The following is a 144,179-nucleotide window of genomic DNA, read 5'->3' as shown; positions in this document are numbered from 1 at the left end:
GTTGAGTAATATCGCTTGTGTTGCAAGCATATGTGCGAGTAGTGGTAGACGAAATATGTTGTTAATATTGTGGGAACTATTGAGGCCTTAGATTTGGGTAAGACATTGATTTATTTTAAAGTGTATTAAGAATTTATGATTGGTGAAATTTTTGAAAGCTATAGTTGTAGCAATTGAATCCAAAGATGAGGTATGTTGAGAATTGGAGTTTTGGTATTCTTAAGGAGAGATTGAAGTGTTGATGATTTTTAGAGTTTGATGGTTGCATGAAAATTTTATTTTCTAAGCCTTTTGTACTGAATAGGTGAGTTATTTGGTTTAGATTTGTAGTGGGAAACTTTGATATGAATTTCAGGTGGAAAGGAGTAAGTTTGGAAGGATTGAGGTATTTTTGTGGTTTTAGATGTTGATACACTATTGTTGTCTGGTGTAGGAGATGTTTTGTTGTGACAGTACAAGTGCTATACTGACAAAATTAGAATTTTTGTTAGTCTTCAGGAAAGTGGTAGCCTTGGATGTTATCTTTCTAATGGAATTGGAATCAGGTAAAACGGAGGTCTAGAACTCCAGTATAGCTGCTTTGGTAATCAGAGGTATAGTTGTAAGCACTGAATATATTTGTTGTGATTTTTGAAGTTTTCTTTAGCTAAGAAGATGATTTTTTTTAAAATCTCATGTCTCACTAAGAGTTGTAGCCTATTCACTTAGTGATAGGTTGATATCACGTGGATGAGTAGAACTCTTTATGTGTTGTTTTCTTTGATAGTTGTTAAAAAATAGAAGTTAGTCTGTATAATAATGTTTTCGGGTTAGTAGGCAATGCAAGAATAAGAATTGACATGTTTTGAGGTGTTTTCGTGTAGATTGAGAGGTTGTTTAAGGTTATATGATGCTATGTGGTAAAGGTTGTTCATGTACATGCTTATGGATGATATATATGAAGGTTTAAAGTAGGCATTCTAATATGACTTGATGTGCATGTATGTCGATATGTGAATAGAAGACCTTAGGGATCAAATGGTGAATGTTGTATGGTTAGTGATATTGATCTTAGGATGTGATATGATCATATTGTAGTTGAAGGTGAAGATATATCCAAGACGGTTGTATGTTAAGTTTTCTAGTCCTTGTAAATTTCAGTTAAGGTGAACATGAATCTGTCTTAGGAAGAAGTTATGTTTAAGCAGAAAGATATCTAAGCAAGTTAGCGAGAATAAAAGTTTTATGAGGCTTACTATTGGAGATTTATTGAAAGAATTTCTAGGATAGCATTGCCCTTGACTACATTCACTATGAGGGGTATTGTCTTTATGTGAGATAGTAAGTATAAGAGTAGTTCTAACTCTTATGGCAAGATTGACTAGTGATAATATTACCTGACTCTAGTAAGTCTTATGTGGGATATAGTGATGACTTTGAAGACAGGTTTGGGTGGATTATTGATGCAAAGGTAGTAACTTATGTTTTTAAGCATCTAGGAAATGGAAAATTCATGAGAGAAATTACCTTGAATTAGAAGTTGTAATAGTTACGCTTGAGATTTTAGAAACATTATTGAGATATTTAGTGATTATAAGGATCTTAAATATCTGTTTGATCCGAAGGAATTGAATATGAGATAGAAGAGATAGTTGGAAATTGTAAGGATTAAGATTTTAATCTTAGTTGTTATCTGGGTAAACCTATAGCAGTCGATGCTTTGAATAGGAAATATCTATATTTATCTTTCTTTATGATCAAAGAGATATATCTTTTGGCTCAAGTTAGGAATTTAAGTTTGATTTGTGAAATTACTCCTAGTAGTAAGGGACTATGTATGACTCGATTAACGAATGGATTATTCAAAGGATATTGAATAAGCATATTAGTCGATTCATTTTGGTGGCCAGGTATGAGATTATAGGACAAGGTAGTGAATAAGAGTTTTCTTGGAGTATAAATAAAGTGGTAAGACTTGAAGACCGAGTATGAGTACATAGTGAACTTACAATTAGGTGCCTAATCATTGGAGAAGATTATACAAGTTAAACTAATATGGTGACAAATGTCCTGAGTAGGATGAGCATTTATCTATCATTTTGATGATATAAGGGTCGAGTTTGATTGAGTAGATTAGAAACTTAAGCATGATGTGTGAGCTCACCCTTAGGAACATTGAATTGAATATGTTGAAAGGATTAATAATGAGATTAGAAGACTCAGGAGTTAGATTCTTTCTTAGTGACCCAAGTGAAAAAGATTGGTAGGAATATAAATAGCCTTTTTACAAGTGGAAGTTGATGGTGTTTCGGGATACAAGGATATAATCTATATGCCTAGTAAACCCAAAATTAAGGAAGATGATCTTAGAGAAAGGACATAAGAATATTTTTAGCATTTATTTAAGAGTTACTGAAATGTATCAGAGTGGCGCAGCGGAAACATGATGCTCTAAAGAGAAGTAGAGAAGTTGAATCAAGGTGTAGAAAGTAAGTTTAAATTTGGAGTGGATGGAGTGTTGAGATTTAAGGATGGGTTGTATATTCCAAATGTGCCAGAACTTAAGAGATCAATCTTGGAAGAAGGTCATAAGAGCAGTCTTAGTATTCATCTAGGAGTTACTAAGATGTATCAATATCTTAAGAAGATGTTTTGGTGGCCTAAGATGACGGAGGAAGTGGAGGAATTTGTGTATGCTTGCTTAATATGTTAGAAAGCTAAGGTCGAACACCAAAAACTTTCAGATTTAATACAACCTTTAGACGGCCTAATTTGAAAATAAGATTCTGTATCTATGGATTTAGTTGTAGTTATGTATGATATTCTTAAGAAATTTGATCTTATTTGGATTAATGGATAGGCTTACCAGGTCTGCTCACCTTGAACTTATTAACATTAGACATTTCTTGGAGGATTGATAGAGTTGTACATCAATAAGGAAATTTTGAAGAAAGTGCTACATGGGAGTTAGAAAGCAAGACGCGAGAAACTTATCTATTTTTGTTTTCAGGTAAATTTCGGGGACGAAATTTCTAAAAGGAGGGGAGAATTGTAACACCCCAATTTCCTTAAAAGGATATTTTTTATTAATAATGGCATTTTCGTAATTATTGATGGCATTTTCGTAATTTTAATAAAGGGACAAGGGTATTTCTGGGTTTCGGAACGGGCCGTTCCAAATGCAGAACGGGCCGTTCCAAAAGAAGGAATATGCTTGTTTTTAAAGACCCAGAACGGGGCCTGGAACGGGCCGTTCTGGTATGGAGAACGGGTCGTTCTGGAAGCAGTACGGGGCGTTCTGCTGAGATTGAGAACGGGCCGTTCTGGTTTCAGAACGGGCCGTTCTGCTTTTTGGGAACGGGCGTTCCGGTTTTGGAACGGGCCGTTCCAGTTGAGAAATTTGCCCACGTTTGAAGGATCCGGAACGGGCCGTTCCGAAATCAGTACGGGCCATTCCGGTTGCGCCAGGAGGCCTATAAATAGGGCCAAGGGGGGTGAAAAATTTATATTGAGCAAGAAGTGGTAATCTTAGAGAGAGAATGAGGAGAGAGAGAGAGAGAGAGAAAGAAAGAAAAAGAGAGAGAGGGAAAGAAAAAGAGGGGATCCAGAGGAGGAGATCCTGCCCAAGTTTCAACTCCGCCTATCCAGGTAAGGGGGGGAGTGAGAACCTCGCTCAGGGGTGTGGGGATAATTGTTGGATAGTTGTTTGTCGGATTGGCCCCCAATCCCTTGCCGTTGTTCTGTCTGATTTTCTATTTACTCTATTTTGTTCTTTGTTGAAGATGTCGTTGTTCTGTTTGATTTTCTATTTACTTTACTTTGTTCTTTGTTGAAGGTGCCGTTGTTCTGTTTGATTTTCTTTGTTCTTTGTTAAAGGTGCCGTTGTTCTGTTGATTTTCTATTTACTCTACTTTGTTTTTGTTAAAGGTGCCGTTGTTCTGTCCGATTTTCTATTTATTCTACCTTTTTCTTTGTTGAAAGTAATAAATGAATATGAAATTAATGTTAATAATAAATGAGGTTTAATATGAACAAGAATGCTCTCTGGATCTCTGTGAATTCCTGTGCGGACCTTATAAGGAGTATTTATGACATGACCTAGTGAAATATGGACAAATGACAGGAGACTTAAGAATGGACTATTGAGACAAACTATGATTATGAGACTATGAAAAATGAGGACGATGTATTAAATGAAATTATGTAATAAGTTAAATGTTGAGTCCATGAGATTATGAATGTATGACATGCATCATATGCATATATTACTCCAGGTGTGCCGCTGAGGCCGCATACCCACGACTAACAAGGTGTACCTTATGGTCACCCACGACTAACAAGGTGTACCTTAGGGTCACCCACGACTAACAAGGTGTACCTTAGGGTCACCCACGATGTAACATGCTAACAAGGTGTACCTTAGGGTCACCAGTGATGTAACCAGGTGTACCTTAGGGTCACCAACGATGAATTGTGAATCTTCCGTATGGCGCCACATGCATGCATTTATGAGTTGAGTCCATGACATCATAAGCATGATAAATGAGTATATATATGTGATATTGACTATTTATGTATTGTTTACATGTGACTTATATATGTTGTGTGTGTGTGTGCTATCTAGCAGTTATTTCTGCACCTGAAACTGAGTGAGATGTTTCTCACTCCCTTGTTGTTTTGTATACGTTTTAAATTGTGTTACAGATGATCAGCATCATGAGAATGTTGGTGATGAGGCTTAAAGGCTTCAATTGGGCATGCTCTGATAGGATGTGACATCGGGGCATAGTTATTTTAGTTTAATATGTTATTGTTTTTATAACTTTAGTTTCTCTTCTTTGTAATTTCTAACGAAGAGATAACGTAGATAAAGTTTATAATTCAAGGAAAATATATGTTAAGAATTGTAATTTGAACGTTCTTGATAAAAGACCAGAATGAATATCTTTGTTATATTTTATTACATGATTTGGAAAATATAAATTGATTCCTAACCAGGAGGCACTGCCACCTTTACTGGAGTTAATTTATATTTCCTTTATTATTATTTGTATATATATGATTTCTTGTTTTTCACTAAATTGTATTGAAAATCTTAACTTCTTTTCTTTTATAATTCTTTTACACTGTAGTTATGATTTATGAGTTACGAATGTGAATCTTCTACCTTGTAATATTTGAAATATTTGTCAACTATGAAAGATTTTATTTACCCAAAAAGAAGAAAAGAAATATTTTATTATTACATTTGTTGTATATTAATAATGGGGTAGAGGGTGTCACATTTAGTGGTATCAGAGCAGGTCGATCTAATCGGCCGTGACTTATCGAGATTCTGTTGTGTACTCTGACATTGTTTTGTTTGTTGTATACTTTGGTGATGCTTTGCTTTGATGATGTTTTGCATTGATAATGATGATGATGATGTTCTCCTTGTGTTGATATTGTAAAGTTTGATATTGTTAAGTTTTTTTTTTTTTTTTTAATTAGAGGAATGATAGTCATGATAGTGTCAGCTAATACCATTATGACCTTTCTTCTTCATTCTTATGATTGCTTAAGTGTTTGATACTTACGTAAGAAGTGGTGGTTGAGTAATATCGCTTGTGTTGCAAGCATATGTGCGAGTAGTGGTAGACGAAATATGTTGTTAATATTGTGGGAACTATTGAGGCCTTAGATTTGGGTAAGACATTGATTTATTTTAAAGTGTATTAAGAATTTATGATTGGTGAAATTTTTGAAAGCTATAGTTGTAGCAATTGAATCCAAAGATGAGGTATGTTGAGAATTGGAGTTTTGGTATTCTTAAGGAGAGATTGAAGTGTTGATGATTTTTAGAGTTTGATGGTTGCATGAAAATTTTATTTTCTAAGCCTTTTGTACTGAATAGGTGAGTTATTTGGTTTAGATTTGTAGTGGGAAACTTTGATATGAATTTCAGGTGGAAAGGAGTAAGTTTGGAAGGATTGAGGTATTTTTGTGGTTTTAGATGTTGATACACTATTGTTGTCTGGTGTAGGAGATGTTTTGTTGTGACAGTACAAGTGCTATACTGACAAAATTAGAATTTTTGTTAGTCTTCAGGAAAGTGGTAGCCTTGGATGTTATCTTTCTAATGGAATTGGAATCAGGTAAAACGGAGGTCTAGAACTCCAGTATAGCTGCTTTGGTAATCAGAGGTATAGTTGTAAGCACTGAATATATTTGTTGTGATTTTTGAAGTTTTCTTTAGCTAAGAAGATGATTTTTTTTAAAATCTCATGTCTCACTAAGAGTTGTAGCCTATTCACTTAGTGATAGGTTGATATCACGTGGATGAGTAGAACTCTTTATGTGTTGTTTTCTTTGATAGTTGTTAAAAAATAGAAGTTAGTCTGTATAATAATGTTTTCGGGTTAGTAGGCAATGCAAGAATAAGAATTGACATGTTTTGAGGTGTTTTCGTGTAGATTGAGAGGTTGTTTAAGGTTATATGATGCTATGTGGTAAAGGTTGTTCATGTACATGCTTATGGATGATATATATGAAGGTTTAAAGTAGGCATTCTAATATGACTTGATGTGCATGTATGTCGATATGTGAATAGAAGACCTTAGGGATCAAATGGTGAATGTTGTATGGTTAGTGATATTGATCTTAGGATGTGATATGATTGTCGCCACCGGCCCGAAACGGGCTTTCGGCATTCGCGAAGGATGGTTGGACTCATTTATTTGTTTGAAAAATGTGGATTGCTAGAATGACTTATTCTCAAACTGAGACCTCGTCAAACGAGCAATTTTATTAAAAGGCTCACTAATCCATATTAATCCCAAGCGGGACCCTCCATGGATTAGTGGTTTTCGTAAAAGGAGGGTTCGTGGAGTCGCCACCAATGTTTTACTCAAAACATTGGAAAAAGGGATAAGGCAATTGATTTAAAAATCAACTTTGGCCATTACAACCAGAGTTGGGTAAGGGAGTCGGTTACGCGTGGGGAAGGTGTTAGCACCCCACGGCGCCCCTTTCGGGTTCCCTATGACAGATTATTTTTAAAAGAACAGTATAAAATTACTAAATTACCCCTATTTATTCTAAACAATTATGAATTGACTATCTACATGATGACAGTTTAAATATGCACACAGAAAGCAGTAAAAGGAAGGATTGAAGGGAAACCTCTTGAAGCGTGCTTTTTATAAAAAATGAACTGGGAAGCGTTTTGGCGTTCCCACGCTCTACAAGCCCGCTCCTCGCTCTCCTAGAACAAAATTTTAACTAAGGGAATCAAAAAGATTTCCCCTCGACTAGGTTCGATCCTCAAGCAAAATGGCTCGGGGCTCAAGAACTTCGTCGGATCAACTCTCCGAGTGATTTCCAGGGCAGAACACTGCTCAAAAACCCCAGAATACTCAAGGAGAGGGTTCAAACTATCTTGAAAAGTGTGGAATGACGTCCAATTGACGTCATATTTATAGGGAATAGGCGCAGTACGGCCTACAGGGCCAATACGGCCGTATTGAAATTTTTGAACTTCAATACGGTCGTATTGGAGTTCAATACGGTCGTATTGAAAGTCAGAAATTTCAATACGCCCGTATTGAGTTCGCAGCGGTCGTATTGAAGTGTCAATACGGTCGTACTGACTTCAGTATGGCCGTATTGAAGCTTCAATACGGCCGTATTGAGTTCAGTACGGCCGTATTGGGCTTTTTCCCTCCACTTCTTTATTTTGAGCTATTCTAAGACCTCTAGACCTACAGAGAACCCTCCTAGGGCCTTCAAGGAGTCCTTCTGGCTGATTATCCTTCAGTCTTCGAGAGTCTTCAAGCTTTATTTCCGACCCGGACAATTTTAGGGGTCTACAGCTGCCCCCCCTTTACTTAGTCGGACGGCCTTTTGGTGTATCGGCTGACAAGTAAAGGAGTTGACCCAATTGTCCGGGTATTGTGCCGACCTTCTGACTTGTAGCGTCTTCCGGTGGAAAAATGTTGAGTAGCCTCTCCAGGTGGGTGCATACCTCGGCGCTTTTGACATCCTCGGTAGCTGAGTTTACCTTCTCCAAGGCCAACTTCACTCGACGCCCGAGCCGGAAGTTGGACATCAACGCGCCTCTGATGACGCTGATGGTTGAGTACCGCCTTTCCAGGCTTAGCTTCACTCTTTGTTCGAGCCGGAAACCAAGCACCTTTACGACGACGGTGAGCAGTGTGAGTTTTGCCTCTCCAGGCCTCGCTTTGCTTGTTGCCCAAGCTGGAAGCTGTGAGTACCGTCTCTCCAGGCTTAACTTCACTCTTTGTTCGAGCCGGAAGCTAAACACCTTTGTGACGACGGTGAGCAGTATGAGTTTTGCCTCTCCAGGCCTTGCTTTGCTTGTTGCCCAAGCTGGAAGCTGTGAGTACTGTCTCTCCAGGCTTAACTTCACTCTTTGTTCGAGCCGGAAGCTAAGTACCCTTGTGACGACGGTGAGCAGTATGAGTTTTGCCTCTCCAGGCCTTGCTTTGCTTGTTGCCCAAGCTGGAAGCTGTGAGTACCGTCTCTCCAGGCTTAACTTCACTCTTTGTTCGAGCCGGAAGCTAAGTACCTTTGTGATAACGGCGAGCAGTGAGTACCCCTTTTCCAGAGATAGCTTCGCTCATTGCCCGAGCCGGAAGCTGCATACCTCCGTGTTTGTGACGACGGGGTAGCGTGAATATCTCCTTTCCAGGGATTCGTGATGATTTTGTCTCCACAGTCCACGATGCTGCTTCGACGGTTGTTTTTTGATTTTGTGCCACTAAGGGCTGGATAACGCAGGGATCCGTCTAGGGGATGTGCAGTTACTCATAGGTTCTTGTGTCCCAACTTTCCATTGCGTAGTTGGTTCCCACTGGGGAATTTCTGATTCCTTTGGGTGCAGACACAAAGATGCTCTTTCTGATGTGAGCGGTGCCTTATGATTGGCTGACGTCCTTTCGACGTTGGTGGAGTATCCCGGTTATCCTTGTTCGGGTGTCTCTTTTGGTTTTTTTGATTTTGCTGCCTCTGTGTAGGCTGTTATCCACTGGGGGATTTTGTCGTTGATTTTGATTAGCCTCTTCTGTTAGGCATATCAGCTTGACGTTCAATGATTGGCTGAGCCAGATTCCACTTGGGGAATGATTATTGATTTTTATTTTCTTCTCCTTCTGTAGGGATGCCTCTTGAGTAGGCGACTGGGGATTTGGGGATCTTATGTATCCCAGAGTATTATTTAGGAAGCCTCTACAGGCTTAGCTTCACTCGACACTTGAGTTGGAGAGCTATCTTCACTGAGGAAGTTTAAGTCCTTTGACTTGGATATTCTGCTTGGGTGATCGCCGCACTTCCATTGGGGATTGCGTCGATCTTGCTTTAATAGCTTTCGCTGGGGATTTTCCCGTAAGCTTGAGCTGAGGTTCCCTCTGGGGAGTATTATTTCTGCGAGCCTCTCCAGGCTCAGTTATTCTGAGATGTGGAGGATGAGGAGTATTTTGGTAAGCCTCTCCAGGCTCAGTTATTCTGTACAAACTGATGAGTATTGTTTCGGCAAGCCTCTCCAGGCTCGGTTATTCTGCGGGATCTTTTTGTTGGATTTTCTATATCCTTGCCTTTTTCATTTTCGGCTTTTTCTGTATTTTGCCTTTTCTTCTGATTTGGCTTTTTCTGTATTTTGCCTTTTTATGTTTTTGGCTTCTGCTGTACAGAAATTAAAAGTGCCAAAGAAATTAAATTCTGTTATTATGAGAGAGTATTATTTCAGCAAGCCTCTCCAGGCTCAGTTATTTTGTAGGAGTATTGTTTCGGCAAGCCTCTCCAGGCTCAATTATTCTGTGGGAGTATTGTTTCGGCAAGCCTCTCCAGGCTCAATTATTCTGAGAGTATTTTTTCGGCAAGCCTCTCCAGGCTCAGTTATTCTGTGGGAGTATTGTTTCGGCAAGCCTCTCCAGGCTCAATTATTCTGAGAGTATTTTTTCGGCAAGCCTCTCCAGGCTCAGTTATTTTGAGAGTATTCTTTCGGCAAGCCTCTCCAGGCTCAGTTATTCTGAGAGTATTTTTTCGGCAAGCCTCTCCAGGCTCAGTTATTTTGAGAGTATTCTTTCGGCAAGCCTCTCCAGGCTCAGTTATTCTGTATGATGCTGTTGATTTTCTGAATCTTTGTATTTTGCTTGCTGCTGTCATACACAAGCAATTTTCTATTTTTCTATTTTATGCGGTTGCCTCATGATAAGGTCTTTGAATGTGCAACTAATGTGTGTGTGATGCACAAATGCAATACAATTTTTTATTTTTGTTCATTTATTTAGAAAAGTGAGTGGCTCTCCCTATCCTCTTCTTCTTGGAGGACTTTCTCTTGACGCGAGGGAGTATTTTTGTGAGCCTTTATGCAGGAGATTATGGATTTTACAGGAACCCCTCCAATTTTCTTTTATTGACCGATTATTAAGAGTTTCGTACAATTTTTAGAAACATCAATTTAAAGGCATAATCACAAGGTCAAGAAAGAAAAGAAACAAATGGATATTTTATTGATATTCACAAATGTTTATACAGAAAGATTTACAAAGGGAATTTCTGAAGAATGGCTGGCCGAGGTGGGCTATACATTTTTGGCTTAAACAATTATATCTGTAATTGCTGCTCTTCCCGTTTCCCTAGTTGTTTCGGGTGAGATGCCTGAGCCAGGAGTGTAGATACTGCAAGACGCTTGCTTCTAGAAGATTATCACTTGAACCGCCTTTCGGTTTTCGGTTCAAGTGATCGTTGCTGGCTTTGTTTTTATATCTTATTCTTTTGCCCCTAACTTTTGCTTAGGACGTATCCTAACGGGGTAAATTTGCCTTTGTTTTGCCTAGTACCCTTGTACTGGCGGGCTTTTTGTTTTGCCCTAACTTTTGCCTAGGATGCCCTTTTTGGGTTTTCATCCTAACGGGCTGATGCAAGCAACGTCTTCAAGCATAATACTTCTTTACCACGTCAGCGTTGACTGGGTATCGAAGTTCTTCTCCGTCCATGTCTGTGAGAATCAATGCTCCTCCGGAGAAGGCTCGCTTCACCACGTATGGTCCTTCGTAATTTGGGGCCCACTTTCCGATTTTGTCCTTTTGAGTTGGTAGCAATTTCTTCATCACCAGCTCTCCCTCATGGTAGATTCGAGGATGGACTTTTTTGTCGAAAGCCTTTTTGATCTTCCTTTGGTAGGCTTGACCATGGCATATGGCGTTCAGTCGTTTTTCTTCGATAAGGTTCAATTGGTTGTATCGACTTTGAACCCATTCCGCCTCGGAAAGTTTTGCTTCCATGATTACTCTCAGAGAAGGTATTTCGACTTCAACTGGCAGAACTGCCTCCATTCCATAAACAAGGGAGAATGGAGTAGCTCCTGTGGATGTACGTACTGAAGTCCTATAACCATGGAGAGCGAAGGGTAACATCTCGTGTCAGTCTTTAAATGAGACAACCGTCTTTTGCACTATTTTTTTTTGATGTTCTTATTGGTTGCCTCGACTGCCCCATTCATCTTTGGCCGATATGGGGAAGAGTTGTGGTGTTGGATCTTGAATTCTTGGCACAGTTCTTCCACCATTTTATTATTCAGATTAGATCCATTATCAGTGATGATTTATTTCTCCATGCTTCCACTAGATTATCCTAAAATCCTTTTGGGACAAGAGAGAAAAGAAAAGAAAGATATTTTTATTCTGAAGTTTGTGTTTTAGAGGGGATTTATTTTTTCAAAAATGGTTTTTGTAAGAATGGGTGGCCAAGGTAGGCTTAAGTGTTTAGGCTTGTTTGATTAAACACTTATGAAGTTAAAAAATCGTGTTGTGATTCGACAACTTGGATAGCTTCCCTTGAACCTTTCTTTTTGAATTTGGTTCATGGTACCATCATGGATTTCTTTTGTTTTTTGATTGTCCTTATTTTTGCCTAAAACACCCTTTTGTGGCGTTTTAGCGGACCTTTGTTTTTGTTTATTTTTGTAACCCTATCTTTTGCCTAGGTCACCCTTTCGTGGGATTCCTAGCGGGTCTTTTGCTCTTATTTTTGCGCAGTCCCCTTTTTGGGTTTCCTGCCGAGCTTATTATCTTTAGGATTTCTTTTATCCATGATGGCACTTATTGATGCCAAGAAAAGGTGCTCCAAGTTGTCACACACACATCCACATAAAAATGATGTGGGTTTATTATCATTAAGATGATTTTAACCTCATTCATGTTTATTCAAACAGGGTTAAAAATAATGTGGTTTAGAATTTTATTATAAGCAAGAAAAGAAGCAATGAAGAATGATTTTATTATAATCATAGCGGAAACATGTGTCCTTATTTCATCACTGATATGGGTCCCCATGTTGACCTCTTATATCTTTCGGCCATGCCCCAAATTCACAATTTCCAATTTCTCTTGACGAGCTTCCTAATCTAGCAATCTTTGCAGATCCGGAGAAATGGTCTCCTCATCACTGTCCAACTCAACCCTTTCACCTTCGGATCCCGGTCAGAGCGAACAATTACAGACATAATTATTTTATTGGTTCTATTTAGGTTTAGAATTATTAATGTTAATGAGGAAAGAGAGAAAAGAACAAAAAGAGAGTAATGTGAAAATGCCTCTTTATTGATGTATGTATATAAAACTGTACAAAACCCTTATTTACATGAAAAGGTCCTCATGATCTCGGGTACTGATCATGAGTCCCTAAAAGAAAAATATGAAGGGGCCCTATCGTGGCTTGTTCTTCTCTCTATTCCTGCTTTGGCCGAAGATTCTTACTCACGTCGGGCGCTGTTGAATCAAAAGTGATCCACCCGGCATCAATAAGGCTTTGGACCTTGTGTTTGAGAGCTAGACAGTTCTCTGTTGAATGCCCTGATGCCCCCGAGTGGTATAGGCATTTATCTTGTGGTTTGTACCACTCGGGATAAGGTGGATCCATCTTCCTTGGTGGAACGTAAGCTAGAAGACGTGCTTCCACTAGCTTCGGCAGGAGATCGTTATATGTGGTCGGAAGTTTATCAAACTTCCTCACAGGGTTGAATTGCGATTTTCCTGACTTCGAAGTGGAAGAAGATGAGGAAATGGTTATAGCATTGACTCCTCCTTCCTTCTTCTTCCCAAAGGTCTTCTTAGCTTTAAATGATTGGGAAGGTTTAACTAGCTTCCCACTTTTCAGCTCTTGTTCCACTTTTCCTTCAACATGATGGGACTCATGGTCACTGTGCTCAGCCCCGTGTATGTTGTGGTGACGCATGAGTTCCATCACTTGCGCCATTTGCTCCTTGAGCTGTGAGAGCTCGGCTGTAAGCTTCTTAATTTGCTCCTCCATCGCGTCCATCTTCTTGATTTTCTGCGCGCGCGTGAGGACAAAGAGATGACCAGCCACTTTCTAAAATGAATATTTAGTTAGTTTATTTTACGGAATGAATACACTCTTTAACATGAGCTTGATAAACCTCCATCTTTAAGGCGCTGCCTTTTTAAGACGGAAGTTTACCACCCTTCTTTGTCTATGATTTCTCCCCAACGGAGAATCTCTATAGTCATGGGTCTCTTTCACTCATGTCAAGAGGTATTGGTGATCCTAAAATGTATGTTTTTATGAGGATGCATGATGTCTTATTGGTAATGATGTACATGCTTCTCACTTTTATTATATTTTCACACATGGTCTTTCCTCTCATGTCATGGTTTTTTATGCATGGGGATTATTTTTAGACCTTATCACGAGGTTATTTATTAATGCACAAACAATTGCACATAAGCATTTACACAAACAATTCACTCATCCACGAACAGTCACGAGCGAATCACGAGGTAGGGGTCTCCTGCAGAAAAGTGCATATTCAAGGAGGATCTAACTGTTCTCACTTGGTCAAAGGCCCCCAAGGTGCCCCCATTATAGGGACCCAATTCCTCTCGTCGTAGGTCGATGGAAAGTTCCAACGCACCGTCGGACTCAAGTTCATGGTTATCACCTTGAGTGATGTTTTCCGACAACGGTCTACGGGCACCTATAGACCCATTCGACAACCGGCCGTACTAACATCCACTCCCTATGGTTAATCACTCATGCCCCCGGGTATAGAGGGAACTGTTGTGTGCAAAGGTTTGTGTGCAGTTTTTATTTCAAACAATTGCGGAATTTAAACATACAACAGTTATTTAAAGCCATATAATAAAACATATTATAATACAAGCAAGGGGTAATGAGGTAATTTTAACTATTATTTGTTAAAAATAATCTGTCACTAAATGGGACTGACTCTCGAGGCTTCCCCAGTGGAGTCGCCATCTGTCGCCACCGGCCCGAAACGGGCTTTCGGCATTCGCGAAGGATGGTTGGACTCATTTATTTGTTTGAAAAATGTGGATTGCTAGAATGACTTATTCTCAAACTGAGACCTCGTCAAACGAGCAATTTTATTAAAAGGCTCACTAATCCATATTAATCCCAAGCGGGACCCTCCATGGATTAGTGGTTTTCGTAAAAGGAGGGTTCGTGGAGTCGCCACCAATGTTTTACTCAAAACATTGGAAAAAGGGATAAGGCAATTGATTTAAAAATCAACTTTGGCCATTACAACCAGAGTTGGGTAAGGGAGTCGGTTACGCGTGGGGAAGGTGTTAGCACCCCACGGCGCCCCTTTCGGGTTCCCTATGACAGATTATTTTTAAAAGAACAGTATAAAATTACTAAATTACCCCTATTTATTCTAAACAATTATGAATTGACTATCTACATGATGACAGTTTAAATATGCACACAGAAAGCAGTAAAAGGAAGGATTGAAGGGAAACCTCTTGAAGCGTGCTTTTTATAAAAAATGAACTGGGAAGCGTTTTGGCGTTCCCACGCTCTACAAGCCCGCTCCTCGCTCTCCTAGAACAAAATTTTAACTAAGGGAATCAAAAAGATTTCCCCTCGACTAGGTTCGATCCTCAAGCAAAATGGCTCGGGGCTCAAGAACTTCGTCGGATCAACTCTCCGAGTGATTTCCAGGGCAGAACACTGCTCAAAAACCCCAGAATACTCAAGGAGAGGGTTCAAACTATCTTGAAAAGTGTGGAATGACGTCCAATTGACGTCATATTTATAGGGAATAGGCGCAGTACGGCCTACAGGGCCAATACGGCCGTATTGAAATTTTTGAACTTCAATACGGTCGTATTGGAGTTCAATACGGTCGTATTGAAAGTCAGAAATTTCAATACGCCCGTATTGAGTTCGCAGCGGTCGTATTGAAGTGTCAATACGGTCGTACTGACTTCAGTATGGCCGTATTGAAGCTTCAATACGGCCGTATTGAGTTCAGTACGGCCGTATTGGGCTTTTTCCCTCCACTTCTTTATTTTGAGCTATTCTAAGACCTCTAGACCTACAGAGAACCCTCCTAGGGCCTTCAAGGAGTCCTTCTGGCTGATTATCCTTCAGTCTTCGAGAGTCTTCAAGCTTTATTTCCGACCCGGACAATTTTAGGGGTCTACAATGATCATATTGTAGTTGAAGGTGAAGATATATCCAAGACGGTTGTATGTTAAGTTTTCTAGTCCTTGTAAATTTCAGTTAAGGTGAACATGAATCTGTCTTAGGAAGAAGTTATGTTTAAGCAGAAAGATATCTAAGCAAGTTAGCGAGAATAAAAGTTTTATGAGGCTTACTATTGGAGATTTATTGAAAGAATTTCTAGGATAGCATTGCCCTTGACTACATTCACTATGAGGGGTATTGTCTTTATGTGAGATAGTAAGTATAAGAGTAGTTCTAACTCTTATGGCAAGATTGACTAGTGATAATATTACCTGACTCTAGTAAGTCTTATGTGGGATATAGTGATGACTTTGAAGACAGGTTTGGGTGGATTATTGATGCAAAGGTAGTAACTTATGTTTTTAAGCATCTAGGAAATGGAAAATTCATGAGAGAAATTACCTTGAATTAGAAGTTGTAATAGTTACGCTTGAGATTTTAGAAACATTATTGAGATATTTAGTGATTATAAGGATCTTAAATATCTGTTTGATCCGAAGGAATTGAATATGAGATAGAAGAGATAGTTGGAAATTGTAAGGATTAAGATTTTAATCTTAGTTGTTATCTGGGTAAACCTATAGCAGTCGATGCTTTGAATAGGAAATATCTATATTTATCTTTCTTTATGATCAAAGAGATATATCTTTTGGCTCAAGTTAGGAATTTAAGTTTGATTTGTGAAATTACTCCTAGTAGTAAGGGACTATGTATGACTCGATTAACGAATGGATTATTCAAAGGATATTGAATAAGCATATTAGTCGATTCATTTTGGTGGCCAGGTATGAGATTATAGGACAAGGTAGTGAATAAGAGTTTTCTTGGAGTATAAATAAAGTGGTAAGACTTGAAGACCGAGTATGAGTACATAGTGAACTTACAATTAGGTGCCTAATCATTGGAGAAGATTATACAAGTTAAACTAATATGGTGACAAATGTCCTGAGTAGGATGAGCATTTATCTATCATTTTGATGATATAAGGGTCGAGTTTGATTGAGTAGATTAGAAACTTAAGCATGATGTGTGAGCTCACCCTTAGGAACATTGAATTGAATATGTTGAAAGGATTAATAATGAGATTAGAAGACTCAGGAGTTAGATTCTTTCTTAGTGACCCAAGTGAAAAAGATTGGTAGGAATATAAATAGCCTTTTTACAAGTGGAAGTTGATGGTGTTTCGGGATACAAGGATATAATCTATATGCCTAGTAAACCCAAAATTAAGGAAGATGATCTTAGAGAAAGGACATAAGAATATTTTTAGCATTTATTTAAGAGTTACTGAAATGTATCAGAGTGGCGCAGCGGAAACATGATGCTCTAAAGAGAAGTAGAGAAGTTGAATCAAGGTGTAGAAAGTAAGTTTAAATTTGGAGTGGATGGAGTGTTGAGATTTAAGGATGGGTTGTATATTCCAAATGTGCCAGAACTTAAGAGATCAATCTTGGAAGAAGGTCATAAGAGCAGTCTTAGTATTCATCTAGGAGTTACTAAGATGTATCAATATCTTAAGAAGATGTTTTGGTGGCCTAAGATGACGGAGGAAGTGGAGGAATTTGTGTATGCTTGCTTAATATGTTAGAAAGCTAAGGTCGAACACCAAAAACTTTCAGATTTAATACAACCTTTAGACGGCCTAATTTGAAAATAAGATTCTGTATCTATGGATTTAGTTGTAGTTATGTATGATATTCTTAAGAAATTTGATCTTATTTGGATTAATGGATAGGCTTACCAGGTCTGCTCACCTTGAACTTATTAACATTAGACATTTCTTGGAGGATTGATAGAGTTGTACATCAATAAGGAAATTTTGAAGAAAGTGCTACATGGGAGTTAGAAAGCAAGACGCGAGAAACTTATCTATTTTTGTTTTCAGGTAAATTTCGGGGACGAAATTTCTAAAAGGAGGGGAGAATTGTAACACCCCAATTTCCTTAAAAGGATATTTTTTATTAATAATGGCATTTTCGTAATTATTGATGGCATTTTCGTAATTTTAATAAAGGGACAAGGGTATTTCTGGGTTTCGGAACGGGCCGTTCCAAATGCAGAACGGGCCGTTCCAAAAGAAGGAATATGCTTGTTTTTAAAGACCCAGAACGGGGCCTGGAACGGGCCGTTCTGGTATGGAGAACGGGTCGTTCTGGAAGCAGTACGGGGCGTTCTGCTGAGATTGAGAACGGGCCGTTCTGGTTTCAGAACGGGCCGTTCTGCTTTTTGGGAACGGGCGTTCCGGTTTTGGAACGGGCCGTTCCAGTTGAGAAATTTGCCCACGTTTGAAGGATCCGGAACGGGCCGTTCCGAAATCAGTACGGGCCGTTCCGGTTGCGCCAGGAGGCCTATAAATAGGGCCAAGGGGGGGTGAAAAATTTATATTGAGCAAGAAGTGGTAATCTTAGAGAGAGAATGAGGAGAGAGAGAGAGAGAGAAAGAAAGAAAAAGAGAGAGGGGGAAAGAAAAAGAGGGGATCCAGAGGAGGAGATCCTGCCCAAGTTTCAACTCCGCCTATCCAGGTAAGGGGGGGAGTGAGAACCTCGCTCAGGGGTGTGGGGATAATTGTTGGATAGTTGTTTGTCGGATTGGCCCCCAATCCCTTGCCGTTGTTCTGTCTGATTTTCTATTTACTCTATTTTGTTCTTTGTTGAAGATGTCGTTGTTCTGTTTGATTTTCTATTTACTTTACTTTGTTCTTTGTTGAAGGTGCCGTTGTTCTGTTTGATTTTCTTTGTTCTTTGTTAAAGGTGCCGTTGTTCTGTTGATTTTCTATTTACTCTACTTTGTTTTTGTTAAAGGTGCCGTTGTTCTGTCCGATTTTCTATTTATTCTACCTTTTTCTTTGTTGAAAGTAATAAATGAATATGAAATTAATGTTAATAATAAATGAGGTTTAATATGAACAAGAATGCTCTCTGGATCTCTGTGAATTCCTGTGCGGACCTTATAAGGAGTATTTATGACATGACCTAGTGAAATATGGACAAATGACAGGAGACTTAAGAATGGACTATTGAGACAAACTATGATTATGAGACTATGAAAAATGAGGACGATGTATTAAATGAAATTATGTAATAAGTTAAATGTTGAGTCCATGAGATTATGAATGTATGACATGCATCATATGCATATATTACTCCAGGTGTGCCGCTGAGGCCGCATACCCACGACTAACAAGGTGTACCTTATGGTCACCCACGACTAACAAGGTGTACCTTAGGGTCACCCACGACTAACAAGGTGTACCTTAGGGTCACCCACGATGTAACATGCTAACAAGGTGTACCTTAGGGTCACCAGTGATGTAACCAGGTGTACCTTAGGGTCACCAACGATGAATTGTGAATCTTCCGTATGGCGCCACATGCATGCATTTATGAGTTGAGTCCATGACATCATAAGCATGATAAATGAGTATATATATGTGATATTGACTATTTATGTATTGTTTACATGTGACTTATATATGTTGTGTGTGTGTGTGCTATCTAGCAGTTATTTCTGCACCTGAAACTGAGTGAGATGTTTCTCACTCCCTTGTTGTTTTGTATACGTTTTAAATTGTGTTGCAGATGATCAACATCATGAGAATGTTGGTGATGAGGCTTAAAGGCTTCAATTGGGCATGCTCTGATAGGATGTGACATCGGGGCATAGTTATTTTAGTTTAATATGTTATTGTTTTTATAACTTTAGTTTCTCTTCTTTGTAATTTCTAACGAAGAGATAACGTAGATAAAGTTTATAATTCAAGGAAAATATATGTTAAGAATTGTAATTTGAACGTTCTTGATAAAAGACCAGAATGAATATCTTTGTTATATTTTATTACATGATTTGGAAAATATAAATTGATTCCTAACCAGGAGGCACTGCCACCTTTACTGGAGTTAATTTATATTTCCTTTATTATTATTTGTATATATATGATTTCTTGTTTTTCACTAAATTGTATTGAAAATCTTAACTTCTTTTCTTTTATAATTCTTTTACACTGTAGTTATGATTTATGAGTTACGAATGTGAATCTTCTACCTTGTAATATTTGAAATATTTGTCAACTATGAAAGATTTTATTTACCCAAAAAGAAGAAAAGAAATATTTTATTGTTACATTTGTTGTATATTAATAATGGGGTAGAGGGTGTCACAAGGTACACCTTGTTAGCATGTTACAACTGTGGGTGACCCTAAGGTACACCTTGTTAGCATCACCGGTATGTGGCCTCAGCGGCACACCTGGAGTAATATATGCATATGATGCATGTCATACATTCATTATTTCATGGACTCAACATTTGACTTATTACAGAATTTTATTTAGTACATCATGTCATTATTTTTCATAGTCTCATAATCATAGCTTGTCTCAATAGTCCATTCTTATGTCTCATGTCATTTGTGCATATTTCACATGGTCACATCATAATTACTCCTCATAAGGTCCGCACAGGAATTCACAAAGATCATTCTTATTCATATTAAAACTTATTTATTTATAACATTAATTACATATTCATTTATTATTTCCAACAAGGAACAAAGTAGAGCAAATAGAAAGTAAAACAAAACAACAGGCAAGGGATTGGGGGCCAATCCGACAATCAAACTATCCAACAATTATCCCCACACCCCCGAGCGAGGTTTCTCACTCCCCCCTTAACTGGATAAGCAGGAGCTAGAACTTGGGTAGGACCTCATTCTCTGGATTCCCTCTTTCTTTCCCTCTCTTTCTTTCTCTTTCTCTCTCTCTCTCTTTCTTTCTTTCTTTCTTTCTTTCTTTCTTTCTTCTCTCTCTAAAATTTTTCACCCTTCTCAGTTGTAATTTTTCACCCCCCCATGCCCCCTATTTATAGACATCCAGTGGTACCCAGAACGGCCCGTACTGAATTCGGAACGGCCCGTTCCGGAGCCTTTGAACATATGCAAAATTTTCAATTGGAACGGCCCGTTCTAAAATGAGAACGGCCCATTTTCAAAAAGCAGAACGGCTCGTTCTAAAATTAGGACGGCCCTTTCTGGAGTCCATGTGAACAGACATTGACTATTATTGGAACGCCCAATTTCTACCTAAACTTTTTAGGCAATTTTTGAATCTTGGAACGGTCCTTTTCACTCTAGGAACGGCCTGTTCCAGAAAAACCCAAATAGGCCTTTTTATTATTTTGGAACGGCCCGTTCCACTTTTGGAACGGCCCATTCTGCTACTTCAAAAACAGTATATTATCTTCATTTGGAACGACTCGTTCCGCCTTTGGAACAGCCCGTTCCGGCGTAAAAGACAGAATTTTATAAAATTTTTCATAAATAATTTAAATTATTAAAAACCTTTACAATATTTTATAAACATCTCTTTTAATTAACTAAATAAATAAATGAAAATAAATAATAATCAACATTTGTATTAGTAGAAAAATTCGGGATGTTACAAAACATCTCATATTGTAATTAGATAGATTGTGAACAAGTAGTGAATGAATTATTAACCATCTATAAAACTAAATGGATGGATTGAATTCAATTTATTATTTATTTTTATTGTAATGTATGAATTGGATGGATCTATTTGTGAATGAACCAGATGAATGATAAATAAATACATTCATTTTCACCCCCTTTTTCAATATTAATTAATTGTTTTATTCATTTCATTTAAGTCAAATGGTCTTTGAGCCAGGGCCTGCACTGATCGTTTATTAAAATGTTTGGTTTAAACTTTTTAGAAAGTTTTTTTAACTAAAGGCGCCAGACTTTGAGATTTTGAAAAAGAATGATTGGTTGACTTATTTAAAATATTAAATAATATTTATTATTAATTAACCAAAAAGGCACCCCTTATTTTTTGGGAAAAGAAAGGTAAATATATTATTAAAAAAGTGAACAATTATTTTTTATTTATTTATTTTATATAACTATTAATAATAATTTATTTGATAACACTTTTAATAACAAGTTGTCTATCTTTTTTTAAAATAATAATAAACATCAATAAAAAAGTGGTGATATAATAAGAAAGTGGTAATATAGTATATGAGTCTTTTATATTATTTTTAATAATAAGTAGTGTCTAATTTTTAAAAAGGTTTAATTACATTTTTGTTCCCTTAAATATTGAGATTATTCAATTTTAATGACCAAAGTTTTAATTGAGTAATTTTAGTTCTTCAAGTATTGTAGTTGTATGATTTGGGTTCCCTAAATTTTAATCAAAAATTTTAATGCATCAAATATTGCAATTGTAAGATTTAAGTTTCCAACTCTCATTAAAACTCTAATATTTTAAAATTTATTATATATATATATATATATATATATAATGTTTTGAAATTATTCAATTGTTGACATATTTATATTACATATATTATAATTTTCATGTCAAATGATATATAATTTTCATTACTAAATAAATTATAAAATTTATACATATTATTATTGTTATAGGCATATGTTATCCATAAATTAATATCAATATTATTATTAATATATTTATAGATAAATTAAATATTTTATAAATATAATATAACTAGTTATATATTAATATATTTTTACAAATATTAATATAATAAATAAGATAAATATATTAGAAAAAAGTTAATTAGAAATATTTATGCAGAGATTGTACAAGCACTACTAGAAAAATTAATATTTGTGACGAATTTTGTGACGGAAAAAATAGCATCGCTAATAGTGACGCATTTTGTGAGGGAATTTTAAGTTTTGTGACGGACTAGAATTTATTGAATTTTGTGACGGATTTTGTGACGGAATATATTCCTTCTCTAAAAATCCGTCACAAAGTTCGTCACTGAATAAAAAAAAAAACATTTGTGACGGATTTTGTGACGGAAAAATTTCCGTCTCTAAAAATCCGTCACAAATTTCATCGCTAAATAAAAAAAAAATGTTTGTGACGGATTTTGTGACGGAATGAACTTCGTCTCTAAAAAATCCGTCACAAATTTCGTCACTAAATATAAACAAATTTAGTGACGGATTTTTCCCTCTCAAAATTCCGTCACAAATAGGTTAAAATATTTTGTGAAAAAATTTGTGATGAATTGTTCCCTCTCAAAATATTAAATTTTATTTATGAAACTTTTATATTTAAGAATTATGCATAATTAAAGAAAATATTATAAATATTTTTTTAAAAAAATAATAAAATTAAAAATATTTTATTTTATTAAAGGACTGAAAAAATTATGAAATTTATTTGATTAAAAAAATTGTCAATTTTGAGCATAAGAAATTAAGACATTCAATAAAAATATTTTAAAAAAAACTTGTGAAATTAAAAAAAAAAGAGTATTAATTTAATTTTGGCTTAATTACATTTTTGATCCCTCAAGTATTGTAATTTTGAAATTTTGATCCTAAAGATTTTAATTGGATAATTTTAGTTCCTAAAGAATTGTAATTGTGCAATTTTAGTTCTTTAATTTTTAATTGAAAAATTTTAGTCCTCAAATATCATAATTGTGCAATTTGAATATCTCCCATTAAAAATTTAATAATTTTAAAATTTTAATATATATATATATATAATAATTTAAAATTATATAATTATTTACTTATTTAAGTTAACATATACTATAATTTTTATTAATGTAACAAATGATATATATTTATTATTACTAAATAAATAAAATGTATATATTATTAATAATTTAATATTGCTAATAAATTAATATCAATAATATTTTTAGTATATTTATAGATAAACTCATAATTTGATAAATATAACTTAGTATATGTTAATATAATTTTACAAAAATATAAATATACTAGATAAGATATGTATATTTATAATTAATATACTTATAATTTTGTAAAAGTATATTAATATATAATAAGTTATATTTATCAAATTATGAGTTTATCTATAAATATACTAATAATATTATTGATATTAATTTATCAATAATATTATAAAAATAATAATATATAATTTTTATTTATTTAGTAATAATAAACTATTATACTAATAGAAAATTCGGGATGTTACAATTTGTTATATTAATGAAAATTATAATATACATTGATTTGAATAGACAAATAATATAATTTTAAAATATTGTATATATATATATATATATATATATATATATGTATATGTATATATAGTAAAATTATTAAATTTTTAATGAGAGAGACTAAAATCACACAGTTATGATATTTAATAGACTAAAATTATTCAATTAAAAATTGAAGGACTAAAATTGCACAATTGCAATCTAAAATTACTCAATTAAAATCTTAGGAATCACAGGACCAAAAAGTCTTAACCTGGTTCCTCTGCGTATGCAACTTCTTAATCTAATAATCTCCTTCTACGGGCTAGTGTTGTACTTCTATTTGTTATCAAGCATTGGTGCCATTGTGATTTGGTGGGTACACGAAGGAAAAAAGCAAAAGAGATTGTGTAGTTAAAATGTGTAGTTACATTTTTTAAATATGAGAGAAGTGGTTTGAACAAAAGAGAGATTTTAGCGAGAGGGTTAGTTAAAATGTGCAGTTACATTTTTTAAATGTGAGAGAAGTGGTTTCAACAAAAGAGAGATTGTAGCGAGAGGGGTGTAATTTTTGAACGTAACATTATTATTTTCCATTTAAGCCCAAGATAGTCATACAATTAAGTAAAAGCATATGCAGTTAAAAAAAGATATAAATGTCTTAAAAATAATGGAAACAAAACTCATGTATTCCCTTTATTTATTGTTATAGATAATGATATAACTAAAATAAAGTATATATAAATAATAAAAATTCGTACATTACAAATCACTTTTATATATATATATATATATATATATATATATATATGTGATTAAATTAAACTTAGATTCATATAGCTAAGAGAAAACTAAAGATTGTGTAAGGCTTAAAAAAGTGTTTAAAAGGATCGACTAATATTTTAAATATAAAATTAATAAAATTTATTTGAAATCATCAACGTTACAAGAAAATTAATAAAATATATTTATTGAATTATATTTTAAATCATCAACGTTGATAGTAGCTACGTTTAACAATTTTATCTATATATGGATAAAAAAATGTTGAAACACATATTGATGTTAGTAATATTATTTTTAATCGCTTTGCTTCTAGAACGCTATAAAGAAAATTCACTTTGTGATAATTTCTATATATTTTTTTTTTATAAGGAATAATAAGTGACATATTTAAGAGCAAATTAAAATATTTTATTGATGATAGATGATAATATAAAATTATTTTGAATGAAAAATATAATTATATTTTTTTATATTTGTTAAAATGCTATCTTGAATTAAAATTAAGACTTAATCACTTACTTCATCTCTTAATTTATTTATTTGTTTGGATTTGGTATTTTTTTATTATTAATAATCGTTGATTTTTAAAACTAATATAATATAATCTTTTCTATCCAATTAAGTTAGCGTTGTTAACTCTATAATTTCTAGTGATTTTAATTTACACTTGATGTCCATTTTTAACCTCCACTATTAATTTTTTTTGGATTTTAAACCATGTAAGTTTTAATTAGAGATTCAACGAATCATATTAATATTAAAGATTTTAACAAATTATATTATTATTAAACATCCGATAAATAAGGATATATTTTAAGAAATAACTTATTTAAGATATTATATAATAAGTTATTGTATATGTTAGAAACTAAAATAAAATAAAAACATTTATTTAGGCTAGTAAAAAAAAGGAAACACTTGATACCTCTTAATTTTTAAAAAATAAATAAAAAATAAATTAAAATAATAGTTGTGAGTAATTACTTTAAAAAAATATATCAATGATTATTATTATTTTAACGGACCCATTTTGGTGAGTGGAGAGAGCGCCAAAACAAAAATTTTACCCCTCTTTTCTCTCTTCCTAGGTTTCTCTCTTCCTAATTTTAACTCTCTCTTTTTGAAAATTCTAATTCCTCCATTCTCACTCCATCAGGGCAAAGACAGAGACGAATTCGAAGCGGGAGGCGGAGGAGCCAGGTGTGGCCGTACTCCTGCAGCTGGTTCTTGTGGAAGGTTTTGGGGCTTTTCAACTTCTTCACACTGTCCTCCAACATGGCCAGCGCGCCCAAATCCTCCTTACCACCGAAGAGCATCAAACGCGGTTGCTGGGAGCCGGAGCGGCTCGGAACGGGGTAGGCCGAACCGGAACCCGAACCGAAAGGGGAAGTGGTCGTTCTCTTGCGGTGGTTGTACTGCAAAGCTGCCGCTGTGGTTGTAACCCTAGTTACTCTGAGCCACCTCTTGGCTGTACAACACTTACCATTTTTCTATCTAATTCTTTAAACCCTTTTCTTCATCACTCATTCGCCTCATCTCTAACCTCTTCATAGTAAGTCTTACTTCAGAATTCATCAAATTTCTAACTTTTTACATGGGTCTTCTTTGTTTTTCTTCATTTTTTGTTCTTTTTCAGGACACCCAATTGGATAAAGATTTGATTTTTTGTTATTGGTTTCTTCAATTATCGACCCATCTTATTTAGGGTTTCAGAAGTCAGATTTTTAGGAGTTGCCACCATGTCGGACGATGAAAGGGAGGAGAAGGAGTTGGATCTCTCTTCTCATGAAGTTGTCACCAAATACAAGACTGCGGCTGAGATCGCTAACAATGTGTTTCTCACCCTCTTAATGTCTTTATTTTCTCAAGAATTTTTATTTTTAATTTCGTATCTTGGATGAATTTTTTTTCTGGAATCTTGATGAAGTACACCTTTTTTTTTATTTTCATTTTTGGTTTTATTGATGATTTCATTTTTTTCACCTTTTATTGTTTGTCTGTTTATGATTTTGCAGAGGCCTTGAAGTTAGTTATTTCAGAATGTAAACCTAAGGCCAAAGCTGTGGACATTTGTGAGAAAGGGGATTCATATATTAGAGAGTAAGGCTTTATTATTTATATATGAAGGAGCATTTTTTTGTGAATTGTGTCTTGCTCGATGCTAATGGTGGGTGGGTGGTGGTGTTTCACTTCTGCTGTCGATTTGGTTTACTGTCGCTTTCTCTCAATGGAATGTGTTTAGTTTATCTGATAATTTTTAGCTTTTTATGGAATTCGACTTTGAAAGAATTGGTGTTGAGAAAGTTGAGTTGTGGTTGGGAATGGTGTTTTAGTCAATTATACTTGCAGTCTGGTTAGATAAATTTCTCCATAAGTATTTCTAGGAGAAGAAAATAAGAACATTACATGAAATGAACTTCTCTGAAAACTAAATTTTTTTTAAGTTTAAGCTAATTTGTGGAAATTCTCGTGTTAGCTTCTTCCAAATATGATACAAATTTAATTTGTGAAAGATTTATGATACAAATTAAATTTAGTCTTTCTTGATTGCATGAAGCTCTAGTAGTCTTGGCAGGTCTGCGATAGTTCACCTAGACAAAGCACATATTTTAATGGCTCTGTCATGTTTATAAATACATAATCATAGGTAAAATATGGCTTATGCAGCCAAATTGCAGTTGCAGGGTATCTTAAACCACAACATTGTGGTGAAAATTGCAGTTATGGACTTTAATTTCAAATCACAGTTCTTCTATCAATGAAAAAAAATTGTCAAAAGTTCCTACCTATGTCAAATATCCCAGATTCTCAAGTATGGGATAAAATTCCTCGGCCCAAAGACAACCTGTTTAAAGAACGCGATAGAAATTGCATAAAAAATGGAAGACAAACAGAATTTATTTATTGATTAAGTGTATCTATACAAAGAAATCCCTGGATATTTGAGTGATCCAGGCCTCTCCCTTGTCTCAATTCTGTTTTCACCAAATGTTCCACGTCAATGTTTTGGATGTTTGAACTTCAAAACATCATGTTCAACGCAACAAACAGGACCTCTACAGCCCAATTAACTTTCAATCCTACAGTGTCAAACACAATTATGTGAGTGGTGCTGCCTCCATTCTTCTCTTTTGCTTGATTTTCTGCAGTATTTTTGGCCATGAACAGAGCATCTAAACCTCTATAGTTTCATAGGGTGTTTTAAAATTCTTTTTTATTTTCTAATTCTGTTTTAAAATTATTTTTTATTTTCTAATTCTTTTTTAAAATTGTTATTTTTAATTTTATAACTCTTAATTCTGTTTCTTTTATAAATTCTGTTGTATTTTTAATTATATTTTATATTACTATTTTTATTGTTTCCTTTTAAATTATAATTTTTAATTCTATTCTTTTTTGTTATATTTTAAATTACATTTCTTCATTCTGTTTTTTAGTTTTCTTACTTAATTAATTATGCTTTTTCATTTTGCTATTCTTGTAATTCTGTTAAACATAATTTCTTTCTGCCATTGGCAGGAAAATTTAGGAAAACACCAACTGATGTCACTTGAATGTGCTAACCAGGTAGCAAATGAACGGGTAAGGTTTTCCTTCCGATATGATATCCTAGAGTTGAGCTTGAAAGAACTAATAAAGTTCGGTATTTCACATGCCAAATGTCAATGCCTGAATCTTGTTTATGATTCCAAATTTTTCTCTAATTCTTTTTTTCAGAACTAGAATGGCTGGTGTTCCAGGTCCATCACCAAGTTCAGCACCATCAACACCCTCAACTCATACGCCTGGAGATGTGATATCAATGCCTTCTCTGCCTCATAGTGGTAGTTCTTCAAAGTGTATGTCTGAATTTCCCTCACTCCAATGTGAAAGTTTGTAGTCATCTCTTTGAATAGATTAATAGATAATCTGTTGTTCTTATGGTGATAATCTGCTGTGTGATACAGGGCTTGTGTTCGTTGAATAATTTGGTGCAATATTGATATTTAAAGACCCTTTATATTTTGAGAAGGCTTTGTATTTGATGAATAATTAGTCTAGCTTTTGTTTGGATGATTGATTTGAATGATGATTTTCAAAAAAGACAATTTTTATTAAATAAAAAGAGTTTAATACATTACCTAATTCTATTTAGTTTTTTGTTTCAGTGGAATGAAATCAATTATCTAGTTCATTTACTTTCATTTTTATAAATAATTATATAAACTAAATATGTTGTAAATCTGCTATATAAGTAATCTGCTATAGTAAATATGCTATATAGACTAAGTAATTATCTTTAAACTTTCATGTGTTCATAAATATCCTTTTTGTGTATAATATTCTTATAGTTCTTTCCTGATTTCATTTTAGAATTTTCTTAGTGGAAACATTATTTAATCAGTTTGGTGATGGCTTGGATGAAGCTATTCCAGCTACTCTTAGGTCTCAAACATGTGAAGCTGGTGCTGGCATGTTGGAGCAGCCTTTTGCTGCAGGAGGAACCACAACTCAGCTGAAGCTGGATGCAACATGTGGTATGCTTTCTCAGAATATGTTCGATTGAATGTGTCATTTGATTTTTGGCTTTGCTAGTGGGGTGTGGCACGAGGGAGAGGGGTCACTTTGTTGAAAATGAACGGGTCTTTGATTATTTAACTTTGCTACCTCTATAGAAGTTGAGATTTTGGAACTATGTAGATCTGTGTTGTGTAAAAGGAACTGGATTTGGATAATAGAATTATAGAATACTTGTTTGTTAATATTTTTAATTACATGTCAGATGGAATATGGCTATATACTACTATATTGTCACAGTTATTGTTTGAAATTATCTATGAAACAGTACAGAAGGGTAAATTGGATTATGGATTTATAGACTAGATCTTCATTCAATGGGTGCTGTTATGATTGATTTAAGGATTATTTGTGGAATAGAATCTTCTCTTATTTTAGTTATTGAAATGTGACAGAAACTGTTACTTCCAGCATTTAGTTGTTATTAGTGTTTGTGCTAAAGAAAATGTTTTAGTGAGTACTAGAAGTTATTATTGGTTTTAAAATGTTTTAATTAGGATGGACTACACCTTTAGTGATAATAATTTTCTAGAATGACTTATCAATTAATATCAATGCTTAATTTTTAACTGTTAGTCATTGAATAAGGGTGAATGCATTGGAATTACTCATTTATCATGCCCATTGTCCTGGTAATCGATTACAATAAATGGGTAATCGATTACCAGAGAACCCTTTTAAATAAGTAAATTTCGAACATATGATTTTTCAACTGTCTGGTAATCGATTACATGTATAGGTAATCGATTACCAGAGAACCCTTTAAATAAGTAAATTTCGAACATATGATTTTTCAATTGTCTGGTAATCGATTACATGTATAGGTAATCGATTACCAGACTCTTAAAAGCAATGGTTTCCTCAAATTTAGTCATAAACAGTTAGTGAGGGATTCATCCCAGTTAGTGACGGATAAAATCCGTCGCAAATTGTGACGGAATTTTGGCGTCGCAAATTGTGACGGATTCTACTTAATTAAAGTCATCACAGTTTGTGACGGATTTAATCCCTCACAAATTGCGAAGGATTTAATCCCTCACAAATTGCGACGGATTTTTATTAATTTCTAAACATTTATTATTAGAAATTAGTGACGGAAATTCTACTGTTTGTGATGCCTTAATTCCGTCACTAATTGTGACGGAGAAAATAATCCGTCACTAAATATTTTGTGACGCCAAATTTTGTGACGGAATCATTTCCGTCACAAATTCCGTCACTAATTGATTTGTGACGGATTTTATCAAAATTAGTGAGGGATTTGTTCCCTCTCTAATTTTAATTTTTCTAGTAGTGAAGTATGAGATTTGTATAGTTGATGATGACTTAAAAGAATTAATTTGTACAACTTATATCAACAAGATACATCTATTTTTCGGTAACTTATCTCATAAGAACTCTATAGTTAAGCGCCCTTAATTTGGATTAATTTAGGGATGAGTGACTTTTTGGGAAGTCTCCCAAAAAGTGTGTGAGTGAAACAGGGATTCTATGACAATATTTGCTTATTAAAGTGCTATCTAAATACGTCCTACAAGAACATTTATTTAAAACAAGTGTTTTTTAAAAAGGGTTTATGATAGCACTTTTATAAAATAAGTGTTGTTTAAAAGGGTCGTACAATAGCACTTATTTATTACAAATGTTATATATTTATGTCCTATAATAGCACTTTTAGTTTGTTGTTAAAGGTAGACCCCTTTAATAGTACGGGTATTGATAGCTCACAAAAGTGTTATTAAAGACCTTATTTAAATAATATTAAAGATCTTTTTTGTAGTAGTGATTACTTAAACTTTGCTTGGAAGAACTTATGAATAATTTATTTGAACTTTTTATTCTATAGTTGTTTTTTAGTAACTCATAAGATATTTTAAACTTAATTTTGATAAGTTTTTTTAATATAGCTTATTGAAAAAATATCAAAATTCGAATCATGCCATTGACATAAATAATTTTTTTATTATTATTTCACTAAAAATTGGTTTTATATTTTTTTAATTACATCCTCTAAAAGTTTTCATTTCTCTTTCTAAAAGTTTTTGTTCCTCTTTATTTTTTTCTCTTCTCTCCAAAAAAAATTTCTACTCTTCCTCCCAAAATCCATATTTGCCTATAATAAAAAGAATCTTGTAATTTTTTCTCTAAATAATTGTTGATATTAATGCAATACTTTCTTAATCATAATTTTATAAAATATATAGAATTGATTTTTAATTTTTAAAATTTAAGTTAGGTCAAAATATGATCCTAAATCCCTTAAGATATATAAGTTTTTATGACAATAAACTCATACATTTTTCAAAAGAAAAGTTTTTCATATATCATACTATGGATTTTTAGTTATAAGACAAATCATGATAGACAATTCATTATTTTGACATTAAGTATTTTAGACAAATTACTTTGTCTGTAAGATAAAAACATTTAATATATATCATTTATGATGTTTGATAACTAAATTATCTTTTTCTATGTTATTTCTTAACAAATAAAAATAAATTTTAAAAAAAAAACTACTTCATTGTTTCAAAAAAAAAAGTATTGAATTTTTTATTAGCACGTATTTAACTCCCCCTTTTAATATCTTTCTTTTCTTCATTATTTATGGTTGTTAATTTTTAATCAAGATTATATATATAGTCAATTTCGATATTTTATTATTTTTATTTTTAATAAACTAAGTGTTTAAATAATGATACATCCAAATACTTTACAATTGTATAAGTATTTGTTAACATATATATCTAAATGCAACAACTTATTGAATTCTAAACATTTATTACATAAGTTTTTATATTACATAAGATCTTATTAAATTATATCTTAAATAGGTTGTTTATCCGAACAAACCCTATAACCTATTAGCCTATTGTCCAACATGCCTATTGGCCTACTTCTAGTCCTCATAAAAAACAAAAAGTATCATACAAACGAGCATTCAGGTTAGACAAGATTTTTAAATAGGTGAGATGTAGCCTTAAAAAAAGACTTAAAACATGAAAATAGGTCAGAGTAATATTAGTAATTTTGTTGTAGGTCAAACTCAAGCCTAAAGTTTAGTTTGGCCTAAACTTATTTGTACTTCTAATCTCAGTTGACACTTGCCCAATGTTACTAGTGGTAAAAAAAACTTTTAAAATCGATTATGTTTTACTTGTTAGATCGGTTAAAGAACCAATCTTAAAAATGGATAATTTTAAAAGTAGAGCTTTTAAGATCGATTTATAACTGGTTTTAAAAGTCCAACTTTTAAGATTGTTTATGAAATGACCAATCTTAAAAGTATCAATTTTAAAGATGAATGACGGTGCCTAATGGAAGGTTGTGTTCTAGTGAAACATTGCCAGGGATGAAGAACACACATTCATGTTGCATTTATGGAGCGAGTGAGACCGAGCAAGGGAGGCGTGTACGAGAGATAATGATCAAAGGGGAGCGACCGAAGCACGAAGGGCTACGTTTGCAAAGTAAGAGAGGTCAAGTGAGGGAGGCACGTACGAGGGACAACGATCAAGGGGGAGCGACAGAGGTGCGAGGGGCTACATTCGTAGAGTGAGGGAGACCAAGCGAGAAAGAGCGACTAACAAGGAGAGACGAAGGCACGAGGGTTTGCATTCACAAAACGAGGGAGAATGCTCGGCATGGAGTAACGGAGGCATGAAAGGTCGTGTTCGCAAAGCGAGGGAGGCACATAAGAGGGAGAACGACCAACGAGGAGTGACAGAAGTACAAGAGGTTGCATTCACAGAGCAAGAGAGGCACACGCGAGGAGAACGACCAAGGAGAATGTTTCATACATAATTACGATACTTTTAAAATCGGTTAAATTTTAACTGATCTTAAAAGTACTTTTAGGATTGGCTCTTCTATAACCAATCTTAAAAGTTATGTTTGATACATCTTTTAGAATCACTACAAGGAAAATGATAAATTGCGACGGACAAATTGCGACGGTTATCTAGAAACCGTCTTCGCTTTGATATTGCGACCCTTCATACGACAGTTTTTCAAAACCGTCGCAAAATTGTTCAACATTGCGACGGTTTATCGTAAACCATCACAAAATTTGTTTAACATTGCGACAGTTAATCATAAACTGTCGCAAATTTTTTTTAACATTGCGACAGTTAGTCATAAACTGTCGCAAACTTTTCAGCATTGCGACGATATTACGACCCTTCATATGACAATTTTTCAAAACCGTCGCAAAATTGTTCAACATTGCGACAGTTAATCATAAACCATCAGAAATTTTTTTTAACATTGCAACAGTTAGTCACAAACCGTCGCAAACTTTTCAGCATTGCGAAGGTTTACGATAAACCGTCGCAATCTACATGACAATTTTTTTTTATTAGAATTTAAAAGTTTGTTTTTTTGAAGTATTATGTATATTATCTTAATGAACTTATATTTTATTAACAATTTTATATATACTTCATTTAACATGAGGTACACGATTTTTTTTCTTCTTTATATAATTTCAAAATCGTGACTAAAATATAAATTTATCTTTCAACAAACTTATGAATTTATCTTGTATGTAAGATGTGTTAGAGTATATAAATAAATATAATTATCATTTTATAACTTAATTTTTGGGTTATCAGATCACATATTATTGAATAATTTACAATGTTAAATTTTATAAATTTTATTTTAAATGTCCATCTTTTTAACACTATTAAAAATATAAAAATAAATATGTTAAATTTTATAAAAATCCAGTTTAATTTATTTATGATATAAATATGTTTTTAATATCTAATATATATTTTTAGATGATAATTTATTTTAAAATATATCTTATAATAAAAATTCTAAATGGAACATAAATCTTCGGATTTTTCTTATTTATATTTTTTTAATCAATATATAGAATTTTACTATTTTGATTTTTTCAATCAACATATACAATAAATAAAAAACACAAAAGATAAACATGCATGGTACAAATTTTATTTTATCAAAAAATTATTTATTTTAATATATTACATTATATATGTGAATATTAAGACATATATATATACATATATATATTATAATTAAACTTTTTTAAAAAATTAATTCATTATTAAGAAATTTTTTTTATCACATGAGAATTAATTTCTTTCAAAAATTTGATAGATATCAAATAAATAAATATTTTTTCTGAATCTATATTTTTATTTTATTAGAATATAATTTTTATTTTTTAAAATATATTATTTTTTTAGATAAAAAATTATGTATATGTCAAATAGTAGTGGGGGCAAGTGCCCCACTATTCCAAACGTGCATCTGTCCCTGTATATATATAGATATATATATATATATATATATATATATATATATATATATATATATAATATAGAGAGTTATAATTATACCGGTATAACTTTTACTAAGTATTATGCCGCTCAATAACTTTATATTAAATGTGAATTTTGTAAATCCAACCGTTAAATTGAAAGTTCATATCACTTTATAAGTGTATATCAAATTTTGTTAAAATTGAACAACAACTGGAAGATAATCAAAGTGTTTATATTTTAGTGTATTTTAAAATGAATATATTACATCAATTTTTTTTTATAAAAATGAAGTATCAAATCATCTTGGATTAATATAAAGTTTTGTATATATAATCTATGAGAGATATGAACTTTCAATCTAACAGTTGGATTTACCAAATTCACATTTAATATAAAATTATTGAGCGATGTAATACTTAGTAAAAGTTACATTTAATATATATATATATATATATATATATATATATATATATATGAGGGGGGTTATAATTACATCGGTGTACATTTTACTAAGTGTTACACCGCTCAATAACTTTATATTAAATGTGAATTTTATAAATTCAACCGTTAAATTGAAAATCTTTTACTCTTAAATCATATATACAAAATGTTATATTAATCGAAGATGATTTCTTATAAAACAAAATTAAATCTTTCAGAAAATTTATATTTTTGATGAGAAAATTTTTGTAGAAAAAGTTATATTATTGATGGAATATTTCAGAAAAATTTATATTTGTCGAAAATGTAAGAACTGGTTTTAAATTTGATATGAAAATATTATATAATTAGATAAGATTTTAAGTTCATATTTTATTAATGGTTGATAATTAAAAAATAAAACAAGGATAAATACATTTTTTGAATTTTATATGTTTGATTTAAGATAACTTACAAAATAACTCTTGGTAAAGTTATTCCGCTCAATAACTCATGGTGTGTGTTGTGTAACATCCCGAATTTTTCTACTAATACTACGAATAATTATTATTTATTTTTGTATTTATGAAGATTATTTCCTTATAATTATTGTGATTAATTAAATGGGTTTGATTGAAGTTTTAAAGGTTTTTAATAATAATCATTTATGAAAATTATTTTGTATAATATTATTAATTATGATATTTTGTTATAATTATTATTTGAAGAAAATCATGTTTTAAATTGTATTGATATTTTATTTTGATATATATATACGTTATTTATTTATTTATTAATCAGTAATTTGGATTTTCATAGCTCTGGAACGGGCCGTTCCACATTGGGAACGGGCCATTCCAAATCAAGCATTCGTGGGTAAAATTTTAACCTAGAACGGGCCGTTCCACTTTAGGAACGGGCCGTTCCGGATGTGATTTTAAAAGAACAAAGTTTGACTCAGAACGGGCTGTTCCACATTGAAACGGGCCGTTCCGGAAACCCCAGAATGGGCCGTTGTGGTTTTGGAACGGGCCTTTCTGGGAGAGGCTTTTGTACCTATTCCGTGTGCCCAGAACGGGTCGTTCCAAATTCGGAACGGCCCGTTCTGGCTGCAACCTGATGCCTATAAATAAAGCATTTTGCACTCTAAAACTCATTTTTCATTTTCTAATCTTCTTCCTCCTTTCTCTCTGAAGACGAAGGGGAACCTAGAGGGGGCGACCAACAAGATTCGGCTCCTGCTTATCGAGGTAAGGGGGGAGTGAGAAACCTCGCTCTGGGTGTGGGATTGTATGCTGGGCAGTGGGATTGGCCCCCAATCCTGTGTTTGCTGTATTTTTATGTATGCTCATGTATGAGGGGTTTCTCCCAATTGTATTTGTTTTGCTTATTATTTTTCTTATATGCAATTAATTGTATGACTTGAGATCTCTATGGGTTCCTATGGGAAACCCTATGAGAAAACAGGCAAAATATGAATGTTTTCTATTTTGCCTTCTGATTACTTTGTTGTGTTCCTTGTTGGATGTGATGCATGAGTATGTGGTTAATTTTGAAAATAAATATGTTTTAATATGATCTAGAGTGCTCTGTGGGTTCCTGCGGGAAACCCTATGAGAAATAGGAAAAATATGAAATATTTTCTGTTTTGATTTCTGATTTTTCTGTTATATTCCTTGTTTGATGAGATGTAAAAATATGTATTTAATTTTATAAATAAATGAGTTTTGATATAAATTAAAGTGCTCTGTGAAGGCTTGGTGAATATGATGAGATAATGCGATAATGTGAAATGTGATTGAGACATGAGATATGAAATGTGATAATGAAATATGATGAGATAATGTGATGATGTGATATGACCATGGGAAATGATAATGTGATATGAGAATGCATATAGTCTTGATTGACATGCATCATTTGCATAAGTGTTTTAAGGGTACGATATGGAATAAACCGCCAGAGAAGGCCCCCTAGTGTAAAAGCTTTGGGGATTAGTCCTTGGGGATAGCTCGGTTTGGAAGTCCCAGTCTCGCCCATTGTGTGCATGGGATGTATCTTGCGCGGCTTAGCTATCCCGACGAGACTCTGGTAGTATATCCTTCTAGTGAGAGTGCGCAGAGGGTGTGACCCGGCATGTACTCCTAGACTACTCTTCGTGTATTGCTAGCGGCAATATGCCATGTGATGTTTTACTGGTGCCACATGCATGATAATGTGAAGTTCGTGTCCATGCATGTGCATCCTTATTATTAAATGATGATAAATTACTATTTGTATGACTTGGATGATTGAATAAACTATTGTTGTTGATTGATCTATGAGGTAACTGTATTGTTTGTGTTTGGCTATCCGGTGTGCGTTCCTACACCGTGAGCCAGAGTGAGATGTTTCTCACTCCCTTCTTTTGTGTTGTTTCTCTTGTTTGATATACAGGTGATCATCAGCGTGAGGCTGAGGATGTTGGTGATGAAGCTTAGGCTTCTATGTTGGGTTTTGCTCTGATAGGACATGTGAAATCGGGACATAGATAGAATTAGTTTAAAGATGTTCTTATTAAAGTATTTTGGAAAATTCAATTTTATTTCTTTGTAATTTTACTGGCATGTTATTTGGATTAAGTTTATGAATGTGAACTCTTTACCCTTACGTGGCTGGAAACTTGATTTTTAATGATGAAATTTTTTATATTTTTTATAATTACTGTATATGTATGTTGGGGTAGAGGGTGTCACATGTTGAATTTCATCGATCCAATTAATTGTTAATTTAAAAGTTATTAAATTTTACTAATAATTAATATAAAAAAATTAATTAGTTTTGGAATAAATTATTTGCTAATTAACAATATAATTGAAACATTAATTATTTTAAATTATTTAACTAAAATCTTATTGACAATTTACTATATGATCTTAATATTTTTGTATAACTAATATCTGGTTTTAAATTTGATATGAGAATATTATATATAATTAGATAAGATTTTAAGTTAGTATTTTATTAATAGTTGATAATTAGAAAATAAAACAAGGACAAATACATTTTTTTGAATTTTATATGTTTGATTTAAGGTAAATAAATATATTAAATTAATTAATAATTTATTTAAAATATCAAAATTTAATTTATAAGTATGTAATAAATAAATATTTATAATTTTATAAATTATATTTTCATTATAAATTATAAAATTAAATAATTTAAATTATAATTTTAAATAGAAATAAGTAGATGTTAATTATAAAAGTAAGTACATATAAATAAAGAATAACTAAATATATTATTATTGTTATTATTGTTATTACTATTCGTAATATAAAATTATTATATATTATTATTATAGTACAAATATGAGATTGTATATTTGAGGATGACTTAAATGAATTAATTTGTACAAGTTATACTAACAACATACATATACATTTCGGTAGCTTACTCATTAGAACTTCACAGTTAAGCGTGCTTGACTTGGAGTAGTACAGGGATGGGTGACCTTCTGGGAAGTTTCCCAGAAATTGTACAAGTAAGGATAAAACACGCTAAACAGTGAAATATCATGAAATAGAACTCTTAAGAGACCAAATATGAGGATTGTTACATTAATAAATTTATTAAAATTAAAATATTTTTATAATTTTCGACGGGTAAAAGACGGGTAAAAAAAGGGTCGTAATATTAATTTAGAGACAGTTGGTGCGACAGTTGATGAAAGGGTCGCAATGTTAATATAGAGGTAGTTAGTGCGTCGAGTGCTTCAGGGGTCGCAATTCCAATTTTGCGACAGTTTGTGCAACGGTTCTGATAACCGTCGCAAAATTGCCTTGTGACAGACAATTCTGCGACGGTTCCCAAACCGTCGCAATGTTGTCTTTGCGGAAGTTCTAACTGTCGCAATGTAGGCCATATAACCGTCGCAAAATCATCATTTTCTTGTAGTGAATTAGATATTCAAAGAATTGATTTTGTATACTACTTTTTAAGATTGGTTCTTTTGTAACCAATCTTAAAAGTTGTTAGACATACCTTTTAAGATCAGTTATAGAATAACTGATCTTAAAAGTGTTTACATTATTTACAAAATTATTACCGTATCATTTTTAAGATCAATTATCTTTTAACTGATCTTAAAAACCTAATTTTAAAACTAAATTTTTGCACTGGTGTGTGACTCATACGTTAATTTTTTCACTAGTAATCGTGAACCTAATCATTTACTCAACATCACAACATTGGCACAGTCTGTAAAAAACAATGTCTTCCTCTCCATTCATTTTTTCACTGTGTTTGAAAAAATTGTTAGTGATAGAGACCATGAGAAATTGTAAAATGCCTTTTCAATCTCCAACTCCACTATAAATTGAAATTACTAAAAAAAATATATTAAAAAATAGTGTTCATTAAAAGTATCAAATTATATTAAAAAAAATTAAATACATGTAATATATGTTTATATAATATTATAAATAATATTTGTAACTATTTGTCATAATTATTTTTTAAAATTAAATTAAATTTTCTAGATTTAATTTGATATTAAAAAACAAAATATAAATTGATTAATTATATAAGAATGAAACTTAAATAAACTTGTTGCCTTAGACCTAAAAGGCTAAAATTTGATAGAAATAACCTTGATTCTATGACGAGACAAAGACTTGAACAAGGACAAGAGAGCAATAAAGAGATCGATAGATGAAAAAACGATGAGAAAAAGAGTTAGGATGTTGATATGTCATCGATTAGGGATTCGTTGTGGCCCATGTGTGAGGGTGATGAATAGGGAGGAAGAGGGTAAATTAGAAAAGTGATAGACTATGGCCAAGGCCAAGGAATCCAAGAGGTGATATACTAAAAGAACCAAGAGGAATGCGATGATCTTAAAGACCTTTTTCTTATGTTTGTACATATAGTAGCTCTTTTGTATAGGTTATTTTTGCATTTGTATTTGTGAGGCATTTTACTTGCTTTTTCTAGTGTTTGTATATTGATTTTAAGGTAAGCTACTTGGAGAGTTTAACTCCATTTAACCTCCCTAGTTGATACATTCATTTTGTATTTTTTCAGTAGGGAAAAAGGGGTGGCATTTAGCAAAGCTAGGGAGTGTGTTTAGAAATTGGGCCTGAGTTGGGCCTAGGAAAAATTTTGCATATTGGACTCATTTCACTCCTAATTTTTCATAGATTTGATTTAGCTAGATCTCATCATCATTTGATGAAACCTAACCAAATCAACAATTTTTGAAATAATTCAAAGGAGGAAATGGAGACAAGGCCACCTAGCTCACTTACTCTTCCTTGGCCGAAATTTCTAAGCTACACCTCTTGGTTTTTGAAGCTTCTCCTCCAAGTTTCTAAACCTTGGTAGGTTTGGCTGACCTTACCATGGTTCTTCAGTGAACCATGGTCAAAGTTAGCTTCTCCTACAAGTTTTAGAAACCATGGATGGTTAGCTACACCTTACCATGGTTCCTAGTGAACCATGGTTAATGTTAGCTTCTCCTAGAAGGTACCTCTCCCTATATATTTGTAAAACCTTCTCTTGTATTCACTTTTGGACATTTATGAGAATTAGAAATCAGATTTCTCTCTCATTTTCAAGATTCAAATTCGTGAGGAACCTTATCCTAGGTTCTCTCTCAAAGTTCCTTCTCCTAGAAGCTTAGTTTCTCAAGCTTTTTCACTTCTTCAAGAGGTAACCGAACCTCTCTTAGGTGCTTATCCACCATTGGAGAATCCTCCAAGGTGATTCTGCCACCTTCAAGGAGTTCAACCTCATGGAGCATTTCGGTCGTTGCATGGAAATCTTGGAAGAATATCAGTCCTCTCCAAGTACTTCCATCAGTTTTGGTATCTAGAGCCTAGTGCTCTTGAGGTTTTGTGTTCAAACATTTTTTTTATGAATCCGTGTTGTATCTTCCTTCTCCTATGTCTAAATATGTGTTTGCTGCATGGATCTAAATTTTCTAAATTTTTTTGATAGGTCCTATATGTCACATAAGAAGTAAGTTGATTCATGTTCTTGCTTGTTTCCTAATCCGTGAATCACTTGTGTTGTGCTTTAGGTTCTCTTGTTCTTGTGCGTTTTTGTATTTGCTTGAGTCTTTTCCATTCTATAACATGTGTCGGTGATTGGACAACATTCATTGAGCATAGATTTTATTTTTGAATCGCTTGTTTTGTCATAGAAGTCATGTGTAGTCCTTTTATTTGTTGAAAATTCCTAGACTAGCTTGTTGAGCTAATTTTTTGTGTGTTGTTTGTGTCCGAAATTTTTTGTGTATTTTTCTTTTTGAATCTGAACCTTACCTATATGTGATTTTGTTTTACATATTTGTGTTCATAATTTGCTATTAGTTCTAGCAAATTTCCTAGAGTTAGGTTTCTATTATGTCTTGTTAAAAGTTTTGTCAAAAACAATTACTAAACACTAATTCCTATTAGGTTTCTTTGAGTCTTGTGTTGTGGCTGAAACTTTTAACACTTTTTAGGCACTTAAAACAGAGACAAAACAGAGGTGTTTGTGTTCTAAAAACATTAGAAAAACAAGAGAAAGAGTGCTTAAAAATTTGACAAAAAAATAGTACAAAATTGTGAAGCACTAGTTGAACATTGCATGTGAACACCTCTTGTTTTGTGTGAAAATTTCTGTAGCAGATTTTTATGCTTAAATCCGAGATTAATACTTGATTAAAAGGCATTAAATTCCTGTGTTAACAAAGAAAAAAAAACAAAATAAATCACAAAAGAAAACAAAAGAAAAGAACACAAGAAAAAGCCAAGGAGTGAAAATTTTAGCAAAATAGTGCTCTCGGTTTGGTAACATTTTGTGTGCCTTATCTTCAATTTTTTGTCCAGCCACATATACAATCTTTTGAGTCTTATTTTTGTTTCTAATCTTAGCTTTTATTTTGTAATCCATTCTAATGCCTTTGATAGGATATCTTTTGTGTGCTAGCTTTCTAAAATTGCCTTAATTGTTGTTTGTCATTTTTGTGGAATTCTTTCTAGTCTTGTCTCATTTTCTTCCACCAATTGGTGTAGCTGTTCCTAATTGTTCCTTTTCAGTTTTTGAACTAATATTCCAGCATCTTAAGGTGTGTTGAGTGCCTCTTGGAAGATGTTGAAGGCCAAGCTCAAGGTTAGCCAATATTGAAGGACTTTGGTGGTGACCTAGGAGCTTGTTTCTCATTGGATTAGATTCTTGGAAATTCAAACACCTAAGAGTAACCATCATCAAGGTTGCTTCTAAAGAGGAGTGAAACACATTGAGAGGCTGCAAGCTAGGTGGCTGAATTGGAGAAAGAAGGAGCAAAATTTTTGTGAAAATTAATTTTGTGAAGAATTTAGTAACAAATTTAGTGACGGAAATTTTTCTTCAAAAATTTCAATACCAAATCCGTCACTAAAGTTGTCACTAAATTAGTGGCTGATTTTTGTTTCTAAAATTCTTGGTCCAGCCACTAAATTTTCTTTAAGTGAATTTACATTTCATTTGGTGTAAATTTGCATTTCATTTGAATGTGAATTTGCATTTCATTTGGTGTAAAATTTACATTTCATCTTTGTAATCTTTTAATTTCCAAATTTTTGTACAAGGCCTTTATTAAGGAGTGTCTTGGAGTGCCTTTGGTGTATCTCCATCTCTCCTTAAGTGTTCTCATAGTAATTTCGTTTAGTACTTGTGAGAGGGTCCTTGAAGGTCTTTGGTGCCTTTCAAGCTCTCACCTAGGTTTAATTGTTTTCCACGTCTAGTTTATGTTTTCTTGTCTTTAAGTTTTCATGAAATTTATGTTTTGAGCAATTTATGTTTTCAAGTTTTTATTGCATTGCTTAATTGTACACATTAGGCAGTTGCTTGTTATTTTTATTTTGAAAAGAACTTTGTGAAAACTTTTTGTGCAAGGCAAAGTACAAAGGGGTTTAGAGATTTTTACTTGAAGAGGCTTGGTTATTAAGTGGCTCGATAGTAGCTCACCTCCCTCCAAAGTTCAATTTGTACTCTTAGACCTCCAAGTGCCAAGTCTAGCACTTCCAAAAATATTATTTTCTTAAAATCTATTTTTGTGTGAAGAGAAAAATCTTGTTGTTTAAAATGTCTCAACAATCCAACTATAGTGGAAGTGATAGCTCTCCTAAAAACACTTCTTACTTAACAAAAGAGCTAAAATCACTTAAACTATGGAAGAAGCAAGAGGCCTTTCAAAAAGAGAAGGAGAAAATTGAAAGAGAGGCCAAACTTGCTATCCTAGATGAGAAGTTGAGAATTCTTAAACAAGAAGAAGAAAAATTGAAAGAAGACATGAGAAAACACAAAAGAAGAAGAAAAATAAAAATCAAAAGAAAAGAACTTTGTGCAGGGAAGAGTAAAGAGGAAGAAATATTTGTGACTAAAGGATTTGTGACTAAAGAGAATTGTTTTAGCACTAAAACTCCTATGAAAAAAATTCTCTTTATTCATAAAGATTTTGACTCTTGCCCTCATTCTGCCACTAGTCTTGAAGAGGAGATTCATAAATCCATTATTTTTAAAGAAAAAGAGTCTCAACTTCAAGATTTGGTGAAGGAGAAGTGGACTTCACTTAGTTCCACTTCTCATGCTACTTCCTTGGTGGTGCCCAAGGTAGATAGTCTTCCTACCTTAGTTGTGTCAATAATGCACCCAATTTATGGAATATATTATTTGTTGGATATAACATCTGAACCTTCAAGGTTCCTTGTGACAAATTCTTTTCATAACTATCCAACAAATAATATAATCCAAAATTGTTTAGGAAATTTCTTGGTATTATTTTCATTATTTTCTAGGAAATGCCTAGCTTACAACATAGGGTACTTTAGGCAAGATATTTTAGTTTTTAGGATTAAGTCTTTAATGTGCTATAGTTTTAGCTTTAGCACATTTTTATGATTTAGAAATATATTTAGTCTATGTTTAGGAGAGGATCCTATTCATTATATTAGTAGGTCTAGTGTCATAGATTTCTTTAGGTTCCATTAAAGGATTCCTTCTAAGATATTCCTTTCACATTTATTTGTTGAAAATATCACCTCTGAAGAATTTTATTATATATTTGTAGGTATGGCCAATAATCATGAGGACCCTCGAGATTTGAGGTCAAATCCTTTTCAAGAGGGAGGGGATGATAGACTATGGCCAAGGCCAAGGAATCCAAGAGGTGATATACTAAAAGAACCAAGAGGAATGAGATGATCTTAAAGACCTTTTTCTTATGTTTGTACATATAGTAGCTCTTTTGTATAGGTTATTTTTGTCTTTGTATTTGTGAGGCATTTTACTTGCTTTTTCTAGTGTTTGTATATTGATTTTAAGGTAGGCTACTTGGAGAGTTTAACTCCATTTAACCTCCCTAGTTGATACATTCATTTTGTATTTTTTCAGTAGGGAAAAAGGGGTGGCATTTAGCAAAGCTAGGGAGTGTGTTTAGAAATTAGGCCTGAGTTGGGCCTAGGCAAAATTTTGCATATTGGACTCATTTCACTCCTAATTTTTCATAGATTTGATTTAGCTAGGTCTCATCATCATTTGATGAAACCTAACCAAATCAACAATTTTTGAAATAATTCAAAGGAGGAAATGGAGACAAGGCCGCCTAGCTCACTTACTCTTCCTTGGCCGAAATTTCTAAGCTACACCTCTTGGTTTTTGAAGCTTCTCCTCCAAGTTTCTAAACCTTAGTAGGTTTGGCTGACCTTACCATGGTTCTTAAGTGAACCATGGTCAAAGTTAGCTTCTCCTACAAGTTTTAGAAACCATGGATGGTTAGCTACACCTTACCATGGTTCCTAGTGAACCATGGTTAAGGTTAGCTTCTCCTAGAAGCTACCTCTCCCTATATATTTGTAAAACCTTCTCTTGTATTCACTTTTGGACATTTATGAGAATTAGAAATCAGATTTCTCTCTCATTTTCAAGAGTCAAATTCATGAGGAACCTTCTCCAAGGTTCTCTCTCAAAGTTCCTTCTCCTAGAAGCTTAGTTTCTCAAGCTTTTTCACTTCTTCAAGAGGTAACCGAACCTCTCTTAGGTGCTTCTCCACCATTGGAGAATCCTCCAAGGTGATTCCGCCACCTTCAAGGAGTTCAACCTCATGGAGCATTTCGGTCATTGCATGGAAAGCTTGGAAGAATATCAATCCTCTCCAAGTACTTCCATCAAAAAGCAAAAATAAACATAAAAAAAGAAAGAAAAATAATCTCAACTGTAATTTATTTAAATACTGATTTAATCATCTGAGAGCACAGATTTGTTTCCCACGGCAAGGTTTAACCATATATACATTTACTCATAGAGAAAGAAGGTTTAATGTTGCATGCTTGTGGAAGTCGTACCAAACTGTCAGGTTTAAAGTTCAAATAAGATCCAGCATCTACAAGACAACTGCAAAAGTTTTTGATAGCTTGAGGATTGTTGGCTTTTTGAAACGCTTGCTTTGCTCCAGCACAACAACGAGGGGATGGAGTCGCCAGTTCTGCTACCAAAAAAGTAGCACATTGGAAAAGTAATGGTTGATAGGGATTACATGTTGCTGGAACTTGTGATGTTGTCAATGTTGTCACTGCCAAACCATAAGCCATGACAAACATCACAACACTCAAAACTTTCTTCTCTCCCATCTTATCTTCAGTACTTGTGCAACTTTGTTTTCACTATATCAAGTTTTCATCCTGCAAACCCTTATTTATATACTTCCCTTCAAAGATCAAAAGTGGAAAATTTTCGATCATCAATCACTCAAATATCTAAATCATGTTAGTCAAATGTTAAAAATATATGAATAAAATCAAATATTTAATGCATATTAATTTAGTCAAATATTAAAAATATATTGCTTAAATATGTATTTAGTTCCTATAAAATTAACAAGTTTTGAATTTAGTCCCTGTAAAATTTTCTCTTCGTTTTTCATTCTTATAAAATTAAAATTATTGTTTTTAGTCCATGTTTTTATGTGATCTTTTTAAACTAATTTTTATTTATTAAAAAGTTAAGTACCCATTTTAAGTATTATCTACAATCATCACTGATATCATATCGATATTTAACACCTCTAAAAAAATTTATAAGTCGTTAAAATAAATGCTATTTATCAACCTTAAAATGACCATTAAGGACTAAAAATAATTAGTTTACAATTTAGATGGATGAAAACCAAGGAAAAATATTTTACAAGGATCAAAATCAAAATTTAGTCATTTTATAAGGATAAAAAATAATGTTTATAAATTTTAGAAGGATGAAAAAAAAAAAGAAAAATTTTTAGAAGGACCATAATCAAAATCATCAATTTTATAGGAACTAAAAACATATTTCAACCAAAATATATTCATAAAGTCAAATATTAAATGCATGTTAATTTAGTCAAATATTAATTATTTATTTAGTCATGTAATAATTTCATGTACTACTTTTTCAAATATTAAATTAAAATAATTTTTTACTCTATCATTAAATTAAATATTTATTTGGTTAACTATTAATTCAATTTTTAATTGTTTTAAATATATTACTTTGAAAATATTAATTTAGTCAAATGTGAATAACGGAAATAAGAGGTAACCATAGTTGAAAGTAACACTTCAATAAGATCATGTTAGATGTTTCCTAGTTAAGGATAGATCGAGGGAGATTACCATAGATGGAGCGATCCCATTTCATAACTCCTAGGCTATCTTGAGATGATGAGGAGGAGAAAATTAATATCACGTGTATATACAATTCAGAACACACATTTGCATGAGTTTATATATTATAATTTTGATTGATTAAGCTACATGAATGATTATCGTTGATAATAAATAAATGTAGAATGATTGATGTATTTAAGGCAAGTGTTGTTTTGGATGTTGGATATGAATATAGATGCATGTATGAAGCTTAAGTATGATGTATCTCCTTTTTAATGATATCCTTATGCCTTATATGTGTTATTCATGGATGAGATGTATTCTCACTTTTGTTGTTGTGTGTGTTTAGAATGATTGCCATTTGCAAGAGTAGAGTAAGTATAAGAGGATGAGTATGATGACGGAGGAGCTTAATGATTTAGTTGGTGTTGTATCTTACTATGATATTGTGACTTTGGGGCTATTTGAAAGTTTTCTATATTTTTGCCTTGATTTGCTTCTAAAATAAATTAAAATAAATTATCTTTAATAAAAAAATATATTATAAACTTAATTAATTAATTAAGTTTATAACGTAAATAATGCTTTTATTAATTAAATAAAATAAGTATTTTAATACAAAGAATTATATTTTTAACTTAATTAATTTAATTGATTAGGTTAGTGATATAATTAAAATAATTTTAGAAAGAATAGCCGATGGATTAGAGAAGAGTCTTGGGTTGGAATTTTGTGAAGTTAGTAGAAAAATACACAGAAGGGGGGGTTGAATGTGTGTGTGAAAGAAGGAATTTTAAAACCTTTTTCGCAAAGAAACTTTTTTTCGTCTAATAGAAATGTTATTTTGAATACTTAAAAACTATGCAAGGTTGGCTCAACAAAAGATTTTGTGTTTGAAAGTTTATTGTCTGCACAAGAAAAATATTTCTTAAAATAATAAGTTAAGCAAATATATTTTTCGTCTAAAGATAGTTGCAGTAAAAAATAAGTAGTGGACGAAATTTTCAATATGATATATTAGCTAAACAAAATTGCGTATGAGAAATAGATAAAAAGTGCAAAGAGTTTTATACTGGTTCGCTCGACCTGAGCTACGTCCAGTCTCCTTTAACCGAAGGGTTCCACTAATCACAACGGATTACAAGTATTATCAACCACTTCTGGTTCACCAACTTCACTCATCAGCGCTAGTATTCTTAAACCACTTCTGGTTCTCTAAGTATTATCAACCACTCCTGGTTCGCCAACTTCATTCTTCAGCGCTAGTATTCTTAAACTACTTCTGGTTCCCCAAGTATTATCAACCACTCTTGGTTCGCCAACTTCACTCGTCAGCGCTCGTATTCTTAAAGCACTTATGGTTCCCCAAGTATTATTTCAACTAGTCTCTTCAGACTTTACAAAAGATAGATATTTTGAGTGTGTATATAACTCTCATAGAGAGGATAGGATAGTTTCTACACTCGCTAAGGTTTGCAATCTTAGTTTTATAGAGATGTGTTTTGAGTGTGTGTATTACTCTCATAGAGAGGATAGGATAGTCTCAACACTCGCTAAGATAAGCTATCTTAGATTTACACAAATATACAAGATTGTACAAGAAGAGAAGTAAGTTTGCTTTTACGTTTGCTTTTGCTTATTGCTCGTTGCTTCTCTTTTTCTTCCTTCTCTTGTTAGGTCTTAATATTTATAGCCTCGTGATAAATCTGCCCGTTGTTTAAATTTGAATGTGTTCATTGGAGCGGTGCTTCCCGTTGGTGCAAATAGTAGTTCATTCATGGCCATATAGATCTTTCATTTAATGCATTTGATCTTGCATTAAATGTTTGCTTACTGAATCTGTGTTACGTGAAGTCTTTTGTGTAGTTCGTTCTCTTCTATGTCTAACTTCAATCATAACCTAGGTATTTTTGTTCTCTTTCCGTTAGTGTAGCTGTAGAGGCGTTGTCTTTTTCTGAAAAGTATGTGTACTTTCTCTAACACACGCATGCTTTGACTTGTGGATACGCGCTTGTCTATCTTTCTTCTCACATATTTGATGACTTCGTGTGCTCTTCTGAGTGTAGAAGATATTTGATATCTCTTGTTGTGAATAGTGGACTTTAGACGCTTTTCAGTATTCTTCGTTTGCGTCTGGTAATGCATCTCAAATTTGTCTCTCCGTCTGACAAGTAGACTTTGACTTTTCCTTCCATCTAGTTAGTTGTGAAGATGGACAACTTTAATTTCGTCTGGAACATTTCTTCGTCTTGTGTTATCCATCATCTAATATTTTCTTTAATTATGTCTAGAATGTTTCTTCGTCTTGTGTTATCCATCGTCTGATACTTTGTTGACCTTCGACTGGTAGTACACCTTGTCTTGTATTTATTATATTTTCTCCTGGCCTTTGATTAGGCTTAGTCTTGATGCTTGATCAACCATCGTCTGATACTTTGTACAACTCAACCAAGCTTCTTTTGGTTTGACCATAGTATGTGTAATAAAACGTACTTCGTTTTTCAGTTTTTTTTGTTCTTATATTTATCTGAAACACTAACACACATGTTAGAAATAACAATATATATTATATTTGTCATGTTCAAAACCTTGTAGGGAATTTCTTCGTCTGACTTAACAATCTCCCTCTTTTTGATGATGATAAATATAATCTATCAATTTGTTTCAGATACAATATAACATACATACAAGTTTATGTATATCAAATAGTTTATCAATTTCATGCATTTCATATCATACATTAGAGCAATCATCAAGAATTTAAGGGTTTAGGGTTCTAAAGCTCTCCCCCTTAGTATGTGTTTAGGGTTCTAAGGCTCTCCCTCTTAGTATATGCTCTCCCCCTCACTTGATTATCCCTTAGACAAGTTTGATAGATCCTTTCCTACTTCTCACCCTTTGTAATCATCAAAAAGAAAGAGGTGTAGACAAAACTGTTAGAAAAGAATGGCTCAATCCAAGAGGGGGTGAATTGGATTCTATGACACTTTAAAAATTTTCAGAGTTTTTAGGATCTTTATTTCAATTCAAACTTTTCTAAAATGAATTTTCAAAGAAGTTTCTTAAGTACTTGTTAATGAAGAATGAATCCTATATGTTTTCTTGATTAACCAATAATGAGATTCAAAGTTAAGAACAATATGTAATACTTTGATTTAGTTCAAACCAATGTTGCTCATGCAAACATGTTAATCAAGAACAATCTTTTCAATATACAACCAAGATATTGCACAAACTAAGAGATAAGGGTAAGAGAAGATTGCACAAGTCTTTTATCCTGGTTCAGCCACTCCACATGTGACCTACATCCAGTCCTCAATCATAACCTGATCAAGATTTGTTTCACTATCTTAATGAAGAAGTTTTACAAGCATACCACACATGCATATACTCCTACATTCAAGATAACCACTTTCTTGACCTCAAGAAAGCACCCCTTGTAGAAACCCACTACAAGAATTCCTTACCACTTGAGAAAGCTACTCAAGATTTACAAGTATTCAAAAAGAATTAAGGAACGAATTCACCTGGAATTCAGAAGAAAATCTTAATCTCTTTCCTTTCAAGAATATGATGATGATGATGATCTTTTCTCAAAGTTTTTCAAAAACGTTTTTCTTCTTGGTTTCACAAAGAAAACTCCCCAAGATTGTCACAAAGACTTCACAAACACGTTTTTCTAATTTTGATTCTCAATTCTAACTCTGTTCTGAAGTTTCAAAATGGTCAAACTATTTATAAGTTTTTCAGAACCAGATAATCCATTATTTTAAAGAATAATCGATTATTTTGTTCTTCATGATTTCTGGAAATCAACCAAGAACAATTTAATCGATTATTTTGCTGGATAATCGATTATTCCAGAGAGTTATTTTTGGGATAATCGATTATTTCACAAATAATCGATTATTGCAGCAAGGTATCCTTTTATACCTGTTGCTGGAATAATCGATTATATTTAATGATAATCGATTATTTTGAGTTAGTTTTCAAAACTCTATTTTAAGTCTCAAAATAACTTTTTAACCTTTTAAACTCATCATCATACATTCCCTTAATCAGATTAGATACAGATTAGCCAAAGCACAAAGCACAAAGCACACACACAACAAATAAACTCAACAAAGCAATTTAAAAACTACTCCTATTACATAACATTTTCTTTGACTTTGTTTTTGACTTCAAAGTTGTTGAGTCCTTGGTCAACTTTGTTCCACACATTTTTTATCATCAAAACCTTTAGTCTTTAGAGGTGATCTCAACAATCTCAATCTCCTCCAATCTCAACAAAAATAACAGTTTATTGTTCACTTATCAGTTCCATTCCTATCCTATCTCTCGGCCATATGTATCTATCTTCTGGAAGGGGCTTGGTAAAGATATTTGCTAGTTGTTCTTCTGTTTTAACATATATTAGTTCGAAGGTTCCTTTTTGTACATGATCTCTAATGAAATGGTGTTTTATCTTTATGTGTTTAGTCCTAGAATGCAAAACAGGAATTTTAGAGATGCTAATTGCAACAGTATTATCACAAAGTACAGGAATACTACTCTCATAGATGTTGTAGTCTTCCAACTGATGTTTGATCCAAAGTAATTGCGTGAGGCACTGTCCTGCGACGATATACTCAGCTTCACAAGTTGATAAGGGAATTGTGCTTTGCCTTTTGCTAGTCCATGATACTAAGCATCGTTCGAGAAAATGACATCCTCCACTAGTGCTTTTTCTCTCCTATCTGTCCCCTGCGTAATCTGCATCACAATATCCTAATAGAGAAAAATTATGGCTTCTATAAAAGCTTATTCCTAGGTTAGCTGTTCCTTTAAGATATCTTAAAATACGTTTAACAACTTGTAAATGTACCTCCTTAGGTATTACTTGAAATCTAGCACAAATGTAGACACTAAACATAATGTCAGTGCTAGATGCTGTTAGATACAAGAGTGAACCTACCATTCCTCGGTACATGGTGTTATCTACGTTTGGTGAATCTTCGTCCAGACCAAGATAAGATGATGGATGCATTAAAGTCTTCATTGGTTTTGCATCTTCCATCTTATACTTTTTCAGTAGCTCTTTCATATATTTTGTTTGATGAATTTTGATCCCTTCGTCTGACTGGACGATTTGAAGTCCTAGGAAGAACTTCAGTTCTCCCATCATGCTCGTTTCAAATTCATCCTGCATAAGCTTAGAAAATTCTTGGCAGAGATTTTCGTAGCACCAAATATTATGTCAACCACATAGATTTGATCGATTATGAAATCATCTTTTAGTTCTTTTCTAAATAGGTTGCTGTCAATTTTTCCTCTTATGAAATTGTTACTTATTAGAAAAAAGCTTAGTTTATCGTACCATGCTCGTGGTGCCTGTTTTAGTCCATACAATGCTTTGTTTAATTTGAAAACATGTGATGATAGCAAGTCGTTTTCAAAACCAGGGGGTTGGCTTACATAAACTTCTTCTGAAATTGTTCCATTTAAAAATGCACTTTTAACGTCCATTTGATATAATTCCATGCCAGTACATGCAGAAAAAGCAAACAATATTCTAATTGTCTCTATCCTAACAACTGGTACAAAAGTTTTGGTAAAGTCAACACCTTCTTGTTGTGAGTACCCTTTCGCAACTAACCTGGCTTTGTTCCTTATGACAATTCTTGATTCGTCCAGTTTGTTTCTGTATACCCATTTTGTACCAATGATCATTCTATCCTTTGGTATTGGAACGAGTTTCTAGACGTCATTTTTTTGGAATTGGTTGTGTTTTTCTTACATGGCTTGAACCCAGCTTTTGTCTGACAAAGCTTCGTTTGTGGTTCTTGGTTCAACCTGGGACAATAGTGCAATATGTGCCTGTGTTTTGAATAAGCTCCTAGTCCTTACTGCATCCTTTTCTTCACCAATGATCTGCTCTTGTGGGTGATGAGTTTTCATCTACCAGTTTCAATTGATTGGTTCTCTTTCCTCTCTTTCATTTTTTTGAACTATAGTTTCTTCACACTCAGGCTTCTTCGTTTGGTCTTTATTCACCTGCATATTCTCAAAGAAATTTCCTAGCTCTGATATTTCTTTATCAGGCTTGTTTTCATCAAACTTTACATGAATAGCTTCCTCAACAGTTTTCGTTTTGTTGTTGAAGACTTTATAGGCTCTTGAGCTTTCATAGTATCCAAGTAGAATACCCTCATCGGTTTTTGAGTCAAATTTACCCAAATTATCTTTAGTGTTTAAAATAAAGCATTTGCATCCAAATGAATGAAAGTACAAAATGTTGGGTGCTTGTCCCTTCCACAATTCATAGGGAGTTTTCTTCAAAATGGGCCTAATATATATTCTGTTTTGAATGTAGCAGGAGGTATTAACTGCTTCTATCCAGAAGTGTTTGGAGGTTGAAAAATCATTTAATAAAGTTCTGGCCATTTCTTGCAAAGATCGATTCTTTCTCTCTACAACTCCATTTTGCTGTGGAGTTCTAGGTGTTGAAAAATTATGTTTAATTCCATTTTCTTCACAAAATTCTTGAAACTATTCATTTTCAAACTCTGCCCCATGATCACTTCTTATAGATGCAATTGTTATTCCTTTTTCGTTTTGAACCCTTTTACAAAATACATAAAATACCTTGAAGGACTCATCCTTGTGGGCTGTGAACAATACCCATGTCCATCTGGTGTAGTCATCAACAATGACTAGTCCATACAATTTACCACTGACAGATGCAGCCCTGGTGGGACCGATTAGATCTATGTAGAGCAGTTCAAGGGGTCTTGAGGTGGAAACATGATTTTTACTTTCAAATAAACTCTTAACTTGTTTCCCCTTTTGACATGCTTCACATAAACTAGTCGTCTAGTAGACAAGACTTGGTAGACCTCTTATGAGGTTATGCTTTTTCAGCTTTGAGATTAATCTCAAGCTTGCATGACCAAGCTTCTTGTGCTAGAGCCACTGGTTTTCATATGAGACTAGACAATCAACATTTTGATGTTCTAGCTCATTATGCATTATTTTATACTAGTTGTTACATCTGTTAGCCATAAATAATATGGATGAATTAGTTTGACTAACAGCATATTTAATTTTGTTGAAAGATACTTTATAACCACTGATCGAAGCCGTATCCGGTCAAATAAATGTAATTAAATGCAGTACTAGGAAGTGACTCCTAGGTCGTCTCCCAAGGACCGTCTTTTGCTGTTAAAGGCTTAAACACACGAAGTGGAGGGTTTGATTTTCAGTTTATACACAATAAAACGAAATTACTCAGCAAGTAAAATAGATTGGCTCTTTGTTTGGATTGTAACTCTTTTATCCCTGGTTCTCAAAAGATTACTCTATTAACCACTTAATCCTTGTTCCATCCGAGTTAACCAACTAAGCGAAGATTAACTCAAGATTTCCCTACACGAATTAAGCAAACGTATACAACATTAACCTCTTCACAAATTAAGCAACTGTGGCATTGAGCACGGAGGTTAAATGAAGAATACAAAGAAGAACAGAGATATACAACCATAACCGAACCTCAAACAGAAATTACAATCCGCAACAAGAAGCCAACCCAGGGGTTTTTAGCCTTCCATTAAAATAGAATAGAAATAGAAAATGAAAATGCAAGGCAGAGCAGAGAAGGAAAACGAAAATGCAAGGTAGAGGAGGAAAACGAAAATGAGTAATCTCTATTTCAAATGAAAATGGAGTCTCACATTACAACCAGAAAACCTAAAGAAAACGTGAAAACAAAATGAAGAGCAGCCAGAACCAACAAGAAGAAAAACATAAAAAGGAAGAAGGAACAACAGGGAAGCCAAAACGTAAAGAACAAAGAGAAGTGAAAGAGCTACGTAGTCACATCAGCCTCTCATATTAGTGGCTGCCAAGTCAGCCCTACCTTACCTAGACCTAAGTGACCTAAAACGAAATTGGGCCCAAAAAATAATTACAAGTCTGACCCAACAACAATAAAATAGACTAAAAACAAAAGATGAATGTTGAGGTGGAAAATGGTGCAACAGTGACATGGCAGATGACGTGGCAGCTCCACTTGAAGTCCAGAAATTAATTCCAAGCCCAGATAATTATTAAACTGCCCTGAAAATGAAATTTGGAATAATTAGATTCAGAAAATTCAAATTAGTTAAAATATGAATTACCGGTCCAATTAAAGACCAAATAGAAAACAGTGCAGAATATAAACAATTAAGCACAAATCAGAGATTAAAATAAGTGCAGAAAGGTAAGAAAATAAAGGAAAATAATAACTCATCACCACTATCACACAATTGGCTTATGCTCATCAGGTTATGTGTTAATCCTTTAACATATAAGACATTATCAATGGAAATAGAGAAGCTAATACCTATTTTACCTATCCCCATGATTTTTATTTTTTGCCCTCCGTCGAATGTGACTTGGCCTCCTTTCTTGGATTTGAGGTTTAGGAACATAAACCTTTCGCCCTTCATATGTCGTGAGCAGCCACTGTCCATGTAACATGACTGGACACTTCTTTTCTTTGTTAAATAGATCTGCAAAAGGTATTATTTCAGTCTTCGGTACCCAAATGGATTTAGGTCCATGAGTGTTAGCGTTAGAGGTTTTGGAATACCTCTTCTTGTGCATGTGACTGCACTTGGACGTAGAATATCCATGCTTCCCATAAGTAGAATATGCAAATGTACTTGATTTATTTTTAGTTTTACGTTCAGCATATCCTATTCCTGATTTATCATTGTTGTTCCTAGAGTATTTTAAAATCTATTCAAGATTCTTTGTTCCTAAGGTGAACTTTGATAAATCTGATTTTAGTACATCAATCTCTTTGTTAAACATGTTTACTTCTTCTGACGTTGTATTACATTGTTCAAAACCTTTTTCTAACTTTTTCAATAATTTTTTATTTTCATTCTTAAGTAAAAGGTTTTCCTCAAGTAATTCAAAAATCCATTTCTTCTGTTCTTTATAGGTTCGTAGAAATTTTTGCCAAAGCAGAAAAAAGTTGGTTATATGCATGATGAAGATATTTAAAATAAGATTTGCTAACCTTTTCATCATCAAATTCCGATGATGAGTCTGTGTCTGCCATGAGACATATATTTGCTTCTTCATCATCTTTAGACAATGATGTGTCTAGATCTTCCCAAGTAGCCATCATGGCCTTCTTCTCTTTGTGGAAGGTCGGCTTCTTCTTTTCTTTCTCCTTCTCTTTCTCTAGTTCTAGACATTCTATTTTGTAATGTCCTAGTTTCTTGCATTCAAAGCATACTAGTTGTGCCTTATATCTTGGAGTTCTATTGAATTTTCTCCATCTTGACCCTTTCTTCTTCTTCATCATGGAGTGGATCCTTCTTGATAAGAAGGATATCTCGTCGTCTGAATCACATGTTTCTTCACCATAGCTCTCATCATACGCTTCTTCCTCCTTTAAGGCTTTTGAAGATGATGCGTAGATTTTGACTTTTGCACATTTAGTGCAATGTACTTCTGTTTTCTTCGAGCGTCCCATCTCATGGACTTTGAGAAGCCCTATGAGTTCTTCCAGTGAGAGCTTTTCAAGGTTCTTGGATGCTCTTAAGGCTGTAACCTGTGGTCTCCACTTCTTGGGTAAACTACAAAGCAGCTTGTCAATGTGATCAAGATTATCATAAGTTCTACCTAGAAAAGAGAGTTCATTTACAATAGTTTGGAATCGTCGAAACATAGTTTGGATAGACTCATTCTCTTTCATTTTGAAGATTTCATACTTATGAGCCAACAAGCTTAGCTTGTTGCATTTTACCTCCAGGGATCCCTCGTAGGTTAGAGCTAGGGTATCCCACATCTGCTTGGCACTCTTGAAGCTGTGTACTTTGGTGTACTCTTCTTCAGACAGAGCACACATGAGTTCATTTCGGGCTTTGGAGTTCAGCACGAATCTTTGTTTTTGTTCTTCATTCCAATGTGCTTTAGGTATCTCCCTACCAGCCTCGTCAAAAGGAATGTAGTCTCCTTGTTCTACGAAATCCCACATGTCTATATGACATGCGTCAAAGAATGCGATCATTCTTTGTTTCTAGTAGTCGTACTTTGTTCCTCTAAAGAGAGTTGGGCGGTTCACCGCCTGTCCTTCATTTTCCATCGATCGTTATGTACCCTTGCAGTGTTAGATGCTCTTCATGCTTTACAACAGATAGATATTTTGAGTGCGTATATAACTCTCACAGAGAGGATAGGATAGTTTCTACACTCCTTAAGGATTGCAACCTTAGTTTTACAGAGATATGTGTTTTGAGTGTGTGTATTACTCTCATAGAGAGGATAGGATAGTCTCAACACTCGCTAAGATAAGCTATCTTAGATTTACACAAATACAAGATTGTACAGGAAGAAATGTAAGTTTGCTTTTACGTTTGCTTTTGCTTATTGCTCGTTGCTTCTCCTCTTCTTAATTCTCTCGTTAGGTCTTGATATTTATAGTCTTGTGATAAATCTGCCCGTTGTTTAAATTTGAACGTGTCCATTGGAGCGGTGCCTCCCGTTGGTGTAGATAGTAGTTCGTTCATGGCCATATAGATCGTTCATTTAATGCATTTGATCTTGCATTAAATGTTTGCTTACTGAATGTGTTACGTGAAGTCTTTTGTGTGGTTCGTTCACTTCTATGTCTGACATCAATCATAACCTAGGTATTTATGTTCTCTTTCTGTCAATGTAGCTGTAGAGGCGTTGTCTTTTTCTGGAAAGTAGGTTTATTTTCTCTAACACACGCATGCTTTGACTTGTGGATACGCGCTTGTCTATCTTTCTTCTTTCTTCTCACAAATTTGATGACTTTGTGTGCTCTTCTATGAGTGTAGATGATATTTGATATCTCTTGTTGTGAATAGTGGACTTTAGACGCTTTTCAATATTCTTCGTCTGCGTTTGGTAATGCATCTCAAATTTGAGTCTCTGTTTGAGAAGTAGACTTTGACTTTTCCTTCCATCTAGTCAGCTATGAAGATGGATGACTTTAATTCCGTCTGGAACGTTTCTTCGCCTTATGTTATCCATCGTCTGATACTTTCTTTAATTTTGTCTGGAATGTTTCTTCGTCTTGTGTTATCCATCATCTGATACTTTGTTGACCTTCGACTGGTAGTACGCCTTGTCTTGTATTTGTTGTATTTTTGTCTGGCTTTTGATGAAGCTTAGTCTTGATGCTTGATCAACCATCGTCTGATACTTTGTACAGCTCAACCAGGCTTCATTTGGTTTGATCATAGTATATTGTAATAACACGTACTTCATTTTTCAGTTTTTCCTGTTCTTATATTTATATGAACACTAACACACATGTTAGAAATAACAATATGTATTATAATTGTCATGTTCAAAACCTTGTTGGAATTTCTTCGTCTGACTTAACATTTTGAGCCCAACTTAGAGGTTTTCTAATAATACGAATAGAAAAAAGATGGGGGGGTTGAATGTGTTTGTTCGGATTCGAAGGAAAATTTTAGAGTTATTTTGCAAGAATACTCTTGGTTGGAAAACTTAAGCAGACTTTTCTGTCTAATGATTTTTTTTTCAGCATAACTAATTTTCAACGTAAGAGATTAAGTAAACTAGTTTTTCGTCTGGAAAACGTTATCGTCTAGTAAAGTAGTTTTAACAAGGTCAAGTATGTTTTCGTCCAATGCTTTGTTGAAAAATGAAATAGAACAAGAGCAAAGTAAGTAATACTGAAAAGTGAGGAGAATGCACAAACAGTTATACTAGTTCACTCAATCTGAGCTACGTCTAGTTTCCTTCCGCAGAAGGGTTCCACTAATCACAAAGGATTACAAGTATTCTCAGCCACTTCTGGCTCGTTAACTAGACGCTAGTATTCTTAACCACTTCTAGTTCTCCAAGTACTCTTGACCACTCCTGGCTTCACTCACCAACATTAGTGTTCTTAACCACTTCTGGTTCACAAGTATTCTTTCTACCAGCCTCTTTAGGCTTTACAGTAGTTCTAGGTTTTGAGTGTGTGTATAACTCTCACAGAACGGATAGGGTAAATTCTACACTCTCTAAGGTGCGTAACCTTAGTTTTTTAGAGATAAGTGTCTCAGTGTTTGGTTACTCTCATAGAGAGGATGAACTATTGGCAACACTCACTAAGATAAGCTATCTTAGTTTTTACACAGATATACAAAAAATAGTTGATTCTCTTGAGATATGTATTACACGCTTTCTTTTTGCTTCTCTATTCTATATCTCCTTCTTCTTAGTCTTGATACTTATATACTTTTTATAAATCTGCCCGTTATTTGAATTTTTTATTTTTCCGTTGGAGTGTAGATTTTTGACGCTGTAGATGGAGGCTTCGATCATGTTCATGCAGATCTTCTCATTTAATTCATTTGATCTTGCATTAAATGTTTGCTTGTATTCGTGGAGTCTCTTTGTGTAGTTGATTTCTTTGATTTCTGACTTCAATCATGATCTAGGTATATTTGTATTTCCTCATCAGTTTAGCAGCTACGGTGCTGTCTTTTTTTTTGAAAAGTAGATGTCCTTTCTCTAACGCACTCAGCTTTGACTTGTGAATGCATGTTTGCCCATTTTTTTTATTCATGTTGTTATCCTTTTGTGTTTCTTGTATAATTCCTTTCAATGTGATTAGTGGACTTCAGACGTGCTTCAATATTCTTGACATCGTCTAGTTACAAGATACTAAGTCTGATCTTGACTACCCTTTTCTTCTGAGTATGGAAATGATAACTTCGTCTTCTAGTTTATATTGGTTCTTTTTGATGGTCACTTTATGTCGATGTCTTGGCCAATTTTGCGTCTGATGCTTTGTCAAGCCAGATTATGCTTGAACATATTCCACTATTTGGACTTTTCGTTATCCAACTGAAACACTAATGCACATGTTAGTAATAACTATGTATTATATTTGTCATATTCAAAACATTGGTGGGATTGCGGATGCGCTTCGTCTGACTTAACAATCTTCCCCTTTTTGATGATGATAAATATAATCTATCAAGTTCATACATGTTTATACACATCAGGCATTTTGTATCAGACACAGAGCAAATATCATGAGGTATTATGAGGTTCCTGCCCCTAAGTTACTGTTCTCCCCCTTACTTGATGATTGGTTTAGTTTGATAGATTTTGTATTCTTTCTCTCCCCCTTTGTAATCAGCAAAAAGAAATAGTGGGTGAGAATGACATTCTAGTGATCATCTATCAATTCCATTCCTAGCCTATCTCTCGGCCAAACATATCTATCTTCTTGAAGGGGTTTGGTGAAGATATCAGCAAGTTGTTCTTCAGACTTAACATAAATCAGTTCAAATGTTCCTTTTTGCACATGATCTCTAATGAAGTGATGTTTAATCTCTATATGCTTAGTCCTAGAATGCAAAACAGGATTTTTAGAAATGTTAATAGCAGCAGTGTTATCGCTGTCGCCACCCGCCGAAATGGACCTTGGCATTCGCGACGATGGTCGGACTCTTTTTAATTTTTGAAAAGTGGTGGATTGTTAGAACGACTTATTCCCAAAACTGAGACCTCGTCGAACTAACAATTTTATTGAATGAGTCACCAATCCATGTTAATCTCAAGCGAGACCCTCCATGGATTAGTGGTTTTCGCAAAAGGTAGGGTTCTTGGAGTCGCCACCAATATTTTACTCAAAACTTTGGAAAAAGATTTAAGGCAATTGATTCTTTATAAATCAACCTTGGCCATTACAACCAGAGTTGGGTAAGGGAGTCGGTTACGTGCGGGGAAGGTGTTAGCACCCCACAACGCCCCATTAGGGTTCCCTATGACGGATTATTTTATAAATAACAGTGCAAAATTACTAAATTACCCCTATTTATTATAAACGATTATAAATTAAATATCTACATGATGACAAAATTAAATATGCGACAATCAGAAAGCAATAAAAGATGGGATTTTAAGAAAAACCTCTTGAAGCGTGCTTTTATATATCTAAACAGATCTTAGGAGGCTTTTTGGCGCTCCCTCCCACTACACGCTCGCTCGCTCCTTCCCTAAAAATTAATCTTTACTATGGAAATCAAAAAGATTTCCCTTCGACTAGTTCGAATTCTCAAGCTAAATGCTCAGAACTCAAGAACTTCGTCGGATCGGCTCTCGGAGAGAATTCTAGGGCAGAACACTGCTCAAAAACCCCAGAATACTCAAGAAGAGAGTCCAAGAAGTGTGGAAAAGTGTCAAATGACGTCCAAATGACGTCTTATTTATAGGGGTGAGGCGCAGTACGGCCCCTGGTGTCAATACGGCCCGTATTGAATTCAATACGGCCGTATTGAGTTTCAAAAACATCAATACGGCCGTATTGGTTTCAGTACGGCCGTATTGCAGTTCAAAAATGCAATACGGGCCGTACTGAGCTCCAAAGAGGCCGTATTGAGCTCCACTCCTCTCACTTTCTTATTTTTAGCTACTCTAAGACCTCTAAACCTACAGATAGTCATCCTATGGTCTTCTGGGAGTCCTTCTGGCTGACATTCGATTGATCTTTGATAGTCTTCGAGTCTTATTTCCGACCCGGACAATTTTAGGGGTCTACAGCTGCCCCCCCTTTACTTAGTCAAGCGGCTTTTTAGTGTACCGGTTGACAAGTAAAGGAGTTGACCCAATTGTCCGGGGAAAAGGCCATCCTTCCGACTTGTAGTGTCTTTCGGTGGAAAATTGCTGAGTAGCCTCTCCAGGTTGAGTACCGCCTCTCCAGGCTTTGCTTTGCTCGTCGCCCGAGCTGGAAGCTGCATACCTCCGTGCTTTTGGTCACTTCGGTAGCGTGAGTACCGCCTCTCCAGGCTCAACTTCACTCGACGCCCGAGCTGGAAGTTGTATGCCTCCGTGTTTTCGAACACTTTGGCAATGTGAGTACCGCCTCTCCAGGCCTTGCTTCGCTCGCCGCCCGAGCTGGAAGCTGCATACCTCCGTGCTTCTGAACACTTTGGTAGCGTGAGTACCGCCTCTCCAGGCTCAACTTCACTCGACGCCCGAGCTGGAAGTTGCATACCTCCGTGTTCTTGACAACCTCGGGGTAGCTGAGTACCGCCTCTCCAGGCTATACCAGCGTGTTCTTGACGACACTGGCAGTTGCATACCTCCGTGTTCTTGACAACCTCGGGGTAGCCGAGTACCGCCTCTCCAGGCTATACCAGCGTGTTCTTGACGACACTGGCAGTTGCATACCTCCGTGTTCTTGACAACCTCGGGGTAGCCGAGTACCGCCTCTCCAGGCTATACCAGCGTGTTCTTGACAACACTGGCAGTTGCATACCTCCGTGTTCTTGACAACCTCGGGGTAGCTGAGTACCGCCTCTTCAGGCTATACCAGCGTGTTCTTGACGACACTAGCAGTTGCATACCTCCGTGTTCTTGACAACCTCAGGGTAGCTGAGTACCGCCTCTCCAGGCTATACCAGCGTGTTCTTGACGACACTGGCAGTTGCATACCTCCGTGTTCTTGACAACCTCGGGGTAGCGTGAGTTTGCCCTCTCCAGGGATTTGTGATGATTTTGTCTCCACAGTCCACGATGCTGCTTCGACGATTGTTTTTTGATTTTTGTGCCACTGAGGGCTGGATAACGCAGGGATCCGTCTAGGGGATGTGCAGTTACTCATAGGTTCTTGTGTCCCAACTTTCCATTGCGTAGTTGGTGCCCACTGGGGAATTTCTGATTCCTTGGGGGTGCAGACACAAAGATGCTCTTTCTGATGTGAGCGGTGCCTTATGGTTGGCTGACGTCCTTTTGACGGTGGTGGAGTATCCCGGTTATCCTTATTTGGGTGACTCTTTTGATTTTCCAGTTTTTGTTGCCTCTGTGTAGGCTGTTATCCACTGAGGGATTTTGTCGTTGATTTTGATTAGCCTCTTCTGTTAGGCGGATTATCTTGACGTTTAATGATTGGCTCGATGCCGAACTCCGCTTGGGGAATGATTATTGATCTTTTCGATTTTTTCTCTTTTTGAAAGAGTGCCTCTGAGTAGGCGAATGATCTTGATGTTCAGTGTTCGGCTGAGTGCCGGATTCCGCTTGGGGAATGGTTATTGATGTTTTGGATTTTTCTTTTTTGGAGGAGTGCCTCTGAGTAGGCGAATGTGAATTGAGGATTTTATGTATCCCAGAGTATTATTTAGAAAGCCTCTGCAGGCTTAGCTTCACTCTTCGCTTGAGTTGGAAAGCTATCTTCCACTGAGGAAGTCTGAGTCCTTTGACTCGGATATTTCGTTTGGATGATCATTGCTTCCATTGGGGGATCTTACCGATCTTGCTTTGATAGCTCTTACTGGGGATTTGGTCCTAGAGTGCGAGCTGAGAAGTCTCTGGGGAGTATTATTTCGACAAGCCTCTCCAGGCTCAATTATTCTGTGTGATGAGAGAGTATTATTTCGGCAAGCCTTGTTGGTCCCTACGGTTAGAATCTAGAAGGGGGGGTTGAATAGATTCTATGTTATTTTTCCTTTTCTTCTTTGCTTTCTAAATCTTTACCAAACAAATCTTGATTTAAAACAAACCTTTAAACAAAAAAGGTAATTCAGAGTTATAAATGCACAGCTTATCCAACAAGATTTGAATAACAAGATATGTAAAGATTGAATTTATCAATTACCAAGAATCTTTAAAGTTCAGTTTCTGCAGATAATGTTTTTCTTCATACAACATTAATCATGAAACTTATACAGAATGTAAAGAGTGTAAGAGTTAAGAAAATCATGCACCAAGATATATACTGGTTCAGCCATCCAAAGGCCTACATCCAGTTTCAGATTTAGATACACCTCTAAATCCAGTCAAATCCACTATTGATATTCTTTACATGCACCCTGCACAAGCAATATCCAATCAATGAATTTAACAAGCAAATCTTGACACCTACAAGATTAACAAACCATTTCTTGACTCCACAAGAAACATATAACCCAAGAATATTGATCCCACAATATCCTACTTGAGAAAAACCTATCTCAAGATTTCTCTTTACACAACTCTTCCAGAGATTCTCTAATCTCAAGAGTTAAAACCATTCAAACAATAACAAAAGATCAGAAACGAGTACACCTGTTCGTGTAGATATGATCTTCAACAACGTAAACCAGTTTAGAATGAATTTTCTATATGAACTTCATCTTCTTGAATTGATCTTGCACACTTCTTTTTCCAAAAGTTGATTTTCAGCAGATATGTTCTTTCTTTCTTTTTCAGAAAATCTTTTTCTCTTTTGCAGTAATGTGTATTCTAAAAAAAGTCTCTCTTGTTCGTGTAAGTATTTCTCTTTTTTTCCGTGTGTGAAAATTCTCTTTTAAAAGCTTCAGTTTTAATCTTATTTAAAGATAATTTTCATGTGCAAGGAAACAGTTATTTCAGTTATATTCATAACGGAGATAATCTATTACCTGTGATGGTAATCTATTACCACGAGTTAGAATAACTGAACTAATTGTTTCAGCTCCTGTTTTAATCTATTACCTAACATGGTAATCGATTAACACGATGCCAAAATAACACAAAACTCACATTTGGAACAGAGGTAATCGATTACTTTAAAGAGGTAATCGATTAACACGATCCTTTTTCCTCTTGAAATCATCAGAATCAGTTTGGTAATCTATTACCACACATGGTAATCGATTATTCCAGTATCAATCAGTTTTTCAACATGAGTCAGGTAATCTATTACCAGTTCAGGTAATCTATTCCTTAACTCAGAAAATTTCTGATGTTTTCAAGTTTTCATTTAAAGTCTCAAACACTCAGTAAATTAATACTTCATGTTCTCAACAATGAATGAAATAAGAAAAATGAGTATTATGATATTTTCACCTTCATGTTAATTACTAATTTTTAACACATAACAAACAAACACATACAAGCCTAATCTTTTAAACAAACAATACATTATCCTTTTGACATAGGCTTAAAATAAAAAGCAACATGAGCAAAACATCAAAACTAAAACTTCTAGGGAACATCTTCCAGATGTAGATTCTTCAATCTTCAACAATCTCCCCCTTTTTGGTTTTGATGAGCCAAACTCTTCATGTTGACTTTCACAATCATCATGTTGTTTTGTTTCACTTGTTTGTTTGAAATTTGAACTTGAATTTGAACCTGCATATGTCTAGAACAAAAACTTCCATACAAAGCATTATGCAGTTCTATTTCCATTTCTTTCTTATACAATACATAAACAACCATATAAACATTTAATCAGTTTCTCATGAATTTCTCCCCCTGTTTGGCTTAACCAAACCAAAAAAAAACAGAGTAAACAGAGAAATAACATGATACTTATGCAACAAAAACAACAAGCACTTAATAAGACTTTCATCATATAAGCATTAAAAATGTTCAGAAGCATACAAATACTACAACTATTACAAACTTTAAGTCTGAAATATAAATCAAAGTATTTATGCAGAACAAATTAAAATGCAGTGCCTAAAATGTAATGCATAACTAAAGTTCTTCAGGGTAGGGTATGTTCATCGCATCCAGTCGTTCAGATATAGATTCAAAACAAGCCTTCAGCTCTTGATAATCTCTTCTCTGAGTTTCTCTGATGTCATCTAGCTTTGCCAGAACAGATAGCTCAAAAGTAGAAAGAGGCTTGGGCTCTTCAGCACCTTCCTCTTCTTCAGTTTGAACTTCAGGTTGAGACGGCTCTGTAGTCTCAGCAGTAGGAACATCTTCCTTTGCTATCCAACCAGCATCTGTTTTCACTAGCTTCATCATTTTCAGAGCTCTATCCTTGATATCATGAACATCTCTGGTGACCTCTCTTGCTTCACCAGTTAAGGGAACTTTATAGAACACCAATACCTTGCTTATGAACACAGCATATGGACACTTGCAGTCCATTAACCTCCTTGTCTTTAGCATTATGTCTTCTACCACATATACCCAATCAACTTGAATGTTGTTCTTAAAAGCTGCGAGCAGTGCCATATCTTCTTCACTGATTTGTGCGTGATTGCTCCCCCTTGCTGCCAGAATCCAGACAATTACATAATGTAGGAGTCTATCTTCCATTCGTAGACCTCCAGCATTATATGTAATTTTCCTCTTTTCTTTTCTTTTGTATTCTTTATTAGCCTCCCAGGCTGAAACATCCCTCAGCATACTCATAAAAAACGTATCTTTATCTATTGAGAAATTTTTCATCTTTAATTCATTGAAGGTAGGTTTAATACCATTTCTGGTTAATCCACCAATCTTCAAAAATACATCAGCAGATAGAGTAACTTTTATTCCTTTAACTTCTGAAACCAAAGCACCATTTTCATCTCTTCCCAAATTTGAGTAAAAGACCCTAACAAGATCAGGGTAGTACAGTCCACTTAACCCAACAAATTTGCTAACTCCTTGACTAGATAACAGAGTAGGAAATGTAAAACCTTGCTCTATAAGCCAAGACGAGTAGAGTACCTTTGGAGCCACAATGTCTTTGCAAGCAAAAGACTCATTGAAAGTTTCCTCTTGAGACTTCCTTGTGAACCACGAATGAGAATATTCTTCTTCAGGTTCTGGACGAGAGGACTCTTGTTTCTTCTTTTTAGATGTACCTTGACCTTGAGTAGTAGGACGAGGGTAATCTCTGTTGGCTATGTGCTTTACACGCTTTCCTTTGCCAAGACTTTCCATGAATGGGGCTTAGGGTTAGGTTTTGAAATAGATTTTGAGATAGAAAAGGGAACCAGGGGTTTCGTTCGTTTTAGTTTGAAGTAAAAATGGAGAGAGTTTTGAATTAATTTGAATTCGAAACAGATTTAAAGAGGGTTTTTGAGTACAAAAAAACAGGGGTTCGCGTCAGGTAATCGATTAACCCAGTTGGTAATCGATTATCTCGCAACTGAAACAGGGTAATTATGCAAGTGAGTGAGTGGTAATCGATTAACCCGATAGGTAATCGATTATCACAGTGAAATGTGTGCAGATACAGGGCATACTGTGTTTTGTGTGATTTCCTATTATGAGTGCACATACATCAAGTTTAAACCTATAAGTGCTTAGCAATTTCATGCATATTCACACAATCATACTTTAATTATGAGATTTAGGATAGATTGGACTCACTAATGATACCAAGATTGGTTCTTAGCTTGAAAAATCTTTCCTTTGGTAGAGGCTTTGTAAAGATGTCAGCAAGTTGATCTTCTGACATTATGAATTTGATGTCACAGTCTCCTTTCTCTACATGATCTCTGATAAAGTGATGTCTAACTTCAATGTGCTTAGTTCTTGAGTGTAGAATAGGATTCCTTGAAATGTTAATTGCACTTGTGTTGTCACACTTCAGTGGTATGTGATCAATCTTCAATCCAAAGTCTTGAAGTTGATGTTTAAACCAAATTGACTGAGCACAGCAGCTTCCAGCAGCTATATACTCAGCTTCAGCAGTTGAGAGTGCTACACAAGCTTGTTTCTTGCTCTGCCACGATATGAGACATTCTCCAAACGTGTGGCACGTTCCACTTGTACTTTTCCTATCCAATTTACAACCAGCAAAATCGGAGTCAGAGTAACCAGTTAAAGATGGAGAAGTACCTTTAGGATACCACAATCCAACATTGATTGTGCCTTTCAAATACTTCAGTATTTTCTTTACAGCCTTCAGATGTGATTCCTTTGGTTTTGATTGGAATCTAGCACATACACATACACTGTACATGATGTCAGGTCTGCTAGCTGTTAGATACAGAAGAGATCCAATGATCCCTCTATACATTGATTCTTCAACATCTTTTCCTGCAATATCACTATCTAGATAACAATTAGTAGACATAGGAGTATTTGATATCTTACAATTCTCCATATCAAATTTCTTTAACAGTTCTTTGCTATATTTAGTTTGATGTAGAAAAATTCCATTTTCCATTTGTTTGACTTGTAGTCCTAGGAAGAAGCTTAATTCTCCCATCATAGACATATCAAACTCCTTCTGCATATTGGAAACAAATTCTCCACAAAGAGATTGGTTAGTTGATCCAAATATTATATCATCAACATAAATCTGAATCAGCAGAATATCTTTTGATTTTCTCTTTATGAAAAGAGTTTTATCAACATTACCTCTTTGAAAGTCATAAGTTAGTAGAAACTTACTCAGCCTTTCATACCATTTCCTTGGAGCTTGTTTCAGTCTATACAAAGCTTTCTTGAGCTTGTAAACATGCTTAGGTAATTTGCAGTCAACAAAACCAGGTGGTTGAGCTACATAAACTTCTTCATCAATTAAACCATTTAAAAATGCACTTTTCACATCCATTTGATATAGTTTGAAATCAAACACACAAGCAAATGCAAGTAAAAGCCTAACAGCTTCTAATCTAGCAACTGGAGCATATGTTTCACCAAAGTCTATACCTTCCTGTTGATTGTATCCTTTGGCTACTAATCTAGCTTTATTTTTAACTATAACACCTTCTTCATTTAGTTTGTTTCTGAAAACCCATTTTGTACCAATGACATTCATATTCTTATTGAAAGGAACTAAAATCCAAACATCATTTCTTTTGAATTGATTCAGTTCATCATGCATGGCCATTATCCAGAATTCATCTTTTAATGCATGTTCCACACATAATGGTTCAATTTGAGAAACAAATGCCATATCATCACTTAGAAGATTAAAAGAGTGTCTAGTAGAAACTCCCTTATTTATATCTCCAAGAATGTTATCCAGAGATAGATCTTTGGGTTTCCTCCATTCTTTGGGTAGTGATGTGTCTTCAGATGGTGTTTTCTGCTGTAGTTCCAGTTTTTCTTCTTCTTGTGTAATACTGTCACCTATCTCATCTTCATCATTAAGAGATTTTCCTTTTTCAAGGATGTTAGTTTCATCAAAAGTAACATGTATAGATTCTTCAACAGATAAGGTACTTTTGTTAAAGACTCTATATGCTTTGCTAATTGCAGAATATCCAATAAAAACTCCTTCATCAGCCTTAGCATCAAATTTTCCAAGAGTGTCTTTTCCATTATTCAGAACAAAACACTTACAGCCAAACACTTTAAAATGTGAAATGTCAGGCTTTCTTCCTTTGTAAAGCTCATATGGTGTTTTCTTTAAAATAGGTCTAATCAAGATTCTATTTAGAACATAGCATGCAGTGCTTACTGCATCAGCCCAAAAGTATTTTGGTAAACCATTTTCATTTAACATGGCTCTTGCTAGCTCTATTAGAGATCTATTTTTCCTCTCTACAACTCCATTTTGTTGAGGAGTTCTAGGGACAGAAAAATTGTGATTAATACCATTTTCTTCACAAAAAGTTTGAAAAGATTCATTTTGAAATTCACCACCATGATCACTTCGCAAAGATTTAATTTTCAAGTCCTTTTCATTCTGAATTCTTTTTGAAATGATTCTAAAGGCTTTAAAAGCATTGTCTTTATGGGATATAAATGCAACCCATGTGAATCTGGAGTAGTCATCAATGAGAACTAAAGCATAAGTGTTTCCACCTAGACTTTTGGTTCTTGATGGTCCAAAGAGATCCATGTGCAAAAGTTCCAGCGGTCTAGAGGTTGACATAACTTTCTTTGATTTAAAAGAAGCTCTAGTCTGCTTTCCCTTTTGACATGTATCACAAAGTCCTTGTTTAGAGAACTTGATCTTTGGAAGACCACTAACAAGATCTTTAGATGCAAGTCTATTTAACTGATCTGCATTTATATGTGCAATGCGTCTATGCCATAACCATGTTATATTATCATGTGATGTGAGACAAGAATTGGATGATGAATGCTCTAAGTCTAAGATGTATATGTTATTGACTCTTTTTCCTATAAGCAGGACTTCATTTGATTCCTTATCACAAACCATACAGCATTGATTATTAAAAGAGATGTTGTAATTTTTGTCACAAAGCTGGCTAATACTAAGCAGGTTATATTTGAGACCTTCTACATACAGGACATTTTCAATGAGAGTATTGGAATTGTTACCAACACTGCCTGAGCCTAGTATTCTGCCTTTGTTGTTATCTCCATATGTTACAGATCCTCCTTCTTTTTCCTGTAATGAGATAAATTTGCTTTTATCTCCTGTCATGTGTCTTGAGCAGCCGCTGTCTAAGTACCACATTGATTGCTTTGCTCTCAAGCACACCTGCAGCACAAGTTATTCAATTTGATTTTGGTACCCAATGGATCTTGGGTCCTGGAGAATCAGTGAGTACATAATCTAATTTCTTAATCCATTTATATTTTCCACTAGGAATGCTAAATTTCCTTATCATGCATCTGTAGTAGTTATGACCAGATTTCATACAATAGTTACATGAGTGGGAATTAATGGATTTCATAACATTAACATTCTGTTTTTCTTTATCCTTTGCTTTTAATGCAGCATACAATGTTTCACAGTTCTCACATGGTGACTTTAGTTTAGAGATATCTGAAAGTAGTTTCCTGTTATCATTCTCTAAATCAGAAATTTTATCTCTCATGTGTGTCATTTTCTTTTTGTAAACATTATTTGATTTTTCTAATTTCTTTGCTTCAGCATACAGTTCAGCAAATGCATTTTGCAATTCATCATACGAGTCAATAGATGAGTCAGAATCATATACCTCATAATCTGAATTATGTTTGGTCATGAGACAGAGATTTGCTTCCTGATCCTCATCACTATCACTTGAAGTTGTTGAGGCATTCTCTTCCCATGCTATGTATGCTTTCTTTTTCTTTGATCTGAACTTTTGTTTCGTCTCCTCATTCTTTTTCAGGCTTGGACAGTCAGCTCTCATGTATCCAGCTTTTCCACATTCAAAACATTTGAACTTTGGAGATGAGTTTTCATTCTTCTTGAAGGATTTCTTCTGACTGGAGAATCTCTTATTGTTGTTCTTCCTTCTCATGAATTTTCTGAAATTCTTCACCATTAGATTTAATTCTTCTTGTTCAGAACTTTCATTGCTGCTATCCTCTTCATCACTTGAGGATTCTTTTACCTTTAAGGCCAGACCTTTTGCCTTTTTATCTTTTTGTTCTTCATCAGCAATCCTTGACAGATCCATCTCATATTCTCTTAGCTTTCCAAATAACTCAGCACTTGTCATCTGAGCTAAGTTCTTTGACTCTGTAATTGCTGTGACAGTTGGTTGCCATCTTCTGTTTAGTGACTTCAGGATTTTGACATTTACTTCTTCTTCCACGAAGTCTTTCCCTAATCCTTTTAGGTGATTTATTATGTGAATGAACCTCTTTTGCATATCCATGACAGTTTCACCTTGATTCATTCTGAAGGTTTCATATTCCTGAATGAGTGTGTTCTTTCTAGCTCTTCTCACTTCTGGAGTTCCTTCATGTGTTACTTGGATTAAATCCCAAGCTTCCTTTGCTGTAGAACAAGCTGAAATTCTAAAAAATTCATCAGAATTTAGTGCAGAATGTATGATATTTAAAGCTTTTGCATCATTCTCTGCTCTTCTAATTTCACTTTGATCCCAGCTATCATATGGTTTCTCAATTTCTTTTCCTCCCTCTATCTTAGTGGGTATTTTGTAATCTGTGATTACAGCCTGCCAAATATTTCTATGAACAGATTCCATGAAAATTTTCATTCTAACTTTCCAAAAGGGATAGTTATCTCCACAAAACAATGGGGGTCTGTTTATAGAAGCACCTTCAGCAAACGGTAATTGATTACCAGCCATCTAACCTTTCTAAAGATCTAGTCTTGAATGTTTTACAAGATACAGCTCTGGTACCAATTGTTGGTCCCTACGGTTAGAATCTAGAAGGGGGGGTTGAATAGATTCTATGTTATTTTTCCTTTTCTTCTTTGCTTTCTAAATCTTTACCAAACAAATCTTGATTTAAAACAAACCTTTAAACAAAAAAGGTAATTCAGAGTTATAAATGCACAGCTTATCCAACAAGATTTGAATAACAAGATATGTAAAGATTGAATTTATCAATTACCAAGAATCTTTAAAGTTCAGTTTCTGCAGATAATGTTTTTCTTCATACAACATTAATCATGAAACTTATACAGAATGTAAAGAGTGTAAGAGTTAAGAAAATCATGCACCAAGATATATACTGGTTCAGCCATCCAAAGGCCTACATCCAGTTTCAGATTTAGATACACCTCTAAATCCAGTCAAATCCACTATTGATATTCTTTACATGCACCCTGCACAAGCAATATCCAATCAATGAATTTAACAAGCAAATCTTGACACCTACAAGATTAACAAACCATTTCTTGACTCCACAAGAAACATATAACCCAAGAATATTGATCCCACAATATCCTACTTGAGAAAAACCTATCTCAAGATTTCTCTTTACACAACTCTTCCAGAGATTCTCTAATCTCAAGAGTTAAAACAATTCAAACAATAACAAAAGATCAGAAACGAGTACACCTGTTCGTGTAGATATGATCTTCAACAACGTAAACCAGTTTAGAATGAATTTTCTATATGAACTTCATCTTCTTGAATTGATCTTGCACACTTCTTTTTCCAAAAGTTGATTTTCAGCAGATATGTTCTTTCTTTCTTTTTCAGAAAATCTTTTTCTCTTTTGCAGTAATGTGTATTCTAAAAAAAGTCTCTCTTGTTCGTGTAAGTATTTCTCTTTTTTTCCGTGTGTGAAAATTCTCTTTTAAAAGCTTCAGTTTTAATCTTATTTAAAGATAATTTTCATGTGCAAGGAAACAGTTATTTCAGTTATATTCATAACGGAGATAATCTATTACCTGTGATGGTAATCTATTACCACGAGTTAGAATAACTGAACTAATTGTTTCAGCTCCTGTTTTAATCTATTACCTAACATGGTAATCGATTAACACGATGCCAAAATAACACAAAACTCACATTTGGAACAGAGGTAATCGATTACTTTAAAGAGGTAATCGATTAACACGATCTTTTTTCCTCTTGAAATCATCAGAATCAGTTTGGTAATCTATTACCACACATGGTAATCGATTATTCCAGTATCAATCAGTTTTTCAACATGAGTCAGGTAATCTATTACCAGTTCAGGTAATCTATTCCTTAACTCAGAAAATTTCTGATGTTTTCAAGTTTTCATTTAAAGTCTCAAACACTCAGTAAATTAATACTTCATGTTCTCAACAATGAATGAAATAAGAAAAATGAGTATTATGATATTTTCACCTTCATGTTAATTACTAATTTTTAACACATAACAAACAAACACATACAAGCCTAATCTTTTAAACAAACAATACATTATCCTTTTGACATAGGCTTAAAATAAAAAGCAACATGAGCAAAACATCAAAACTAAAACTTCTAGGGAACATCTTCCAGATGTAGATTCTTCAATCTTCAACAAGCCTCTCCAGGCTCAGTTATTCTGTACAATGCGGTTGATTTTCTGAATCTCTGTCTTTTTTGTTGATTTCTGTATTTTTGCCTTTTTCTGTCGGCTGCCGTCATACACAAGCAATTTTTCCTATTTTTCTATTTTATGCGGTTGCCTCATGATAAGGTCTTTGAATGTGCAACTAATGTGTGTGTGATGCATAAAATGCAAGTTTAATTATTTTGTTAATGTTTTTAGAAAAATGAATGGCTCTCCCTATCCTCCTTTTCTTGGAGGAATTTCTGTCGTCGACGTGAGGGAAGATTTTTGTGAGCCTTTTTCGCAGGAGATTACGGATTTTATAGGAACCCCTCCAACTTTCTTTATTGACCGATTATTAAAGGAATTTCATACAATTTTTAAGAAACACCAATTTAGAGGCATAATCACATGGTCAAGAGAGAAGAGAAATGAATAGATATTTTATTGATATTCACAAATGTTTTTACAGAAAGATATACAAAAGGAATTTCTGAAGAATGGCTGGCCAGGGTAGGCTATATACATCAGGCTTAACAATTAGATCTGTAATTGTTGCTCTTACGTTCCCCTAATTGCTTCGGGTGAGATGCCTGAGCCAGGAGTGTAGATACTGCAAGACGCTTACTTCTAGAAGATAATCACTTGAACCGCCTTTCGGTTTTCGATTCAAGTGATCGTTGCTTGCTTTGTTTTTGTGTCTTATTCTTTTGCCCCTAATTTTTGCCTAGGACGTATCCTAGCGGGGATAAATTTGCCTTTGTTTTGCCTAGTACCCTTGTACTGGCGGGCTTTTTATTTTGCCCTAACTTTTGCCTAGGACGCCCTTTTCGGGTTTTCATCCTAGCGGGCCTATGCAAGCAACGTCTTCAAGCATAGCACTTCTTTACCACGTCAGCGTTGACTGGGTATCGAAGTTCTTCTCCATCCATGTCTGTGAGGATCAATGCTCCTCCTGAGAAGGCTCGCTTTACCACGTATGGTCCTTCGTAATTCGGGGCCCACTTTCCGATTTTGTCCTTTTGAACTGGTAGCAACTTCTTCATTACCAACTCTCCCTCATGGTAGACTCGAGGGTGGACTTTCTTGTCAAAAGCCTTTTTTGATCTTCCTCTGATAGGCTTTGACCATGGCATATGGCGTTCAGCCGTTTCTCTTTCATAAGGTTGAACTGGTCGTATCGGCTTTGAACCCATTCTGCCTCAGAAAGTTTTGCTTCCATGATTACCCTTAGAGAAGGTATTTCGACTTCGACGGGTAGAACTGCCTCCATCCCATAGACAAGGGAGAATGGAGTAGCTCCTGTAGATGTGCGTACTGAAGTCCTATAACCATGAAGAGCGAAGGGTAACATCTCGTGCCAGTCTTTAAATGAGACAACCATCTTTTGCACTATTTTCTTGATGTTCTAATTGGTTGCCTCGACTGCCCCATTTATCTTCGGCCGATATGGGGAAGAGTTGTGGTGTTGGATCTTGAATTCTTGGCACAGTTCTTCCACCATTTTATTACTCAGATTAGATCCATTTTCAGTGATGATTTATTTCTCCATGCTTCCACCAGATTATTCTAAAATCGTTTGGGACAAGAGAGAAAAGGAAGGAAAGATATTTTTGTTCTGAAGTTTGTGTGTTAGAGGGGATTTATTTTTCAAAAATGGTTTTTGTAAGGATGGTTGGCCAAGGTAGGCTTATGTGTTTAGGCTTGTTTGATTAAACACTTATGAAGTTAAGAAAATCTTTGTTTATTGACGTTGTGATTTGACAACTTAGATAGCTTCCCTTGAACCTTTCTTGAATTCGGCTCGTGGTACCATCATGGATTTTTTTTTTTTTTATTGTCCTTGTTTTTGCCTAAAACACCCTTTTGTGGCGTTTTAGAGGACTTTTGTTTTTTGTTCATTTTTGCAACCCTAACTTTTGCCTAGGTCACCCTTTTGTGGGATTCCTAGCGGGTCTTTTGCTCTTATTTTTGCGCAGCCCCTTTTTTGGGTTTTCTGCCGAGCTTCTTTTATTTTAAAGGATTTCTTTTTATCCATGATGGCACTTGTCGAGGCCAAGGGAAGGTGCTCCAAGTTGTCACACACACTTCCACATAAAAATGATGCGGGTTTATTATTATTAAGATGATTTTAACCTCATTCATGTTTATTCAAACAGGGTTAAAAATAATGTGGTTTAGAATTTTATTATAAGCAAGAAAAGAAGCAATGAGAAAGAATAAAGAATGATTTTATTATAATCATAGCGGAAACATGTGTCCTTATTTCATCACTGACATGGGTCCCAATGTTGATCTCTTTTTTTCTCTTGGCCTTGCCCCAAATTCACGGTCTCCAATTTTTCTTGATGCGGTTGGAGTAGACGAGCTTCTTAATCTAGCAGTCTTTGCAGATTCGGAGAGATGGTTTTCTTATCACTGTCTTACTCAACCCATTCATCCTCAACTTTCGGATCCCGGTCAGAGCGAACAATTACAGACATAATTATTTTATTGGTTCTGTTTAGGTTTAGAATTATTAATGTTAATGAGAGAAAGAGGGAAAAGAACAAATGAGAAAATGATGTGTGAAAAATGCCTCTTTATTGATATGTATAAAAACTATACAAAAAACCCTTATTTACATGAAAAGGATCTCATGATTTCGGGTACTGATCATGAGTCCCATAAGAAAAATATGGAGGGGCCCTATCGTGGCTTGATCTTCTCTCTACTCCTGCTTCGGCAGAGGATTCTTGCTCACGTCGGGCGCTGTCGAATCGAAGGTTACCCACCCGGCATCAATAAGGTCTTGGACCTTGTATTTGAGAGCCTTACAGTTCTCCGTTGAATGTCCTGGTGCCCCCGAGTGGTATAGGCATTTATCTTGTGGTTTGTACCACTCGGGATAAGGTGGATCCATCTTCCTTGGTGGAACGTAAGCTAGAAGTTGAGCTTCCACTAGCTTCGGCAGGAGGTCGCTATATGTGGTCGGAAGTTTATCAAGCTTCCTCACAGGGTTATACTGTGACTTTCCTGACTTCGAAGTGGAAGAAGAAGAAGAAATGGTTATGGCGTTGACTCCTCCCTCCTTCTTCTTCCCGAAGGTCTTCTTAGCTTCGAATGATTGGGAGGGCTTAGCTAGCTTCCCACTTTTCAGCCCTTCTTCCACCCTTTCTCCAACGGTGATGATGTCCGAGAAGAGTGTTGTCGTGTTCCCTATCATTTTGTCATAATAGGGACCGGTCAACGAGTTTATGAACAAGGACACCGTCTCCTTATCCGACAGCGGGGGTTCTATTTGTGCCGCCAACTCCCTCCATCGTTGGGCGTACGCCTTGAAGGATTCCTCATTATTCTTGCTCAAGGCTTGAAGATCGGACCTATCGGGTGTTAGGTCGATGTTATACTTATAGCGCTTGAGAAAGGCGTCGGCCAACTGCCTCCATGTGCACACTTGACTTCCATCCAGCTGCATATACCAGTTGAGCGCAGTGTCAGCCAAGCTCTCTTGGAAGCAATGGATTAAGAGCTTTTCATTGGTAGCATATGCAGCCATTTTTCGGCAATACATGGTGAGATGACTTTTGGGGCAAGTCGATCCCACATATTTTGGGAAATCTGGCACTTTAAATTTGGGAGGGAATTGGATGTCCCTCACCAAGCACATGTCGGCGGCATCTTTGATGTCAAAATCATGCCCCTCCATAGCCCTTAGCCGATCCTCAAGAGCATGGAATTGTTCCTTTGAAACCTCGGGCTCTTTAATCATGATCCCCGCCCCAAGGGGTACAGCTCGTGGAGGTTCTTCCTCGTGCTCCTCCTCCTCATGATGATGGGATTCATGGTCACTGTGGTGAGACCCATGTACATTATGATGACGCATGAGCTCCATCATTTGCGCCATTTGTTCTTTGAGTTGTGAGAGCTCGGCTGTAAGCTTCTTATTTTGGTCCTCCAGCGCTTCCATCTTCTTGATTTTCTGCACGCGTGTGAGGACAGAGAGATGACCAGCCACTTTCTAAAATGAATGCTTAATTAGTTTATTTTATGGAATGAATACGCTCTTAACATGAGCTTGATAACCCTCCATTTTTATGATCCCTCCCCAACGGAGAATCTCGATAATTATGGGTCTCTTTTACTCATGTCAAGAGGTATTGGTGAACCTAGAATGCATGGTTTATGAGGATGCATGATGTCTTATTGGTAATGATGTACATGCTCCTCACTTTTATTATATTTCCACACATGGTCTTTCCTCTTATGTCATGGTATTTTCATGCATGGGGATTATTCTTTAGACCTTATCACGAGGTTTTATTAATGCACAAACAATATCACATAAACCTATACACAAACAATTCACTCATCCACGAACAGTCACGAGCGAATCACGAGGTAGGGGTATCCTGCAGAAAAGTGCATATTCAAGGAGGTTCTAACTGTTCTCACTGGTCTGAGGCCCCCAAGGTGCCCCCATTATAGGGACCCAATTCCTCTTGTCGTAAGTCGATGGAAAGCTCCAACGAACTGTCGGACTCAAGTTCATGGTTATCACCTTGAGTGATGCTTTCCGACAACGGTCTACGGGCACCTATAGACCCATTCGACAACCGGCCGTACTAACATCCACTCCCTATGGCTTTCCACTCATGCCCCCGGGTATAGAGGGAACTGTTGTGTGCAAAGGTTTGTGTGCAGTTTTTATTTCAAACAATTGCAAAAATTTAAACATTCAACAGTTATTAAAAGCCAATTAGATAAAACATATTATCATACAAGCGAGGGGTAATGAAGTAATTTTAGACTATCATTTTAGAAATAATCCATCACTAAATGGGACTGACTCTCGAGGCTTCCCCAGTGGAGTCGCCATCTGTCGCCACCCGCCGAAACGGACCTTGGCATTCGCGACGATGGTCGGACTCTTTTTAATTTTTGAAAAGTGGTGGATTGTTAGAACGACTTATTCCCAAAACTGAGACCTCGTCGAACTAACAATTTTATTGAATGAGTCACCAATCCATGTTAATCTCAAGCGAGACCCTCCATGGATTAGTGGTTTTCGCAAAAGGTAGGGTTCTTGGAGTCGCCACCAATATTTTACTCAAAACATTGGAAAAAGATTTAAGGCAATTGATTCTTTATAAATCAACCTTGGCCATTACAACCAGAGTTGGGTAAGGGAGTCGGTTACGTGCGGGGAAGGTGTTAGCACCCCACAACGCCCCATTAGGGTTCCCTATGACGGATTATTTTATAAATAACAGTGCAAAATTACTAAATTACCCCTATTTATTATAAACGATTATAAATTAAATATCTACATGATGACAAAATTAAATATGCGACAATCAGAAAGCAATAAAAGAAGGGATTTTAAGAAAAACCTCTTGAAGCGTGCTTTTATATATCTAAACAGATGTTAGGAGGCTTTTTGGCGCTCCCTCCCACTACACGCTCGCTCGCTCCTTCCCTAAAAATTAATCTTTACTATGGAAATCAAAAAGATTTCCCTTCGACTAGTTCGAATTCTCAAGCTAAATGCTCAGAACTCAAGAACTTCGTCGGATCGGCTCTCGGAGAGAATTCTAGGGCAGAACACTGCTCAAAAACCCCAGAATACTCAAGAAGAGAGTCCAAGAAGTGTGGAAAAGTGTCAAATGACGTCCAAATGACGTCTTATTTATAGGGGTGAGGCGCAGTACGGCCCCTGGTGTCAATACGGCCCGTATTGAATTCAATACGGCCGTATTGAGTTTCAAAAACATCAATACGGCCGTATTGGTTTCAGTACGGCCGTATTGCAGTTCAAAAATGCAATACGGGCCGTACTGAGCTCCAAAGAGGCCGTATTGAGCTCCACTCCTCTCACTTTCTTATTTTTAGCTACTCTAAGACCTCTAAACCTACAGATAGTCATCCTATGGTCTTCTGGGAGTCCTTCTGGCTGACTTTCCATTGATCTTTGATAGTCTTCGAGTCTTATTTCCGACCCGGAGAATTTTAGGGGTCTACAATCGCATAGTACAGGAATACAACTTTCGTAAATGTCATAGTCTTCTAGTTGATGTTTGATCCATAGTAGTTGCGTGAGACATTATCCTGCGGCAACATACTCAGATCCAGAACCAGAACGGCCTGTTCTGGGTCAATAATTTGTTCTTTAAAACCACATCCGGAACGACCCATTCCCAAAGTGGAACAGCCCGTTCTGGGTTTAAATTTTACCCATGCATGCTTGAGTTGGAACAGCCCATTCCCAAAGTGGAACAGCCCGTTCCGGGGCTATGAAAATCCAGAATTATTAATTAATAAATAAATAAATAACATATATATATATATATTTATATAAAATTAAAATAAAATATCAATACAATTTAAAACATGATTTTCTTCAAATAATAATTATAACTAAATATCATAATTAATAATATTATAAAAAATAATTTTCATAAATGATTATTATTAAAAACCTTTAAAAATTCAATCAAACCCATTTAATTAATCAAAATAATTATAAGGAAATAATCTTCATAAATATAAAAATAAATAATAATTATTCGTAGTATTAGTAGAAAAATTCGGGGTGTTACAATTCTCCCCTCCTTTTAAAAATTTCGTCCCCGAAATTACCTGAAACAAATAAAAATGGATATGCCTCCTGCATTTGACTTTCTAATGTTTCACCTTAGACTTTTGGAATACTACACACGAGTCCACAAATTCCTCACTCCTCTCTTCACCTTAGACCACCACGCTTCCGCTACGCCACTCTCATACATCCTCCTAAGGTCCTAATCCATCTTAATAGCTCCTAAGTGAATACTAAGAGTACTTTTATTGTCTTCTTGTAAGATCATCTTCCTTAATTTGGGATTATTAGGCACATAGATTCTATCTTGAAACCACAAAACACCATCAACTTTCACTCGAAAAAGGCTATCTATACCCTTACCAATCCTCTCCACTTGGTTCACTAAGAAAGGATCTAACTCTTAGGCTCCTCTAATCTCATCCATTAATTCACTAGTCACCTTCGACATACTCAATTCAATGCTTCTAAGGGTAAGCTCACAAATCAAGCTTAAATCTCTAAACTCTTCAATCAAATTTAACCTTTAAATCATCAAAACGATAGATGAAAGATCATCCTACTCAAAGCATCTCTCACCACATTGCCTTTACCTAGATAACAATTGAGATTAAAATCCTAGTCCTTAAGAAATTACAACTATCTCATTTGGTCAAAAGATATTTAAGACTCTAACAATCGCTAAATACCTCAAGCTTAGAATCATATAGGTAGTGTCATCTTGATGAAACCCTAGAGATGGTCCGGCAACACGTAGACAGTTACAAAGATCTCTTATACCTTGACCGGTTTTGTCGCTCATCGCTCTTTGAAACACACTTTTTGCTGCAATACAACAATCACGAGATGGATTGGGTACATTGTTGATCAAATAAAGCCCACAATAAGTAAGTAGTCCATTATCCCCATTACAAGTTGAGGGAATTTGAGATGATGCGAATGTTGTTATCGCCAAAGTGTAAGCCACAATAAACATGGCAAGAGCCAAAACTTTCTTCTCTCCCATCTTGTCTTGAATATCTACGCAACTCGATTATCGATTTATATTATCAATTTTAATCTTCAATTTGTTGAAAACTACCATTTATAGACATGCAGGTAAAGATTTAAAATGAAAAAAAGTTAAATGTATATTATAAAAATAGTAATTCAGTTTCAAATAATTGAAATACATGAATTTAAGAAAATATTAAGTAAATATTTATTTAGTCACAAGTAATAATATATATATATATTAATAAATTATAAGGCGCTTGTAAAATAACACTCTCATGGAACCTAAAAAGACTGAAATCATGTACTTTCCATTGAAAACTCGAATTTCTGAATAACATAAAACGTTCCAAAATAATTTTTCTTTAGCTATGAAATTACCTTCACATGTTCTCAAAAGAAAATCCAAAGCTAAAGACATGGTTTGCACCTGTAAGTGATGTTCATGCCATGCAAGAAAGACAACACAACAAAAAGGAATGAAAAGGCCTCTCGCACATGTATAGGCACGTACAAACAGTATAGATAGTATCAAAACAGCACCACGTATGTCCCATATTAAATGCAAACCAATCATTGTTCAATGTCAAGCTTATATATATATACTCCTCCACTTCACAAGAAACAAAAGACTCGTTAGGAGTCAAGCTTTTAATTTTATATGCATGAGGTACCAATCACATTTTGAACAAGGCGCGTGCATTTGGAGTAGTATATATAGGAGGATGCAAACAAGAAAAAATGTCCACATAACATGGGCATCTAACACTTAGCCCACTCTAACTAAAGCAAAATTTGTTAGAAAGCAAGTAGAGTATCAAAGTTGCGCATGGTCGCTTTTGATTCCATATTATAGGTTTCCCACCATAACACCCTCAAGGCTCAGGCAGAAGACCTTGGGGACCCTACCAAACAGACTTCCAATCCACCTAAAAAAAATAGGCATGAATGAAAAGACTCCAAAACCCAAACAGAAAAATCACAACGCACCCATCGTATGTATAGCCCTTTATGATGCTTTAAGCCAAGCCTGAAGTTTTACCATACTAGAACACCTTCTGTAGGCTTTTCAAAAGGCCAAGATAACTTCGATTTCACCCCGATACACCGCTTCTTAAACTTGCTCAAATCTCGGATAAGCTTCTCACACTAGGCAAATTACGCATATGCATCATAAGTCATACACGCCCATCGTCTGAAACACAATATCTCACAAAAACAGTTTCACACCTTCATTATAACTCATTTACAAATATTGTCAGGTTAAAGAACTACCAAGGACCTCTCAAGAGTTATTATGTTTTAACGTTAACAAACTTGTACGCTTTTGCAAGGATATGTTAAAGGAAATACTATTAATCATGTTACACCCCAAGTTTTCTAAAATTAATGAAATTAAATACGGATACTTTCATTAATTAAACTAGTTATAGATATATATACATATACATATACATATATTAAATACTTCTATTAATAACGATTGTTTTTAACCTAATAATAAATGTTTACAAAATTGTTTTGTATAATTTTTAGTAGAGAAATATGTGTTTTTATAATATTTTGCTAAAATAAAAACCTAGAGAAAAATACTTTGTTTTTATATTTGTTAAGGTAAGGGTGTTTATACTTTAATGTAGAATAGGAGGGAAATGGAAATTTTGAATCTGTTGGAAAAATTAAATACATTGTATTCTTTGATTTATTTTTAAAAATATACAATAGAAACCTAATGACTCTTTAAGTATATACCACGTAAAAGAGAAATGTTTTGAACAAAAAATATTTTTCATTAATATATTAATTACATTTTTTTTTAGTTTACATTGCAACTTTAATTGATACTCACAAAAACTTTAATTGATAAAGCGAAAATATTATTGCATTTTTATCCCATTTTGGTTTACTCTTTTAGTGAATTTTGTCTAAATTTAAGTTTTACATTATAACATCTTTTTGTCATTCTTAGTGATGTGAAAATATAAAAATAAATAGAAAAGGTATTAAAGTCAATCCACCTATTACAAAAGCTTTTGAATTATGCTAAACTGCACGAAAAACTATATTTTTGTGTATAGAGAAAGAAAATAAAAGGATTATGGTGTATTCATTTAGTTGTCTTTTGATTCCATATTAGAGGTTTCCCACCTTAACACCCTCAAGGCTCAAGCAGAAGACATTGGGGACCCTACCAAACAGACTTGCAATCTGACTAAAAAGAAATATGCATGAATATTGCAAAGACTCCAAACACAAACACAGTTAGTCTAGTTATTTGAAAATTTATTTTTACGGGGAGAGTGTAGAGAAATACGAATGCATCAAATAACCAGGATTGAGAATTTTTTTTGTCATATAATTACAAATAGTTGGGTAGTGTAATTGAATTGACAGTGAACTACTATTAAAGCATAATTTATTAATCTGACATGGGTATTGTTACACCAATTTGACATGGGTTAAAAGCATACATAACCCTATGGTTTAACATGAAAATAAACCTTCTGTTGTCACTTGATTCCATCTATTTAACCCCGACTGGATTACTTATTATCAACACACTTATGTTATCACGGGTTCAATGACCAAAGTAAACAATTATACATAAATTAATTTTTGTTTTGGTTTAGTGTGAGAGGCCCATGTACACATAACTCCATCGAAAAAGAAGTTTTTATTCCACAGGCACCAGGAAGCCTTGCTTCTTTATCTTGATGAAACCCTAGAGATGGTCCGGCAACACGTAGACAGTTACAAAGATCTCTTATACCTTGACCGGTTTTGTCGCTCATGGCTCTTTGAAACACACTTTTTGCTGCAATACAACAATCACGAGATGGATTGGGTACATTGTTGATCAAATAAAGCCCACAATAAGTAAGTAGTCCATTATCCCCATTACAAGTTGAGGGAATTTGAGATGATGCGAATGTTGTTATCGCCAAAGTGTAAGCCACAATAAACATGGCAAGAGCCAAAACTTTCTTCTCTCCCATCTTGTCTTGAATATCTACGCAACTCGATTATCGATTTATATTATCAAGTTTGATCTTCAATTTGTTGAAAACTACCATTTATAGACATGCAGGTAAAGATTTAAAACGAAAAAAAGTTAAATGTATATTATAAAAATAGTAATTCAGTTTCAAATAATTGAAATACATGAATTTAAGAAAATATTAAGTAAATATTTATTTAGTCACAAGTAATAATATATATATATATATATATATAGATTAATAAATTATAAGGCGCTTGTAAAATAACACTCTCATGGCACCTAAAAAGACTGAAATCATGTACTTTCCATTGAAAACTCGAATTTCTGAATAACATAAAACGTTCCAAAATAATTTTTCTTTAGGTATGAAATTACCTTCACATGTTCTCAAAAGAAAATCCAAAGCTAAAGACATGGTTTGCACCTGTAAGTGATGTTCATGCCATGCAAGAAAGACAACACAACAAAAAGGAATGAAAAGGCATCTCGCACATGTATAGGCACGTACAAACAGTATAGATAGTATCAAAACAGTACCACGTATCTCCCATATTAAATGCAAACCAATCATTGTTCAATGTCAAGCTCATATATATATACTCCTCCACTTCACAAGAAACAAAAGACTCGTTAGGAGTCAAGCTTTTAATTTTATATGCATGAGGTACCAATCACATTTCGAACAAGGCGCGTGCATTTGGAGTAGTATATATAGGAGGATGCAAACAAGAAAAAATGTCCACATAACATGGGCATCTAACACTTAGCCCACTCTAACTAAAGCAAAATTTGTTAGAAAGCAAGTAGAGTATCAAAGTTGTGCATGGTCGCTTTTGATTCCATATTATAGGTTTCCCACCATAACACCCTCAAGGCTCAGGCAGAAGACCTTGGGGACCTTAACAAACAGACTTCCAATCCACCTAAAAAAAATAGGCATGAATGAAAAGACTCTAAAACCCAAACACAGAAAAATCGCAACGCACCCATCGTATGTATAGCCCTTTATGATGCTTTAAGCCAAGCCTGAAGTTTTACCATACTAGAACACCTTCTGTAGGCTTTTCAAAAGGCCAAGATAACTTCGATTTCACACCGAGACACCGCTTCTTAAACTTGCTCAAATCTCGGATAAGCTTCTCACACTAGGCAAATTACGCATATGCATCATAAGTCATACACGCCCATCGTCTGAAACACAATATCTCACAAAAACAGTTTCACACCTTCATTATAACTCATTTACAAATATTGTCAGGTTAAAGAACTACCAAGGACCTCTCAAGAGTTATTATGTTTTAACGTTAACAAACTTGTACGCTTTTGCAAGGATATGTTAAAGGAAATACTATTAATCATGTTACACCCCAAGTTTTCTAAAATTAATGAAATTAAATACGGATACTTTCATTAATTAAACTAGTTATAGATATATATACATATACATATACATATATTAAATACTTCTATTAATAACGATTGTTTTTAACCTAATAATAAATGTTTACAAAATTGTTTTGTATAATTTTTAGTAGAGAAATATGTGTTTTTATAATATTTTGCTAAAATAAAAACCTAGAGAAAAATACTTTGTTTTTATATTTGTTAAGGTAAGGGTGTTTATACTTTAATGTAGAATAGGAGGGAAATGGAAATTTTGAATCTGTTGGAAAAATTAAATACATTGTATTCTTTGATTTATTTTTAAAAATATACAATAGAAACCTAATGACTCTTTAAGTATATACCACGTAAAAGAGAAATGTTTTGAACAAAAAATATTTTTCATTAATATATTAATTACATTTTTTTTAGTTTACATTGCAACTTTAATTGATACTCAGAAAAACTTTAATTGATAAAGCGAAAATATTATTGCATTTTTATCCCATTTTGGTTTACTCTTTTAGTGAATTTTGTCTAAATTTAAGTTTTACATTATAACATCTTTTTATCATTCTTAGTGATGTGAAAATATAAAAATAAATAAAAAAGGTATTAAAGTCAATCCACCTATTACAAAAGCTTTTGAATTATGCTAAACTGCACGAAAAACTATATTTTTGTGTTTAGAGAAAGAAAATAAAAGGATTATGGTGTATTCATTTAGTTGTCTTTTGATTCCATATTAGAGGTTTCCCACCTTAACACCCTCAAGGCTCAGGCAGAAGACATTGGGGACCCTACCAAACAGACTTGCAATCTGACTAAAAAGAAATATGCATGAATATTGCAAAGACTCCAAACACAAACACAGTTAGTCTAGTTATTTGAAAATTTATTTTTACGGGGAGAGTGTAGAGAAATACGAATGCATCAAATAACCAGGATTGAGAATTCTTTTTGTCATATAATTACAAATAGTTGGGTAGTGTAATTGAATTGACAGTGAACTACTATTAAAGCATAATTTATTAATCTGACATGGGTATTGTTACACCAATTTGACATGGGTTAAAAGCATACATAACCCTATGGTTTAACATGAAAATAAACCTTCTGTTGTCACTTGATTCCATCTATTTAACCCCGACTGGATTACATATTATCAACACACTTATGTTATCACGGGTTCAATGACCAAAGTAAACAATTATACATAAATTAATTTTTTTTTTGGTTTAGTGTGAGAGGCCCATGTACACATAACTCCATCGAAAAAGAAGTTTTTATTCCACAGGCACCAGGAAGCCTTGCTTCTTTATCTTGATGAAACCCTAGAGATGGTCCCCCAACACGTAGACAGTTACAAAGATCTCTTATACCTTGACCGGTTTTGTCGCTCATGGCTCTTTGAAACACACTTTTTGCTGCAATACAACAATCACGAGATGGATTGGGTACATTGTTGATCAAATAAAGCCCACAATAAGTAAGTAGTCCATTATCCCCATTACAAGTTGAGGGAATTTGAGATGATGCGAATGTTGTTATCGCCAAAGTGTAAGCCACAATAAACATGGCAAGAGCCAAAACTTTCTTCTCTCCCATCTTGTCTTGAATATCTACGCAACTCGATTATCGATTTATATTATCAAGTTTGATCTTCAATTTGTTCAAAACTACCATTTATAGACATGCAGGTAAAGATTTAAAACGAAAAAAAGTTAAATGTATATTATAAAAATAGTAATTCAGTTTCAAATAATTGAAATACATGAATTTAAGAAAATATTAAGTAAATATTTATTTAGTCACAAGTAATAATATATATATATATATATATATAGATTAATAAATTATAAGGCGCTTGTAAAATAACACTCTCATGGCACCTAAAAAGACTGAAATCATGTACTTTCCATTGAAAACTCGAATTTCTGAATAACATAAAACGTTCCAAAATAATTTTTCTTTAGGTATGAAATTACTTTCACATGTTCTCAAAAGAAAATCCAAAGCTAAAGACATGGTTTGCACCTGTAAGTGATGTTCATGCCATGCAAGAAAGACAACACAACAAAAAGGAATGAAAAGGCATCTCGCACATGTATAGGCACGTACAAACAGTATAGATAGTATCAAAACAGTACCACGTATCTCCCATATTAAATTCAAACCAATCATTGTTCAATGTCAAGCTCATATATATATACTCCTCCACTTCACAAGAAACAAAAGACTCGTTAGGAGTCAAGCTTTTAATTTTATATGCATGAGGTACCAATCACATTTTGAACAAGGCGCGTGCATTTGGAGTAGTATATATAGGAGGATGAAAACAAGAAAAAATGTCCACATAACATGGGCATCTAACACTTAGCCCACTCTAACTAAAGCAAAATTTGTTAGAAAGCAAGTAGAGTATCAAAGTTGCGCATGGTCGCTTTTGATTCCATATTATAGGTTTCCCACCATAACACCCTCAAGGCTCAGGCAGAAGACCTTGGGGACCCTACCAAACAGACTTCCAATCTACCTAAAAAACATAGGCATGAATGTAAAGACTCCAAAACCCAAACACAGAAAAATCGCAACGCACCCATCGTATGTATAGCCCTTTATGATGCTTTAAGCCAAGCCTGAAGTTTTACCATACTAGAACACCTTCTGTAGGCTTTTCAAAAGGCCAAGATAACTTCGATTTCACACCGATACACCGCTTCTTAAACTTGCTCAAATCTCGGATAAGCTTCTCACACTAGGCAAATTACGCATATGCATCATAAGTCATACACGCCCATCGTCTGAAACACAATATCTCACAAAAACAGTTTCACACCTTCATTATAACTCATTTACAAATATTGTCAGGTTAAAGAACTACCAAGGACCTCTCAAGAGTTATTATGTTTTAACGTTAACAAACTTGTACGCTTTTGCAAGGATATGTTAAAGGAAATACTATTAATCATGTTACACCCCAAGTTTTCTAAAATTAATGAAATTAAATACGGATACTTTCATTAATTAAACTAGTTATAGATATATATACATATACATATACATATATTAAATACTTCTATTAATAACGATTGTTTTTAACCTAATAATAAATGTTTACAAAATTGTTTTGTATTATTTTTAGTAGAGAAATATGTATTTTTATAATATTTTGCTAAAATAAAAACCTAGAGAAAAATACTTTGTTTTTATATTTGTTAAGGTAAGGGTGTTTATACTTTAATGTAGAATAGGAGGGAAATGGAAATTTTGAATCTGTTGGAAAAATTAAATACATTGTATTCTTTGATTTATTTTTAAAAATATACAATAGAAACCTAATGACTCTTTAAGTATATACCACGTAAAAGAGAAATGTTTTGAACAAAAAATATTTTTCATTAATATATTAATTACATTTTTTTTAGTTTTCATTGCAACTTTAATTGATACTCACAAAAACTTTAATTGATAAAGCGAAAATATTATGCATTTTTATCCCATTTTGGTTTACTCTTTTAGTGAATTTTGTCTAAATTTAAGTTTTACATTATAACATCTTTTTATCATTCTTAGTGATGTGAAAATATAAAAATAAATAGAAAAGGTATTAAAGTCAATCCACCTATTACAAAAGCTTTTGAATTATGCTAAACTGCACGAAAAACTATATTTTTGTGTTTAGAGAAAGAAAATAAAAGGATTATGGTGTATTCATTTAGTTGTCTTTTGATTCCATATTAGAGGTTTCCCACCTTAACACCCTCAAGGCTCAGGCAGAAGACATTGGGGACCCTACCAAACAGACTTGCAATCTGACTAAAAAGAAATATGCATGAATATTGCAAAGACTCCAAACACAAACACAGTTAGTCTAGTTATTTGAAAATTTATTTTTACGGGGAGAGTGTAGAGAAATACGAATGCATCAAATAACCAGGATTGAGAATTTTTTTTGTCATATAATTACAAATAGTTGGGTAGTGTAATTGAATTGACAGTGAACTACTATTAAAGCATAATTTATTAATCTGACATGGGTATTGTTACACCAATTTGACATGGGTTAAAAGCATACATAACCCTATGGTTTAACATGAAAATAAAACTTTTGTTGTCACTTGATTCCATCTATTTAACCCCGACTGGATTACTTATTATCAACACACTTATGTTATCACGGGTTCAATGACCAAAGTAAACAATTATACATAAATTAATTTTTGTTTTGGTTTAGTGTGAGAGGCCCATGTACACATAACTCCATCGAAAAAGAAGTTTTTATTCCACAGGCACCAGGAAGCCTTGCTTCTTTATCTTGATGAAACCCTAGAGATGGTCCGGCAACACGTAGACAGTTACAAAGATCTCTTATACCTTGACCGGTTTTGTCGCTCATGGCTCTTTGAAACACACTTTTTGCTGCAATACAACAATCACGAGATGGATTGGGTACATTGTTGATCAAATAAAGCCCACAATAAGTAAGTAGTCCATTATCCCCATTACAAGTTGAGGGAATTTGAGATGATGCGAATGTTGTTATCGCCAAAGTGTAAGCCACAATAAACATGGCAAGAGCCAAAACTTTCTTCTCTCCCATCTTGTCTTGAATATCTACGCAACTCGATTATCGATTTATATTATCAAGTTTGATCTTCAATTTGTTGAAAACTACCATTTATAGACATGCAGGTAAAGATTTAAAACGAAAAAAAGTTAAATGTATATTATAAAAATAGTAATTCAGTTTCAAATAATTGAAATACATGAATTTAAGAAAATATTAAGTAAATATTTATTTAGTCACAAGTAATAATATATATATATATAGATTAATAAATTATAAGGCGCTTGTAAAATAACACTCTCATGGCACCTAAAAAGACTGAAATCATGTACTTTCCATTGAAAACTTGAATTTCTGAATAACATAAAACGTTCCAAAATAATTTTTCTTTAGGTATGAAATTACTTTCACATGTTCTCAAAAGAAAATCCAAAGCTAAAGACATGGTTTGCACCTGTAAGTGATGTTCATGCCATGCAAGAAAGACAACACAACAAAAAGGAATGAAAAGGCATCTCGCACATGTATAGGCACGTATAAACAGTATAGATAGTATCAAAACAGTACCACGTATCTCCCATGTTAAATGCAAACCAATCATTGTTCAATGTCAAGCTCATATATATATACTCCTCCACTTCACAAGAAACAAAAGACTCGTTAGGAGTCAAGCTTTTAATTTTATATGCATGAGGTACCAATCACATTTTGAACAAGGCGCGTGCATTTGGAGTAGTATATATAGGAGGATGAAAACAAGAAAAAATGTCCACATAACATGGGCATCTAACACTTAGCCCACTCTAACTAAAGCAAAATTTGTTAGAAAGCAAGTAGAGTATCAAAGTTGCGCATGGTCGCTTTTGATTCCATATTATAGGTTTCCCACCATAACACCCTCAAGGCTCAGGCAGAAGACCTTGGGGACCCTACCAAACAGACTTCCAATCTACCTAAAAAACATAGGCATGAATGTAAAGACTCCAAAACCCAAACACAGAAAAATCGCAACGCACCCATCGTATGTATAGCCCTTTATGATGCTTTAAGCCAAGCCTGAAGTTTTACCATACTAGAACACCTTCTGTAGGCTTTTCAAAAGGCCAAGATAACTTCGATTTCACACCGATACACCGCTTCTTAAACTTGCTCAAATCTCGGATAAGCTTCTCACACTAGGCAAATTACGCATATGCATCATAAGTCATACACGCCCATCGTCTGAAACACAATATCTCACAAAAACAGTTTCACACCTTCATTATAACTCATTTACAAATATTGTCAAGTTAAAGAACTACCAAGGACCTCTCAAGAGTTATTATGTTTTAACGTTAACAAACTTGTACGCTTTTGCAAGGATATGTTAAAGGAAATACTATTAATCATGTTACACCCCAAGTTTTCTAAAATTAATGAAATTAAATACGGATACTTTCATTAATTAAACTAGTTATAGATATATATACATGTACATATACATATATTAAATACTTCTATTAATAACGATTGTTTTTAACCTAATAATAAATGTTTACAAAATTGTTTTGTATAATTTTTAGTAGAGAAATATGTGTTTTTATAATATTTTGCTAAAATAAAAACCTAGAGAAAAATACTTTGTTTTTATATTTGTTAAGGTAAGGGTGTTTATACTTTAATGTAGAATATGAGGGAAATGGAAATTTTGAATCTGTTGGAAAAATTAAATACATTGTATTCTTTGATTTATTTTTAAAAATATACAATAGAAACCTAATGACTCTTTAAGTATATACCACGTAAAAGAGAAATGTTTTGAACAAAAAATATTTTTCATTAATATATTAATTACATTTTTTTTAGTTTACATTGCAACTTTAATTGATACTCACAAAAACTTTAATTGATAAAGCGAAAATATTATTGCATTTTTATCCCATTTTGGTTTACTCTTTTAGTGAATTTTGTCTAAATTTAAGTTTTACATTATAACATCTTTTTATCATTCTTAGTGATGTGAAAATATAAAAATAAATAGAAAAGGTATTAAAGTCAATCCACCTATTACAAAAGCTTTTGAATTATGCTAAACTGCACGAAAAACTATATTTTTGTGTTTAGAGAAAGAAAATAAAAGGATTATGGTGTATTCATTTAGTTGTCTTTTGATTCCATATTAGAGGTTTCCCACCTTAACACCCTCAAGGCTCAGGCAGAAGACATTGGGGACCCTACCAAACAGACTTGCAATCTGACTAAAAAGAAATATGCATGAATATTGCAAAGACTCCAAACACAAACACAGTTAGTCTAGTTATTTGAAAATTTATTTTTACGGGGAGAGTGTAGAGAAATACGAATGCATCAAATAACCAGGATTGAGAATTTTTTTTGTCATATAATTACAAATAGTTGGGTAGTGTAATTGAATTGACAGTGAACTACTATTAAAGCATAATTTATTAATCTGACATGGGTATTGTTACACCAATTTGACATGGGTTAAAAGCATACATAACCCTATGGTTTAACATGAAAATAAAACTTTTGTTGTCACTTGATTCCATCTATTTAACCCCGACTGGATTACTTATTATCAACACACTTATGTTATCACGGGTTCAATGACCAAAGTAAACAATTATACATAAATTAATTTTTGTTTTGGTTTAGTGTGAGAGGCCCATGTACACATAACTCCATCGAAAAAGAAGTTTTTATTCCACAGGCACCAGGAAGCCTTGCTTCTTTATCTTGATGAAACCCTAGAGATGGTCCGGCAACACGTAGACAGTTACAAAGATCTCTTATACCTTGACCGGTTTTGTCGCTCATGGCTCTTTGAAACACACTTTTTGCTGCAATACAACAATCACGAGATGGATTGGGTACATTGTTGATCAAATAAAGCCCACAATAAGTAAGTAGTCCATTATCCCCATTACAAGTTGAGGGAATTTGAGATGATGCGAATGTTGTTATCGCCAAAGTGTAAGCCACAATAAACATGGCAAGAGCCAAAACTTTCTTCTCTCCCATCTTGTCTTGAATATCTACGCAACTCGATTATCGATTTAAATTATCAAGTTTGATCTTCAATTTGTTGAAAACTACCATTTATAGACATGCGGGTAAAGATTTAAAACGAAAAAAAGTTAAATGTATATTATAAAAATAGTAATTCAGTTTCAAATAATTGAAATACATGAATTTAAGAAAATATTAAGTAAATATTTATTTAGTCACAAGTAATAATATATATATATATAGATTAATAAATTATAAGGCGCTTGTAAAATAACACTCTCATGGCACCTAAAAAGACTGAAATCATGTACTTTCCATTGAAAACTTGAATTTCTGAATAACATAAAACGTTCCAAAATAATTTTTCTTTAGGTATGAAATTACTTTCACATGTTCTCAAAAGAAAATCCAAAGCTAAAGACATGGTTTGCACCTGTAAGTGATGTTCATGCCATGCAAGAAAGACAACACAACAAAAAGGAATGAAAAGGCATCTCGCACATGTATAGGCACGTACAAACAGTATAGATAGTATCAAAATAGTACCACGTATCTCCCATATTAAATGCAAACCAATCATTGTTCAATGTCAAGCTCATATATATATACTCCTCCACTTCACAAGAAACAAAAGACTCGTTAGGAGTCAAGCTTTTAATTTTATATGCATGAGGTACCAATCACATTTTGAACAAGGCGCGTGCATTTGGAGTAGTATATATAGGAGGATGCAAACAAGAAAAAATGTCCACATAACATGGGCATCTAACACTTAGCCCACTCTAACTAAAGCAAATTTTGTTAGAAAGCAAGTAGAGTATCAAAGTTGCGCATGGTCGCTTTTGATTCCATATTATAGGTTTCCCACCATAACACCCTCAAGGCTCAGGCAGAAGACCTTGGGGACCCTACCAAACAGACTTCCAATCCACCTAAAAAAAATAGGCATGAATGAAAAGACTCCAAAACCCAAACACAGAAAAATCGCAACGCACCCATCGTATGTATAGCCCTTTATGATGCTTTAAGCCAAGCCTGAAGTTTTACCATACTAGAACACCTTCTGTAGGCTTTTCAAAAGGCCAAGATAACTTCGATTTCACACCGATACACCGCTTCTTAAACTTGCTCAAATCTCGGATAAGCTTCTCACACTAGGCAAATTACGCATATGCATCATAAGTCATACACGCCCATCGTCTGAAACACAATATCTCACAAAAACAGTTTCACACCTTCATTATAACTCATTTACAAATATTGTCAGGTTAAAGAACTAACAAGGACCTCTCAAGAGTTATTATGTTTTAACGTTAACAAACTTGTACGCTTTTGCAAGGATATGTTAAAGGAAATACTATTAATCATGTTACACCCCAAGTTTTCTAAAATTAATGAAATTAAATACGGATACTTTCATTAATTAAACTAGTTATAGATATATATACATATACATATACATATATTAAATACTTCTATTAATAACGATTGTTTTTAACCTAATAATAAATGTTTACAAAATTGTTTTGTATAATTTTTAGTAGAGAAATATGTGTTTTTATAATATTTTGCTAAAATAAAAACCTATAGAAAAATACTTTGTTTTTATATTTGTTAAGGTAAGGGTGTTTATACTTTAATGTAGAATAGGAGGGAAATGGAAATTTTGAATCTGTTGGAAAAATTAAATACATTGTATTCTTTGATTTATTTTTAAAAATATACAGTAGAAACCTAATGACTCTTTAAGTATATACCACGTAAAAGAGAAATGTTTTGAACAAAAAATATTTTTCATTAATATATTAATTACATTTTTTTTAGTTTACATTGCAACTTTAATTGATACTCACAAAAACTTTAATTGATAAAGCGAAAATATTATTGCATTTTTATCCCATTTTGGTTTACTCTTTTAGTGAATTTTGTCTAAATTTAAGTTTTACATTATAACATCTTTTTATCATTCTTAGTGATGTGAAAATATAAAAATAAATAGAAAAGGTATTAAAGTCAATCCACCTATTACAAAAGCTTTTGAATTATGCTAAACTGCACGAAAAACTATATTTTTGTGTTTAGAGAAAGAAAATAAAAGGATTATGGTGTATTCATTTAGTTGTCTTTTGATTCCATATTAGAGGTTTCCCACCTTAACACCCTCAAGGCTCAGGCAGAAGACATTGGGGACCCTACCAAACAGACTTGCAATCTGACTAAAAAGAAATATGCATGAATATTGCAAAGACTCCAAACACAAACACAGTTAGTCTAGTTATTTGAAAATTTATTTTTACGGGGAGAGTGTAGAGAAATACGAATGCATCAAATAACCTGGATTGAGAATTTTTTTTGTCATATAATTACAAATAGTTGGGTAGTGTAATTGAATTGACAGTGAACTACTATTAAAGCATAATTTATTAATCTGACATGGGTATTGTTACACCAATTTGACATGGGTTAAAAGCATACATAACCCTATGGTTTAACATGAAAATAAACCTTCTGTTGTCACTTGATTCCATCTATTTAACCCCGACTGGATTACTTATTATCAACACACTTATGTTATCACGGGTTCAATGACCAAAGTAAACAATTATACATAAATTAATTTTTGTTTTGGTTTAGTGTGAGAGGCCCATGTACACATAACTCCATCGAAAAAGAAGTTTTTATTCCACAGGCACCAGGAAGCCTTGCTTCTTTATCTTGATGAAACCCTAGAGATGGTCCGGCAACACGTAGACAGTTACAAAAATCTCTTATACCTTGACCGGTTTTGTCGCTCATGGCTCTTTGAAACACACTTTTTGCTGCAATACAACAATCACGAGATGGATTGGGTACATTGTTGATCAAATAAAGCCCACAATAAGTAAGTAGTCCATTATCCCCATTACAAGTTGAGGGAATTTGAGATGATGCGAATGTTGTTATCGCCAAAGTGTAAGCCACAATAAACATGGCAAGAGCCAAAACTTTCTTCTCTCCCATCTTGTCTTGAATATCTACGCAACTCGATTATCAATTTATATTATCAAGTTTGATCTTCAATTTGTTGAAAACTACCATTTATAGACATGCAGGTAAAGATTTAAAACGAAAAAAAGTTAAATGTATATTATAAAAATAGTAATTCAGTTTCAAATAATTGAAATACATGAATTTAAGAAAATATTAAGTAAATATTTATTTAGTCACAAGTAATAATATATATATATATATATATAGATTAATAAATTATAAGGCGCTTGTAAAATAACACTCTCATGGCACCTAAAAAGACTGAAATCATGTACTTTCCATTGAAAACTCGAATTTCTGAATAACATAAAACGTTCAAAAATAATTTTTCTTTAGGTATGAAATTACCTTCACATGTTCTCAAAAGAAAATCCAAAGCTAAAGACATGGTTTGCACCTGTAAGTGATGTTCATGCCATGCAAGAAAGACAACACAACAAAAAGGAATGAAAAGGCATCTCGCACATGTATAGGCACGTACAAACAGTATAGATAGTATCAAAACAGTACCACGTATCTCCCATATTAAATGCAAACCAATCATTGTTCAATGTCAAGCTCATATATATATACTCCTCCACTTCACAAGAAACAAAAGACTCGTTAGGAGTCAAGCTTTTAATTTTATATGCATGAGGTACCAATCACATTTCGAACAAGGCGCGTGCATTTGGAGTAGTATATATAGGAGGATGCAAACAAGAAAAAATGTCCACATAACATGGGCATCTAACACTTAGCCCACTCTAACTAAAGCAAAATTTGTTAGAAAGCAAGTAGAGTATCAAAGTTGCGCATGGTCGCTTTTGATTCCATATTATAGGTTTCCAACCATAACACCCTCAAGGCTCAGGCAGAAGACCTTGGGGACCCTACCAAACAGACTTCCAATCCACCTAAAAAAAATAGGCATGAATGAAAAGACTCCAAAACCCAAAAACAGAAAAATCGCAACGCACCCATCGTATGTATAGCCCTTTATGATGCTTTAAGCCAAGCCTGAAGTTTTACCATACTAGAACACCTTTTGTAGGCTTTTCAAAAGGCCAAGATAACTTCGATTTCACACCGATACACCGCTTCTTAAACTTGCTCAAATCTCGGATAAGCTTCTCACACTAGGCAAATTACGCATATGCATCATAAGTCATACACGCCCATCGTCTGAAACACAATATCTCACAAAAACAGTTTCACACCTTCATTATAACTCATTTACAAATATTGTCAGGTTAAAGAACTACCAAGGACCTCTCAAGAGTTATTATGTTTTAACGTTAACAAACTTGTACGCTTTTGCAAGGATATGTTAAAGGAAATACTATTAATCATGTTACACCCCAAGTTTTCTAAAATTAATGAAATTAAATACGGATACTTTCATTAATTAAACTAGTTATAGATATATATACATATACATATACATATATTAAATACTTCTATTAATAACGATTGTTTTTAACCTAATAATAAATGTTTACAAAATTGTTTTGTATAATTTTTAGTAGAGAAATATGTATTTTTATAATATTTTGCTAAAATAAAAACCTAGAGAAAAATACTTTGTTTTTATATTTGTTAAGGTAAGGGTGTTTATACTTTAATGTAGAATAGGAGGGAAATGGAAATTTTGAATCTGTTGGAAAAATTAAATACATTGGATTCTTTGATTTATTTTTAAAAATATACAATAGAAACCTAATCACTCTTTAAGTATATACCACGTAAAAGAGAAATGTTTTGAACAAAAAATATTTTTCATTAATATATTAATTACATTTTTTTTTAGTTTACATTGCAACTTTAATTGATACTCACAAAAACTTTAATTGATAAAGCGAAAATATTATTGCATTTTTATCCCATTTTGGTTTACTCTTTTAGTGAATTTTGTCTAAATTTAAGTTTTACATTATAACATCTTTTTGTCATTCTTAGTGATGTGAAAATATAAAAATAAATAGAAAAGGTATTAAAGTCAATCCACCTATTACAAAAGCTTTTGAATTATGCTAAACTGCACGAAAAACTATATTTTTGTGTTTAGAGAAAGAAAATAAAAGGATTATGGTGTATTCATTTAGTTGTCTTTTGATTCCATATTAGAGGTTTCCCACCTTAACACCCTCAAGGCTCAGGCAGAAGACATTGGGGACCCTACCAAACAGACTTGCAATCTGACTAAAAAGAAATATGCATGAATATTGCAAAGACTCCAAACACAAACACAGTTAGTCTAGTTATTTGAAAATTTATTTTTACGGGGAGAGTGTAGAGAAATACGAATGCATCAAATAACCAGGATTGAGAATTTTTTTTGTCATATAATTACAAATAGTTGGGTAGTGTAATTGAATTGACAGTGAACTACTATTAAAGCATAATTTATTAATCTGACATGGGTATTGTTACACCAATTTGACATGGGTTAAAAGCATACATAACCCTATGGTTTAACATGAAAATAAACCTTCTGTTGTCACTTGATTCCATCTATTTAACCCCGACTGGATTACTTATTATCAACACACTTATGTTATCACGGGTTCAATGACCAAAGTAAACAATTATACATAAATTAATTTTTGTTTTGGTTTAGTGTGAGAGGCCCATGTACACATAACTCCATCGAAAAAGAAGTTTTTATTCCACAGGCACCAGGAAGCCTTGCTTCTTTATCTTGATGAAACCCTAGAGATGGTCCGGCAACACGTAGACAGTTACAAAGATCTCTTATACCTTGACCGGTTTTGTCGCTCATGGCTCTTTGAAACACACTTTTTGCTGCAATACAACAATCACGAGATGGATTGGGTACATTGTTGATCAAATAAAGCCCACAATAAGTAAGTAGTCCATTATCCCCATTACAAGTTGAGGGAATTTGAGATGATGCGAATGTTGTTATCGCCAAAGTGTAAGCCACAATAAACATGGCAAGAGCCAAAACTTTCTTCTCTCCCATCTTGTCTTGAATATCTACGCAACTCGATTATCGATTTATATTATCAAGTTTGATCTTCAATTTGTTGAAAACTACCATTTATAGACATGCAGGTAAAGATTTAAAACGAAAAAAAGTTAAATGTATATTATAAAAATAGTAATTCAGTTTCAAATAATTGAAATACATGAATTTAAGAAAATATTAAGTAAATATTTATTTAGTCACAAGTAATAATATATATATATATATATATATATAGATTAATAAATTATAAGGCGCTTGTAAAATAACACTCTCATGGCACCTAAAAAGACTGAAATCATGTACTTTCCATTGAAAACTCGAATTTCTGAATAACATAAAACGTTCAAAAATAATTTTTCTTTAGGTATGAAATTACCTTCACATGTTCTCAAAAGAAAATCCAAAGCTAAAGACATGGTTTGCACCTGTAAGTGATGTTCATGCCATGCAAGAAAGACAACACAACAAAAAGGAATGAAAAGGCATCTCGCACATGTATAGGCACGTACAAACAGTATAGATAGTATCAAAACAGTACCACGTATCTCCCATATTAAATGCAAACCAATCATTGTTCAATGTCAAGCTCATATATATATACTCCTCCACTTCACAAGAAACAAAAGACTCGTTAGGAGTCAAGCTTTTAATTTTATATGCATGAGGTACCAATCACATTTCGAACAAGGCGCGTGCATTTGGAGTAGTATATATAGGAGGATGCAAACAAGAAAAAATGTCCACATAACATGGGCATCTAGCACTTAGCCCACTCTAACTAAAGCAAAATTTGTTAGAAAGCAAGTAGAGTATCAAAGTTGCGCATGGTCGCTTTTGATTCCATATTATAGGTTTCCAACCATAACACCCTCAAGGCTCAGGCAGAAGACCTTGGGGACCCTACCAAACAGACTTCCAATCCACCTAAAAAAAATAGGCATGAATGAAAAGACTCCAAAACCCAAAAACAGAAAAATCGCAACGCACCCATCGTATGTATAGCCCTTTATGATGCTTTAAGCCAAGCCTGAAGTTTTACCATACTAGAACACCTTTTGTAGGCTTTTCAAAAGGCCAAGATAACTTCGATTTCACACCGATACACCGCTTCTTAAACTTGCTCAAATCTCGGATAAGCTTCTCACACTAGGCAAATTACGCATATGCATCATAAGTCATACACGCCCATCGTCTGAAACACAATATCTCACAAAAACAGTTTCACACCTTCATTATAACTCATTTACCAATATTGTCAGGTTAAAGAACTACCAAGGACCTCTCAAGAGTTATTATGTTTTAACGTTAACAAACTTGTACGCTTTTGCAAGGATATGTTAAAGGAAATACTATTAATCATGTTACACCCCAAGTTTTCTAAAATTAATGAAATTAAATACGGATACTTTCATTAATTAAACTAGTTATAGATATATATACATATACATATACATATATTAAATACTTCTATTAATAACGATTGTTTTTAACCTAATAATAAATGTTTACAAAATTGTTTTGTATAATTTTTAGTAGAGAAATATGTATTTTTATAATATTTTGCTAAAATAAAAACCTAGAGAAAAATACTTTGTTTTTATATTTGTTAAGGTAAGGGTGTTTATACTTTAATGTAGAATAGGAGGGAAATGGAAATTTTGAATCTGTTGGAAAAATTAAATACATTGTATTCTTTGATTTATTTTTAAAAATATACAATAGAAACCTAATAACTCTTTAAGTATATACCACGTAAAAGAGAAATGTTTTGAACAAAAAATATTTTTCATTAATATATTAATTACATTTTTTTTAGTTTACATTGCAACTTTAATTGATACTCACAAAAACTTTAATTGATAAAGCGAAAATATTATTGCATTTTTATCCCATTTTGGTTTACTCTTTTAGTGAATTTTGTCTAAATTTAAGTTTTACATTATAACATCTTTTTGTCATTCTTAGTGATGTGAAAATATAAAAATAAATAGAAAAGGTATTAAAGTCAATCCACCTATTACAAAAGCTTTTGAATTATGCTAAACTGCACGAAAAACTATATTTTTGTGTATAGAGAAAGAAAATAAAAGGATTATGGTGTATTCATTTAGTTGTCTTTTGATTCCATATTAGAGGTTTCCCACCTTAACACCCTCAAGGCTCAAGCAGAAGACATTGGGGACCCTACCAAACAGACTTGCAATCTGACTAAAAAGAAATATGCATGAATATTGCAAAGACTCCAAACACAAACACAGTTAGTCTAGTTATTTGAAAATTTATTTTTACGGGGAGAGTGTAGAGAAATAAGAATGCATCAAATAACCAGGATTGAGAATTTTTTTTGTCATATAATTACAAATAGTTGGGTAGTGTAATTGAATTGACAGTGAACTACTATTAAAGCATAATTTATTAATCTGACATGGGTATTGTTACACCAATTTGACATGGGTTAAAAGCATACATAACCCTATGGTTTAGCATGAAAATAAACCTTCTGTTGTCACTTGATTCCATCTATTTAACCCCGACTGGATTACTTATTATCAACACACTTATGTTATCACGGGTTCAATGACCAAAGTAAACAATTATACATAAATTAATTTTTGTTTTGGTTTAGTGTGAGAGGCCCATGTACACATAACTCCATCGAAAAAGAAGTTTTTATTCCACAGGCACCAGGAAGCCTTGCTTCTTTATCTTGATGAAACCCTAGAGATGGTCCGGCAACACGTAGACAGTTACAAAGATCTCTTATACCTTGACCGGTTTTGTCGCTCATGGCTCTTTGAAACACACTTTTTGCTGCAATACAACAATCACGAGATGGATTGGGTACATTGTTGATCAAATAAAGCCCACAATAAGTAAGTAGTCCATTATCCCCATTACAAGTTGAGGGAATTTGAGATGATGCGAATGTTGTTATCGCCAAAGTGTAAGCCACAATAAACATGGCAAGAGCCAAAACTTTCTTCTCTCCCATCTTGTCTTGAATATCTACGCAACTCGATTATCGATTTATATTATCAAGTTTGATCTTCAATTTGTTGAAAACTACCATTTATAGACATGCAGGTAAAGATTTAAAATGAAAAAAAGTTAAATGTATATTATAAAAATAGTAATTCAGTTTCAAATAATTGAAATACATGAATTTAAGAAAATATTAAGTAAATATTTATTTAGTCACAAGTAATAATATATATATATAGATTAATAAATTATAAGGCGCTTGTAAAATAACACTCTCATGGCACCTAAAAAGACTGAAATCATGTACTTTCCATTGAAAACTCGAATTTCTGAATAACATAAAACATTCCAAAATAATTTTTCTTTAGGTATGAAATTACCTTCACATGTTCTCAAAAGAAAATCCAAAGCTAAAGACATGGTTTGCACCTGTAAGTGATGTTCATGCCATGCAAGAAAGACAACACAACAAAAAGGAATGAAAAGGCATCTCGCACATGTATAGGCACGTACAAACAGTATAGATAGTATCAAAACAGTACCACGTATCTCCCATATTAAATGCAAACCAATCATTGTTCAATGTCAAGCTCATATATATATACTCCTCCACTTCACAAGAAACAAAAGACTCGTTAGGAGTCAAGCTTTTAATTTTATATGCATGAGGTACCAATCACATTTCGAACAAGGCGCGTGCATTTGGAGAAGTATATATAGGAGGATGCAAACAAGAAAAAATGTCCACATAACATGGGCATCTAACACTTAGCCCACTCTAACTAAAGCAAAATTTGTTAGAAAGCAAGTAGAGTATCAAAGTTGCGCATGGTCGCTTTTGATTCCATATTATAGGTTTCCCACCATAACACCCTCAAGGCTCAGGCAGAAGACCTTGGGGACCCTACCAAACAGACTTCCAATCCACCTAAAAAAAATAGGCATGAATGAAAAGACTCCAAAACCCAAACACAGAAAAATCGCAACGCACCCATCGTATGTATAGCCCTTTATGATGCTTTAAGCCAAGCCTGAAGTTTTACCATACTAGAACACCTTCTGTAGGCTTTTCAAAAGGCCAAGATAACTTCGATTTCACACCGATACACCGCTTCTTAAACTTGCTCAAATCTCGGATAAGCTTCTCACACTAGGCAAATTACGCATATGCATCATAAGTCATACACGCCCATCGTCTGAAACACAATATCTCACAAAAACAGTTTCACACCTTCATTATAACTCATTTACAAATATTGTCAGGTTAAAGAACTACCAAGGACCTCTCAAGAGTTATTATGTTTTAACGTTAACAAACTTGTACGCTTTTGCAAGGATATGTTAAAGGAAATACTATTAATCATGTTACACCCCAAGTTTTCTAAAATTAATGAAATTAAATACGGATACTTTCATTAATTAAACTAGTTATAGATATATATACATATACATATACATATATTAAATACTTCTATTAATAACGATTGTTTTTAACCTAATAATAAATGTTTACAAAATTGTTTTGTATTATTTTTAGTAGAGAAATATGTATTTTTATAATATTTTGCTAAAATAAAAACCTAGAGAAAAATACTTTGTTTTTATATTTGTTAAGGTAAGGGTGTTTATACTTTAATGTAGAATAGGAGGGAAATGGAAATTTTGAATCTGTTGGAAAAATTAAATACATTGTATTCTTTGATTTATTTTTAAAAATATACAATAGAAACCTAATGACTCTTTAAGTATATACCACGTAAAAGAGAAATGTTTTGAACAAAAAATATTTTTCATTAATATATTAATTACATTTTTTTTAGTTTTCATTGCAACTTTAATTGATACTCACAAAAACTTTAATTGATAAAGCGAAAATATTATGCATTTTTATCCCATTTTGGTTTACTCTTTTAGTGAATTTTGTCTAAATTTAAGTTTTACATTATAACATCTTTTTATCATTCTTAGTGATGTGAAAATATAAAAATAAATAGAAAAGGTATTAAAGTCAATCCACCTATTACAAAAGCTTTTGAATTATGCTAAACTGCACGAAAAACTATATTTTTGTGTTTAGAGAAAGAAAATAAAAGGATTATGGTGTATTCATTTAGTTGTCTTTTGATTCCATATTAGAGGTTTCCCACCTTAACACCCTCAAGGCTCAGGCAGAAGACATTGGGGACCCTACCAAACAGACTTGCAATCTGACTAAAAAGAAATATGCATGAATATTGCAAAGACTCCAAACACAAACACAGTTAGTCTAGTTATTTGAAAATTTATTTTTACGGGGAGAGTGTAGAGAAATACGAATGCATCAAATAACCAGGATTGAGAATTTTTTTTGTCATATAATTACAAATAGTTGGGTAGTGTAATTGAATTGACAGTGAACTACTATTAAAGCATAATTTATTAATCTGACATGGGTATTGTTACACCAATTTGACATGGGTTAAAAGCATACATAACCCTATGGTTTAACATGAAAATAAACCTTCTGTTGTCACTTGATTCCATCTATTTAACCCCGACTGGATTACTTATTATCAACACACTTATGTTATCACGGGTTCAATGACCAAAGTAAACAATTATACATAAATTAATTTTTGTTTTGGTTTAGTGTGAGAGGCCCATGTACACATAACTCCATCGAAAAAGAAGTTTTTATTCCACAGGCACCAGGAAGCCTTGCTTCTTTATCTTGATGAAACCCTAGAGATGGTCCGGCAACACGTAGACAGTTACAAAGATCTCTTATACCTTGACCGGTTTTGTCGCTCATGGCTCTTTGAAACACACTTTTTGCTGCAATACAACAATCACGAGATGGATTGGGTACATTGTTGATCAAATAAAGCCCACAATAAGTAAGTAGTCCATTATCCCCATTACAAGTTGAGGGAATTTGAGATGATGCGAATGTTGTTATCGCCAAAGTGTAAGCCACAATAAACATGGCAAGAGCCAAAACTTTCTTCTCTCCCATCTTGTCTTGAATATCTACGCAACTCGATTATCGATTTATATTATCAAGTTTGATCTTCAATTTGTTGAAAACTACCATTTATAGACATGCAGGTAAAGATTTAAAACGAAAAAAAGTTAAATGTATATTATAAAAATAGTAATTCAGTTTCAAATAATTGAAATACATGAATTTAAGAAAATATTAAGTAAATATTTATTTAGTCACAAGTAATAATATATATATATATATATATATATATATAGATTAATAAATTATAAGGCGCTTGTAAAATAACACTCTCATGGCACCTAAAAAGACTGAAATCATGTACTTTCCATTGAAAACTCGAATTTCTGAATAACATAAAACGTTCAAAAATAATTTTTCTTTAGGTATGAAATTACCTTCACATGTTCTCAAAAGAAAATCCAAAGCTAAAGACATGGTTTGCACCTGTAAGTGATGTTCATGCCATGCAAGAAAGACAACACAACAAAAAGGAATGAAAAGGCATCTCGCACATGTATAGGCACGTACAAACAGTATAGATAGTATCAAAACAGTACCACGTATCTCCCATATTAAATGCAAACCAATCATTGTTCAATGTCAAGCTCATATATATATACTCCTCCACTTCACAAGAAACAAAAGACTCGTTAGGAGTCAAGCTTTTAATTTTATATGCATGAGGTACCAATCACATTTCGAACAAGGCGCGTGCATTTGGAGTAGTATATATAGGAGGATGCAAACAAGAAAAAATGTCCACATAACATGGGCATCTAGCACTTAGCCCACTCTAACTAAAGCAAAATTTGTTAGAAAGCAAGTAGAGTATCAAAGTTGCGCATGGTCGCTTTTGATTCCATATTATAGGTTTCCAACCATAACACCCTCAAGGCTCAGGCAGAAGACCTTGGAGACCCTACCAAACAGACTTCCAATCCACCTAAAAAAAATAGGCATGAATGAAAAGACTCCAAAACCCAAAAACAGAAAAATCGCAACGCACCCATCGTATGTATAGCCCTTTATGATGCTTTAAGCCAAGCCTGAAGTTTTACCATACTAGAACACCTTTTGTAGGCTTTTCAAAAGGCCAAGATAACTTCGATTTCACACCGATACACCGCTTCTTAAACTTGCTCAAATCTCGGATAAGCTTCTCACACTAGGCAAATTACGCATATGCATCATAAGTCATACACGCCCATCGTCTGAAACACAATATCTCACAAAAACAGTTTCACACCTTCATTATAACTCATTTACCAATATTGTCAGGTTAAAGAACTACCAAGGACCTCTCAAGAGTTATTATGTTTTAACGTTAACAAACTTGTACGCTTTTGCAAGGATATGTTAAAGGAAATACTATTAATCATGTTACACCCCAAGTTTTCTAAAATTAATGAAATTAAATACGGATACTTTCATTAATTAAACTAGTTATAGATATATATACATATACATATACATATATTAAATACTTCTATTAATAACGATTGTTTTTAACCTAATAATAAATGTTTACAAAATTGTTTTGTATAATTTTTAGTAGAGAAATATGTATTTTTATAATATTTTGCTAAAATAAAAACCTAGAGAAAAATACTTTGTTTTTATATTTGTTAAGGTAAGGGTGTTTATACTTTAATGTAGAATAGGAGGGAAATGGAAATTTTGAATCTGTTGGAAAAATTAAATACATTGTATTCTTTGATTTATTTTTAAAAATATACAATAGAAACCTAATAACTCTTTAAGTATATACCACGTAAAAGAGAAATGTTTTGAACAAAAAATATTTTTCATTAATATATTAATTACATTTTTTTTTAGTTTACATTGCAACTTTAATTGATACTCACAAAAACTTTAATTGATAAAGCGAAAATATTATTGCATTTTTATCCCATTTTGGTTTACTCTTTTAGTGAATTTTGTCTAAATTTAAGTTTTACATTATAACATCTTTTTGTCATTCTTAGTGATGTGAAAATATAAAAATAAATAGAAAAGGTATTAAAGTCAATCCACCTATTACAAAAGCTTTTGAATTATGCTAAACTGCACGAAAAACTATATTTTTGTGTATAGAGAAAGAAAATAAAAGGATTATGGTGTATTCATTTAGTTGTCTTTTGATTCCATATTAGAGGTTTCCCACCTTAACACCCTCAAGGCTCAAGCAGAAGACATTGGGGACCCTACCAAACAGACTTGCAATCTGACTAAAAAGAAATATGCATGAATATTGCAAAGACTCCAAACACAAACACAGTTAGTCTAGTTATTTGAAAATTTATTTTTACGGGGAGAGTGTAGAGAAATACGAATGCATCAAATAACCAGGATTGAGAATTTTTTTTGTCATATAATTACAAATAGTTGGGTAGTGTAATTGAATTGACAGTGAACTACTATTAAAGCATAATTTATTAATCTGACATGGGTATTGTTACACCAATTTGACATGGGTTAAAAGCATACATAACCCTATGGTTTAGCATGAAAATAAACCTTCTGTTGTCACTTGATTCCATCTATTTAACCCCGACTGGATTACTTATTATCAACACACTTATGTTATCACGGGTTCAATGACCAAAGTAAACAATTATACATAAATTAATTTTTGTTTTGGTTTAGTGTGAGAGGCCCATGTACACATAACTCCATCGAAAAAGAAGTTTTTATTCCACAGGCACCAGGAAGCCTTGCTTCTTTATCTTGATGAAACCCTAGAGATGGTCCGGCAACACGTAGACAGTTACAAAGATCTCTTATACCTTGACCGGTTTTGTCGCTCATGGCTCTTTGAAACACACTTTTTGCTGCAATACAACAATCACGAGATGGATTGGGTACATTGTTGATCAAATAAAGCCCACAATAAGTAAGTAGTCCATTATCCCCATTACAAGTTGAGGGAATTTGAGATGATGCGAATGTTGTTATCGCCAAAGTGTAAGCCACAATAAACATGGCAAGAGCCAAAACTTTCTTCTCTCCCATCTTGTCTTGAATATCTACGCAACTCGATTATCGATTTATATTATCAAGTTTGATCTTCAATTTGTTGAAAACTACCATTTATAGACATGCAGGTAAAGATTTAAAATGAAAAAAAGTTAAATGTATATTATAAAAATAGTAATTCAGTTTCAAATAATTGAAATACATGAATTTAAGAAAATATTAAGTAAATATTTATTTAGTCACAAGTAATAATATATATATATATAGATTAATAAATTATAAGGCGCTTGTAAAATAACACTCTCATGGCACCTAAAAAGACTGAAATCATGTACTTTCCATTGAAAACTCGAATTTCTGAATAACATAAAACATTCCAAAATAATTTTTCTTTAGGTATGAAATTACCTTCACATGTTCTCAAAAGAAAATCCAAAGCTAAAGACATGGTTTGCACCTGTAAGTGATGTTCATGCCATGCAAGAAAGACAACACAACAAAAAGGAATGAAAAGGCATCTCGCACATGTATAGGCACGTACAAACAGTATAGATAGTATCAAAACAGTACCACGTATCTCCCATATTAAATGCAAACCAATCATTGTTCAATGTCAAGCTCATATATATATACTCCTCCACTTCACAAGAAACAAAAGACTCGTTAGGAGTCAAGCTTTTAATTTTATATGCATGAGGTACCAATCACATTTCGAACAAGGCGCGTGCATTTGGAGAAGTATATATAGGAGGATGCAAACAAGAAAAAATGTCCACATAACATGGGCATCTAACACTTAGCCCACTCTAACTAAAGCAAAATTTGTTAGAAAGCAAGTAGAGTATCAAAGTTGCGCATGGTCGCTTTTGATTCCATATTATAGGTTTCCCACCATAACACCCTCAAGGCTCAGGCAGAAGACCTTGGGGACCCTACCAAACAGACTTCCAATCCACCTAAAAAAAATAGGCATGAATGAAAAGACTCCAAAACCCAAACACAGAAAAATCGCAACGCACCCATCGTATGTATAGCCCTTTATGATGCTTTAAGCCAAGCCTGAAGTTTTACCATACTAGAACACCTTCTGTAGGCTTTTCAAAAGGCCAAGATAACTTCGATTTCACACCGATACACCGCTTCTTAAACTTGCTCAAATCTCGGATAAGCTTCTCACACTAGGCAAATTACGCATATGCATCATAAGTCATACACGCCCATCGTCTGAAACACAATATCTCACAAAAACAGTTTCACACCTTCATTATAACTCATTTACAAATATTGTCAGGTTAAAGAACTACCAAGGACCTCTCAAGAGTTATTATGTTTTAACGTTAACAAACTTGTACGCTTTTGCAAGGATATGTTAAAGGAAATACTATTAATCATGTTACACCCCAAGTTTTCTAAAATTAATGAAATTAAATACGGATACTTTCATTAATTAAACTAGTTATAGATATATATACATATACATATACATATATTAAATACTTCTATTAATAACGATTGTTTTTAACCTAATAATAAATGTTTACAAAATTGTTTTGTATTATTTTTAGTAGAGAAATATGTATTTTTATAATATTTTGCTAAAATAAAAACCTAGAGAAAAATACTTTGTTTTTATATTTGTTAAGGTAAGGGTGTTTATACTTTAATGTAGAATAGGAGGGAAATGGAAATTTTGAATCTGTTGGAAAAATTAAATACATTGTATTCTTTGATTTATTTTTAAAAATATACAATAGAAACCTAATGACTCTTTAAGTATATACCACGTAAAAGAGAAATGTTTTGAACAAAAAATATTTTTCATTAATATATTAATTACATTTTTTTTAGTTTTCATTGCAACTTTAATTGATACTCACAAAAACTTTAATTGATAAAGCGAAAATATTATGCATTTTTATCCCATTTTGGTTTACTCTTTTAGTGAATTTTGTCTAAATTTAAGTTTTACATTATAACATCTTTTTATCATTCTTAGTGATGTGAAAATATAAAAATAAATAGAAAAGGTATTAAAGTCAATCCACCTATTACAAAAGCTTTTGAATTATGCTAAACTGCACGAAAAACTATATTTTTGTGTTTAGAGAAAGAAAATAAAAGGATTATGGTGTATTCATTTAGTTGTCTTTTGATTCCATATTAGAGGTTTCCCACCTTAACACCCTCAAGGCTCAGGCAGAAGACATTGGGGACCCTACCAAACAGACTTGCAATCTGACTAAAAAGAAATATGCATGAATATTGCAAAGACTCCAAACACAAACACAGTTAGTCTAGTTATTTGAAAATTTATTTTTACGGGGAGAGTGTAGAGAAATACGAATGCATCAAATAACCAGGATTGAGAATTTTTTTTGTCATATAATTACAAATAGTTGGGTAGTGTAATTGAATTGACAGTGAACTACTATTAAAGCATAATTTATTAATCTGACATGGGTATTGTTACACCAATTTGACATGGGTTAAAAGCATACATAACCCTATGGTTTAACATGAAAATAAACCTTCTGTTGTCACTTGATTCCATCTATTTAACCCCGACTGGATTACTTATTATCAACACACTTATGTTATCACGGGTTCAATGACCAAAGTAAACAATTATACATAAATTAATTTTTGTTTTGGTTTAGTGTGAGAGGCCCATGTACACATAACTCCATCGAAAAAGAAGTTTTTATTCCACAGGCACCAGGAAGCCTTGCTTCTTTATCTTGATGAAACCCTAGAGATGGTCCGGCAACACGTAGACAGTTACAAAGATCTCTTATACCTTGACCGGTTTTGTCGCTCATGGCTCTTTGAAACACACTTTTTGCTGCAATACAACAATCACGAGATGGATTGGGTACATTGTTGATCAAATAAAGCCCACAATAAGTAAGTAGTCCATTATCCCCATTACAAGTTGAGGGAATTTGAGATGATGCGAATGTTGTTATCGCCAAAGTGTAAGCCACAATAAACATGGCAAGAGCCAAAACTTTCTTCTCTCCCATCTTGTCTTGAATATCTACGCAACTCGATTATCGATTTATATTATCAAGTTTGATCTTCAATTTGTTGAAAACTACCATTTATAGACATGCAGGTAAAGATTTAAAACGAAAAAAAGTTAAATGTATATTATAAAAATAGTAATTCAGTTTCAAATAATTGAAATACATGAATTTAAGAAAATATTAAGTAAATATTTATTTAGTCACAAGTAATAATATATATATATATATATATAGATTAATAAATTATAAGGCGCTTGTAAAATAACACTCTCATGGCACCTAAAAAGACTGAAATCATGTACTTTCCATTGAAAACTCGAATTTCTGAATAACATAAAACGTTCAAAAATAATTTTTCTTTAGGTATGAAATTACCTTCACATGTTCTCAAAAGAAAATCCAAAGCTAAAGACATGGTTTGCACCTGTAAGTGATGTTCATGCCATGCAAGAAAGACAACACAACAAAAAGGAATGAAAAGGCATCTCGCACATGTATAGGCACGTACAAACAGTATAGATAGTATCAAAACAGTACCACGTATCTCCCATATTAAATGCAAACCAATCATTGTTCAATGTCAAGCTCATATATATATACTCCTCCACTTCACAAGAAACAAAAGACTCGTTAGGAGTCAAGCTTTTAATTTTATATGCATGAGGTACCAATCACATTTCGAACAAGGCGCGTGCATTTGGAGTAGTATATATAGGAGGATGCAAACAAGAAAAAATGTCCACATAACATGGGCATCTAACACTTAGCCCACTCTAACTAAAGCAAATTTTGTTAGAAAGCAAGTAGAGTATCAAAGTTGCGCATGGTCGCTTTTGATTCCATATTATAGGTTTCCAACCATAACACCCTCAAGGCTCAGGCAGAAGACCTTGGGGACCCTACCAAACAGACTTCCAATCCACCTAAAAAAAATAGGCATGAATGAAAAGACTCCAAAACCCAAACACAGAAAAATCGCAACGCACCCATCGTATGTATAGCCCTTTATGATGCTTTAAGCCAAGCCTGAAGTTTTACCATACTAGAACACCTTCTGTAGGCTTTTCAAAAGGCCAAGATAACTTCGATTTCACACCGATACACCGCTTCTTAAACTTGCTCAAATCTCGGATAAGCTTCTCACACTAGGCAAATTACGCATATGCATCATAAGTCATACACGCCCATCGTCTGAAACACAATATCTCACAAAAACAGTTTCACACCTTCATTATAACTCATTTACAAATATTGTCAGGTTAAAGAACTAACAAGGACCTCTCAAGAGTTATTATGTTTTAACGTTAACAAACTTGTACGCTTTTGCAAGGATATGTTAAAGGAAATACTATTAATCATGTTACACCCCAAGTTTTCTAAAATTAATGAAATTAAATACGGATACTTTCATTAATTAAACTAGTTATAGATATATATACATATACATATACATATATTAAATACTTCTATTAATAACGATTGTTTTTAACCTAATAATAAATGTTTACAAAATTGTTTTGTATAATTTTTAGTAGAGAAATATGTGTTTTTATAATATTTTGCTAAAATAAAAACCTATAGAAAAATACTTTGTTTTTATATTTGTTAAGGTAAGGGTGTTTATACTTTAATGTAGAATAGGAGGGAAATGGAAATTTTGAATCTGTTGGAAAAATTAAATACATTGTATTCTTTGATTTATTTTTAAAAATATACAGTAGAAACCTAATGACTCTTTAAGTATATACCACGTAAAAGAGAAATGTTTTGAACAAAAAATATTTTTCATTAATATATTAATTACATTTTTTTTAGTTTACATTGCAACTTTAATTGATACTCACAAAAACTTTAATTGATAAAGCGAAAATATTATTGCATTTTTATCCCATTTTGGTTTACTCTTTTAGTGAATTTTGTCTAAATTTAAGTTTTACATTATAACATCTTTTTATCATTCTTAGTGATGTGAAAATATAAAAATAAATAGAAAAGGTATTAAAGTCAATCCACCTATTACAAAAGCTTTTGAATTATGCTAAACTGCACGAAAAACTATATTTTTGTGTTTAGAGAAAGAAAATAAAAGGATTATGGTGTATTCATTTAGTTGTCTTTTGACTCCATATTAGAGGTTTCCCACCTTAACACCCTCAAGGCTCAGGCAGAAGACATTGGGGACCCTACCAAACAGACTTGCAATCTGACTAAAAAGAAATATGCATGAATATTGCAAAGACTCCAAACACAAACACAGTTAGTCTAGTTATTTGAAAATTTATTTTTACGGGGAGAGTGTAGAGAAATACGAGTGCATCAAATAACCAGGATTGAGAATTTTTTTTGTCATATAATTACAAATAGTTGGGTAGTGTAATTGAATTGACAGTGAACTACTATTAAAGCATAATTTATTAATCTGACATGGGTATTGTTACACCAATTTGACATGGGTTAAAAGCATACATAACCCTATGGTTTAACATGAAAATAAACCTTCTGTTGTCACTTGATTCCATATATTTAACCCCGACTGGATTACTTATTATCAACACACTTATGTTATCACGGGTTCAATGACCAAAGTAAACAATTATACATAAATTAATTTTTGTTTTGGTTTAGTGTGAGAGGCCCATGTACACATAACTCCATCGAAAAAGAAGTTTTTATTCCACAGGCACCAGGAAGCCTTGCTTCTTTATCTTGATGAAACCCTAGAGATGGTCCGGCAACACGTAGACAGTTACAAAGATCTCTTATACCTTGACCGGTTTTGTCGCTCATGGCTCTTTGAAACACACTTTTTGCTGCAATACAACAATCACGAGATGGATTGGGTACATTGTTGATCAAATAAAGCCCACAATAAGTAAGTAGTTCATTATCCCCATTACAAGTTGAGGGAATTTGAGATGATGCGAATGTTGTTATCGCCAAAGTGTAAGCCACAATAAACATGGCAAGAGCCAAAACTTTCTTCTCTCCCATCTTGTCTTGAATATCTACGCAACTCGATTATCGATTTATATTATCAAGTTTGATCTTCAATTTGTTGAAAACTACCATTTATAGACATGCAGGTAAAGATTTAAAACGAAAAAAAGTTAAATGTATATTATAAAAATAGTAATTCAGTTTCAAATAATTGAAATACATGAATTTAAGAAAATATTAAGTAAATATTTATTTAGTCACAAGTAATAATATATATATATATATATATATATATATATATATATATAGATTAATAAATTATAAGGCGCTTGTAAAATAACACTCTCATGGCACCTAAAAAGACTGAAATCATGTACTTTCCATTGAAAACTCGAATTTCTGAATAACATAAAACGTTCAAAAATAATTTTTCTTTAGGTATGAAATTACCTTCACATGTTCTCAAAAGAAAATCCAAAGCTAAAGACATGGTTTGCACCTGTAAGTGATGTTCATGCCATGCAAGAAAGACAACACAACAAAAAGGAATGAAAAGGCATCTCGCACATGTATAGGCACGTACAAACAGTATAGATAGTATCAAAACAGTACCACGTATCTCCCATATTAAATGCAAACCAATCATTGTTCAATGTCAAGCTCATATATATATACTCCTCCACTTCACAAGAAACAAAAGACTCGTTACACTACAAGAAAAATTGATATTATCTACGGAATATTATCTACGGAAATTTTTCCGTAGATAAAATTTAATTATCTACGGAATATTATCTACGGAATATTTTCCGTAGATAATATTTAATTTTCTACGGAATATTATCTACGGAATTTTTTCCGTAGGTAAAACATTTTTTTTATAAAATAATTAAAATATTTAATTTAACATCATTAAAAAAATTAATTATTATAAAATTTATTTTTTTTAGTTTAATTATTTATTATAATACTTTTTATTTACTAAAAAATTATTTTTAATTAAAATATAATTTAGAATAATGAATAGCTTTAACTTTTGTGTACCATATTTAATGGAAAACATAAAGAAAAGATGAATTCAGTTTTACTTTATTAAATGTAAGAAACAAATTAAAGATTAAATTTTTTTAACAAATAAAAATTAATATAACAATTAATAATTTATATTTCTATTTATATTAATTATAAATATTTCTTATATTATATAATAATTCATATAATTTATTTAATATTTTTTAAGTTAAATTTGATTATCTTATTTTTAAAAGATTCAATAATTAATTTTCTTATTTAAATATTAAATTTATTTTGAAAATACTCAATTGAGTCTTTAATTTTTTAAAATATATTAATTTAATCAAATTTCTTTTCCTTTTAACTTCAATTATTTTTAAAGATTAATTAAATATATATATTATTATTATTCATAATATAATAATTAATTATCGAGTGGTGTGTAATACTTAATAAAAGTTACACCCGGTATTACTGTTAGTATAACCTGTTTGTCTATATATATATATAGAGAGACAGAGACAGAGAGACTGAGAAAATGAATGGAAGAAAAATAGTTAAACATATAGTTGTTTGATTATATGTATATAGTAATAGATAAAGGGAAATATATATACGTCATCTTGTAACTAATTTTTGTCTCCAAAATAATGGATAATTATATACCCTCAATTCTTAAGAAATAAATAAATAATTTTTAGTTATTAATTTAACTTTTTATTAAAAGATTTAAAGACATGAAATGTATAATGGTATGTGATAACCTAAATAAATAAATAATTTTTAATTATTATTAACGATCAAACTGTTCAATTTAAAAATTTTAATGCATAGATCAAATTTACAAATTTGTAAAAAATTTAAAAATCATTTGATACTTCATTTCATTAATTCAAATTGACGGATAATCATAGAATCATTTTATACATTGATTAAAATTAATGAAACGAAGTATCAAATGATTTTTAAATTTTCTAACAATTTACATATTTGATCTATGCATTAAGAACTTTAAATTGAACGGTTAGATAATTGAAATTTCATAGAGAAAATGAGTTATTGAACGGAGTAAGTCTATGTAACTCTTAGAGTAAAAAGATCCATCTTCTTTAATATATATATATATATATATATATATATATATATATATATATATATAATTTGCTTTCCTTTTGTGTTTCATTTTCTGTTTATGGTTTTTTAGTTTATTAGTTGTCATGGTACATGTGTTTGTTACCTTTTTCTTTAATTTGGATTTTATACGATGTAAGTTTTAATTAGATATTCAGCGAATCATATTAATAAAGATTTGAACAAATTATATTACTATTAAACATCCGATAAATAAGGATATATTTAAAGAAATAACTTATTTAAGATATTATATAATAATTTTTTATGTAATAATATCAATGAATAATGATATGTTTTAAGAAATAATACTTGTTTAAGATCTTATATAATAAGTTTTTATATGATAAGATCTTATAATGTTATATTACTATATATTTTTGAGAAAGTTGAATTGAATCTTTAATTTTTAAAAATAAGATTAATTTAATCAATGTTTACTTAATTAAAAAATAACTTATTTAACATATTTTAATAAATAAAACTTAATTGATACCTTCTAAAATAAAAATAATGTTATAAAACGTAAGAAACAAATTAAAGATTGAATTTTTTTAACAAATAAAAACTAATATAACAATTAATAATTTATATTTCTATTTATATTAATTATAAATATTTCTTATATTATATAATAATTTATATAATTTATTTCATATTTTTTAAGTTAAATTTGGTTCTCTTATTTTTAAAAGATTCAATAATTAATTTTCTTATTTAAATATTAAATTTATTTTGAAAATACTCAATTGAGTCTTTAATTTTTTAAAATATATTAATTTAATCAAATTTCTTTCCTTTTAACTTCAATTATTTTTAAAAAATAAGAGTAAATTTAATTTTAAAATAAATCAAATTCAATAAATTTGAATAAATAAAAACTTAATTAATACTTTTTAAAATAAAAATTATAAAATTAAAATGAGTATAGTTGCTGACCCTCTGAAACACTCTCAAATGCACTCTCGAACCCTACCTCTTGCTCACTCTAGAACGCTCTCTCTCGCACACCGTAAGACCCAAACCCTCTCAACTCAGTGAAACCTAAAACGCTTGTTTATCTTCAACAACCCTCGAAGGAAACATTGAAGTCGTATTCGACGAAGGGCAACACAGGGAAGTCATTTTAGGTGCGTATCTTCATTTTGTGTTTTGGTTGTTTTTGCCTCTCTCATCTTGTACAAATGCGTGGGTGCTAATGTTTTAGGGTGTGGAGGAACTCCCGGAGGAGGTTTTCGGAAACGCAGTCGTCCTATTGTGCGACTCCCTTGTGAAGGTATTTGTTTCATTTTAGGGTTTCCTCTGTTTCCTCTGTTTCATCATTCTGTATGAGCCTGATTTTGCAAAGTTGATATAGCCCTCTGTTTTGTTTTTGCGATGCTTCATTCTGTGTCCAGTATGTCGTTTAAAGCATCTAATTTATTTATTTTATATTCTATTTGTAGTGATTCAAAATGTCTAACAATGTGATTGTTGTATTATCCAAATAAATTGATTTTTAAATAACGTAGTTTGTGCTTGGATTTGGGTTTGCAAACTTTATTCTATATGAGCCTGATTTTGCAAAGTTGACTTTGGTTAAAGAATGGGTTTGAGTGAATGGATTTATATGTGTTTGAGTAGACACATGAAAAATTGATTTTTTTTAGAAAATATGATTGTTCTATTACTAAATATAATCGCCAGGAATGCTAATAAAAGACACCTTCTAACGATTTCTTCTTAATATTTTTCTTATTATTAGTTGAAATAGATTAAAAATTATAAATTTTGTGAGTCTCATTTTATGCATGATCTAATAGTGACCCAATAACGCATGATTGGAAACATTCAACTCTCATTGATCGTATATTAGAGTATAAGAAAGAGGATGATAAATAGAGTGTGGCTAGAAATTTTCTTTTAATCATACATGGAGAAGTAAATTCAACAACCACAAGACCATAATTGCATTGGCTTGTGATATTTTTTTACAATGTTGACGATAGCCTCTGTTTCAGGTTTATCAGGTTCCTGATTTGATATATTTACAACATAAGAATTTACTAGCAAGTGCTGCAAGGACTTATTTGAACTACGAAGACAAAATCAAGTGCTGCAAGGATCCTCATATGTAAGTCAAAATTACCTTATGTAATATCGACTTTTTCACAAACTTTCTCATTTAATTTTTTCACAAACACCTATAAAGTTACAAGGGATTTTTTGCAAGTTAAGGAATCAAATACCTATCTCAATCAAAAGGCTCTCAAGCTAGATGCTAATCTAAACTAAGCCTAAATCTCAATCTTGATTACCGCAATTGAATAGTCACTAGCTTATACTAATAGTCAATCTTTTTTCAGCTAACAAATTTTTTTAAAGTAAAATACTGATCTTTTATAATAATTAGCTTTCATATTTTTTCATTCTTTTGTGACAATGGAGCTTGATGCAGAGTTGAATTTATCTCACATTGGCTGTTCTAGCTGCTATTCTGGTCAAAGAGATTCCTGTGCTGGTGGAAATCAAAACAAGGAAGAGGAAAAGAAAGTCAATACGGGTTTATTGGTAGGAAGTGGGGAATATACTCTTGTTTATTCAATTCAATATTTTTTTCCATGCCAGCGAGTCAATTCGGCTTTCCTGTGTTATTGTTTTAATTTTGTGTTTATAATTTAGTTATTGGAAACAATATGTCGGTAATAATTTAATTGCCTTTGTAGTCTATAGTGAGAACTTTGGGAATGATAGTCAACTAGTCAGAAACATTTCAAAGGATTTTTAAAACTTAGCACCCAAACAATTAGAGTGGTGGGTATATAAAAGCATATTGAATGCTACTGATAAACAAGTGAATAGAAATCCAACTCCACTTCACTTTTAGTCTATATTTCCTCAACTTATGAATAATGCTAAATAGTACAGTACAATTATTTTGGCATTCGTATATTCCTCTTTTATGTCATCTATAACAATCAAAACTGGAATCACTTCAGTAGTTAAAATTGTAATGGTGGTAGTTAAAATGGTGCATAAAATTAATAGTTATTATAAAATAAGTTTCGAAACTGTATGTTATAAATAAACTGTAATAGATGATCGACCAAATTGGTTCTTTAATAATTGACTCCTGAAATTGTAACATCCCAAAATTTTATTTTTATGTATTGGGATTATTAGAAGGTTTATCATATTTCTACGTATTTTACTATTCATATATACGTATTTTACTATTTATGTATACGTATTTTACTATTCATGTATACGTATTTCTAAATAGTATTTTTTTTTCAATTATTAGAATTTGAATAGGAAATGGCTGCGGTGGAATGCAGAGGCTGCGGAATTCAATTGAATTCCAATTCTATTTATTTGAATATTTTAATAAAAAGTAACTTTTAATATATAATAATGAAATAATATTATTTTAATCTATGCATAGTAACTTCATAAATTCTATAAATAGGAGTTTAAGGTTTTTGAAAATTCATAATTTTAGAGAGAAGAAATTCTAGAGAAATAAAAAGAGAGAATAAGAGAGGAGGTTCTGCTCTAATTCCGGTCCCGATTTAAGAAAAAGAGGAGGAGGTTCTGCCCAAGTTCCTATTCATCCAGGTACGGGGGAAAAGGGGATTATTTATATGTAGAGTACATGAGGGAATTGGGTAGAGGAATAATTTCTTAAAATCACGTTTAATTTATCTGAATGGAAGGCCGAGCCTCCTATTAATTTATAATTTGGAATTTATCTGAATGGAAGGCTGAGCCTCCTATTATTTTGTAATTTAAATGTTCTTGATAAAAGACTAAAATTTACATCTTTGTTATATTTTTTTATGATTTGGAAAATATAAATGGATTCCTAACTAGGAGGCACTGCCACCTTTACTGGAGTTAATTTATATTTTCTTTATTATTATCTATATATATATATATGTATTCCTAGTTTTTCACTATATTGTAAGGGTAGTACTTATAAGACTTAATCTAGTATGTATAGAGTTGAAATATCACATTGATTTCACGTTTTATGCAAGATTGAGACTGGATTGGGATGGAAATGATTTGGTTAGATTTCTTCATGATTTGGTTAATACTTGTTTTTATCCATTAATATGTTGTTTTTGGATGGTTTTTATACTTTATAATGGTTTGGATTTGTATAAATTTCATTTGGAATGGATTTTGGGGGTGAAAATTGAGGATTTTCGTGACAGGGGAGGGTTTCTGGAGCCAAACGGCTGAGCGCTTTTAAAGCGCTGAGCGCTTTTGAGGCCGAGAGCTAGAGGAGAGTTTCTGGAGGAAAAGCGCTGAGCGCTTTGGAGGCGCTGAGCGCTTTTGTGTTTTCAGAACTGGACTTTGTAGTCTAAATAAAAGTTGTAGCCTTGGATTTTAGCTTTCCAATGGCGTTGGAATCACCCAAAAAGGAGGTCTAGAACTCCAGATATGGATGTTTTAGTGAAGAGGGGTCAAGCTGTCAGCTTTATCTATAGCTGTTGCGGTTTTTATCATTTTTCACAAAGTAGATGATGGAATTAGGACTTGATGTCTTCATGAGAGTTGTAGGAAATTTTCTTATCTTTCATATGAAATAAGGATGAGCATGGTAGGAGTAGTATAACCCCTGATACGCTGTTTATAGTTTATACTAATCATTCTATTGATTATTATATTAGTTATTGTTATGTTATTTGATGGATGATATTGATGTGAATTTGAATTATGAGTTGAGATATTGTATGATTATGATTGTGATGTCTCACATTGATGACTAGGATGGCACGACCCCTGGGTAAGTGGTGCTATAGGGAAGGCGTGACCCTAGTATGATGTGGGATGAGTAGGACAGTTAACACCACCACTTATGTCGCTTATGGCAGCCCTGGCATAGGGTTAATTGCAAGAGATTGTATTGATTGTAATGTGATTGTGTTTCCTCACACCAAAATGGCGAGGGACGGCACGGCCCCTGGGTAAGTGATGCTACAGGGAGGGCGTGACCCCTGGTCTGGTGTGGGTTGAGTGAGGCAATTAACCTGTATCACTTGTGTCAGATGTGGCGAGGCCTTGGCATAGTGTTAATTGTTGGATTGACATGAATGTTGTATGTGAATATGATGAGTAATTGATATATATATATATATACACTATATAATGAGTTATGATGAAATTATACTGTGATATGATTGAATGTATTTTGCATATAGATAATTTTTCTTTTCTCACCGTATAAATTGTTGATATTTTAGGTGGAGAGGATCCAACTGCAAGTGGTATATAGAATGTCATCCGTTAATTTGGGAAATGCTTTGATAGTGTGACATCGGGGCAAGAGGATCTCTAGGATAGAATATTTGGTATTGTAATAAATGTTATTTTCTTTGAAAAATGTGTAAACTCTTGAATTTTATCTTTCAAGTTTTATTTTTCAGTCAGAACAGTTATGAAGTATTATGTGAACCCTTTTACCAACTTAAAAAGTTTATTTTCCTTAATTTTTTTTATTATATTTCGATATATGTATTGGGGTAGTAAGGGTGTCACAGAAATAAATAAAATGATCAAATTATAGTAACTTGGAATTTATATAATCAAATAATGATAGCATGGGAGATTGATTTTAATATTGAATTGAGGCTGGTGTTGATCTAGATGGAAATTTAGTACTCCTATTAGCATGTAACACAGGAAGGAATCTAAAGTTAAAACTTTGTTTCTAACTTGTACAGCTGACTTTTACCTCATAACATGGGTAAATTTTACCACATGTTAAAACATTAGTTGTAATTTTAGTGTTGTTTCATAATTGTAGGCAACTAGTATGTGTCATCCAAAGTTTGTTCGTTCATAATCTCACTTACCATATTAATGTGTTTTCTTGGCAGCATGTTTGTGTCGACAGTGAAGAGGCTGAGGGTGTTGAAGAGATCTGATCTTCCTGCTTTTACCCGTGAGTTGGAGTATTTAACTTAATTTAGCAGAATTTATGTTTTGTTTTGGTTGTGATGAATGATTGAAGAAATGTGTTTGATTTTTGTTTTGATTTTTTTCTCTTAAAAATGCTATTGGAGAAGTTTATGCACACATACTCTATGTATGTGTTATATGTACCTCTTGTATCAAACACAATCTTTTGTACAGTGGCATAAATCAAAATGTGTATTTTTCTATTAAATGTAACTTTAAACTGATATCGAGCTATAAAAGGGTAAAAAGGGTAAAAAGGTAAAACTACCAAGATAAAAATTACAAAGATAAAATAAAAATAAAACATAAAACTTAAAAAGCTGGGACGCGAAGTGAATCACGGCCGTGACTGAGAATCACGACCGTGATCTTCTCTGGAGCACATCTATGAAGGGTCAGTGGCGTTCACGGGTGTGATTGGGAATCACGGCCGTGATTTTCTCTGGTGAATCACGGGCGTGATTTAGAATCACGGCCGTGATTTTCCCTGTAGCTCAGCATTTCCTCTTTAATTCTTAAATCTTGATCCTGCTCAGAGAAAACACAACACATACCAAGAAAAGCATAAAATAGGAAAATGATATAAAAATTTATTAAAAACATGAAAGATATGCATGATTATGCTATGAATTCTTGTGAATTAAAGTGCTAAAATACGAGTAAAATACACAACATCACTGGTGCTTGTGTAATTGTGTTGATTGTTGAAGTGGATTGATGAAGTGGATTTTATTTTTTTTGTTTTATTTGATTTGAATTGTTTGACTGTTTTGAATCTGAGTTGCTATTAGATATTTTGGTGCTGGTTTTCATTTTTTATTATTGTTATGCAGTTTTTTGTTACATTTTATTTTCTGATTGGATCTTGTTTTCGAGTTGTGTTGCTGGTGCTTGTGTAGTTGTGTTGATAATCAAAGAGAAATTGTTGATTTTTTATTTTTTTTATTTTATGTTTTAATCTGTGGCGAATCTGAGTTGTTAGATATTTTGATGGTTGGATCAAAATTGGGAAACCAGAATTGCCTAATTAAAAATAGGAAGACCAGAATTGTTTTATAGGTTAACTGCACATATACTTGCTACATGATAGGTATTTTCTTCCCTTTTCTTGTGGCTTTTCTTTGGTGGTCTGCCATGAACTTTTTCAATGCAGAAACAATGGTGTTTTTGGTGGCTGGATCCTTATTATGTATAATTTTATGCAAAAATAGTCTTATTTTACACTATGACATGGAAACTAATTATGCATAATTGCTATGCAAAAATAATTCCGTAGATAACTTACCTACGGAAATTTCCGTAGATAAATAACCTACGGAAATTCCGTAGATAAGTTACCTACGGAAATTTCCGTAGGTAATTTATCTACGGAAATTTCCGTAGGTAAGTTATCTACGGAATTTCCGTAGATAATTTACCTACGGAAATTTCTATAGATAAATTACCTACGGAAATTTCCGTAGATAAATTACCTACGGAAATTTCCGTAGATAACTGCATCCGTAGATATATTCCGTAGATAAACGCATCCGTAGATAAATTCTAAATCCGTAGATAAAATCCGTAGATAACTTTATCTACGGAAAAATTTCCGTAGATAATGTTATCTACGACCTTATTATCTACGGATTTTTTTCCGTAGATAATCCGTAGATAATTATCAGTTATCTACAGATTTTCATCATTATCTACGGAAAAATTCCGTAGATAATGCTGATTTTTCTTGTAGTGTTAGGAGTCAAGCTTTTAATTTTATATGCATGAGGTACCAATCACATTTCGAACAAGGCGCGTGCATTTGGAGTAGTATATATAGGAGGATGCAAACAAGAAAAAATGTCCACATAACATGGGCATCTAACACTTAGCCCACTCTAACTAAAGCAAAATTTGTTAGAAAGCAAGTAGAGTATCAAAGTTGCGCATGGTCGCTTTTGATTCCATATTATAGGTTTCCCACCATAACACCCTCAAGGCTCAGGCAGAAGACCTTGGGGACCCTACCAAACAGACATCCAATCCACCTAAAAAAAATAGGCATGAATGAAAAGACTCCAAAACCCAAACACAGAAAAATCGCAACGCACCCATCGTATGTATAGCCCTTTATGATGCTTTAAGCCAAGCCTGAAGTTTTACCATACTAGAACACCTTCTGTAGGCTTTTCAAAAGGCCAAGATAACTTCGATTTCACACCGATACACCGCTTCTTAAACTTGCTCAAATCTCGGATAAGCTTCTCACACTAGGCAAATTACGCATATGCATCATAAGTCATACACGCCCATCGTCTGAAACACAATATCTCACAAAAACAGTTTCACACCTTCATTATAACTCATTTACAAATATTGTCAGGTTAAAGAACTACCAAGGACCTCTCAAGAGTTATTATGTTTTAACGTTAACAAACTTGTACGCTTTTGCAAGGATATGTTAAAGGAAATACTATTAATCATGTTACACCCCAAGTTTTCTAAAATTAATGAAATTAAATACGGATACTTTCATTAATTAAACTAGTTATAGATATATATACATATACATATACATATATTAAATACTTCTATTAATAACGATTGTTTTTAACCTAATAATAAATGTTTACAAAATTGTTTTGTATAATTTTTAGTAGAGAAATATGTATTTTTATAATATTTTGCTAAAATAAAAACCTAGAGAAAAATACTTTGTTTTTATATTTGTTAAGGTAAGGGTGTTTATACTTTAATGTAGAATAGGAGGGAAATGGAAATTTTGAATCTGTTGGAAAAATTAAATACATTGTATTCTTTGATTTATTTTTAAAAATATACAATAGAAACCTAATGACTCTTTAAGTATATACCACGTAAAAGAGAAATGTTTTGAACAAAAAATATTTTTCATTAATATATTAATTACATTTTTTTTTAGTTTACATTGCAACTTTAATTGATACTCACAAAAACTTTAATTGATAAAGCGAAAATATTATTGCATTTTTATCCCATTTTGGTTTACTCTTTTAGTGAATTTTGTCTAAATTTAAGTTTTACATTATAACATCTTTTTGTCATTCTTAGTGATGTGAAAATATAAAAATAAATAGAAAAGGTATTAAAGTCAATCCACCTATTACAAAAGCTTTTGAATTATGCTAAACTGCACGAAAAACTATATTTTTGTGTTTAGAGAAAGAAAATAAAAGGATTATGGTGTATTCATTTAGTTGTCTTTTGATTCCATATTAGAGGTTTCCCACCTTAACACCCTCAAGGCTCAGGCAGAAGATATTGGGGACCCTACCAAACAGACTTGCAATCTGACTAAAAAGAAATATGCATGAATATTGCAAAGACTCCAAACACAAACACAGTTAGTCTAGTTATTTGAAAATTTATTTTTACGGGGAGAGTGTAGAGAAATACGAATGCATCAAATAACCAGGATTGAGAATTTTTTTTGTCATATAATTACAAATAGTTGGGTAGTGTAATTGAATTGACAGTGAACTACTATTAAAGCATAATTTATTAATCTGACATGGGTATTGTTACACCAATTTGACATGGGTTAAAAGCATACATAACCCTATGGTTTAACATGAAAATAAACCTTCTGTTGTCACTTGATTCCATCTATTTAACCCCGACTGGATTACTTATTATCAACACACTTATGTTATCACGGGTTCAATGACCAAAGTAAACAATTATACATAAATTAATTTTTGTTTTGGTTTAGTGTGAGAGGCCCATGTACACATAACTCCATCGAAAAAGAAGTTTTTATTCCACAGGCACCAGGAAGCCTTGCTTCTTTATCTTGATGAAACCCTAGAGATGGTCCGGCAACACGTAGACAGTTACAAAGATCTCTTATACCTTGACCGGTTTTGTCGCTCATGGCTCTTTGAAACACACTTTTTGCTGCAATACAACAATCACGAGATGGATTGGGTACATTGTTGATCAAATAAAGCCCACAATAAGTAAGTAGTCCATTATCCCCATTACAAGTTGAGGGAATTTGAGATGATGCGAATGTTGTTATCGCCAAAGTGTAAGCCACAATAAACATGGCAAGAGCCAAAACTTTCTTCTCTCCCATCTTGTCTTGAATATCTACGCAACTCGATTATCGATTTATATTATCAATTTTGATCTTCAATTTGTTGAAAACTACCATTTATAGACATGCAGGTAAAGATTTAAAACGAAAAAAAGTTAAATGTATATTATAAAAATAGTAATTCAGTTTCAAATAATTGAAATACATGAATTTAAGAAAATATTAAGTAAATATTTATTTAGTCACAAGTAATAATATATATATATATATATATATACAAGGACGGAGCCAAGGGGGGACCTACGGGTGCCACGGCCCCCCCAACAATTTTAATTTTTTTTTATATACATATATATTACTATATGGCACCCCCTATTTTTAATATAAACTCATATGTGTAATTAAATGAATAACCCAAATTTATTTTTTTATTCAACTTTTGGACTTCTGGTACGGCCTGCTATGTGGTATCACTTTGGAATTTTTTTTTTTTTATAAAAAATGTAGCGCCTCATTTGATCATTCCAATTCTCGGCCCCCCAGTATTGAAATCCTGGCTCCGTCCCTGTATATATAGATTAATAAATTATAAGGCGCTTGTAAAATAACACTCTCATGGCACCTAAAAAGACTGAAATCATGTACTTTCCATTGAAAACTCGAATTTCTGAATAACATAAAACGTTCCAAAATAATTTTTCTTTAGGTATGAAATTACCTTCACATGTTCTCAAAAGAAAATCCAAAGCTAAAGACATGGTTTGCACCTGTAAGTGATGTTCATGCCATGCAAGAAAGACAACACAACAAAAAGGAATGAAAAGGCATCTCGCACATGTATAGGCACGTACAAACAGTATAGATAGTATCAAAACAGCACCACGTATCTCCCATATTAAATGCAAACCAATCATTGTTCAATGTCAAGCTCATATATATATATACTCCTCCACTTCACAAGAAACAAAAGACTCGTTAGGAGTCAAGCTTTTAATTTTATATGCATGAGGTACCAATCAAATTTCGAACAAGGCACGTGCATTTGGAGTAGTATATATAGGAGGATGCAAAATAACTCTTTGTAAAGTTATTCCGCTCAATAACTCATGGTGTGTGTTGAATTTCATCGATCCAATTAATTGTTAATTTAAAAGTTATTAAATTTTACTAATAATTAATATAAAAAAATTAATTAGTTTTGGAATAAATTATTTGCTAATTAAAAATATAATTGAAACATTAATTATTTTAAATTATTTAACTAAAATCTTATTGACAATTTACTATATGATCTTAATATTTTTGTATAACTAATATCTGGTTTTAAATTTGATATCAGAATAAAACAAGGACAAATACATTTTTTTGAATTTTATATGTTTGATTTAAGGTAAATAAATATATTAAATTAATTAATAATTTATTTAAAATATCAAAATTTAATTTATAAGTATGTAATAAATAAATATTTATAATTTTATAAATTATATTATCATTATAAATTATAGAATTAAATAATTTAAATTATAATTTTAAATAGAAATAAGTAGATGTTAATTATAAAAGTAAGTACATATAAATAAAGAATAACTAAATATATTATTATTGTTATTATTGTTATTATTATTCGTAATATAAAATTATTATATATTATTATTATAGTACAAATATGAGATTGTATATTTGAGGATGACTTAAATGAATTAATTTGTACAAGTTATACTAACAACATACATATACATTTCGGTAGCTTACTCATCAGAACTTCACAGTTAAGCGTGTTTGACTTGGAGTAGTACAGGGATGCGGGTGACCTTCTGGGAAGTTTCCCAGAAATTGCACAAGTAAAGATAAAACATGCTAAACAGTGAAATATCATGAAATAGAACTCTTGAGAGACCAAATATGAGGATTGTTACATTAATAAATTTATTAAAATTAAAATAATTTTATAATTTTCGACGGGTAAAAAAAGGGTCGTAATATTAATTTAGAGACAGTTGGTGCGACAGTTGATGAAAGGGTCACAATGTTAATATAGAGGTAGTTAGTGCGTCGAGTGTTTCAGGGGTCGCAATTCTAATTTTGCGACAGTTTGTGCAACGGTTCTGATAACCGTCGCAAAATTGTCTTGTGACAGACAATTCTGCGACGGTTCCCAAACCGTTGCAATGTTGTCTTTGCGGAAGTTCTAACTGTCGCAATGTAGGCTGTAACAGCCCAAGAACCCGCATGTAGATATTGTCCGCTTTGGTCGCAGCCCTCACGGATTTGTTTCTGGCAATGGCACGCATGCCACCCCAAAACGCGTCTACGCAAGGAAGGTGTCCACACCCATATATATGGCATGCTTCGTTCTCCTTCCTAACCGATGTGGGACTATATCCACCCCCCCTCAAGGGAGTCCAGCGCCCTCGCTGGCACACCGGCCCGGGAACCAGGCTCTGATACCAATGTAACAGCCCAAGAACCCGCATGTAGATATTGTCCGCTTTGGTCGCAGCCCTCACGGATTTGTTTCTGGCAATGGCACGCATGCCACCCCAAAACGCGTCTACGCAAGGAAGGTGTCCACACCCATATATATGGCATGCTTCGTTCTCCTTCCTAACCGATGTGGGACTATATCAGATATAGTCCCACATCGGTTAGGAAGGAGAACGAAGCATGCCATATATATGGGTGTGGACACCTTCCTTGTGTAGACGCGTTTTGGGGTGGCATGCGTGCCATTGCCAGAAACAAATCCGTGAGGGCTGCGGCCAAAGCGGACAATATCTACATGCGGGTTCTTGGGCTGTTACACTGGTATCAGAGCCGGGGCCCGGATCGGTGTGCCAGCGAGGGCGCTGGACTCCCTTGAGGGGGGGTGGATATAGTCCCACATCGGTTAGGAAGGAGAACGAAGCATGCCATATATATGGGTGTGGACACCTTCCTTGTGTAGACGCGTTTTGGGGTGGCATGCGTGCCATTGCCAGAAACAAATCCGTGAGGGCTGCGGCCAAAGCGGACAATATCTACATGCGGGTTCTTGGGCTGTTACATAGGCCATATAACCGTCGCAAAATCATCATTTTGTTGTAGTGAATTAGATATTGAAAGAATTGATTTTGTATACTACTTTTTAAGATTGGTTCTTTTGTAACCAATCTTAAAAGTTGTTAGACATACCTTTTAAGATCAGTTATAGAATAATTTATCTTAAAAGTGTTTACATTATTTACAAAATTATTACCGTATCATTTTTAAGATCAATTATCCTTTAACTGATCTTAAAAACTTGATTTTAAAACTAAATTCTTGCACTGGTGTGTGACTCATACGTTAATTTTTGCACTAGTAATCGTAAACCTAATCATTTACTCAACATCACAACATTGGCACAGTCTATAAAAAACAATGTCTTCCTCTCCATTCATTGTTTCACTGTGTTTGAAAAAATTGTTGTGATAAAGAGCATGAGAAATTGTAAAATGCCTTTTCAATCTCCAACTCCACTATAAATTGAAATTACTAAAAAATATATATTAAAAAATAGTGTTCATTAAAAGTATCAAATTATATTAAAAAAAATTAAATACATGTAATATATGTTTATATAATATTATAAATAATATTTGTAACTATTTGTCATTATTATTTTATAAAATTAAATTAAATTTTCTAGATTTAATTTGATATTAAAAAATAAAATATAAATTGATTAATTATATAAGAATGAAACTTAAATGAACTTGTTGCCTTAGACCTAAAAGGCTAAAATTTGTTAGAAATAACCTTGATTCTATGACGAGACAAAGACTTGAACAAGGACAAGAGAGCAATAAAGAGATCGATAGATGAAAAAACGATGAGAAAAAGAGTTAGGATGTTGATATGTCATCGATTAGGGATTCGTTGTGGCCCATGTGTGAGGGTGATGAATAGGGAGGAAGAGGGTAAATTAGAAAAGAAAAAATAAACATAAAAAAAGAAAGAAAAATAATCTCCGCTGTAATTTATTTAAATACTGATTTAATCATCTGAGAGCACAGATTTGTTTCCCACGGCAAGGTTTAACCATATATACATTTACTCATAGAGAAAGAAGGTTTAATGTTGCATGCTTGTGGAAGTCGTACCAAACTGTCAGGTTTAAAGTTCAAATAAGGTCCAGCATCTACAAGACAACTGCAAAAGTTTTTGATAGCTTGAGGATTGTTGGCTTTTTGAAACGCTTGCTTTGCTCCAGCACAACAACGAGGGGATGGAGTCGCCAGTTCTGCTACCAAAAAAGTAGCACATTGGAAAAGTAATGGTTGATAGGGATTACATGTTGCTGGAACTTGTGATGTTGTCAATGTTGTCACTGCCAAACCATAAGCCATGACAAACATCACAACACTCAAAACTTTCTTCTCTCCCATCTTATCTTCAATACTTGTGCAACTTTGTTTTCACTATATCAAGTTTTCATCCTGCAAACCCTTATTTATATACTTCCCTTCAAAGATCAAAAGTGGAAATTTTTCGATCATCAATCGCTCAAATATCTAAATCATGTTAGTCAAATGTTAAAAATATATGAATAAAATCAAATATTTAATGCATATTAATTTAGTCAAATATTAAAAATATATGGCTTAAATATGTATTTAGTTCTTATAAAATTAACAAGTTTTGATTTTAGTCCCTGTAAAATTTTCTCTTCATTTTTCATTCTTATAAAATTAAAATTATTGTTTTTAGTCCATGTTTTTATGTGATCTTTTTAAACTAATTTTTATTTATTAAAAAGTTAAGTAACCATTTTAAGTATTATTTACAATCATCACTGATATCATATCGATATTTAACACCTCTAAAAAAATTTATAAGTCGTTAAAATAAATGTTATTTATCCACCTTAAAATGACCATTAAGGACTAAAAATAATTAGTTTACAATTTAGATGGATGAAAACCAAGGAAAAATATTTTACAAGGATCAAAATCAAAATTTAGTCATTTTATAAGGGTAAAAAATAATGTTTATAAATTTTAGAAGGATGAAAAAAAAAAGAAAAAATTTTAGAAGAACCATAATCAAAATCATCAATTTTATAGGAACTAAAAACATATTTCAACCAAAATATATTCATAAAGTCAAATATTAAATGCATGTTAATTTAGTCAAATATTAATTATTTATTTAGTCATGTAATAATTTCATGTACTACTTTTTCAAATATTAAATTAAAATAAATTTTTACTCTATCATTAAATTAAATATTTATTTGGTTAACTATTAATTCAATTTTTATTTTTTTTAAATATATTACTTTGAAAATATTAATTTAGTCAAATGTGAATATATATATATATATATATATATATATTAATTTAGTATTAATTTCATTTCTTAATTATTAATTTAAATAAATTATGCAAAATTTTGGCAAATATTCTATATTTATTTTAAAGAATCCAAAATGGGAATGCTTATCAAATTAATTATAAAATTATTTTAATTTTTTTTATCATTAAAAGTTAATGTAATTTTATAGTCCATTTATTTTACGAAACGTCTAAGGAATTGCTTTCTTTAAAGTTAAGAAATTTTACTTTAAAAAATAAAATACAATAATAATAAAATCAACAATAAATATTATAATTAATTTTAGATTTTGTTATATATGTATTTGATTTTTCTAAAAATTATTGTTGATTTTTTAATCAATAATTTTGAGTATACTTTTATTCTTTAAAGTACGCTTCTTTATTTTAGAGGAGTTAAATTCTCGTCAAATATTTTTTCGTTAGAAAATCTGGGAATTAATTCATCGTACCATTTAATATCTAAGAATAATTTAGAATATTCTAAATGATCTCTTAGGATTTGATATTCTTTTATCCTTTATGATTTATTTTTTTTATTAATTTGAATATGGATGTAATATTAGACATATTTGATTTGAGTGAGATTTTCTTTTTAGAATTCGATGGAGGGATCGATCTACATATAAAAGAGTTGGAGTAAGTAGTTGTTATTAGGAATGACAAAAAAAAATCCACATTCACGGATATTTTTGGGTAACATCTGCAATGGATTTATAATAAGTTTTTCAAATGGATATACCCGTAACCTGTGGGCACAATTTAATTTTTTTACCTGCATACTTGGATAGTGTGAGTTTATCTAAATAGGGTTCAAATGTCATCTACCTAGACTTTGAGAGACTTTGAGAGTGTGTTATTATTGGGAGCCTACAACGGAAATAAGAGGTAACCATATAGTTGAATGTAACATTAATTTCAATAAGATCATGTTAGACGTTTCCTAGTTAAGGATGGATTGAGGGAGATCACCATAGATGGATCGATCCCATTTCATAACTCCTAGGCTATCTTGAGACTATGAGGAGGAGAAAATTAATATCACGTGCATATACAATTCAGCACACACATTTGCATGAGTTTATATATTATAATTTTGATTGATTAAGTTACATGAATGATTGTTGTTGATAATAAATAAATATAGAATGATTGATGTATTTAAGGTGAGTGTTGTTTTGGATGTTGGATACGAATATAGATGCATGTATGAAGATTAAGTATGATGTATCTCCTTTTTAATGATATCCTTATGTCTTATATGTGTTATTCACGGAGGAGATGTATTCTCACTTTTGTGGTTGTGTGTGTTTAGAACGATTGGCATTTGCAAGAGTACAATAAGTATAAAAGGATGAGTATGATGACGGAGAAACTTAATGATTTAGTTGGTGTTGCATCTTACTCTGATATTATGACTTTGGGGCTATTTGAAAGTTTTGTATATTTTTGCCTTGATTTGCTTCAAAAATAAAATAAAATAAATTATCTTTAATAAAAAATTATATTACAAACTTAATTAATTAATTAAGTTTATAATGTAAATAATTTTTTTATTAAATAAAATAAGTATTTTAATAAAAGAATTATATTTTTAACTTAATTAATTTAATTGATTAGGTTAGTGATATAAATAAAATGATCATTTTAGAAAGAATAGGCGATGGATTAGAGAAGAGTCTTGGTTTTGGACTTTTGAGTCCAACTTAGAGGTCTTTTAATAATAAGAAGAAAAAAAAACGGGTAGGTCATATACATGTGTCAATAAAAGGAAAAACCTAGGGAATTACCTCAAGCAGTGCATGAATAGTCTCAAAATAATGAAGATTGTGCTTGTTGCCTTGGAAATCGTTATTTGAGAAACTAATCAGGAAGTACAAGTTGTCATAGTTTAGAAAGGTGTGATAACAATTGGAGAAGCACTAGAGGATACGACATAGATAATGAGTAACAACAAATAGGAGAACCAGATGAAGCCACTAGAGAGAGTGCATATGATGGAACTACTTGGAGAAGATTAATGTTTCTTCAAGTTGAACCATGCTAAGTCCCTTCTTCTCTTGAGGTTCTTCACGCTAGTGGAAGATTTGGATGAGTTCAAGCTCCAAAAGCTTGAAGATGCTTCCCAAAGTGGTTCAGTTTCTCTTGAAGGAGAGAAACTTGAGGAGCCAAGCACAAAGGGAGAAGTTCCTTTGTGAAGCTTCTAGGAGAAGGAGATTCTCCACGAAATTGGACTCTTGAAATGAGAGAGAATTTCTGAATTCTAAGTCTCATAAATGTCAAAAGTGATTTCAAGAGTAGAAATTACAAATATGTAGAGGTAGGTAGCTTAAGGAGCAAGCTAACCTTAACCATGGTTCACTAGGAACCATGGTAAGGTTAGTTGACCTTCTAGGTGAGTTTAGAAACTTGTGGAGCAAGCTTCTCACTTAGCTTGCTTGGGAAGCAAGCTAAGGAGAAGCTTGTAGCACAAGCTTCTCATCTCCTTCAAGGTTAGAGAAGCAATTCGGTCAAAGAAAGGAGACTAGGCAAGGTGGGCGGATTTGGTCTCTTTTGGCTCCTTGAATTAATTTCAAAAATGTTTGATTTGGTTTAGTTAGGTTCATCCAATGATGATGAAACTTAGCTAAATCAAATCTATGAAAAATTAGGAGCAAAATGAGTCCAATATGTAAAATTTTGCCTAGGCCCAATTCTGGCCCAATTACTAGTCACACCCTCAAGCATTGCTAAATGTCACCCCTCTTTTCCTACTGAAAAAATAGAAAATGAGTGTATCAACAAAGGAGGTTAAATGGAGTCAAACTCTCCAAGTAACCCATGCCCTAAAATCAATATACAATGACTAATAAAAGAAACTAAAGTGTCTCACAAATACAAAGGCAAAAATAAGCCTATACAAGAGAACTATGTACAAGATATTTACAACTAGAACTATGCCTTCTTTTCATGATAGAGTGGTCCAAATTGAAGAGTACCTTGGGCTTGGAAAACCCACTAGTCTTCAAGGTGTCCACTGATCTTCAAGGTGGCCATAGCTCTAGAGATTGGGCCTTGGCCCATGGTCTATCATCTCATTCCTCTTGGTTCCTTCAATATATCACCTCTTGGATTCCTTGGCCTTGGCCATAGTCTATCAGCATATTAGCTACTAATGCCTCAGAGAATGAGCTAGAAGTGAGTGAAAATTTATCATTTATTGGCACGTATGACAAGTATGGGTAGTGAGGTGACCCCTAAGTCTCCTAGGGATGACAAATAAACATGTACCCATGGGTAATACTTGTCGAATCTGGCCCAATTTTGACAGGGGAATACCCGATTTGACCGAGTACGAGTACAAGTACGGATAAAATTCAAAATATTAAATCGGGGACAGGTATATACTTACCTGCCCCATCCTCGTCCCCATCCCCGATTTAATACCCGTCCCTATTCCCATCCCCGGTTTAATACCTATCCTCGATTTAATTGTTTTAAAGAATTTTAATATTTAACTATATGTAATTGTGTATTATAGTGTGAAACATTTGTGGTTGTTTAATTATTAAGAAGTCTTTTGATTAAAATACGAGATAGATAAACAACAACTCAATTATAATTGTAATATAATGAAAAGATAAACTAAAAATATTGTGTGTATTTTTTTTACAAAAAATAAATTAATTTTTGACAGGTATGAGTATACCCGATATCTAACGGGGACGGGTATGGGACGAAAATTACATACTCGACGGATATATAAAGACAGGGATGGGGATGAGTTTCAACCGCAAGGACGAGGATGGGTATCATGAAACTTGTACCCGACTCCCCTATTGCCATGCCTAATTGTGGATACATTTTTGTATGTTCTTGAGTTGATCTATCGTTTTGTCTCGATTAATTCATGAATTAAACATTACTTACATTGTAAATTTAATTGACTAATTAACTAAGTCTATGATATAATTTTATTAAAAGTAATTTATTTTATTTTATATAAAAACAATTTAGGATGTTACGATCTTAAATAATAATCAAAAGTAAGAGAATAGTGAATTGCTAGTAACAAAATTAATATCTTATTTATTTATCAATACAACCGTGAATTTATGTTTTCACTGATTGAATGACTAGCTAGCTAGTAAATAGTCTAACCATATATACATTTATCCATAGAAAAGGAAGGTTTAATCTTGCATGCTACTGGAAGTTGAACCAAACTCGAAGGCTGAAAGTTCAAATATGGTCCAGCATCCACAAGACAACTACAAAAGTTTTGGATAGCTTGAGGATTGTTGGCTCTTTGAAACGCCACTCTTGCTCCATCACAACAATGAGCAGAAGGAGTACCGGGGTCTGGGAGAACCAAATAAGCCACACATTGAAAAAGTAATGGTTCAAAGCCATTGCATGTTGCTGGAACTTGTGATGCTGTGAATGTTGTTACAGCCAAACAATAAGCCATAACAAACATCACAACACCCAAAACTTTCTTCTCTCCCATCTTATCTTCAATAGTTATGCAATTGAGTTTTCACTATATCGAGTTTTGATCATCCATTCGTAGCAAAGAAATTTATATAACTGGAAAAGGTTTTGATCATGTGTAATCACACTCCACTATACTATGGATAATTGATTTTTTAATAATAATAAATGATTGTATTAAATGTGTTATTCAACATTTAATGTTCTACTTTTATTACATTTACAATTAATTTTTCATTGAAAATAAATGATGATATTAAATGTGATATTCAATATTAAATGTTTCAGCCAGGAAAATAGTTAAGTATATTAAATGAGTGTGTGTATAATGGTAGTAATTATAGTGTTTGTCAATTTAGATAATTAAATAAAACTGATTATTTGAATTAAATTAATTGTGTTGGTTTGATTTTTTTATTGGATAAAAACGACCCAAATCAAATAAATTTGACCTTAATAAGTTAATATCACAAATTTAAAGTTTATAAATATGGTGATTGGAGAATCGAATCAATTAAAATTATTATATTAATATTATTTTATAATATATTATGATTTTATTGATTTGTGTGTGTCTAGTGTTTAACTATATATTCTTAATTTTATAGACTCGTTTGTATATATAAGATATAAGTAATGGTGCAACCTGCTAAGTATTGGTAGTATTCTTAAATATTGGATTATGTTAAATTGAATTGGAACACTTTAATTTCATATTTTTATATTATTTTATATTTATACTTAAATGTTATTATATTATTTTAATAATAAATTTTATTTAAATTTTGGCATTAAATGTAACATTCATTAATTTATAATATCTATTTATTAAAATGAATCAAATAGTATTAGTGATATTAGTAATAATAATAATGATATTAATTAACAATATTATTAAATTATTACTCATTCAATAAAACCTCCAAAGTTTTTATAGATCATAAAAAGAAAAGTTTAGTTATTAATGTTATATATAATTATACAATATATTTACCAACATTTTACAAACCATTTACAAATAGAGAGGTTTATTAATATATTATTTTACAAACCCTCTCTTATTTATCCTACAATATTAGTACAATAATAGTTATTATATATTATATAATGGGTTAATATGATTTATTGGTGGTAGAGTAAAAGTAATAGCTATTATCTAAGAGGATTGGTGATTCCTTATTTAGTAGCATTATCGTTGAAGATCCTTGTCTATAGAAGGTGATTGTATTATTTTGTGTATCAACCACCCATTGCATGTAAAGAAAAATAGCGTGTAACAAAACGGTGAAAGATCCAACATGAGGTGAATCCATATATCTATATATTAATTAATATTATTTTTTTAGAAAAAAAAAACAAAAAGAGTGAGAATAAATATCCAATAAATACAAATAATTAAATACAAAGCACATTGTAACATCCCAAATTTTTTACTAATACAATGGTTAATTATTATTTATTTTTATATTTATGGAGATTATTTTCTTATAATTATTTTAATTAATTAAATGGGTTTTATAGAATATTTTAGAGATTTTTAATAATAAATATTTATGAAAATTATTTTTTAATATTTTGAATTTTAGTAGCCCAGAACGGGCGATTCCAAACTACTAAAATGCCCTATAACCTTAGTTGGGAACGGGCCGTTCCAAAGTTGGGAACGGGTTGTTCACTACTAGAAAAGTGTCATTTTCTTGCGAATTTTCCTACAAAAAAATATTCGCAGAAATTTTTTGCGAATTTTCTTACAAAAAAAATATTTGCAGAAATTTTTTGCGAATTTTTCTGCAAAAAAAAATATTCGCAAAAATTTTTTGCGAATTTATTTGCAAAAAACAATTTTCAGATATTTTTTACAAATTTTGCTACAATTTTAATAATCAGAGAAATTTTTTTCCATGGTATAAATTTGCAGAAAATATTGTGAGAATTTTATTTTGTTTCTTGCAGATTTTTTTGCAAAAATAAATTCGCAAGTAATGTTTACTAAATGGTAGAAAAATTTTGCAGGTAACTTTTCCTGCGGATTTTCCTGCAAATTTTAATCCACAAGCAAAATTAAAAAAAAAATATTTAAATTTATAAGTTTAATATTTTAAAAAAACTTTAAGTCTCACATCGATTGAAAATAAAACAATTAAAGAGAATATAAGTTGGGGCAACACTTACCTTACAAGTTGATTTGTATGGTTGAGTGTTAGGTTTATAATCTACAATCTTAGAATTTAAAAGATTATGTATCACATGTTGGAGGCATGGAAACAAATGCTTTAGATGAATTCATTGTGAGCATTTGAAAGTTGAAAAATTATTAATAGAATTTATAGTAATTTTTTTAATTTTTTTTCGTAAAAAATATTCCTGCAAAATTTCTTGCGAAAATTTTTCGCAAGAAATTTTGCAGGAAAATTTCTTACGAATTTTAAAATTCGCAAAAATATATTATCCATGAAGGTATTACTTACAGATAAAATTTTGCAGAAAAATTTGCAAGAACAACGTTTCCTGCGAATTTTTGTGAAAAATTCGCAGGAAAAGTCGCATGTAATAAAAGAAATTCTAGTAGTAGTTCCAAATATGGTTGTTGTGGTTAAGAATGCAATCCCATAACGGGCCATTCTGGATGTTAATTTTGAATATGGTGAATGAGTCTAGAATGGGCCATTTCGGATTTGAAACAGGTCGTTATGGTCATTTCTAAAGTTTATAAATAGCACATTCTGGCACTCCCAGAAGCACACTTTTCATTTTTGACTTCTTTTTCTTCTACACTCTCTGAAGAGCAAGGGGAGCCCAGAGGAAGAGATCAGCAAGATCCAGTTTTAGAGTCATCTTCTGCTTATCCGGGTAAAGGGGAGTGAGAAACCTCGCTCGGGGTGTGGGAATAATTGGTGGGTAGCTAGATTGACCCCCAATCCCTTGCCTGATGTATTCCATGTTGTATTCCATGTTGAATTATGTAATGTGTGAATATATAATTAATTTTGAAAATAAATATGTTTTGATATGAATTATAGTGCTCCGTGGGTTCCTGAGAAAACCTTATGAGAAATATGATTTTTTTTTGTTTTTCTTTATAAATGCTCTATTGCGTTCCTTGTGTGATGTAGAGTGTAAATATGTATTTGATTTCAAAATTAGATATGTTTTGATATAAATTAGAGTGTTATGTGGGTTCCTGTGCGAAGGAACAATTATGAGTATGACCATGTGAAATATGAATAAATGACATGAGACATGATGTGAATGAGAATGTGAAATGTGATAAGACATGAAATTCCATGACAAGTGAAGTGATGAGTCTATGAGTTTGTGAACGTGTGACATTATGCATCATGTGCATATATGAACTAACAATGTAACATCCCAAAATTTTATTTTTATGTATTGGGATTATTAGAAGGTTTATCATATTTTTACGTATTTTACTATTCATATATACGTATTTTACTATTTATGTATACGTATTTTACTATTCATGTATACGTATTTCTAAATAGTATTTTTTTTTCAATTATTAGAATTTGAATAGGAAATGGCTGCGGTGGAATGCAGAGGCTGCGGAATTCAATTGAATTCCAATTCTATTTATTTGAATATTTTAATAAAAAGTAACTTTTAATATATAATAATGAAATAATATTATTTTAATCTATGCATAGTAACTTCATAAATTCTATAAATAGGAGTTTAAGGTTTTTGGAAATTCATAATTTTAGAGAGAAGAAATTCTAGAGAAATAAAAAGAGAGAATAAGAGAGGAGGTTCTGCTCTAATTCCGGTCCCGATTTAAGAAAAAGAGGAGGAGGTTCTGCCCAAGTTCCTATTCATCCAGGTACGGGGGAAAAGGGGATTATTTATATGTAGAGTACATGAGGGAATTGGGTAGAGGAATAATTTCTTAAAATCACGTTTAATTTATCTGAATGGAAGGCCGAGCCTCCTATTAATTTATAATTTGGAATTTATCTGAATGGAAGGTTGAGCCTCCTATTATTTTGTAATTTAAATGTTCTTGATAAAAGACTAAAATTTACATCTTTGTTATATTTTTATGATTTGGAAAATATAAATGGATTCCTAACTAGGAGGCACTGCCACCTTTACTGGAGTTAATTTATATTTTCTTTATTATTATCTATATATATATGTATTCCTAGTTTTTCACTATATTGTAAGGGTAGTACTTATAAGACTTAATCTGGTATGTGTGAGTTTGAATTATCACATTAATTCCATGTTCTATGTATGATTGAGGTTGGATTGAAGGGAAAAGGTTTTGGTTAGGGTTTTCATGATTTCTTCATGATTTCCATGGATTAATGGTTAAAACTTAAATTTATTGCTTAAAATGATGTTTTTTGATATTGTTTATGTTTTTTTTTAATGGTTCAAATTCGTGTAATTTGGATTGGATTCATGATTGGAAGGAATTTTCAAGGTTTTCATGGGTTGCTGGTTGCAGAATGCGCTGGGCGCGCTGAGTGCAAGTCTGGGCGCTGAGCGTGAATATTTTGATTTTGAGGTCTTAATGAAAGTTGTAGCCTTGGATTTTAGCTTTCCAATGGCGTTGGAATCACCCAAAAAGGAGGTCTAGAACTCCAGATATGGATGTTTTAGTGAAGAGGGGTCAAGCTGTCAGCTTTATCTATAGCTGTTGCGGTTTTTATCATTTTTCACAAAGTAGATGATGGAATTAGGACTTGATGTCTTCATGAGAGTTGTAGGAAATTTTCTTATCTTTCATATGAAATAAGGATGAGCATGGTAGGAGTAGTATAACCCCTGATACGCTGTTTATAGTTTATACTAATCATTCTATTGATTATTATATTAGTTATTGTTATGTTATTTGATGGATGATATTGATGTGAATTTGAATTATGAGTTGAGATATTGTATGATTATGATTGTGATGTCTCACATTGATGACTAGGATGGCACGACCCCTGGGTAAGTGGTGCTATAGGGAAGGCGTGACCCTAGTATGATGTGGGATGAGTAGGACAGTTAACACCACCACTTATGTCGCTTATGGCAGCCCTGGCATAGGGTTAATTGCAAGAGATTGTATTGATTGTAATGTGATTGTGTTTCCTCACACCAAAATGGCGAGGGACGGCACGGCCCCTGGGTAAGTGATGCTACAGGGAGGGCGTGACCCCTGGTCTGGTGTGGGTTGAGTGAGGCAATTAACCTGTATCACTTGTGTCAGATGTGGCGAGGCCTTGGCATAGTGTTAATTGTTGGATTGACATGAATGTTGTATGTGAATATGATGAGTAATTGATATATATATATATACACTATATAATGAGTTATGATGAAATTATACTGTGATATGATTGAATGTATTTTGCATATAGATAATTTTTCTTTTCTCACCGTATAAATTGTTGATATTTTAGGTGGAGAGGATCCAACTGCAAGTGGTATATAGAATGCCATCCGTTAATTTGGGAAATGCTCTGATAGTGTGACATCGGGGCAAGAGGATCTCTAGGATAGAATATTTGGTATTGTAATAAATGTTATTTTCTTTGAAAAATGTGTAAACTCTTGAATTTTATCTTTCAAGTTTTATTTTTCAGTCAGAACAGTTATGAAGTATTATGTGAACCCTTTTACCAACTTAAAAAGTTTATTTTCCTTAATTTTTTTTATTTATTATATTTCGATATATGTATTGGGGTAGTAAGGGTGTCACATTTAGTGGTATCAGAGCAGGTCGATTCAATCGGCCGTGAGTTATGAGTCTATTGTGCTTGTTTGGTAGATGGATGATGTGGAAAAATTAATTGTTGAACTTATTGATAATATGACGATTGATTGAGTTTGTTGTTTTAGAGTATGATTGTTAACTTTTTGGGGAAACACAGAAAACAATGGCAGGAGGTAGAAACGATCGTGCAATAGCCGATGCTTTGCAAGCAATGGCTCAGGCTCTTGGTAATTTGAACCAACGACCAGACATTGATTGGCTAGAGAAATTTCAGCGAAATAATCCACCAAGTTTCCGTGGAGGCTATAATCCTGATGGAGCTGCTGACTGGATATTTGAAGTCGAAAAGATATTCCAAGCTATGGGATGTCCTATGATACAGAAAGTGACTTTAGCTGTCTTTATGCTTTCTGGGGAGGCTGGTATTTGGTGGCAAGGTGCTTTACAAAGAATGATGGCTGCGGGAACTCAAGTAAACTGGGAAAATTTCAAACGACTGTTCTTGGAGAAATATTTTCCCCGAGACGTGAGACATAAGAAACAAGTAGAATTCCTTGAATTAAAACAAGGAGAGAATTCAGTGGCTGAATATGTGACTAAATTTGAAGACTTGGTTAGATTTTGTCCTATGTATGATGGCGTAGACAATGAGGAGGACAAATGTGTGAAGTTTGTGAGCGGTCTGCGCCCTGAAATCAAACAAGTATTCAATTATCAAGGGATCACACACTACCATGAATTGGTGAACAAGTGCAGAGTTTATGATGAGGACAACCGAGCTAGGGTAACTCATTATAAAAGTGGAGGACCAATGAGAAATAATAAGTTTGGTTCATCCAAGGGTAAACCTTATACCAAGTTTACAGGGGACTCAAGTTCTAAGGTGAATAATCAGGGTTCTATCCAACAAAGAAGCCAAGTTCCAATGGTTAGCCAAACGTCTGGAAGAGGAAGTGTGAGTTTTGTTCCACACAACAACTGTTTCAAATGTGGAAAGCCAGGTCATAGAGCAGCTGAGTGTCGGATGCAAAAGGTAATGACATGTTTCAAATGCAAAGCAGAAGGACACAAGGCTAGTGAATGTCCCCAGAATAGGAAAGAAACAATAGAGACTGGAGGAAACGCTAGCAAACCTCGAACCACAGGAAGAGTATTCACTTTGAGTGGTGCTGAAGCTACTCAATCCGAAGACTTAATTCAGGGTATGTGTTTCATTAACGGAACTCCTTTAACCGTTTTATATGATTCTGGTGCGACTCACTCTTTCATATCACATGCATGTGTGTCTAAGTTAAAATTACATGTCTCTTCCTTGTCTTTTGAGTTAATTGTCGAAACACCCACTAATGGTTCTGTAATTACTTCTGATGTCTGTCCAAAGTGTCCTCTAACTATTGAAGGTAGAGATTTCGTGGTTGACTTAATTTGTTTACCTCTAAGACAACTAGATGTAATTCTGGGTATGGACTGGTTATCTTTCAATCATGTCCTTTTGAACTGTGCTTGTAAATCTATTGTTTTTGGTGAACCTGTTGAAAGAGTGAGTAAGGATTATTTGACTGCCAACCAAGTTAAGGTGTCTATGCAAGTGGATGCCCAAGTGTACATGTTGTTAGCTTCTTTAAATTCTGAGAAAAATGTTTCAGTAAATGAACTGCCTGTTGTATGTGACTTTTCGGATGTCTTCTCTGAGGTGTCTAGCTTACCACCTAGAAGAGAAGTAGAATTTTCCATAGATTTAGTTCCAGGAGCAGGACCTATTTCTATTGCACCTTATAGGATGTCACCCATAGAGTTAGTGGAACTGAAAAAGCAAATAGAAGAATTGTTGGAGAAGGGGTTTGTGAGACCTAGTGTATCACCTTGGGGAGCACCCGTACTCTTAGTCAAAAAGAAGGATGGTAGTATGCGGTTGTGTGTAGATTATCGCCAGTTGAACAAGGTGACCATTAAGAACAAATATCCGTTGCCTAGGATAGATGATCTTATGGATCAGTTGGTAGGTGCTTGTGTGTTTAGTAAGATCGATCTTAGATCAGGGTACCATCAGATTAGAGTTAAGAGTGAAGATGTACCTAAGACAGCCTTTAGAACTCGCTATGGACACTATGAGTATCTAGTAATGCCTTTTGGTGTGACAAATGCTCCTGCAATTTTTATGGACTACATGAACCGGATTCTTCATCCATACTTGGATAAATTTGTAGTTGTCTTTATAGATGACATACTAGTTTATTCCAAGACTAAAGAGGAGCATGAGGAACACTTAAGGGTAGTACTACAAACACTCAGGGAGAAACAACTTTATGCTAAGTTGTCCAAGTGTGATTTTTGGCTAGAGGAGGTGAGTTTCTTAGGGCATGTAATTTCGAGTAGAGGTATAACAGTGGATCCATCTAAAGTTGAGGCTGTGCTGAATTGGGAGGCACCTAAGTCAGTTAGTGAGATTAGGAGTTTCCTTGGATTGGCTGGATACTATAGAAGATTCATAGAAGGATTCTCTAAGTTAGCATTACCCTTGACAAGCTTGACTAGGAAAGGAGTTATGTTTGTATGGGATAGTAAATGTGAGGATAGTTTCCGAGCCCTTAAGGAAAAATTGACTAGTGCACCTGTTTTAGTATTGCCTGATCTTAGCAAGACTTTTGTGATTTATTGTGACGCTTCTAAGATGGGTTTGGGTGGAGTGTTAATGCAAGAAGGAAAGGTCGTATCTTATGCATCTAGGCAATTAAAAATACATGAGAGGAATTACCCCACCCATGATCTTGAATTAGCAGCAGTAGTGTTCACACTTAAGATTTGGAGACATTATTTGTATGGTTCAAAATTTGAGGTGTTTAGTGATCATAAGAGTCTTAAGTATTTATTTGACCAAAAAGATTTAAATATGAGGCAAAGGAGATGGTTGGAATTTCTTAAGGACTATGATTTTGATCTTAATTATCATCCAGGAAAAGCTAATGTGGTAGCTGATGCTTTGAGTAGGAAATCTTTGCATTTGTCTTCTCTTATGATTAGGGAGATGGATCTTTTGACCCAATTTAGAGACTTAAGTTTGACTTGTGAAGTGACTCATAATAGTGTGAGATTAGGTATGACTCGGGTGACTAGTGAGTTGTTGAGGGAAATTGGAGAAGCTCAGTTAGTGGATTCATTTCTAGAGGCTAGACGTAAGGCTATAGGACAAGGGATTGGAGGAGAATTTACCTTGGGTGCAGATGGAGTGGTAAGATTTAAAGACCGAGTATGTGTGCCTAGTGACCCTACACTTAAACGATTGATATTAGAGGAAGGTCATAAGAGCAAGCTTAGTTTTCATCCAGGAGCAACGAAGATGTATCAAGATCTCAGGAAGATATTCTGGTGGCCTAGGATGAAGAAAGATATAGCTGAATTTGTGAGTGCCTGTTTAGTATGTCAGAAGGCTAAGATAGAGCATCAAAAACCTTCAGGATTACTTCAGCCTTTGAGTAT

At 33.1% G+C, this 144,179-nt stretch overlaps 12 protein-coding genes and 3 long non-coding RNA genes across 19 annotated transcripts; 4 read left to right on the top strand and 11 right to left on the bottom strand.

Annotated features, from left to right (window-relative positions):
* The first annotated feature begins 25,869 nt into the window (after positions 1 to 25,869).
* On the top strand, positions 25,870 to 30,190 carry LOC145954327 (uncharacterized). 3 transcript variants are annotated; one of them, XR_014431531.1, is made up of 4 exons: positions 25,870 to 26,125; positions 26,309 to 27,875; positions 28,011 to 28,132; positions 28,700 to 30,190. It is a non-coding gene; the product is annotated as an uncharacterized LOC145954327 (long non-coding RNA). The 3 variants fall into 3 exon arrangements; XR_014431533.1 differs by having other exon boundaries at positions 28,647 to 28,711; XR_014431532.1 differs by having other exon boundaries at positions 28,241 to 28,711.
* A 21,185-nt stretch (positions 30,191 to 51,375) lies between these two features.
* Positions 51,376 to 56,227, bottom strand: LOC145955002 (uncharacterized). Its single transcript, XM_083069697.1, has 5 exons — positions 55,262 to 56,227; positions 54,630 to 54,975; positions 52,249 to 52,436; positions 51,992 to 52,125; positions 51,376 to 51,895 (listed from the first exon to the last, which is right to left on the bottom strand). Exons 1-5 carry the CDS (start codon positions 56,225 to 56,227, stop codon positions 51,376 to 51,378), a joined length of 2,154 nt encoding a protein of 717 aa, XP_082925823.1.
* Positions 56,228 to 82,737: 26,510 nt separating this feature from the next.
* Positions 82,738 to 83,124, bottom strand: LOC145955001 (non-specific lipid-transfer protein AP10-like). Its single transcript, XM_083069696.1, has one exon. The coding sequence runs from the start codon at positions 83,122 to 83,124 to the stop codon at positions 82,738 to 82,740; it is 387 nt and encodes a 128-aa protein (XP_082925822.1).
* A 1,172-nt stretch (positions 83,125 to 84,296) lies between these two features.
* On the bottom strand, positions 84,297 to 86,120 carry LOC145955000 (non-specific lipid-transfer protein AP10-like). Its single transcript, XM_083069695.1, has 2 exons — positions 85,773 to 86,120; positions 84,297 to 84,320 (listed from the first exon to the last, which is right to left on the bottom strand). Exons 1-2 carry the CDS (start codon positions 86,118 to 86,120, stop codon positions 84,297 to 84,299), a joined length of 372 nt encoding a protein of 123 aa, XP_082925821.1.
* A 2,608-nt stretch (positions 86,121 to 88,728) lies between these two features.
* On the bottom strand, positions 88,729 to 89,115 carry LOC145954999 (non-specific lipid-transfer protein AP10-like). Its single transcript, XM_083069694.1, has one exon. The coding sequence runs from the start codon at positions 89,113 to 89,115 to the stop codon at positions 88,729 to 88,731; it is 387 nt and encodes a 128-aa protein (XP_082925820.1).
* Positions 89,116 to 90,279: 1,164 nt separating this feature from the next.
* Positions 90,280 to 92,103, bottom strand: LOC145954998 (non-specific lipid-transfer protein AP10-like). Its single transcript, XM_083069693.1, has 2 exons — positions 91,756 to 92,103; positions 90,280 to 90,303 (listed from the first exon to the last, which is right to left on the bottom strand). Exons 1-2 carry the CDS (start codon positions 92,101 to 92,103, stop codon positions 90,280 to 90,282), a joined length of 372 nt encoding a protein of 123 aa, XP_082925819.1.
* Positions 92,104 to 100,697: 8,594 nt separating this feature from the next.
* On the bottom strand, positions 100,698 to 101,084 carry LOC145954997 (non-specific lipid-transfer protein AP10-like). Its single transcript, XM_083069692.1, has one exon. It carries the CDS (start codon positions 101,082 to 101,084, stop codon positions 100,698 to 100,700), a length of 387 nt encoding a protein of 128 aa, XP_082925818.1.
* A 2,598-nt stretch (positions 101,085 to 103,682) lies between these two features.
* LOC145954996 (non-specific lipid-transfer protein AP10-like) lies at positions 103,683 to 104,069 on the bottom strand. The gene has a single exon (XM_083069691.1). It carries the CDS (start codon positions 104,067 to 104,069, stop codon positions 103,683 to 103,685), a length of 387 nt encoding a protein of 128 aa, XP_082925817.1.
* Positions 104,070 to 106,685: 2,616 nt separating this feature from the next.
* On the bottom strand, positions 106,686 to 107,072 carry LOC145954995 (non-specific lipid-transfer protein AP10-like). Its single transcript, XM_083069690.1, has one exon. It carries the CDS (start codon positions 107,070 to 107,072, stop codon positions 106,686 to 106,688), a length of 387 nt encoding a protein of 128 aa, XP_082925816.1.
* A 2,600-nt stretch (positions 107,073 to 109,672) lies between these two features.
* On the bottom strand, positions 109,673 to 110,059 carry LOC145954994 (non-specific lipid-transfer protein AP10-like). The gene has a single exon (XM_083069689.1). It carries the CDS (start codon positions 110,057 to 110,059, stop codon positions 109,673 to 109,675), a length of 387 nt encoding a protein of 128 aa, XP_082925815.1.
* Positions 110,060 to 115,693: 5,634 nt separating this feature from the next.
* LOC145954326 (uncharacterized) lies at positions 115,694 to 121,522 on the top strand. Of its 3 annotated transcripts, XR_014431530.1 has the most exons (5): positions 115,705 to 116,274; positions 116,352 to 116,420; positions 117,145 to 117,257; positions 117,582 to 117,694; positions 121,012 to 121,522. It is a non-coding gene; the product is annotated as an uncharacterized LOC145954326 (long non-coding RNA). The 3 variants fall into 3 exon arrangements; XR_014431529.1 differs by lacking the exon at positions 121,012 to 121,522 and having other exon boundaries at positions 115,706 to 116,274; positions 117,582 to 120,621; XR_014431528.1 differs by lacking the exon at positions 121,012 to 121,522 and having other exon boundaries at positions 115,694 to 116,274; positions 117,145 to 120,621.
* Positions 121,523 to 122,374: 852 nt separating this feature from the next.
* LOC145954993 (non-specific lipid-transfer protein AP10-like) lies at positions 122,375 to 125,186 on the bottom strand. Its single transcript, XM_083069688.1, has 2 exons — positions 124,839 to 125,186; positions 122,375 to 122,431 (listed from the first exon to the last, which is right to left on the bottom strand). The coding sequence occupies exons 1-2, from the start codon at positions 125,184 to 125,186 to the stop codon at positions 122,375 to 122,377; spliced, it is 405 nt and encodes a 134-aa protein (XP_082925814.1).
* A 9,453-nt stretch (positions 125,187 to 134,639) lies between these two features.
* Positions 134,640 to 134,993, bottom strand: LOC109794238 (non-specific lipid-transfer protein 10). Its single transcript, XM_020353705.1, has one exon. The coding sequence runs from the start codon at positions 134,991 to 134,993 to the stop codon at positions 134,640 to 134,642; it is 354 nt and encodes a 117-aa protein (XP_020209294.1).
* Positions 134,994 to 138,060: 3,067 nt separating this feature from the next.
* On the top strand, positions 138,061 to 140,643 carry LOC145954325 (uncharacterized). Its single transcript, XR_014431527.1, has 2 exons — positions 138,061 to 138,815; positions 140,389 to 140,643. It is a non-coding gene; the product is annotated as an uncharacterized LOC145954325 (long non-coding RNA).
* A 222-nt stretch (positions 140,644 to 140,865) lies between these two features.
* On the top strand, positions 140,866 to 142,126 carry LOC145954992 (uncharacterized). Its single transcript, XM_083069687.1, has 2 exons — positions 140,866 to 141,735; positions 142,103 to 142,126. The coding sequence occupies exons 1-2, from the start codon at positions 140,866 to 140,868 to the stop codon at positions 142,124 to 142,126; spliced, it is 894 nt and encodes a 297-aa protein (XP_082925813.1).
* Positions 142,127 to 144,179: the final 2,053 nt, after the last annotated feature.

Source organism: Cajanus cajan, chromosome 2 (assembly GCF_000230855.2).
Source record: "Cajanus cajan strain Asha chromosome 2, NIPB_CcT2T_4, whole genome shotgun sequence".
Taxonomy (NCBI): domain Eukaryota; kingdom Viridiplantae; phylum Streptophyta; class Magnoliopsida; order Fabales; family Fabaceae; genus Cajanus; species Cajanus cajan.
The sequence above is the reverse complement of the archived record's forward strand: the minus strand, read 5'-3'. Positions and strand labels throughout refer to the sequence as shown.

Bases quoted from the DNA above. Each gene is read 5' to 3' on its own strand.
- LOC145955002 (XM_083069697.1), bottom strand. From the start codon at position 56,227: ATGTGGGATTTCGTAGAACAAGGAGACTACATTCCTTTTGACGAGGCT. The intron at 52,437-54,629 runs GTCACATTCGAC...TAAACACTAAAG, and splicing joins AATCCAAGAAAGGAGGCCAA to ATAATTTGGGTAAATTTGAC. The intron at 51,896-51,991 runs GTAAGAAAAACA...ATGGGTATACAG, and splicing joins AAAAGCTGGGTTCAAGCCAT to AAACAAACTGGACGAATCAA.
- LOC145955001 (XM_083069696.1), bottom strand. From the start codon at position 83,124: ATGGGAGAGAAGAAAGTTTTGGCTCTTGCCATGTTTATTGTGGCTTAC.
- LOC145955000 (XM_083069695.1), bottom strand. From the start codon at position 86,120: ATGGGAGAGAAGAAAGTTTTGGCTCTTGCCATGTTTATTGTGGCTTAC. The intron at 84,321-85,772 runs GTACATGGGCCT...ATTGTGTTTCAG, and splicing joins CTTTTTCGATGGAGTTATGT to ACGATGGGCGTGTATGACTT.
- LOC145954999 (XM_083069694.1), bottom strand. From the start codon at position 89,115: ATGGGAGAGAAGAAAGTTTTGGCTCTTGCCATGTTTATTGTGGCTTAC.
- LOC145954998 (XM_083069693.1), bottom strand. From the start codon at position 92,103: ATGGGAGAGAAGAAAGTTTTGGCTCTTGCCATGTTTATTGTGGCTTAC. The intron at 90,304-91,755 runs GTACATGGGCCT...ATTGTGTTTCAG, and splicing joins CTTTTTCGATGGAGTTATGT to ACGATGGGCGTGTATGACTT.
- LOC145954997 (XM_083069692.1), bottom strand. From the start codon at position 101,084: ATGGGAGAGAAGAAAGTTTTGGCTCTTGCCATGTTTATTGTGGCTTAC.
- LOC145954996 (XM_083069691.1), bottom strand. From the start codon at position 104,069: ATGGGAGAGAAGAAAGTTTTGGCTCTTGCCATGTTTATTGTGGCTTAC.
- LOC145954995 (XM_083069690.1), bottom strand. From the start codon at position 107,072: ATGGGAGAGAAGAAAGTTTTGGCTCTTGCCATGTTTATTGTGGCTTAC.
- LOC145954994 (XM_083069689.1), bottom strand. From the start codon at position 110,059: ATGGGAGAGAAGAAAGTTTTGGCTCTTGCCATGTTTATTGTGGCTTAC.
- LOC145954993 (XM_083069688.1), bottom strand. From the start codon at position 125,186: ATGGGAGAGAAGAAAGTTTTGGCTCTTGCCATGTTTATTGTGGCTTAC. The intron at 122,432-124,838 runs GTACATGGGCCT...AAATTTCCGTAG, and splicing joins CTTTTTCGATGGAGTTATGT to GTAACTTATCTACGGAATTT.
- LOC109794238 (XM_020353705.1), bottom strand. From the start codon at position 134,993: ATGGGAGAGAAGAAAGTTTTGGGTGTTGTGATGTTTGTTATGGCTTAT.
- LOC145954992 (XM_083069687.1), top strand. From the start codon at position 140,866: ATGGCAGGAGGTAGAAACGATCGTGCAATAGCCGATGCTTTGCAAGCA. The intron at 141,736-142,102 runs GTAATGACATGT...TAACTATTGAAG, and splicing joins CTGAGTGTCGGATGCAAAAG to GTAGAGATTTCGTGGTTGAC.